Source organism: Eleutherodactylus coqui, chromosome 4 (assembly GCF_035609145.1).
Source record: "Eleutherodactylus coqui strain aEleCoq1 chromosome 4, aEleCoq1.hap1, whole genome shotgun sequence".
Classification (NCBI taxonomy): domain Eukaryota; kingdom Metazoa; phylum Chordata; class Amphibia; order Anura; family Eleutherodactylidae; genus Eleutherodactylus; species Eleutherodactylus coqui.
In genome coordinates, this window is record NC_089840.1 from 302542969 (window position 1) to 302681115 (window position 138147).

Genomic DNA, 138147 nt, shown 5'->3' on the forward strand with positions numbered 1-138147 from the left:
CACGCTGACACTGGGGGGACGGGATAATGACACCCTGACACTTGGGGGACGGGATAATGACACCCTGACACTTGGGGGACGGGATAATGACACGCTGACACTTGGGGGACGGGATAATGACACGCTGATACTTGGGGGACGGGATAATGACACGCTGACACTTGGGGGGGCGGGATAATGACACCCTGACACTTGGGGGACGGGATAATGACACGCTGACACTTGGGGGACGGGATAATGACACGCTGACACTTGGGGGACAGGATAATGACACGCTGACACTTGGAGGACGGGTTAATGACACGCTGACACTTGGGGGGATGGGATAATGACACGCTGACACTTGGGGGACGGAATAATGACACGCTGACACTTGGGGGACGGGATAATGACACGCTGACACTTGGGGGACGGGATAATGACACGCTGACACTTGGGGGACGGGATAATGACACGCTGACACTTGGGGGACGGGATAATGACACGCTGACACTTGGGGGACGGGATAATGACACGCTGACACTTGGGGGACAGGATAATGACACTCTGATACTTGGGGGACGGGATAATGACACGCTGACACTTGGGGGACGGGATAATGACACGCTGACACTTGGGGGACGGGATAATGACACGCTGACACTTGGGGGACAGGATAATGACACGCTGACACTTGGGGGACGGGATAATGACACGCTGACACTTGGGGGACGGGATAATGACACGCTGACACTTGGGGGACGGGATAATGACACGCTGACACTTGGGGGACGGGATAATGACACGCTGACATTTGGGGGACGGGATAATGACAGGCTGATACTTAGGGGACAGGATAATGACACGCTGACACTTGGGGGACGGGATAATGACACACTGACACTTGGGGGACGGGATAATGACACGCTGACATTTGGGGGGATGGGATAATGACACGCTGACATTTGGGGGACGGGATAATGACACGCTGACACTTGGGGGACGGGATAATGACACGCTGATACTTGGGGGACGGGATAATGACACGCTGACACTTGGGGGACGGGATAATGACACGCTGATACTTGGGGGACGGGATAATGACACGCTGATACTTGGGGGACGGGATAATGACACGCTGACACTTGGGGGACGGGATAATGACACGCTGACTCTTGGGGGACGGGATAATGACACGCTGATACTTGGGGGACAGGATAATGACAGGCTGACACTTGGGGGACGGGATAATGACACGCTGACTGTTGGGGGACGGGATAATGACACGCTGACACTTGGGGGACGGGATAATGACACGCTGACACTTGGGGGATGGGATAATGACACGCTGACACTTGGGGAACAGGATAATGACAGGCTGATCCTTGGGGGACGGGATAATGACACGCTGATCCTTGGGGGACGGGATAATGACACGCTGACATTTGGGGTGCAGGACTGGATTGAGCAGCATTTTTTGTGTTCCTGATTTTCGACCTTCCTTATAACATCCTTTTCTTCTCTTTCTCCTTAGGAGCACAATGCACTCTGGGATATTTAAGGTGTGCCTGGTGGTGGTGACCGCGATTATCAACCATCCGCTCCTCTTCCCAAATAATGACACCTCCGTCCCGGCTAATGACGACCTTATTGTGCAGAAATTACGGGAGAGAGAAGAAATCCTAAAAAAACAGCAGCTGGAACTCGAAGAACTTTTATTTCGTGAGCAGGAACCAGCAGGAGACGCCAAGACGGAGAGCGAGGAGCCCGAGGGTGGAGCGCCGTGGGACCTGTGGAGCACTGTGTCTATGGTCATATTTCTGATGATTGAGGTATGGCGACAAGACTTTAAGGACAACTCCCATGAGCAAAGCAAGGAGGAGGAGGATCTGGTGTTCATCGGGAATCACTGTCACGGTGTGACTCTGCCCAACAAGCCGATGCTGACCATCTTCCATGACCAATACATCCGAGCCACCACCCACGATGCAGTGAGAAGCAGGGAGTTTGTGGAAGGCTTTGCAGATGACCTGCTAGAGGCGTTAAGAAGTGTCTGCAATCGTGATACCGACATGGAAGTTGAGGACAGCATCTGCGTTGGGAGTATGTACGAAAACTGGAGAGTGAACAAGCCCTTGATCTGTGACCTCCTGGTACCCTTCGCTCCTCCAGAACCGTACCACTTCCGGTGCCAGCCCTGGGTCTCTGATCCATCCATCAGACCAGACAGACAGAGTTTTGGAACAATTCTTGTCTGCGGCCGAGACGACAATCCTTCTGGCTGTGTATGTGACAAGAAGAGACTTGGAGAAGATATGTTGTGTCTCCTTCACAATCTGACGACCAATGATAAGAAAGTGAACGAGGAGATAAATTTGCTGTGTTGTAAAAACTCCAACTACTTGGACGTTGACCAGGTGATGAAGTGGTTCCAGACCACCGTGACTAAAGCATGGAGCAAAATCTCCCACAAATATGAGTTTGAGGTCACCTTCAGCAACCTGGACTCGCCTGGAGCTCTGAGAGTCAAATTCAAGTCTGGAAAAGTCATCAGCCTCAACGTGACCCCGGTGGTCCGGTATGAGGACACAAACCTTTATTTTATTTCCCACTTTCCCAGCATGCCACGTGAAGTCTCTTCCAGTATCCAGTGGATGTTGTCCTTCGCGGTCTACGAGAGAAGCTTCCTCAAGGACTTTGCTAAAAAGCTTCCCGACAATTCCTGCCACCTCAGTTGCCTGCAGATAATGACTTTTCTCCGCTCCAAGCAGTGTCACATAACGGGACCGAGTGGTCTCACCACCTACCATCTAAAGACAGTCCTTATGCATCTTCTTCTTAGTCAACCCTGCTCAGGTTGGGCCAACGTCATGCTGGAAGAGCGATTACGAGACATGTTCAGGAGCTTGGAGAAAAGTCTCCTGGAGAAGAAGCTCCTCCACTTCATGGTTGGAAACTGGAAACTGCCGGACACCGTGAATCTTCCTCAACACTTTCGAGTAGCAGAACCTGTTAACCTTTTCCGGTCTTTTGTTCTAAATCGGGACCTTTATCAGCAAACGCTCTCCATGTTCTACGAGATGTTGAAGAACGCGACTGTCATGATCAATGAATACAGCTTACACCTGCCCAACGGAAGCGCCAGTAAACCTGCCCACTGACCACCTACCTGCCGAGGACTTGTCATATGTTTTATACTAGAATTCTGACCCAACAGTCCCGGTTGCCGCCTGCACACAGGCAAATTTGCATTGCAGAATCCGCAGCGGGCGTCCGCCTCCAGGTACCGCGGCACATACCGCCCACAGCATGCTATGGGAACTAGATTTCTCCTGTACACGAGCAGAAAACAATTGTTTCCGCTCACGAAGGAAAAATCACAGCATGCTCAATTTTTGAGCGGAGTCTGCGCGGACGCCTTCCATTGAACTCCGACCCACGGCCCGTCCGCAATGGACATTGCAGAAAGGTTGCGGATTCCGCATTATCGCTAGGCAATGATGCGGAAAAGGCAGGATTTAAAAAAAAAAATCTGTATTGCGCATTTCCAACGGTCGAGCCGAGCGGACCATCCGCAGTACAGCTGAAGAGAAGGAAAGACAGGTACGCCGCTGCTGCTGCCAGGGCCGGATTCCACTGCGGGCTCACACATGTAGAATCCTGCTCTGCCGTGTGCAGGCGGCCTAAATTACAGTGAGAGCGCATACATTATACACTGCGCCCAGAATGTCCGCACGGTCCTACATGTTATGCTGTGACCCCCTCATTCTGCACTCAGCACCCCATAATAACAAAGTGACAGCAAAAGCCAGGAAATCTTTGTACATTTTTTTTTTTAATGAAAACCCCCCCATTCCGCAGCGACATAAGTATTCACACCCTGTAATCGGCATTAGACGGAGCCCCTTTGGCAGTGATTCCGTCGTCTAGTCGTCTTGTGGATGATGCCACAAGATTGGCCCCCCTGGGTTTGGAGGTTTCCTGCCCGGTTGGATGGGGGCCGTCTGCGGACAGCCATTGTTAGGTCTCCCTAGAGATGCCCCATTGGGTTCAGAGCTTTGGCCGGGCCATCAAGGACATTCACAGAGTTGTTCCGCCTACTGGTTTTCTCCAGACAGAACACTTGGTCTCCTCTCTCACAAGACCCTTCTCTCCTTAGATTGGTGGGTTAGCGGTTCTAGGAAGAGTCCTGGTTGTTCTTCCATATAAGTATTATGGGGGCCGCTGGGTTCTTGGTCTCCTCTTTCACAAGACCCTTCTCTCCTTAGATTGGTGGGTCAGCGGTTCTAGGAAGAGTCCTGGTTGTTCTTCCATATAAGTATTATGGGGGCCGCTGGGTTCTTGGTCTCCTCTTTCACAAGACCCTTCTCCCCTTAGATTGGTGGGTCAGCGGTTCTAGGAAGAGTCCTGGTTGCTCTTCCATATAAGTATTATGGGGGCCGCTGGGTTCTCAGGAACGTTCAGGGCAGCAGAAATGTTTTATACTTGGATCATTGAAAAATGGTAGTTTTTCATTTTCAAAATCTGTCCCTAGGTTTCTGGGGGTCTGCTGTCACTTTGTCCTTATGGGGTACTGAGTGCAGAATGAGGGGGACACATTAGAACAACATGTCAGAGGGGGTGAGGACTTTCCGGGTGCATTATATGTCCATTCCACAAGTTGATCCCAGATGTTGACCTGTTTCATGTATTTCTGTCTACATGGAGGCGATGGGTCCACCATTGTGATTGACAAATACTTCTGCAAATATTTTTGGAGGTCTTTTACATTATTTATTTTTCATTTTGCTGTTAGTTTGATTCCATTTGCAAAAAAGGTTAATGATAAAACTTCTGATGTGTTTGCTTTTCTTATTCCAATGATCACCAATAGGAGGCAGAACAGTGGGCAGCATGGGCCGGATCGTGGTGGACCGGTCCATCAGTCTGGTAGTCTAAATATACCCTATTAAGGGTGACCCCCGCTCAGGACCCCAATCTAGGACAGAACAGGAAGACCCCGCTCAACCAGGCAGTAATGTATATCTAGCTTCTCCTCAGCCAAAGGGAAAATGTCTAGCCAGAATATAGTCATCCCCTGCCGAAAGCAGCTGCTCAACATGAGATAAACAAGCCGACTCTGCAGCAACCAACTGGTGGACATGCCAGCTACAAGCTCAAAGTAGGGTTGTTGTACTGAGACTTTATTTAATGGATGATCCCACAGTGGGAAGCCAGAAGGAGTGGAAGAAGAAAGTGATAACCGTTCTCAGAACGCATTCACTCACACAATTGCTTGACACTTTTCAAGACCAAACGGCCATATGCTTGAAAAAACAGAAAATTAGAAAATCTTAGCTATTCAAATACAGTGTGAACCATTAATATGAATACCGCTCCTATGTACAAGAATATAACTACTATAATACTGCCCCCTATGTACAAGGATATAACTACTATAATACTGCCCTCTATGTACAAGAATATAACTACTATAATACTGCTCCTATGTACAAGAATATAACTACTATAATACTGCCCCCTATGTACAAGAATATATCTACTATAATACTGCCCCCTATGTACAAGAATATAACTACTATAATACTGCCCCCTATGTACAAGAATATAACTACTATAATACTGCCTCCTATGTACAAGAATATAACTACTATAATACTGCCCCCTATGTACAAGAATATAACTACTGTAATACTGCCTCCTATGTACAAGAATATAACTACTATAATACTGCCTCCTATGTACAAGAATATAACTACTATAATACTGCCCCCTATGTACAAGAATATAACTACTATAATACTGCCTCCTATGTACAAGAATATAACTACTATAATACTGCCTCCTATGTACAAGAATATAACTACTATAATACTGCCCCTATGTACAAAAATATAACTACTATAATACTGCCCCCTATGTACAAGAATATAACTACTATAATACTGCCCCCTATGTACAAGAATATAACTACTATAATACTGCCTCCTGTGTACAAGAATATAACTACTATAATACTGCCCCCTATGTACAAGAATATAACTACTATAATACTGCTCCCTATGTACAAGAATATAACTGCTATAATACTGCCCCTATGTACAAGAATATAACTACTATAATACTGCCCCTATGTACAAGAATATAACTACTATAATACTGCCCCCTATGTAGAAGAATATAACTACTATAATACTGCCTCCTATGTACAAGAATATAACTACTATAATACTGCCCCCTATGTACAAGAATATAACTACTATAATACTGCTCCCATGTACAAGAATATAACTACTATAATACTGCCCTCTATGTACAAGAATATAACTACTATAATACTGCATCCTATGTACAAGAATATAACTACTATAATACTGCCCCCTATGTACAAGAATATAACTACTATAATACTGCCCTCTATGTACAAGAATATAACTACTATAATACTGCTCCCCATGTACAAGAATATAACTACTATAATACTGCCCCCTATGTACAAGAACATAACTACTATAATACTGCCCCCTATGTACAAGAATATAACTACTATAATACTGCCCCCTATGTACAAGAATATAACTACTATAATACTGCTCCTATGTACAAGAATATAACTACTATAATACTGCCCCCTATGTACAAGAATATAACTACTATAATACTGCCTCCTATGTACAAGAATATAACTACTATAATACTGCCCCCTAATGTACAAGAATATAACTACTATAATACTGCCCCTATGTGCAAGAATATAACTACTATAATACTGCCCCCAATGTACAAGAATATAACTACTATAATACTGCCCCCTAATGTACAAGAATATAACTACTATAATACTGCCCCTATGCACAAGAATATAACTACTATAATACTGCTCCCTATGTACAAGAATATAACTACTATAATACTGCCCCCAATGTACAAGAATATAACTACTATAATACTGCTACTATGTACAAGAATATAACTACTATAATACTGCTCCCTATGTACAAGAATATAACTACTATAATACTGCTACTATGTACAAGAATATAACTACTATAATACTACCCCCTATGTACAAGAATATAACTACTATAATACTGCAGCCTATGTACAAGAATATAACTACTATAATACTGCCTCCTATGTACAAGAATATAACTACTATAATACTGGCCCCTATGTATAAGAATATAACTACTATAATACTGCCCCCAATGTACAAGAATATAACTACTATAATACTGCCCCTATGTACAAGAATATAACTACTATAATACTGCCCCCTATGTACAAGGATATAACTACTATAATACTGCCTCCTATGTACAAGAATATAACTACTATAATACTGCCCCCTAATGTACAAGAATATAACTACTATAATACTGCCCCTATGTGCAAGAATATAACTACTATAATACTGCCCCCAATGTACAAGAATATAACTACTATAATACTGCCCCCTAATGTACAAGAATATAACTACTATAATACTGCCCCTATGTACAAGAATATAACTACTATAATACTGCTCCCTATGTACAAGAATATAACTACTATAATACTGCCCCCAATGTACAAGAATATAACTACTATAATACTGCTACTATGTACAAGAATATAACTACTATAATACTGCTCCCTATGTACAAGAATATAACTACTATAATACTGCTACTATGTACAAGAATATAACTACTATAATACTGCCCCCTATGTACAAGAATATAACTACTATAATACTGCTCCCTATGTACAAGAATATAACTACTATAATACTGCCCCCAATGTACAAGAATATAACTACTATAATACTGCTACTATGTACAAGAATATAACTACTATAATACTACCCCCTATGTACAAGAATATAACTACTATAATACTGCAGCCTATGTACAAGAATATAACTACTATAATACTGCCTCCTATGTACAAGAATATAACTACTATAATACTGGCCCCTATGTATAAGAATATAACTACTATAATACTGCCTCCTATGTACAAGAATATAATTACTATAATAATGCCCCCTTTGTACAAGAATATAACTACTATAATACTGCCCCCTATGTACAAGAATATAACTACTATAATACTGCCCTCTATGTACAAGAATATAACTACTATAATACTGCTCCTATGTACAAGAATATGACTACTATAATACTGCCCTCTATGTACAAGAATATAACTACTATAATACTGCCCCCTATGTACAAGAATATAACTACTATAATACTGCCCCCTATGTACAAGAATATAACTACTATAATACTGCCCTCTATGTACAAGAATATAACTACTATAATACTGCCCCCTATGTACAGGAATATAACTACTATAATACTGCCCCCTATGTACAAGAATATAACTACTATAATGCTACTCCTATGTACAAGAATATAACTACTATAATACTGCCCCCTATGTACAAGAATATAGCTACTATAATACTGCTCCCTATGTACAAGAATATAACTACTATAATACTGCCCCCTATGTACAAGAATATACCTACTATAATACTACCCCCTATGTACAAGAATATAACTACTATAATACTGCACCCTATGTACAAGAATATAACTACTATAATACTGCCGCCTATGTACAAGAATATAACTACTATAATACTGCACCCTATGTACAAGAATATAACTACTATAATACTGCCCCCTATGTACAAGAATATAACTACTATAATACTGCCCTCTATGTACAAGAATATAACTACTATAATACTACCCCTATGTACAAGAATATAACTACTATAATACTGCCCCCTATGTACAAGAATATAACTACTATAATACTGTCCCCTATGTACAAGAATATAACTACTATAATACTGCCCCCTATGTACAAGAATATAACTACTATAATACTGCCTCCTATGTACAAGGATATAACTACTATAATACTGCCCCTATGTACAAGAATATAACTACTATAATACTGCTCCTATGTACAAGAATATAACTACTATAATACTGCTCCCTATATACAAGAATATAACTACTATAATACTGTTCCTATGTACAAGAATATAACTACTATAATACTGCCCCCTATGTACAAGAATATAACTACTATAATACTGCCCCCTATGTACAGGAATATAACTACTATAATACTGCCCCCTATGTCCAAGAATACAACTACTATAATACTGCTCCCATGTACAAGAATATAACTACTATAATACTGCCCCCTATGTACAAGAATATAACTACTATAATACTGCCCCCTATGTACAAGAATATAACTACTATAATACTGCTCCTATGTACAAGAATATAACTACTATAATACTGCCCCCTATGTACAAGAATATAACTACTATAATACTGCCCCCTATGCACAAGAATATAACTACTATAATACTGCTCCTATGTACAGGAATATAACTACTATAATACTGCCCCCTATGTACAAGAATATAACTACTATAATACTGCCCCCTATGTACAAGAATATAACTACTATAATACTGCCTCCTATGTACAAGAATACAACTACTATAATACTGCCCCCTATGTACAAGAATATAACTACTATAATACTGCCCCCTATGTACAAGAATATAACTACTATAATACTGCTCCTATGTACAAGAATATAACTACTATAATACTGCCCCCTATGTACAAGAATATAACTACTATAATACTGCCCCCTATGTACAAGAATATAACTACTATAATACTGCCCCCTATGCACAAGAATATAACTACTATAATACTGCTCCTATGTACAGGAATATAACTACTATAATACTGCCCCCTATGTACAAGAATATAACTACTATAATACTGCCCCCTATGTACAAGAATATAACTACTATAATACTGCCTCCTATGTACAAGAATACAACTACTATAATACTGCCCCCTATGTACAAGAATATAACTACTATAATACTGCCCCCTATGTACAAGAATATAACTACTATAATACTGCTCCTATGTACAAGAATATAACTACTATAATACTGCCCCCTATGTACAAGAATATAACTACTATAATACTGCCCCCTATGCACAAGAATATAACTACTATAATACTGCTCCTATGTACAGGAATATAACTACTATAATACTGCCCCCTATGTACAAGAATATAACTACTATAATACTGCCCCCTATGTACAAGAATATAACTACTATAATACTGCCTCCTATGTACAAGAATATAACTACTATAATACTGCCCCCTATGTACAAGAATATAACTACTATAATACTGCCCCCAAGTGGAGAGCGAGGGTGTGCAAACCGTGAGTGAGTTTTTTCCAAGGCCCAGTGCAGAGGTACTCATCTTTAATTCAAACATCTGGCGTCCTGAAGTCTGGGACCGTCGGGTAGAGGTACTCTTACTCAAGTCTGTCTTAATGTCTGCACTTAGAGCATTGTTTATTCTGCCTTGCACTATTGTAGTTTATTTAAATAAGGATTTGCCAGGCCCTGACCGTTCCCAGGGACCTGAGGTACATTAAATCTGTCTGTGGCACCTTTATTCTCTGCCGAAGGTCATTCTGATGTGTAGTGGAATGGTGGCATCACATGTGACAACTACTATCCCTGTTCTCCAGTTTATTGGGCATCCATAGACTAGAGGTGTCCAGAAGAAGCCCAGCACTGCCCTGGTCGAGGCTATGTGCGTCCCTCAGGGAGAGAGCATGGTAAGTGCCACCGTGACAAGCCAGCATCTTAACCTCCCCGCACCTCAACATATGCCCTGTATCCGGAGTCACCCTACAGTGTGGTGCAGAAGCACAGAGTCTAGATCCCGTGAGGTCATTATCTCCTCTACTCTTCCTTAGTCAGACCTCATCTGGAATACTGGGTCCAGTTCTGGGATGTATTAAGAGAAGCACAGAGTCTAGATCACGTGAGGTCATTATCCCCTCTACTCTTCCTTAGTCAGACCTCATCTGGAATACTGGGTCCAGTTCTGGGCACCCCACTTTATAATAGACAAAGACAAAGTGGAGCAAGTTCAGAGAAGAGTTACCAAGATGGTGAGCGGTCTGCAAATCATGTCCTATGAGGAACGGGTAAAGGATCTGGGAATGTTTAGCTTGCAGAAGAGAAGGCTGTGAGGAGACTTAATAGCGGTCTACAAATATCTGAAGGGCTGTCACAGTGCAGAGGGATCAGCCCTATTCTCATCTGCACAAGGAAGGACTAGAAGCAATGGGATGAAAGGGAGGAGACACAGGTTAGATATTAGACAGTGAGGGGGATCAATGAGTGGAACAGGTTGTCATGGGAGGTGGGGAGTTCTCCTTCAATGGAAGTCTTCAGAGGCTCGACAGACATCTGACTGGGATGATTTAGTGATCCTGCACTGATCAGGGGGTCGGACCCGATGACCCCGGAGGACCTGATGACCCCGGAGGACCCTTCCAACCCCACCATTCTATGTCTTATTTAGATCAAGAGGGGTGCCCCCGCTCCCCTCTGCATCTGTATGCTTATTATGTGCCATCCAAACTAGTTTCATTCATTAGCGTGACAACGGGCGCGATATCCCGAAAGCTGCTGTAACCTCATGTCTGTTTGTAGCCATTAATAGGTCTCATATCTACAAGATGACTCGGTTTCTCTTGCTGGGAACAATCTGCAGCCACCGGAATGTCTTGTTGGTCACAAAGTGGTTCCTTCCTTATGAGCCTCTCGGGTGACATCCTTCGCTAACTAGATTGAAATCACTGCTGGCCTTGGTGCTCACGGTCTGTAGGAAGTTGTACTAATCTATACAGAACGTTATTGCAACAGTTCCCAGGGCGGACTACAGAACCCCACTGCTGCCAGCTCACTTACAGCGGGTATGGCCGGAGGCCTCGTCCTTGTCATGGTGTAACCGAGTGGTAGCACAGGGGCAATGCTTATGGAAGTCTATATGTATATCACGTCGTGACGCCACTGTTCCACCCACCGTTATTCTATGCGGTGAAGTAATGCACACTGGACAAGTGTGTCGTATTTCGGGTCCTCAGGAACAGTTGGGGCCCGGTAAAACTTTACTTAGATAAACTTTGCATACAGGTGATTACAGGTAGATTCAGGGCAGCAGTTACAGGCAGAAGCTGAGAGGTTGGGAGGAACAATACGGCCCTATAGTCCACATTATCTATATGTCAGCGGTCCTGGACATTATATATACTCCGGAGGAGGTAGAAGGTAGGGGTCTCTCCACTTAAGGCCCATTTAGACACAACGATAATCGCTCAAAAGATTTCGCTCAAGCAACTTTTGAGCGATCATCGTTGTGTCATTTACAGTGCAAGATGATCGATCCCCGTGCGCTGCCAGCGGAGGATGCAGAAGACAAGCGGGGTGTCCCAGCTTGTCTTCTGCATCCAGATGTTTTCTGCATGGAGCGCCCGGCTGTTATACCGTGCCCGGTATGAAGAACACAGCTGGACCGTTGTGTTCTTCATACCTGTCATCAGGGAGCGGGATGAAACAATAGTATCAGCTGTATCCCGCTGTGAATCCCTGATGAGGCTGATGGTCAGCACGCTGACAGGCAACAACGAGCGACGGGGGAACGAAAACTGCCGGATGTCAGCGCAGTCACAACGATTATCGCTCAAAAGACGGCTTTTGAGCACATTTTGATCGATAATCCAGTCTCTAGCAGACAATTACTGAAGAAAGGCTTAGCCTAGATGCCCCCCGCACATCATCCGCGTGGGGGTCACCATCCCGTACCTCTGTGTGGGGATCCTATTGGCGGACGGCCACACAGGAAAAATAATGCCTGCAGTGTGAACGGGTGCCTGGTTTAATGGACCAGGGTAATGTGCTCTCTCTTTGGAAGGGTCGCGCTCCTCTCACATCCTCTCTCCAGATGTTACGGGATGTCGCTCCTCTTCCTCCATCTTCACCAACATGGAAGCTAAAGGTGCTCCCATGCGGCTCTGTGTTAGTCCCCACAGCAGATAAGATGGAACCCTGCTCTAACACAGATAGAAGACGACCCCTTCCTGTTCTCAGACCCTCACTTATATAACCTCACTTGTACCCCATGATACAGGAGGACAGATACATTCAGCAGCAGAGCTGACAGGCGATGATTATAAGGGAGTTAACCCTTCAGACGCTGCAGCTGTGCAACACACATACAGAAGACAGACATGACAGCTTTGCACAGTGCATCCACATGAGACAGACATGTATGACAATTATGGAGGGACCAGGATGGTGTTCTGGGACACTACAGCATTACTTGCAGGCGCCCCTACTGGTGTAACACAGGGGATATTTCCTGGCCAAGTGCTTTCTGGGCCACTCAGACTTTGATTTGTGACAATCCCAGAGACTCATTTTGAATTTGACTCCATTCAGCCTTCATCTTTGCCAGCAATGCTCGAGTTGGCCGGCCGTCCTCACGGGTCTGTGCTGCTACTGTAGAGGATGCAAATCATTGAAAGTCAGGAGTTTCTTCACCCTCAGATTGTTCATCTACTTCTTCCACAGGGATCTCTAGTGTCACCGGCAATAGGGCATCAATGCTCGTATTTCCAGTCTTTGACCTCTTCCGGACGGTGAAGTTGTACTTTGCAAGCTGAGCCACCAGTTTTGGCCAGTGGGTTGTTAGGAGTCCTGACTTGTATCTCAGCAAACCTCTTGGTCATGGCCCAGACGAACACTAGTTCTAGTTTATAAAAACTGCAGTTGTTGGTATTGCACTGGGACTCTCCCAGGGACTGACTGGCATATGCCGTTACTTTTTTGTGCCTGCCTTGGACTTGTACCCGCACGGCTTCTAGCCAACAGAGCGTGCCATCCATGTAAAGCAGTAAGGGTTGGCCGACATCTACATACACTTCTATGGGGGCTGTGGTCAGGGCTTCTTCTAAGGTCTGCAACGCCTCCTCCTGAGCTCGATCCCAAAAGACGTGGGACCACCAGTTCTTCCCCTTAATAGTTCATAGAGGGAAGCTGCAATTTTAGCAAAGCCCCGTTAGGCCAGAAATGCTCTAAAGGTGCTTATAGACAGAGCGATTATCGGTCAAAACAAATCATTCAAACGAGCGAAAGTGAATGATAATCGTTCAGTCTAAAGGCAGCCAACGCCGACCGGCGACGGACAATCATTGGCTGTTTGCTCATCGTTCAGTTTCTCCCAGCATCGTTGGCTCATTCGCTTATGGTTTGGTTTAAACGCTCCTTCATTCCCTCTCATTCACTTATATGGCGACTGATTCTCCTTTGAATGAGCCAGCGATGTATCTGCCAGTCTAGATGAATTATCGGTGACGTCACTCACTCATTCACACAAAACACGGCTCATCTAAAAAGGAGCACTAACGTCGCGAGTCCTCGGCCTTTATTGTCCTGCTTTATCTCCGGGGGGCAGGACTCGCCTTTGGACACAATGGGGCTTAAGGATTCGATTAAACAGATGTCACATGTCCAGCGTTCTCATCAGTCTTCTCTGCAGCCTGAAGCTTCGCTCCCTACCAGTGCTGGGGGACGCAGTCATGTCATCCAGGTGGCAGGGGAGTTAAGATCCCCAAGGCCCTTTTCCATGAGCCACTGAAATGTCCCGTTGGGCACCCGAATGGCAAAAGGTTGAACTCATACAGTCTCATTGGTAAAGCAGACAGAGTTTTTGCTTTGCCTCTCTCTGCTATTCCCACTGGATGCGTTAAGACATGCTTTGCTTTTCCCAAGGCAAAGGGACTCTTCAATCCGTGGCAGCGGGCAGGAGCCTCGGACAACGCACGCCATGGGTTTACAGCTGCTTCCGGCCTTCCTCTTGACAAGCGCTGCTGGGGCGGCCCGGGGACGCCACAACTTACGGGGAATGTGACGATACTCGTATGGGCAGCGGGTCTCTGGTCAGTATTTCATGCCGGATGGCATCCGTACACCCAGTCTTCGGCACGTCAGGCCAACGCTGTTTGATATTCCCCAGTTAGTGTATGCGCCGTGCACTTGTGCCGTGATCTAGGCATTCTTGTTTCTCTTGGTTATTACTGTACTTCTAGCGCTTGTAGGGCCAGTTCACATGGGCGAAGCACACCCCCATGCCATGCTATTAAAGCCTATTTAGCATGATGAGTTCCAGATCTGTTCTTTTCCTGTGTGATTGCGAGTCTACCATGGGGAAGTTTGGTGCGCAACAAAATAGAGCGTGCTGTGTATAGATTCACGCACAAAAACACTAATTAGAACGAACCCGCTCAAATCAATGGCTTCTTTTCTCTGCGTATCGCGCACACAGATTTTACCTGCACAAATACAGCCGTCTGAAGGAGCCCTACGTCAGAAGGAGCCCTACGTCTGAAGGAGCCCTACGTCTGAAGGAGACCTACGTCTGAAGGAGCCCTACGTCTGAAGGAGCCCTACGTCTGAAGGAGCCCTACGTCTGAAGGAGCCCTACATCTGAAGGAGCCCTACGTCTGAAGGAGCCCTACGTCTGAAGGAGCCCTATGTCTGAAGGAGCCCTTCGTCTGAAGGAGCCCTACGTCTGAAGGAGCCCCACGTCTGAAGGAGCCCTACGTCTGAAGGAGCCCTACGTCTGAAGGAGCCCTACGTCTGAAGGAGCCCTACATCTGAAGGAGCCCTACGTCTGAAGGAGCCCTACGTCTGAAGGAGCCCTACATCTGAAGGAGCCCTACGTCTGAAGGAGCCCTACGTCTGAAGGAGCCCTACGTCTGAAGGAGCCCTACGTCTGAAGGAGCCCTACGTCTGAAGGAGCCCGACGTCTGAAGGAGCCCTACGTCTGAAGGAGCCCTACGTCTGAAGGAGCCCTACGTCTGAAGGAGCCCTATGTCTGAAGGAGCCCTTCGTCTGAAGGAGCCCTACGTCTGAAGGAGCCCTACATCTGAAGGAGCCCTACGTCTGAAGGAGCCCTACGTCTGAAGGAGCCCTTCGTCTGAAGGAGCCCTACGTCTGAAGGAGCCCTACGTCTGAAGGAGCCCTACGTCTGAAGGAGCCCTACATCTGAAGGAGCCCTACGTCTGAAGGAGCCCTACGTCTGAAGGAGCCCTACGTCTGAAGGAGCCCTACGTCTGAAGGAGCCCAACGTCTGAAGGAGCCCTACGTCTGAAGGAGCCCTACGTCTGAAGGAGCCCTTCGTCTGAAGGAGCCCTACGTCTGAAGGAGCCCTACGTCTGAAGGAGCCCTACGTCTTCAGTGGTGTTAGTTGGTTCAACACTGAATGAAGTCACAACAGCCCATTTTACTCCACTCCTGGTTCTACAGTAACATCTTCAGATCCTGAATTGACACATCGTATAGGGAGTCATCCATTCTGGACTACAGCCATGTTTGGGCCACTAGCGTGTTTTGGCCCAACTTTCCAAGTCCGACCGGCTCCAGTATAACCAATTCCCTCCAATCTTCAGTTTATTTCAACCAGCAGGGTCAGAATAGTTTCATTTCGGGGAGGTAGAAGAGGACAGCCTTTCTAGAAGCTCTCACAGTCTCCACTGCCCGGCTGCTTGTAATCCACACACTTGTTTTAACTGCTGAAGGACTTTCTGCATTGGCCAATGGGGTGTTGCCTGTTTCCAGTATCCAGGCCCTCGTTTCACAAACATGTTGTTGTTAGCCATGTAGTCGTTCACGCCCCTCGGCAGCCCTACAGACGAGCTCCCGCCATGTTTTTCGGCTTTACGTCTTTCAGTTGTCTGATATCCATGCCAGTATCAGCTCTGATGTATCAACCATCGTGTTTTTTGGCTCCAGGTCTTCTTTTGCCGCTGACCTGTCCAAGCATTATAGATTTTTCTAGTGATTCTGCTCACATTACATGGCCACAATCCATGTGTCAGGGGGCTAGGGTCCGGGTACCTGGAAGTCCCTAAAAATTACCCGCAGCCCCTGTCCCTACCTACTGGCCCCCCTATGGTGACAGTCCCTAACCTCACTGGGGATGCGGGGCAGGAGTCAGGCTTACAGACAAACAAGGTACACACAACACAAAGGCAGGTCTGGTGGATCCCACGGGGTCTTAGATCACATATAAGACCAACGCTGTTTGCTGACAATGATGATTTTTGCTCTAAATTTATAAAAATTACGAACAAATACGCATTTCACTTGATGCTTCTCAATATGGAGTTTTTGCAGGTGGAAATTAAAACATGCCAGGAACAACTAAAGAGCTTTGATGATGAACTCATGATGACTATGAAACCGGACGATTTAGAACAGCTCAAGAATAAATGCGAGGTTTTCCTCAAAAAGTAGAGGGAAGACACTGAAAGCATGAAGAGGAATAAATGGTTCCGGGATACAGAAGATTCTAGAAGTGGCCGAATATTTAATTGGCAGTCATCTGGCAAACTGAGACAGAATCCACAGGGCCCGAGACGAACACGGGGCCCGAGAAACCCACGGCGACCAAGACCTCCGCAGAAATTGGGTTTCACATCCGCCAGCTCAGAGTCTATGGATGAAAATCCCCCAACAATTGATAATGGGAGATCTAATTGTTTAGAGCAACGCCCTCCACGTTTGAGGGCTTGTTTGGGAAATGGAAGCGTAGCAGGCGTGGTGGAAAGCGACACCATCGATGGAGGAAGACGAGGACCAGGGGTCCAAACGAGATCGAACAGGAAACAGAGGAGTTAACCACAGAACGACTCCTGGTGGTAAATATATCCTCTAAATTCTAGATGAGACTGACATTAAGGTTCTCTCGGGGTTTGTCGGTCTGTGAGGTCCCCAGGACTGATTGGTTCCAGGTTGATATTGACTGTCGCCGCTTATTTAGATCATTGAAACTCAAGGCTCATTTTTCCACAGTTGTGGAGGGTTCTTCCTCTAATGTACATTCTGAGGCGGGCTTTACATCAATTAAATTAGGGCTACGTAATAAAAGCTCTTTTCAACCACCTGGTACATATGGTGGAGTAGAGGCCTTCTCGAAATTGGAATCGCGTGATGTGTGTAAACTGAGACAAAGATGATGCGGTTACCATCAGATCTGCCGACAAAGGGGGCGCTATAGTGGTAATGGACTCAACCTACTATCATCATGAAATGATGACACAATTACTGATGATACCACGTATGAGCGATTGGACAGTAACCCGATATTTAGGTTGCAAAACGAACTGCGACAGATATTGGATGAGGCTTACAAAGCAGGTATCACTGATAAGAGGCTACATGACTTTCTGCTTGTCTCACACCCGACTACACCAGTCATTTACACTCTACCCAAGATACACAAGAATCTACATCAGCCACCGGGCAGACCCATCATCTCAGGTAGAGATTCCTTGTACAGTAGAGTCTCTGTCTTTTTGGACACCACCGATTTTTTGATAAAATTACGTGATGTTGACATTTTACCGAATTCCATCTTGGGGTCTTTTGACGTCGTTGCGCTATATACCAACATTCCTCATGAGGCAGGTTTAGATGCGGTCCGCACCTTCTTGATTGATTCCAACTTTGACAATGCGAAGTTGACATTGATATTGACATTACTAGAACTTATCCTTACAAACAATTGTTTCCTGTACGGTGATGCTTATTACAAACAGCGGTGCGGAACCGCGATGGGGACGAACCTAGCCCCGACATACGCTAACCTGTACATGACACATTTTGAAGAATCTAGTGTATATACATCTTCGCATTGGTCGAAAGTACGGTTGTGGACAAGATATATCGACGACATATTCATCATTTGGGACGGGACTGAAGCTGAGTTACAACTTTTTCATCATGAATTGAACAGCGTCCTTCCCGACCTTAAATTCACGCTTACACAATCAAGGGGACGGGTTCAATTTCTTGATGTCATGGTGTATAAAGATGGAGGGTTCCTTAAGACGGACCTTTATACAAAGGACACGGACAGAAACAGTCTACTATTATATAGTAGTTTCCACCCGCCAAAGATGCGTGACTCTTTACCTTGGAGCCAACTCCTGCGAGTACGCAGGATAGTTGGAGATGAACATGTTGACCACAGGCTTAACGAAATGTATAAAAAGTTTAAGTTAAGAGGATACCCGGAAGGGGTGGTTAAGCCTCTGGTCAAAAAAGCACGTGATATCAAACACGACGCCCTCCTCACTGTGACACAAAGGGACAACACATTGATGCGAAGCCCATATGTGACCACCTTTGGTCTGATGAGTGGACGTATAGCCAACATTTTGAGGAGGCATTGGTCGATTTTGAACCATTGGCACCCCGAGGTTGAAGAATTCAAACATCCACTCCTCATGTCCTACAGACGAGGTCCCAACTTTAGGGACAAATTAGTGCATACGGTACAAAAAAAGACACAGGTGTCAACTCAGATGGTGCTTGTGCCTCCTAGACTGGGGAATTCCCATGCCTCGGCTGCTCCAGCTGCCATAACATGACCAAAGGTAGCTCACTTACACATCCTCGGACGGGGAAACGTTACCCGATTAAATACAGGTTTACGTGTAGCACAACTTACGTCATTTATGTCGTCACATGCCTGTGCGGCCTTATATACGTAGGCGAGACAACGAAGGAGTGTAGAACTAGAATATCGAGGCATAGAAGCACGATTCGTACAGAAATATCTGATGTTCCTGTGGCCAAACACTTTATGGAATCCCATCACGCCATAAGTCAACTTAGGTGTCAAATAATAGATTGTGAGCCACCCAATAATAGAGGGGGCGATAGAGAGACGATTAAGACTCAGGGAAGCACGGTGGATCTTCGGGTTAGATGTATTGCAACCCAATGGGCTCAATATGACCCTTATCATTGCTCTGAATATTGAGTCCATCCATTTTTGTATATATTTTTTAATCTTTTGTCTTGTGTTCCCACAGATCATGTCGGCCACCGCTGCTGTGTCCACAACCTGCCACACCATTCACATCGCCAACGTACCACTCTATGATTATTGTATATGGCCACCAGAAGGTGTATGACTACCTTTTGGGGAACTAATGGTTAAATGTACTAAGTATTTACAATGTACTCCGTATCAGTAAAAGAAGTTGTATTCGCAGATCGGTGCTTGTGTTTATGTAGATCTAGCGATCCCCTCTAATAGGGATTAGTAATGCAGGTTTTCATGGGATATTGCATCATGAAAAAGTGTTTGTCCGCATTGAAAATAATCTTTTTTCTCGAATTTTATTCTAAATATCCGTACTGTATGGACCGCTTCGGATGGGAGCATCCCTCTGCAGCTTCTTTATGCATGTGAGCAGTACGGAACAAAGACAGTTTGTGGTTTCCATGGTTACGACCCACTGTAGCCGTAGCTGTAGGTAGATAGAGCGTTGAGCTCACACGTGAGGTCTCGCGAGAGCTTACCTCCCTATACCGTTTATAGCAACGAGCGGTCACTAAGTGGTTGCCTTCATCACGCGCTAAACATTGCGTGAATTTGGAATCCTGAACGCATGCGCAGATTCAGAATACCGGGGGAGGTGATGACATACCCAAACGGCGTGGCGCCCCTTCATGACATCGGACGCCGTTTCCATGTGAGAGTTGGTGCAATGGTTGTGGAAGCATAGATGATGGTAACCACATGGTTTGTGTGCTGATAGGTGGGGGGGCTGCACAAATATTCTGTGTGTAACATGCAAACTTTATGCACTTGAAAAAGACCCTCTGTCGGGTCGAAACGTTGTGTTTTACTGGACTTTTCTGATTCAATAAAGAAGCATCTGTTGATGCACTTTTAAGGAAATCTACCGACTTGTGGCGCTGCTCATTACTATCCTTTGGAATTGACGGCTATTGGAGGATCCAAGGGACTCGGGTCCTCACATATGAGCTTTTTCTCCTATCTCCCACCATAGGGGTGTTTGGATCCAAAGGAGTGCTGCTGTGATATTTACTGTTTGGATGATCAGGTCTGGCAATCCGGGCCGACAACAGAGAATAACGCAGTACAAGGGGTCAGGCGAAGGCAGGGTCAGGTCCACAGCAAGTGGGTCAGAGGCCGGGAACACAATCCCATACCGCGGGTGAAGCCTGGAGACATACACTGGCAATGCTGCAGGAAACTGGAAGCTTTAAAAGCTGTCAGAACTTTCATCGGTAGCTGATTGGGGCGGGGAGCCTGCCAGCAGGAGGAATCAATAACAGGCTGCAGAAAGGAAGCACCCCAGGGGCCTGTACAACAAGCGGACATAGGACAGCGTGCCCGGGTGTCATGGCAATGGGCCGCGGCACAGGACGGCACCCGCCGCGTACCTAGCAACCCGGCTGACAAGCGGAGCATGCGGCCGGAGCCAGCAGCCAGGGGAGGTAACTAAGAGCAGGGCTCCCCTGCGCCGCACCCCTGCAGCCTGTATAGTAGGATCGGCAGTGCAGGCACGGAGACCCTGAGAGCTGCCGGTCCTGACACCATGAGTCTCTGCCCAACCATCTTGTCCTCCGCGAGTCCGAGTGTGGCCATCTTGTCCTCCGCGAGTCCGAGTGCGGCCATCTTGTCCTCCGCGAGTCCGAGTGTGGCCATCTTGTCCTCCGCGAGTCCGAGTGTGGCCATCTTGTCTTTCACGGGTCCGAGTGCGGCCATCTTGTCTTTCGCGGGTCCGAGTGCGCCCATCTTGTCCTTTGCGGGTCCGAGTGCGGCCATCTTGTCCTCCGCGGGTCCGAGTGTGGCCATCTTGTGCTCCGCGGGTCCGAGTGCGGCCATCCTATCCTCCAGTGATATATAGGGGCCTATATGATTCAGGACTTCTCTGTTTGTTACTTTTGCCGTCCATATAGAGCAGCTCCAACACGTCAGCTTCCCTCGCAGTGCAGCTCTTACATCCATACATGGCTCGGGGGTAAACGGTGGTATGCACTATCCTGCGTTTGGTTGCTATACCGATATCCCTACTTTCCCAGATTTTGTCTAGGTGTAGCTCCACCCCCCCCAATGCTATCCTACGTTTTATCTCTGCCATAGACTCTCCAGCCTGGTCAATGTTCACACCAAGGGAGATGAAGTCTCGCAGGCATTCTATGACCTCATTGTTGATTTTGAATTGAATTTTAAAGTTTTTTGCAGTGGTCATAAGTTTAGAGAAAATGATGTTGAGGAAGACCCTCCGGTGGATACATGTTTAGGGTCCTCACAACTCATCCGTGTGTGCAATGCTCTTTTGTTAATAAGGGAGAAGTTTCATGGTTGCAGCCGTCCTCCACCTTTTCCTTTGCTCTTTACTGGACTTCAGCTCTATGAGGATTTAGCTCCCATTACATCTTCCACCAGAACATTGAGGCGTTGCAGGAGAGGTCAGCTCTGTTTTTTTGCAAATTTTTCTGCATTCTTTTGCCTTTGTCATAATTTTAGTCTTCCTTACATTCAGGTAGAGGCCCATTTTATCACCTTCAGTTTTAATCTTCCATATCAGCGGCTTCAGACCGGCTTCTGTTTCTGTAAGCAGACTTGTGTCTTCTGTAGAATGGAGATTGTTGATGTTTCTGTCACTTATTCCCCCCCCCCCCCCAATTTCCAATTCGTCTCGGTCCACTTTCCGCATGATCACTTTTGCATATAGGTTAAACAAGAAGGATGAGAGGATGCAGCCCTGTCGGACGCCTTTGCTGATCTCAAACCAATCTGTGTCTCCATACTGTGTTCTCACAGGGGCTTCTTGATTGGTATTAAGTGATTTTATCTGCTTGACTAGATGTGCCGATACACCTGGCTCTTGTAGGGGGCGCCATAACTTGTCATGGTCAACGCAGTCAAGGACCTTGGTGTAGTCAATGAAGCACATGTAGATATTCTTTTGGTATTCAAGCTTTTTCCATGATCCATTGCAGGTTTGCAATATGGTGGCGGGTGCCACATCCTCGCCTTAATCCTGCCTGCACATTCGGGAGCACAGCTTCAACTACTGATCTGTCTGTCTTGTATGATTTTGAGAAGCCTCTTGCTTGTATGTGGAATAAGGGTTATTGTTCGGTAGTTGGAGCAATCCCTTTCTTCCGTAGAGGATTGAAGACAAATCTTTTCCAGTGCTGTGGCCATTGTGTGGAACATCGCAAGAATCCGCCCCATGAAATCCTCATTCACAGCACCGCTCTACATTGTATCCCTCATCCACAGCACCGCCCTACATTATATCCCTTATCCACAGCACCGCCCTACATTATATCCCTTATCCACAGCACCGCCCTACATTGTATCCCTCATCCACAGCACTGCCCTACATTGTATCCCTCATCCACAGCACCACTCTACATTGTATCCCTCATCCACAGCACCACTCTACATTGTATCCCTCATCCACAGCACCGCCCTACATTGTATTCCTCATCCACAGCACCACCCTACATTATATCCCTTATCCACAGCACCACCCTACATTGTATCCCTCATCTACAGCACCACCCTTCATTGTATCCCTCATCCACAGCACCGCCCTACATTGTATCCCTCATCCACAGCACCGCCGCACATTGTATCCCTCATCCACAGCACCGCCGTACATTGTATCCCTCATCCACAGCACCGCCCTACATTGTATCCCTCATCCACAGCACCGCCCTACATTGTATCCCTCATCCACAGCACCACTCTACATTGTATCCCTCATCCACAGCACCGCCCTACATTGTATTCCTCATCCACAGCACCGCCGTACATTGTATCCCTCATCCACAGCACCGCCGTACATTGTATCCCTCATCCACAGCACCGCCCTACATTGTATCCCTCATCCACAGCACCGCCCTACATTGTATTCCTCATCCACAGCACCGCCCTACATTGTATCCCTTATCCACAGCACTGCCCTACATTATATCCATTATCCACAGCACCGCTCTACCCTACATTGTATCCCACATCCACAGCACCGCTCTACCCTACATTGTAATCCTCATCCACAGCACCGCTCTACCCTACATTGTATCCCTCATCCACAGCACCGCTCTACCCTACATTGTAATCCTCATCCACAGCACCGCTCTACATTGTATCCCTCATCCACAGCACCGCCCTACATTGTATTTCTCATCCACAGCACCGCCCTACATTGTATCCCTCATCCACAGCACCGCCCTACATTGTATCCCTCATCCACAGCACCACCCTACATTGTATCCCTCATCCACAGCACCGCCCTACATTGTATCCCTCATCCACAGTGCCCACCTACATTGTATCCCTCATCCACAGCGCTGCGCCGCCCTACATTGTATCCCTCATCCACAGTACCGTGCCGCCCTACATCGTATCCCTCATCCACAGCACCGTGCCGCCCTACATTGTATCCCTCATCCACAGCACCGCCCTACATTGTATCCCTCATCCACAGCACCGCCCTACATTGTATCCCTCATCCACAGCGCCGCGCCGCCCTACATTGTATCCCTCATCCACAGCGCCGTGTCGCCCTAGTTTGTATCCCTCATCCACAGCGCCACGCTGCCCTACATCGCATTCCTCATCCACAGTGCTGTGCAGCCTTACATCGTATCCCTCATCCACAGCGCCGCACCGCCCTACATCGTATCCCTCATCCACAGCACCGTGCCGCCCTGCATCGTATCCCTCATCCACAGCACCACGCCACCCTGCATCGTATCCCTCATCCACAGCACTGCGCTGCCCTACATTGTATCCCTCATCCACAGCACCGCGCCGCCCTACATTGCATCCCTCATCCACAGCACTGCGCTGCCCTACATTGTATCCTTTATCCACAGCACCGCTCCGCCCTACATTGCATCCCTCATCCACAGCACCGCGCCGCCCTCCATTGTATCCTTTATCCACAGCACCGCGCCGCCCTCCATTGTATCCTTTATCCACAGCACCGCGCCGCCCTACATTGCATCCCTCATCCACAGCACTGCGCTGCCCTACATTGTATCCTTTATCCACAGCACCGCTCCGCCCTACATTGCATCCCTCATCCACAGCACTGCGCTGCCCTACATTGTATCCTTTATCCACAGCACCGCTCCGCCCTACATTGCATCCCTCATCCACAGCACCGCGCCGCCCTCCATTGTATCCTTTATCCACAGCACCGCGCCGCCCTCCATTGTATCCTTTATCCACAGCACCGCTCCGCCCTACATTGTATCCCTCATCCACAGCACCGCTCCGCCCTACATTGTATCTCTCATCCACAGCACCCTGCCGCCCAACATTGTATCCCTCATCCACAGCACTGTGCCGCCCTCCATTGCCTCCCTCATCCAAATCCACCATCCAGCCCACTCCCTCCACTCAGCTAATGAAATTAGACTAAATGCCCCTCTAATTCGAACCTCTCATTACCGCCTCCAAGACTTCTCCAGAGCAGCACCTGTCCTCTGGAACGAGCTACCCCAAACTATCCGGGCAATGCCCAACACACTTATCTTTAGTTGTGCTCTAGAAATGCACCTCTTTAGGGAGGCGTACCATATCCTTGGCCTGATAACATGCTCTCTGACCTACTGCCTGCAATCCCTGCTAGCCACCAACAACTGCCCCCTGCAGTCATACCAATTCAGCCACTATACGGCCTGACCATTGTCTACGTGTATAGCATCCCTCATTCTCCACCCCGCCATACCGTGCCCATCTCCACCCCGCCATACCGTGCCCATCTCCACCCCGCCATACCGGGCACATTTCCTGACCCTTTACCTTCTGTACCCCCCATTATCTGTAGTATGTATGCTTGTTGGAGCCCCGCACCCCTACTGTCTCCATCAGCTGATTACTACATGTAACCAGACTTTGTATTTTTGTACTTTTGTCTTTCTATATCCCCCGTTTTTGTAAGCTCTGCGGAATATGTGGGCGCTATATAAAGATTACTATTATTATAGGTGAGATGCTTCCTGGCTGTTTCCATAACCATGAACTGTATATTGGGCCATAGTTCCTCTGGATGCTTCTCTGAGGTGTCAAGCAGTTCGAATCGGTTTGCTACCTCCATAGTGTATGATTGGGGGATGATAGAGTGTCGGATTTTCTTAATGGAGCACTTTTCTTAATGATATGGAATTTGATCTTGATCTTAGCTGCAAGGAGTTCATGATCAGTGGCAGTCGGCGCCAGGAGAGGTTCTTATTGCAACCACTGAACTTTGCCAACGATGATTACACAGGATATAATCAATCTGATTTTGATGGAGGCCATTGGGAGATGTCCACGTGGACAGTCGACGTTTGGGGGGGGGATGTCCACGTGGACAGTCGACGTTTGGGGGGGGGGATGTCCACGTGGACAGTCGACGTTTGGGGGCGGGCGATGTCCACGTGGACAGTCGACGTTTGGTGGGGGGATGTCCACGTGGACAGTCGACATTTGGTGGGGGGGATGTCCACGTGGACAGTCGACGTTTGGGGGGGGGGATGTCCACGTGGACAGTCGACATTTGTGGAATGTGTGGTGACCCGGAGGGTCCACTCGGTACATGAGACCCACGTGGAGGAGCTGGGAGGGTAAAGCTGTCACTTTTCACGGCGGCACTCACTAGTCTCCTTTCCGAAGGGCTACATGCGACCTTGGCTCAAGTACCACCGGGCCTCTTCCAGACACTCCTTGGATAGGGATGACCAATAAACATACAACAGGATTTGCAGGTTGTCATGGGTGACGCCACCGTTCCTTTTACCCACCAGTATGACCCTCAGCGGTAATAAGACCACACATTATTAACTTTTTAGTAGCTTAGTCCCGGGGAATGGTCAGGGCCTGGGAGAACTTTACTGTAATACCTGGAACACTTTACAAAAGGTACACTGATACACCAATGCAGGCAACAAAAGGAAGATCTGGGAGGAACTAAGGATGATGCTGGTCCTACAATCCTTAGGACTTGTACGGAGCCACTCCTGGAAGGGGTATACTCAGGATGACACCGTCCCGACAGTCCAAGTTATCTGTCCGGGACCGCTCCTGGAAAAAGGGAAGGGGTAGACTCTCCACAGATATCCCCTGGACACGGTACATCTGTACGATGATCCGGGTCTTCCATCTCTTCACCACATGAGGGTTGAAGGTACCCCCATGTGGATCTCTGCTGAAGACTCACTCACACAAGACATTACATGCATGACACTTATAGAGGGGTTGTCCACGTGGACATTTGGCGTTTGGGTTCCATAAATGATGTATTTGCTATTCTGAGACTATTTTCTTGGCAGAACTGCATCAGGCGATCGTGGCTTTATTCACCGAGCCCAAATCTTCCTGCCGACTTTGGAATTGAAGTCGTCCATAATGTGAATGACGTCCTTCTTTGGCACTTCATTTAGAGTTTTCCTCATTGGCATCCGTCGTTGGGCATAGACCGGTAAGATTGAGATGTTCACTGGTTTACCATGTATCCGGATAGCAATGATACCGTCGCTGATTGTTCTAGAACTTTCTACTGCCTTTGAGGTCCGCTTGCTCGTAACAAAGGCGACTCCATTCCTCTTGATGTTCTCATGTCCAGCGTAGTGCAATGTGAAGGCATCAGTCTGAAAATATCCATTACCCGTCCAGTGCAATTCACTAATCCCAACAATATCAATGTTAAGTCTTGTCCTTTTGTGTTTCCCAATGGGCAGTTTCCCCCTGCCACGCACATAACATGTTGCTTGTATGTGAGCTTTGGTGCAGCACAGTCCTGTCCTTCCATCATGAGGTGCATCAGCAGCTGGGCCTCCCCCAGTTGTGTCATGAGGAAAATCCCGACTACTTGTACTAAGACCTCGCTCTTCCCCAGTAGCTTGTAGAAAATCCTTTGTCCTGTGGGAGGAGGGAAAAGGTGTGTGTGGCTGCCATTGGACACCATATCTGCGTCATCAGAGGGCTCTTACATAGGGTTTACAAGGCGAGGTTTCTACAGGGTAGGTCGCCAGGTGTCCCCTAACCCTCCCCATTTATCCTGGCTTGGGACCGGCGTATATGGATGACTGCCCACGGCTAGGTTTTGGCAAACAGTCTGGTCCAATGCTCAGAAGAAGTTCATGCCTAGACTTACAGGAACTCCCTCTCTGATGGGCTCACGAACAATAATCCATTTTTTGCCGATGCCTTAGCCACATATTCACATTTTCATGCAGGCGAGACGGGAACTGGTGACTGATTTGCTGCGGCCCAGATGATCTCCGTTTCTCTTTCGGGTTTGATCGCGGCCTGGAAGTGTCAGGGGAAGACGGCTTCGAGGATCGTCATCACTTTCCAACCTGTACCCACAAGGCAGCCAACCCCCTTCCATGGGACATCCAGCACCGAGGTGCTCGGCTCATTGGGTTCTCTGGCCACTACTGCAGGGTTTCTGGTGTAACGGCTCCTCGGGATGGTGTACTGCCTCGCGCACAGTTTGTCCCTTGTAACCACCCCTGTGCCCATGTTCTCCAGTAGGTTCCCTCAGTGTAGCATTCGCAGCCGCTGTCTCCCCCACGGAGTAGTCTCGTGGCGGGTCGGGGACAGTGTCCAATTTCTCGCAGTAACAACATTTGAGGTAGACGGTTTCATAGGCGCGGCTGTTCCTTCGATTCTTCCTCTCGGTCACCAGCAATAAGTGATAAGGGGGCATCCCCTTATATTTGTGTACAACCGTGTCCACACCCGGTAGCGCTGAGGCAGGGACCCCTATGTTACCGACTACACCAGTTGAAACAGGGGGCCCTGAGATGGTGTTAGGGCCCCCCCTAGGCTCGGGGGCTCAGCCTGCCTCTTATAGTCCTGATGTCACCCTCATTGGGCACACTCAGGAATACATTGCGACATTTTGACACATGTAATGAATTTGATGCCCAGACAACCCTTTAACCATTTCAGGCTAACCCCTTACACTCACATGTGACCCCGCAGCCAATCACAGGCTCCAGCAGGTATTCTGCCATGAACAGCAGTGGCCTCGTGGTTACGTGGAAATGAACGGCATGTGACCGCTGCAGCTTTTTCCGGGACTGGTGGGATTTTTCTTTCCGCGCCGGATGGGGGGACAAGTGACCAGTACAGAATTGGCGCAGACTTCTGCAGGGTTCCACTGGTCTCGTGCCACTGTCCTGTCAGTGTCTTCTTTGTGGAAAGCACTGGATTTATGTGTATTGAATGGTTGCAGGACTGAGAGGGTTAATGTCGGTATGTTCTGTCCTGTCTAGAAAATGTATCGTATTCAGTGTAACGTTTGTGGTCACGTGATTAGGATATATATATATATATATATATATAGTAACGCCACGGGGGTTAAGGAGTCGCCAAGGGTCACTTTTACTTCGCTGTTAGTTTATTCAACGTAAGTTTTAGCAGAACCGAAACGACTGGGTCTCCAGACAAATGCTAAACTTTGCAAAGGCCTTTCAATTTAACCCTCCGCAGTCCCCAGGAGGAGCAAGTAAGTCCACAGCTGAGTGAAACAGTAATAAGTCCGCTTGTTTTCACAGACCTGTAGTTGTCAAGAGCGCAGCTGGTCTTTAAGTCGTAGCATCTCCAGACCCCAATCCTAGGGCCGGGGTCCCCCAAGTGTCCTGCTGGAACAACGTAGCTCTCCCTTTGTCCACAGCGTCTCCCTGCTTACAACACAAGTCTGGTTCTCCCAGACACACACACCTCCTCCTCACCTCCACCTGTCCCTTTACATAGCTTGCTGGTTTAGGTGTAAGATCAGGCCAGGAGTAATATTGGACCGATATACAACACAGAAGCTAACAACCTCTGTGACATACAGCTTCCATTCCAGACCACCCCTCTCACCCTGCTACAATATATATATAATATGTGTGTGTGTGAGTGTGTGCTTGTAAGAAAACAGAGCAAGAGAGAGAGAGGGAAGAAAAGAAATAAGAAGGAGAAAGAGAGAGAAGGGAGACGGGCTGTCTGGGCGCGAGTCAGCCACTCAGACGCAGATCGGTCCGTGCGTGGAGCATGGGGGAGGCCGAGCGATGGCCAGATGCTCAGCCTGGGCCCATCCAACCCAGGAAGCCTCGGGGTTTCTGCTGAGCGCCGAGGGAAAGACAAACCGCTTGATAGCGAGAGGAAGAGTGGGAGCGTGTGAGAGTGAGTAGAGGAGTGTCGCAGATAACTGAGACTGTGGACTATCCGGATGCCCCGAGAATCCTCCCGTTTGCACCACTCTGACTTGTTTCTGTACAGACTGTTTATGTGGATTTATGTTCAATAGTTTGCAGTAAATGGACAGAGCCGACCTTTCCCGATTCTTGTTCAGAAAGTTACCCTGTGTGTGGACTACTTTATTACATCTGGGAGATCCGCCGCAGAGGACGGAACAATGGCGTCACGAGTGGCAACTGAACTACAGGTAACCCCTAGATACAACTCCCTTGATCTCCTCCAGCAGTACTTGGTTGGGCCCCGAGCTATCCCCAGGGGAGGGGATGGTAGAGCCCCGTGACAAGGCCCCTATCTACTGCTGTCTCCTCGGACGCTGCACCGACAGAACGGTGCGGCCATTAATGTTGGCACGTAGGGGGCAGTATACACAACATTAGCGAAACTTGCTGGTGTTTTACAGTTCGGTTGCATCTCGCGGTCAGAAAAACAGAAGGTGCTAACAACTACGAACTGCAGCTTGTTATGGCGGCTGGCGCAAATCACCATAGCTGCTTCCGATGTAACCGGTATCAGATGTCATACGGACGACGCCAATTCCGTGCATTGCATGTCCTGACGGTATAACGGGGTGCAAGCGTTCCGTGGGATCAGCTGAGCGTGCGCTTGTGTGCCCCTCGTCAAAGACTGGAATGAATAGAGGCTTGGGGTCTCGGACCCCATTAGCTTGTGTGGGGGTATATTATACACTCGCCTCACTCCACAACCCTGCTGGTTGCCTCCATTGGGGTTTCCACCTGATTAGCATCTCTGACACGCCAAAACTGGAATGAAACCCAGAAAAGGGTGTCTTTGGGGTCCGTCGGGCTCCCGCATGCGACTAATCCCAAACTTCCACTTTTTGTTTGGCTCCTAAGATGGCGCCGAGCAGCGGAACAATCCGGCGCGGGCATGAAACAAAACCGTACGGTCCAGTTATTTCAGTTTGGCGTGTTCTTGAAGCCATGGATTGTAGACGGATATGAATAAACCTCGGCTGCCTGCACACGCAGTGGATTTAGGGCTCATTCACACGGTCCTTAGTATGCAGCCTTCCCACAGACCAGAACACTGCCTGTTCCCTGCATGTTTCCTGCGTGTTCCCCATGTGTTCCCTGCATGTTTCCTGCGTGTCCCTCATGTGTTCCCCATGTGTTCCCTACGTGTCCCTCACATGTTCCCTGTGTTTTTCCTGCGTGTCTCTTATGTGTTACCTGCCTGTTCCCTACGTGTCCTTTATGCGTTCCCCATGTGTTTCCTGCGTGTCTCTCATGTGTTCCCTGCCTGTTCCCTACGTGTCCCTCATGTGTCCTCCATTTGTTCCCTGCATGTTCCTCATGTGTTACCTGCATGTCCCTCATGTATTTGCTGCCTGTTCCCTACGTGTCCATTTACGTGTCCTCCATGTATTCCCTGCATATCCCTAATGTGTTCCCTTGCGTGTCCCTCATGTGTTCCCGGCGTGTTTCCTCTGAGCCCATAATATGTGCCCTGCCTGTTTCCTGCATGTCCCTCATGTGTTCCCTGCAAGTTCCCTGCGTGTCCCTCATGTGTTCCCAGCGTGTTTCTCATGTGTTCAATGCATACCCCGCATGTGTTCCCTATGTGTTCCTAATATGTTCCCTGCCTGTTTCCTGCATGTCCCTCGTGTTCAATGCGTGTTTCCTGCATGTTTCCTGTGTGTCCCTCATGTGTTTCCTATGTGTTCCCTGCATGTTTTCTGTGTGTCCCTCGTGTGTTTTTAATGTGTATCCCTCATGTTTTCCCTGCATGTCCCTCATGTATTCCCTGCCTGTTCTCTACGTGTCCTCCATGCATTCCCTGCATATCCCTCATGCGTTCCCTACATGTTCCCTGCGTGTCCCTCATGTGTTCCCTGCCTGTTTCCTACGTGTCCCCCACGTGTTCCCCATTTGTTCCCTTTGTGTCCCTCATGTGTTCCCTGCCTGTTCCCTACGTGTCCTTTAGTGTCCTCCATGTGTTACCTGCATGTGCCTTATGTGTTTCCTGCATGTTTGCTGCGTGTCCCTCGTGTTCCCTGTGTGTCCCTCATGTGTTCCCTGTGTGTCCCTCATGTGTTCCCTGCATGTCCCTCATGTGTTTCCTGCGTATCCCTCATGTGTTCCCTGCGTGTTCCTCATGTGTTCCCTGTGTGTCCCTCGTGTTCCCTGTGTGCTCCCTGCATGTTTCCTGCGTGTCCCTCATGTGTTTCGAATGTGTTGCCTGCATGTTTCCTGCGTGTCCCCCATGTGTTCCCTGCATATCCCTCATGTTTTCCCTATGTGTTCCCTGCATGTCCTTCGTCTTCCCTGTGTGTCCCTCATGTGTTCCCTGCGTGTCCCTCATATGTTCACTGCATGTTTCCTGCGTGTCCCTCATATGTTTCCCATGTGTTCCCTGCATGTTTCCTGCGTGTCCCTCATGTGTTTCCTGCGTGTTCCTCATGTGTTCCCTGTGTGTCCCTCGTGTTCCCTGTGTGTTCCCTGCATGTTTCCTGCGTGTCCCTCATGTGTTTCCAATGTGTTCCCTGCATGTTTTTTCTGAGTGTCCCTCATGTGTTTCCTGCGTGTCCCTCATGTGTTTCCCATGTATTCGCTGTGTGTTCTCTGCGTTTCCCTCATGTGTTCTCTGCGTTTCCCTCATGTGTTCTCTGCGTTTCCCTCATGTGTTCTCTGCGTGTCCCTCATGTGTTCTCTGCGTGTCCCTCATGTGCTCCCTGTGTGTCCCTCATGTGCTCCCTGCGTGTCCCTCATGTGTTCCCTGCGTGTCCCTCATGTGCTCCCTGCATGTCCACCATGTGTTCCCTTCGTTTTCCTCGTGTGTTCCATGTCTTTTTCCTGCGTGTCCCTCATGTGTTTCCCATGTGTTCCCTGCATGTTTCCTGCGTGTCCCTCATGTGTTTCCCATGTGTTCCCTGCCTGTTACCTGTGTGTCCCTCATATATTTCCCATGTGTTCCCTGCATTTTCCCTGCGTGTCCCTCATGTGTTCCCTGTGTGTCCCTTATGTGTTTCCCATGTGTTCCATGCATGTTCCCTGCGTGTCCCTCATGTGTTTCCCATGTGTTCCCTGCATGTTTCCTGTGTGTTTCTCGTGTGTTCCATGTGTTTTCCCTGCGTGTCCCTCATGTGTTTCCTGCATGTCCCTTATGTGTTCCCTGTGTCCCTTATGTGTTTCCCATGTGTTCTCTGCATGTTTCCTGCGTGTCCCTCATGTGTTCCCTCTGTGTCCCTCATGTGTTTCCCATGCGTTCCCTGCATGCTTCCTGTGTGTTTCTTGTGTGTTCCATATGTTTTTCCTGCGTGTCCCTCATGTGTTCCCTGCGTGTCCCTCATGTGTTCCCTGCGTGTCCCTTATGTGTTCCCTGCGTGTCCCTCGTGTGTTTCCTGCATGTTTCCTGCGTGTACCTCATGTGTTCCCTGCGTGTCCCTCATGTGTTTCCCATGTGTTCCCTGCATGTTTCCTGAGTGTCCCTCATGTGTTCCCTGCGTGTCCCTCATGTGTTCCCTGCGTGTCCCTCATGTGTTTCCCATGTGCTCCCTGCGTGTCCCTCATTTATTCCCTGAATGTGTTCCCTGTGTGTTCCCTGCGTGTCCCTCCTGTGTTCCCTGTGTGTCCCTCATGTGTTTCCTGCGTGTCCCTCAGGTGTTTCCTGCATGTCCCTTATGTGTTCCCTGTGTCCCTTATGTGTTTCCCATGTATTCCCTGTGTGTTCTCTGCGTGTCCCTCATGTGTTCCCTGTGTGTTCCCTGCATGTCCCTCATGTGTTCTCTGCGTGTCCCTCATGTGTTCTCTGCGTGTCCCTCATGTGCTCCCTGTGTGTCCCTCATGTGCTCCCTGCGTGTCCCTCATGTGTTCCCTGCGTGTCCCTCATGTGCTCCCTGCATGTCCATCATGTGTTCCCTGCGTTTTCCTTGTGTGTTCCATGTCTTTTTCCTGCGTGTCCCTCATGTGTTTCCCATGTGTTCCCTGCATGTTTCCTGCGTGTCCCTCTTGTGTTCCCTGCCTGTTACCTGTGCGTCCCTCATATGTTTCCCATGTGTTCCCTGCATGTTTCCTGTGTGTTTCTCATGTGTTCCATGTGTTTTCCCTGTGTGTCCCTCATGTGTTTCCTGCATGTCCCTCATGTGTTCCCTGTGTGTCCCTTATGTGTTTCCCATGTGTTCCCTGCATGTTCCCTGCGTGTCCCTCATGTGTTTCCCATGTGTTCCCTGCATGTTTTCTGTGTGTTTCTCGTGTGTTCCATGTGTTTTCCCTGCGTGTCCCTCATGTGTTTCCTGCATTCCCTTATGTGTTCCCTGTGTGTCCCTTATGTGTTTCCCCTGTGTTCCCTGCATGTTCCCTGCGTGTCCCTCATGTATTCCCTGAATGTGTTCCCTGTGTGTTCCCTGCGTGTCCCTCCTGTGTTCCCTGTGTGTCCCTCATGTGTTTCCTGCGTGTCCCTCATGTGTTTCCTGCATGTCCCTTATGTGTTCCCTGTGTCCCTCATGTGTTTCCCATGTGTTCCCTGCATGCTTCCTGTGTGTTTCTTGTGTGTTCCATATGTTTTTCCTGCGTGTCCCTCATGTGTTCCCTGCGTGTCCCTCATGTGTTCCCTGCGTGTCCCTTATGTGTTCCCTGCGTGTCCCTCGTGTTGCATGTGTGTTTTCTGCATGTTTCCTGCGTGTCCCTCATGTGTTCCCTGCGTGTCCCTCATGTGTTTCCCATGTGTTCCCTGCATGTTTCCTGAGTGTCCCTCATGTGTTCCCTGCGTGTCCCTCATGTGTTTCCCATGTGTTCCCGGCGTGTCCCTCATGTATTCCCTGAATGTGTTCCCTGTGGGTTCCCTGCGTGTCCCTCCTGTGTTCCCTGTGTGTCCCTCATGTGCTCCCTGCATGTCCCTCATGTGCTCCCTGCGAGTCCCTCATGTGTTCCCTGCGTGTCCCTCATGTGTTCCCTGCGTGTCCCTCATGTGTTCCCTGCATGTTTCCTACGTGTCCCGCGTGTTCCCTGCTTGTCCCTCATGTGTTTCCCATGTGTTCCCTGCATGTTCCCTGCATGTCCCTCATGTGTTCCCTGCGTGTCCCTCATGTGTTTCTGGCATGTCCCTCATGTTCCCTGCTTTTTCCTCGTGTGTTCCATGTGTTTTTTCTGCGTGTCCCTCATGTGTTTCCCATGTGTTCCCTGCATGTTTCCTTCGTGTCCCTCGTGTGTTCCCTGCCTGTTACCTGTGTGTCCCTCATATGTTTCCCATGTGTTCCCTGCATGTTTTCTGTGTGTTTCTCATGTGTTCCATGTGTTTTCCCTGCGTGTCCCTCATGTGTTTCCTGCTTGTCCCTCATGTATTCCCTGCATGTTTCCTGCAAGTCCCTCATGTTCCCTGCGTTTTCCTCGTATGTTCCATGTATTTTTCCTGCGTGTCCCTCATGTGTTCCCTGCATGTTTCCTGTGTGTTTCTCATGTGTTCCATGTGTTTTCCTGCTTGTCCCTCATGTGTTTCCTGCGTGTCCCTCATGTGTTCCCTGTGTGTCCCTTATATGTTACCCATGTGTTCCCTGCATGTTCCCTGCGTGTCCCTCATGTCTTCCCTGTGTGTCCCTCATGTTTTCCCTGCATGTTTCCTGCGTGTCCCTCATGTGTTCCCTGCATATCCCCCATGTTTTCCCTCATGTGTTCCCTGCATGTCCTTCGTGTTCCCTGCATGTCCCTCATGTGTTCCCTGTGTGTTCCTTGCGTGTCCCTCATGTGTTCCCTGTGTGTCCGTCATGTGTTCCTCATGTTTCCTGCATGTTTCCTCTGTGTCCCTTGTGTGTTCCATGTGTTTTTCCTGCGTGCCCCTCTTGTGTTCCCTGCGTGTCCCTCATGTGTTCCCTATGTGTCCCTCATGTGTTCCCTGCATATCCCTCATGTTTTTCCTATGTGTTCCCTGCATGTCCTTCGTGTTCCCTGTGTGTTCCTCCTGTGTTCCCTGCATGTTCCTCATGTTTTCCCTATGTGTTCCCTGCATGTCCTTCGCGTTCCCTGTGTGTCCCTCGTATGTTCCCTGCGTGTCCCTCATATGTTCCTTGTATGTTTCCTGCGTGTCCCTCATGTGTTCCCTGCATGTCCCTCGTGTTCCCTGTGTGTTCCCTGCATGTCTCCTGCGTGTCCCTCATGTGTTTCCAATGTGTTCCCTGCATGTTTCCTGCGTGTCCCCCATGTGTTCCCTGCATATCCCTCATGTTTTCCCTATGTGTTCCCTGCATTTCCTTCGTGTTCCCTTTGTGTCCCTCATGTGTTCCCTGCGTGTCCCTCATATGTTCACTGCATGTTTCCTGAGTGTCCCTCATATGTTTCCCATATGTTCCCTGCATGTTTCCTGCGTGTCCCTCATGTGTTTCCTGCGTGTTCCTCATGTGTTCCCTGCATGTTTCCTGAGTGTCCCTCATGTGTTCCCTACATGTTTCCTGCGTATCCCTCATGTGTTTCCCATGTGTTCCCTGTGTGTCCCTCATGTGTTCCCTGCATGTTTCCTGCGTGTCCCTCATGTGTTTCCTGCGTGTTCCTCATGTGTTCCCTGCATGTTTCCTGAGTGTCCCTCATGTGTTCCCTACATGTTTCCTGCGTATCCCTCATGTGTTTCCCATGTGTTCCCTGTGTGTTCTCTGCGTGTCCCTCATGTGTTCCCTGTGTGTTCCCTGTGTGTCCCTCATGTGTTCCCTGTGTGTCCCTCATGTGCTTCCCATGTGTTCCCTGCAGGTTTCATGCGTATCCCTCATGTTTTCTCTGCGTGTCCCTCATGTGTTCTCTGCGTGTCCCTCATGTGCTCCCTGTGTGTCCCTCATGTGCTCCCTGTGTGTCCCTCATGTGCTCCCTGCGAGTCCCTCATGTGCTCCCTGCGTGCCCCTCATGTGTTCCCTGCGTGTCCCTCATGTGCTCCCTGCATGTCCATCATGTGTTCCCTGCATGTCCCTCATGTTCCCTGTGTGTTCCCTGCATGTTTCCTACGTGTCCCTCGTGTTCCCTGCTTGTCCGTCATGTGTTTCCCATGTGTTCCCTGCATGTTCCCTGCGTGTCCCTCATGTGTTCCCTGCGTGTCCCTCATGTTCCCTGCGTTTTCCTCGTGTGTTCCATGTGTTTTTCCTGCGTGTCCCTCATGTGTTTCCCATGTGTTCCCTGCATGTTTCTTGTGTGTCCCTCATGTGTTTTCTGCGTGTCCCTCTTGTGTTCCCTGCCTGTTACCTGTGTGTCCCTCATATGTTTCCCATGTGTTCCCTGCATGTTTCCTGTATTTCTCATGTGTTCCATGTGTTTTTCCTGCGTGTCCCTCAGGTGTTCCTTGCGTGTCCCTCATGTGTTTCCTGCGTGTCCCTCATGTGTTCCCTGCATGTTTCCTGCGTGTCCCTCGTGTGCTCCCTGCGTTTTCCTGGTGTGTTCCATGTATTTTTCCTGCGTGTCCCTCATGTGTTTCCCATGTGTTCCCTGCATGTTTTCTGCGTGTTCCTCATGTGTTTCCTGCGTGTCCCTCTTATGTTCCCTGCCTGTTACCTGTGTGTCCCTCATATGTTTCCCATGTGTTCCCTGCATGTTTCCTGTGTGTTTATCATGTGTTCCATGTGTTTTCCCTGCGTGTCCCTCATGTGTTACCTGCGTGTCCCTCATGTGTTCCCTGTGTGTCCCTTATGTATTTCCCATGTGTTCCCTGCATGTTCCCTGCGTGTCCCTCATATGTTTCCCATGTGTTCCCTGCATGTTTTCTGTGTGTTTCTCATGTGTTCCATGTGTTTTCCCTGCGTGTCCCTCATGTGTTTCCTGCGTGTCCCTCATGTGTTCCCTGCATGTTTCCTGCATGTCCCTCATGTTCCCTGCGTTTTTCTCGTGTGTTCCATGAGTTTTTCCTGCGTGTCCCTCATGTGTTTCCCATGTGTTCCCTGCATGTTTCCTGCGTGTCCCTCGTGTTTTTCCTGCGTGTCCCTCTTGTGTTCCCTGCCTGTTACCTGTGTGTCCCTCATATGTTTCCCATGTGTTCCCTGCATGTTTCCTGTGTGTTTCTCATGTGTTCCATGTGTTTTCCTGCGTGTCCCTCATGTGTTTCCTGCGTGTCCCTCATGTGTTCCCTGTGTGTCCCTTATGTGTTACCCATGTGTTCCCTGCATGTTCCCTGTGTGTCCCTCATGTGTTCTCTGCGTGTCCCTCGTGTGTTCTCTGCGTGTCCCTCATGTGTTCCCTGCATGTTCCCTGCATGTCCCTCATGTGTTCCCTGCATATCCCCCATGTTTTCCCTCATGTGTTCCCTGCATGTCCTTCGTGTTCCCTGTGCATGTCCCTCGTGTTCCCTGTGTGTTCCTTGCGTGTCCCTCATGTGTTCCCTGTGTGTCTGTCATGTGTTTCCCATATTTCCTGCATGTTTCCTCTGTGTTCCTTGTGTGTTCCATGTGTTTTTCCTGCGTATCCCTCTGGTGTTCCCTGCGTGTCCCTCATGATTTTCCCATGTATTCCCTACATGTTTCCTGTGTGTCCCATGTGTTCTTTCTGCGCGTCCCTCATGTGTTCCCTGCGTGTCTTTCATGTGTTCCCTGCGTGTCCCTGCATGTCCTTCATGTTTTCCCTGCATGTTTCATGTGTGTCCCTCATGTGTTCCCTGCATATCTCTCATGTTTTCCCTATGTGTTCCCTGCATGTCCTTCATGTTCCCTGTGTGTTCCTCCTGTGTTCCCCGCATGTCCCTCATGTTTTCCCTATGTGTTCCCTGCATGTCCTTCGTGTTCCCTGTGTGTCCCTCATATGTTCCTTGCTAGTTTCCTGCGTGTCCCTCATGTGTTCCCTGCGTGTCCCTCATGTGTTCCCTGTGTGTTCCCTGCATGTTTCCTGCATGTCCCTCGTGTTTCCAATGTGTTCCCTGCATGTTTCCTGCGTGTCCCCCATGTGTTCCCCGCATATCCCTCATGTTTTCCCTATGTGTTCCCTGCATGTCCTTCGTGTTCCCTGTGTGTCCCTCATGTGTTCCCTGCGTGTCCCTCATATGTTCACTGCATGTTTCCTGCGTGTCCCTCATATGTTTCTCATATGTTCCCTGCATGTTTCCTGCGTGTCCCTCATGTGTTTCCTGCGTGTTCCTCATGTGTTCCCTGTGTCCCTCGTGTTCCCTGAATGTTTCCTGCGTGTCCCTCATGTGTTTCCAATGTGTTCCTTGCATATCCCTCATGTGTTCCCTGCATGTCCTTCGTGTTCCCTGTGTGTCCCTCATATGTTCACTGCATGGTTCCTGCGTGTCCCTCATATGTTTCCCATATGTTCCCTGCATGTTTCCTGTGTGTCCCTCATGTGTTTCCTGCGTGTTCCTCATGTGTTCCCTGTGTCCCTCGTGTTCCCTGCATGTTTCCTGCGTGTCCCTCATATGTTCACTGCATGGTTCCTGCGTGTCCCTCATATGTTTCCCATATGTTCCCTGCATGTTTCCTGCGTGTCCCTCATGTGTTCCCTGCGTGTCCCTCATGTGTTCCCTACATGTTTCCTGCGTGTCCCTCATGTGTTTCCCATGTGTTCCCTGTGTGTTCTCTGCGTGTCCCTCATGTGTTCCCTGTGTGTTCCCTGCGTGTCCCTCATGTGTTCCCTGTGTGTCCCTCATGTGTTTCCCATGTGTTCCCTGCATGTTTCCTTCGTGTCCCTCATGTGTTCTCTGCGTGTCCCTCATGTGTTCTCTGCATGTCCCTCATGTGCTCCCTGTGTGTCCCTCATGTGCTCCCTGCGAGTCCCTCATGTGCTCCCTGCGTGTCCCTCATGTGCTCCCTGCGTGTCCCTCATGTGTTCCCTGCGTGTCCCTCATGTGCTCCCTGCATGTCCATCATGTGTTCCCTGCATGTTTCCTGCGCGTCCCTCGTGTTCCCTGTGTGCTCCCTGCATGTTTCCTATGTGTCCCTCGTGTTCCTGCTTGTCCCTCATGTGTTCCCTGCATGTCCCTGCGTTTCCCTCATGTGTACCCTGCGTGTCCCCCATGTGTTCCTTACGTGTCCCTCATGTGTTCCCTGCGTGTCACTCATGTTCCCTGCGTTTTCCTCGTGTGTTCCATGTGTTTTTCCTGCGTGTCCCTCATGTGTTTCCCATGTGTTCCCTGCATGTTTCTTGCGTGTCTCTCATGTGTTTTCTGCGTGTCCCTCGTGTTCCCTGCCTGTTACCTGTGTGTCCCTGATATGTTTCCCATGTGTTCCCTGCATGTTTCCTGTGTGTTTCTCATGTGTTCCATGTGTTTTCCCTGCGTGTCCCTCATGTGTTCCTTGTGTGTCCCTCATGTGTTCCTTGTGTGTCCCTCATGTGTTCCCTGCATGTTTCCTGCCTGTCCCTCGTGTGTTCCCTGTGTTTTCCTCGTATGTTCCATGTATTTTTCCTGCGTGTCCCTCATGTGTTTCCCATGTGTTCCCTGAATTTTTCCTGCGTGTCCCTCATGTGTTCCCTGCCTGTTACCTGTGTGTCCCTCATATGTTTCCCATGTGTTCCCTGCATGTTTCCTGTGTGTTTCTCATGTGTTCCATGTGTTTTCCCTGTGTGTCCCTCATGTGTTTCCTGCGTGTCCCTCATGTGTTCCCTCAGTGTCCCTTATGTGTTTCCCATGTGTTCCCTGCATGTTCCCTGCGTGTCCCTCATGTGTTTCCCATGTGTTCCCTGCATGTTTCCTGTGTGTTTCTCGTGTGTTCCATGTGTTTTCCCTGTGTGTCCCTCATGTGTTTCCTGCGTGTCCCTTATGTGTTCCCTGCGTCCCTTATGTGTTTCCCATGTGTTCCGTGCATGTTTCCTGCGTGTCCCTCATGTGTTCCGTGTGTTCCTCATGTGTTTCCCATGTGTTCCCTGCATGTTTCCTGTGTGTTTCTTGTGTGTTCCATATGTTTTTCCTGCATGTCCCTCATGTGATCCCTGCGTGTCCCTCATGTGTTCCCTGCGTGTCCCTCATGTGTTCCCTGCATGTCCCTTATGTGTGCCCTGCGTGTCCCTCGTCTTCCATGTGTGTTTCCTGCATTTTCCCTGCGTGTCCCTCATGTGTTCCCTGCGTGTCCCTCATGTGTTCCCTGCATTTTCCCTGCGTGTCCCTCATGTGTTCCCTGTGTGTCCCTCATGTGCTCCCTGTGTGTCCCTTATGTGTTTCCCATGTGTTCCATGGATGTTTCATGTGTATTTCTCGTGTGTTCCCTGCATGTTCCCTGCGTGTCCCTCATGTGTTCCCTGGGTGTCCCTCATGTGTTCCCTGCGTGTCCCTCATGTGTTTCCTGCATGTCCCTCATGTGTTCCCTGCATGTTTCCTGCGTGTCACTTGTGTTCCCTGCATGTTTCCTACGTGTCCCTCGTGTTCTCTGCTTGTCCCTCATGTGTTTCCTATGTGTTCCCTGCATTTTCCCTGCGTGTCCCTCATGTGTTCCCGGCCTGTTCCCTGTGTGTCCCTTATGTGTTTCCCATGTGTTCCCTGCATTTTTCCTGCGTGTCCCTCATGTGTTTTCCATGTGTTCCCTGCATGTTTCCTGTGTGTTTCTTGTGTGTTCCATATGTTTTTCCTGCGTGTCCCTCATGTGTTCCCTGCGTGTCCCTCATGTGTTCCCTGCGTGTCCCTTATGTGTTCCTTGCGTGTCCCTCGTGTTCCTTGTGTGTTTCCTGCGTGTCCCTCATGTGTTCCCTGCGTGTCCCTCATGTGTTTCCCATGTGTTCCCTGCATGTTTCCTGAGTGTCCCTCATGTGTTCCCTGCGTGTCCCTCATGTGTTTCCCATGTGTTCCCTGCGTGTCCCTCATGTATTCCCTGTGTGTCCCTCATGTATTTCCTGCATGTCCCTCCTGTGTTTCCTGCATGTCCCTCCTGTGTTTCCTGCGTGTCCCTCCTGTGTTTCCTGCGTGTCCCTCAGGTGTTCCCTGCGAGTCCCTCATGTGTTCCCTGCGAGTCCCTCATGTGTTTCCCATGTGTTCCCTGCGTGTCCCTCATGTATTCCCTGTGTGTCCCTCATGTGTTTCCTGCGTGTCCCTCCTGTGTTTCCTGCGTGTCCCTCATGTGTTTCCTGCGTGTCCCTCATGTGTTCCCTGTGAGTCCCTCATGGGTTCCCTGCGAGTCCCTCATGTGCTCCCTGCGAGTCCCTCATGTGCTCCCTGCGAGTCCCTCATGTGCTCCCTGCGTGTCCATCATGTGCTCCCTGCGTGTCCATCATGTGTTCCCTGCGTGTCCATCATGTGTTCCCTGCATGTCACTTGTGTTCCCTGTGTGTTCCCTGCATGTTTCCTACGTGTCCCTCGTGTTCCCTGCTTGTCCCTCATGTGTTTCCCATGTGTTCCCTGCATTTTCCCCGCGTGTCCCTTATGTGTTCCCTGTGTGTCCCTCATGTGTTCCCTGTGTGTCCCTTATGTGTTTCCCATGAGTTCCATGCATGTTTCATGTGTATTTCTCGTGTGTTCCCTGTGTTTTCCCTGCGTGTCCCTCATGTGTTCCCTGCGTGTCCCTCATGTGCTCCCTGCGTGTCCCTCATGTGCTCCCTGCGTGTCCCTCATGTGCTCCCTGCGTGTCCATCATGTGTTCCCTGCATGTTTTTTGCATGTCACTTGTGTTCCCTGCATGTTTCCTACGTGTCCCTCATGTGTTTCCCATGTGTTCCCTGCATTTTCCCTGCGTGTCCCTCATGTGTTCCCGGCCTGTTGCCTGTGTGTCCCTTATGTGTTTCCCATGTGTTCCATGCATGTTTCATGTGTATTTCTCGTGTGCTCCCTGTGTTTTCCCTGCGTGTCCCTCACGTGTTCCCCGCCTGTTTCCCGCGTGTTTGTTCTGCTTGCAACCTTTTTTTGGTGCAGTAGTCAGCAGTCTTTGTCCGGCATGCAAGCAGCCACAGGCGGTCGTGGGGAATTCACGTGTAAATACGCAGCGCATGTATCATGTGACCTAATGGCGTATTTACGGACTACTTCACCCTGTAATACGGACCACAACAGGATGCGCCGTGGTTCTTTTTAAGCGTGTAAATGCGTGCATGAAAACCCCACATCAACGGAGACGCCGCGTGTGAGATGAGCGCCGTTCGGCACGTTTACACGGAGGCATTCTGCTGCTGTTTTTGTTCCGTGCTCGGGATTGTGATGTAGAAGATTGCACTTGGGAGAGTTTCCATGTGCTGACGTCCCGCATCACCAGCGCCGGTTTCCGCCTGCGTATGTTTCCCACGGACAGAGCAAAAGCTGCACCAAAAATGGTGGCAGAATTCGTTGCGCCGCAGATTTCCCCTCCTCCGTGTTTTACGCGCCGACTCCGATGGATTCGCACTCACATCTGCACAGATATCTTCGTCAAACATCTTAAGACGCGAGTCGTCATCGTTACGCTTCCGTGTCCGTCTTTGTCGCAGTGGCGGCATCGCTGGCGCAGTTTTTTTCGCTCTCCCTCCACAGCAGCGATCCGCTAATGACCTGAGACGGCGGCAGATTCCGCGCTTCTCAACGGGCGCATCCAGGTGTAGACTACTCAGCGGACCCCGCGGGGGGCGCTACCACGGCGCAGATTCTCCTTCACAGGAGGACGCGGATTTGATGCGAATTCTGCTGTGTGAACATAGCGGTATATAAAGGGTCGCAGGGGAGGGCGCCGCACACCCGGCCGCCCCTTAAGGGTATTTGGAGGAATATTCGGCCACGGACAGATCTGCGCCGCAGCCCTCGCCCTGGAGGCCGCCATGTTGGTCATCACCCAGCTTTCCTGGGTACGCAAGTGAGCAGAAGCTTCCAGCAGAGCTGCCTGTCTCTGCCTGTCGGCTGTTGCTGACGTCCGGGAAGGTGTGTCTCACCTGGGCTCCCCTCCCCCACCCTCTGACGCCTCACCTGCCTGCTCTCCATTACAGGAAATCCCTTTATCCCTGCTGGGCCGCCACTGAATGTCACATCCCTGGGGGGCTGAGAAGCCGCAGCGGACCCCCGCCACACAGGTAAGTGTACTCTCTGACTGCTGGGACTTGTAGTCCCACCCGCTGGAGACCGCAGAACTTGGCTGTCTCTTGCTATGGAGTTTGTGGGGTGACGATCCGTGAAGTGCAGTGATGACAGGCAGGGTAATGTGTAACCGGACAGACGGCGGCCGCGGGGTCAGATTCCACTCGCAGACCTGAACACGGCAGCTTCCCAGAAAGGGTTAACCCCGAGCGGCGCGGACCGGGGGGCCGCTCATCAGGTGGGCAACCGTTACCGCACTTTACTGTCCCATCAGGCGGCGGCCATGATAACACGCTTTTTGTTGCTTCCTGGCCGCTCGGTATGGCGTCTGTCACTGGGAGACCTCGGGGGTCCTGACTGGAAACCTGGGGGGCCTGCAAGTATCCCAACAAAGTGGGATCTTGTGACGTTGAGCCCCCCGGACTGCCATATCGGCGTCTCCCAGCGCACGGGCAGCTGTGCCTTCGGATGTCCAGCAGTTCCCGGGGTCTTCTCCCCATCTGCACTGCCGACCACCATCAGGACCTCCGCTTTTGTGCAGGGTGGTCTCACAGCCGTCGGACCCCCGTCAGCGCACCCTTGCCGAACGTGTGAGTTGTGCCTGTGAGGTTGGGGCGCATCTTGATTGGACGACCTGCGGACAGCTGCCGGCGCGATACACGGACGGACAGGAATACGGCATGCGATGAGTTTTCCAGTGGCGGTCCGTGAATGAATGGCGGCAGCACCGGGGGCCGACCGTTTGGGCAGCGATCCCTTTAGGTCGGAGCTCCACGGCGGTTACACGTACGCGCCAATCGCATTGCGGTTTCTATAACGCATTCTGACACTACGATTAGCCGATCACCCTCCATGTAACCTGCGATCTATCAGGGCGACGCCTCCTGCGCAGTACGTACAGGCGGAGGACGCACCCGTGTCGTGGACTTCGCGGCGTTCGCAGATTTATGCGGCATCCGCGGCAGTAAAGCGTCTGGTTGGTTTGGATGGGAATCCGTGCCGCAGTTTATGTGGCGCAGATGAGAAGCGTTGGCGAGGTCGGCGACGGGTTCAGTCCAAGTGTGGTTAGAAATGCGTAACGCGGCTGCGGATTTCTGTCATGGATTCCGCTGTGTGAACGGTCCCCTAGAATCGGCGCGGCGCACACCCCCCGGCTGATGTCCAACCTGTGGAGCTGCTCGGCGTCCAGGCCTTACTGCGGGGAACGAGCGCGAGGGCGGTGTCTGATAGATTTAGCGCACTTCGCCACAAACACGTTTCTCGCCACGTTATTTCTTGACACGGGCGGAAGAGAACAGCGTTGGTCATGTGATGAGCCGTATGTCGCTGTGACCTCTGAGATCTGCGCTATGGAGAACCAATCAGAGCTGCAGACATAAAAGCTGCAACGTGGTTGCTACGGGCAACGGCCCATCCTGCTCGTTTCAATAAACTTTATTTATGCAGTACCGGAGGACACCTCGTTGCTCCCATAAGTGCGCTCTGAGTTGCCGCGCGTCTGGATTGCATCGCCTTCATGCTCCGCGCCGTCTGTATCTACGTGTTGTGCAGCTACAATATGGCAGTGGCACAACCCCTCCCCCCCTTACCGCCATCACAGGAAGCCGCGGCGGCGCATTCCCGTGGAGCTGTTTGTAGCAAAACTGTGTCGGTTTTTACAAAATTCGCGGGATGAAGGATCGTATAAATGGCGGCTGACGCGCCTGCGTCAGCCGCCAGCGGGGCTGGGAGCGCGATGCTCCCTGAGACCAGACTGCTCTGTGCCGCAAGGGTTAATGGCGGTTTGCCGCGGCCATTGGCTGGAAACAATCAGGAAAGATGATTCAGCGACTACAACTCCCAACGTGTGTTCTGGTAGCAAAGACCAGACGCTGCAGAGGAAATGGCGCCATTTTGTAGACTTGCGCAGGACAGCGGGCTGACGCTCACAGCTGAGGGTTTGTTGCTCTGGCCTCCTGGCGGACACGTTTCCAGCTGCGTTCCAGCGGCGAAAGGAACTATCTGCAAAAATGTATCGGCGTTTAAGGTTCACGGAGCGCAATTTGCACCATGAAGTCCCCGTCACAGCGGCGTCTCACTCCTGTGAATCGCGTCGTGGTTCATACGGATCATCCATAGCACATAGGAAATCGGGGAAAGGTGCATCACATGCGCGCTGCAGGCCTGAATCCACGTAAGGATCCACGGCGGGAATCTGCAGGCGGCCTCGGATTTCTGTCGCAGATTCTGTGGCGTTTTGTGTTCACGCAGCAGCGGAAGAAATCCCATCCAGACGCCACAGGAGACGCAGCAGAAGGCTGCAGCCTGCGGACGTCCGGGGAGCCACTCGCTGCGATGGGGGTAGCGCACTTTCTCACTCGGACGAGCAGCACATGAACGGGGTGTCCGCGCGGCGTCCGATGACACTTGCGTCCCAGAACTATAATCGCCTGTGATGTGCGTTTTAAATCTGCAGCCGGTTAATCTGCGAGCATCCGCTAGTGATCCGTGCGGATTGGGATGCGGTTTCTCTGCGCACATGGTGTGCTGCGGGGCGGCCCGCGCCGTTCACTGTGTATTCACAGGTCTCTATTGACCCGGCCGTTCTGTCCGCCCCGGTTACGTGGGGGAAGGGAAACGGTGACTTAACATTCTAGTCCCAACAGTAGATAATGATATTCTGCGTAGAGGCGCAAAGTAAAAACAGAGCTGCACAGTTTTATACTACGGGGTGCAACGGGCAATAAAAGGTCTTTTATGCCTTGACAGCGGCCTCCATTGGCGCCGGGAAGTCCTCCTGATCTGCGCCACAGAAGACTGAACCGTGAACAACAGCAGCCTTACCGCCGCAAGCAAACTGTCAGATATCTGGCTTTGTCACGCTAACGTCTGCCTACGAGAGTTGGCGTGCCTCCAAATATGCCGCGGTGGGCCGGGCGATGGTGACCTCTGTAGGTGTGGAATACGATGGGCTCGCCATCCTCCCACCCATGCTACAAGGGATGGCGCCCCTCACGCTCCCCTCCGAATACATCGTGGTGGGCCGGGCGATGGTGACCTCTGTAGGTGTGGAATACGATTGCTCGCCATCCTCCCACCCATCCTACAAGGGGTGGTGCCCCTCACGCTCCCCTCCGAATACATCGTGGTGGGCCGGGCAGCGGTGACCTCTGTGGGTGTGGAATACGATGGGTTCGCTGTCCTCCCACCTATCCTACAAGGGGTGGTGCCCCTCACACTCCCCTCCAAATAGATCGTGGTGGGCCGGGCGGCGGTGACCTCTGTAGGTGTGGAATACGATGGCTCGCCATCCTCCCACCTATCCTACAAGGGATGGTGCCCCTCACACTCCCCTCCGAATACATCATGGTGGGCCGGGCGGCGGTGACCTCTGCAGGTGTGGAATACGATGGGCTTGCCATCCTCCCACCTATCCTACAAGGGATGGTGCCCCTCACACTCCCCTCCGAATACATCGTGGTGGGCCGGGCGGCGGTGACCTCTGTAGGTGTGGAATACGATGGGCTCGCCGTCCTCCCACCTATCCTACAAGGGATGGTGCCCCTCACACTCCCCTCCGAACACATCATGGTGGGCCAGGCGGCGGTGACCTCTGTAGGTGTGGAATACGATGGCTCGCCATCCTCCCACCTATCCTACAAGGGATGGTGCCCCTCACACTCCCCTCCGAATACATCATGGTGGGCCGGGCGGCGGTGACCTCTGTAGATGTGGAATACGATGGGCTCGCCATCCTCCCACCTATCCTACAAGGGACAATCCTTTCAGAGAACCACTTTTTTATTGCTGTGTTGTCCTTGTTTTTCCTTTTGTAACGTCTTTTGCTTCTTCCAGATGGCGTGACGATGGAAAGTGTTGTAGAAGATGCACATATAGCGGGACAGGAGACCATCAGCTCTCAGAGGAAGGGGACATCTGCGGAGAGAGGCCCCAGTGATGACACAGCTATGGACTCTGGTTTACTGCCACCGACTACCTGGGAAATGCTGACTAATGAGGTCGTAAACACTGGGACTCGAGCCACCGCGACTCCCTGCCAACCATCACATGATGGGTCATCATCTACCGATATGGCACAAGGAATACCCCATGCCACCTTCCCCGGTGACCTTGAGGCGTCTCGCTCTGCTACAGAGGAGAGACATGCTGCCGGTGAAATGAGACCGCTTAAGGAGGAAAAAAAGGCATGTCTGAGAGAGTCCGAGACATCCAGTGATGATACGGATGATTGGGAGACTGCCAGCGAGAAGAGTCTGGCACTTGATCTGGAGCCTCATGATCCACACAGGGTCAGAATGGAAACTGGGTCATATAGTCAAGAGAGATACAATGAAGATGCCGGGCTTTATGCTCCAAAAACCATCAGTGAGCATGCTGGGGTTTATGGTAATGAGACACTGAGTGACAACACTGGTCAGGAAACCATCAGTGAGGAAGCTGGGCTTTGTGGTCTGGAAACCATCAGTGAGGAAGCTGGGCTTTGTGGTCCGGAAACCATCAGTGAGGAAGCTGGGCTTTGTGGTCCGGAAACCATCAGTGAGGAAGCTGGGCTTTGTGGTCCGGAAACCATCAGTGAGGAAGCTGGGCTTTGTGGTCCGGAAACCATCAGTGAGGAAGCTGGGCTTTGTGGTCCGGAAACCATCAGTGAGGAAGCTGATCCTCGTGGTCAGGAAACCATCAGTGAGGAAGCTGATCCTCGTGGTCAGGAAACCATCAGTGAGGAAGCTGATCCTCGTGGTCAGGAAACCATCAGTGAGGAAGCTGATCCTCGTGGTCAGGAAACCATCAGTGAGGAAGCTGATCCTCGTGGTCAGGAAACCATCAGTGAGGAAGCTGATCCTCGTGGTCAGGAAACCATCAGTGAGGAAGCTGATCCTCGTGGTCAGGAAACCATCAGTGAGGAAGCTGATCCTCGTGGTCAGGAAACCATCAGTGAGGAAGCTGATCCTCGTGGTCAGGAAACCATCAGTGAGGAAGCTGATCCTCGTGGTCAGGAAACCATCAGTGAGGAAGCTGATCCTCGTGGTCATGATGAAGTCTGTGAAGATGCTTGGACTCATGGTCATGATGAAGTCTGTGAAGATGCTTGGACTCATGGTCATCAGATAGTCAGTACGGATGCTTGGCCTCAAGGTCAGGAAACTGTAAACGAGGTGGATGAACTTCATGGTTTGGAGTCTATTGGTGAGAAGGTGACTGAACCACTTGGTCATGATAACAGAGAGGCCTCCCTCCACAGCCTGGAAACATCTAATGATACTGGATCTTATGGTCAGGAGACAGTCAATAAGGAGGAAGAGCCTCGTGGTCAAGAGACGGTCAATGAGGAGACTGCGTCACATAATGAAGAAAAAACTGAAACCGTCACTGACTTGACTAATTGTGACAAAGAAACAGACGGTGAGTTAGTTGGGCCTTCAGATAATGAGACCGCTTATGATGTGACTTGGCCTCATGGTGCTGAGCTACAGGGCAATGAAACAGTAAGTGGGGAAGAGAGTGAAGAGTATGATGAAGATGGTAAGATAAGACCAACCGATGTTCTTGACCGGATGGCAGATGAAAATATAGTAACTGTGAATGAACAGACCTCAGATGATGAAGAGCCCTTTAGTCCAGACGAAAATAAAGAGAGTGATAGTGAGGAAATACTAGAGACCCATATAGATGAGATCAAAAGTGACTGTACATATGATGTGGGGGTCAGTAAAGCGACTTTTGGTGATGGAACAGACGGCAACCCCTTCAAGGCTCGAGATGTCTACAAAGAGACCTTTCCTGAAGATACACTGGTTATCTACATGGAAAGAGACCATGAAGAAAAGCAGGAGGTCAACAAAGTGATGGACAATAATGCGATACAGGGCATCTATAAACAGACTGTTGAGAAAAATGCTTTACAAAAAACATCGGACTCTGAGGATACTGAGGTTGTAGATGCTGGGATGGTTGGGATATCCAAAAGGATGGAGGAAGTCCGGAATAAGGAAAGAATCATCAATGAACCATCCAGTGAAGAAAGGGAAATGACAATAACAGTTCAGATGAAATACAATGAGAATGGTGAACGCAATGATGTGTTCTTCGAAGATTCAAAAGTCCTTGTTGAAGATCCCACCGATGAAGATGAGGATAAGCAGAGGTGGGATTTGGCAGAAACATTCAGTAAATATGAGCTAACTGAGGCTATAGAGATCACGGATCTAGAATGTGAGAGACTTAAAGAGGAGCTACGTAACATTAATCCACTTGTAGGGACTGGTGAAGGACTTTTAGAGGGTCTTCCAAATATAATGAGCCAAGAAACAGTGCTTGAGTCACAATTCAGTACACCAGTTACTATTGATGACTCTTCTTACATGGGTTGTACAATGGATATAGAAGCCCAAATGGATGTTAGTGGTCCACCACTGATGGAAGAAGAGACTTGGAGCAATACTGAAACTAAGTGTATAGAGTCTAAAGATAGATCTACAGATACTCAAAATGAGCCTTCCAATACTCTAGGTTTTAGTTACAATGCAATGCCAGAGGTTCGAGTAGTATCCTCTGATGGCCAAGAAATTAGTGGACCATGTTTACAGCTATCGGGAGTACATACAGAACGAGACTCTCGCTCAAATGATGACTTGAGCATTGGTGTCCAGCATCAGGGGTTGGATGATCCAAAACCACTTCTGGAAGAGTCCATAACTGTGGAAATGTTAGACCCTCCTCATAAACCATTATGTTCACAGATGGATCAAGAGCAAAGCACTCAAGAAGTTTCTGGGGATAAGCCTGATCTCCACAAACTAGAATTTTTTCCCATTACATTGAAAGGGACTGGTGTTGTTGTATCTGCACATCATTTCTTACCAGACAGTATAGACACAGAATGTATAGCCAGCCAAGAATCTACACAAGAGTCAAGTCAACAAGAAAGACCTTTGGGTGATGCTAAACCTGAGACTGGCTTTGACCAAGATTTGATGACCTCTGGTTTCGATACTGAAAAGACAACTATAAACTCTGAAAATATCAAGTTGTTCAGAAGGCAGCGGAGTAACACCGATCCCGGCCTGAGTCAACTCCACGAAGAAAAGTTGCAGGCCAGCTCCAATACTGAAGGTTCTTCCAGGGGAAGAGTGAGAAGTAGAACACCTCCTTGTGACAAATTTACCTCCAGTTACGCCTCTACTCCACCCAAACCTCTGGAGCCATTCACAACCTCTCTCTTGTACCCAATGACGGATGAAGATACAAATTCACACAAGGTAAAAGCTACATCAGTAAAGGCATATACATTCTACCCTACACAAATATTTAACCCCATGCTTTTGCTAGGCCATGCTGAAGAAGAATCTGGGTTCTACCAGGCAGAGACCTTTAGCCACAACAGCATGGAGAATGCAACTCAAAGGCCCTTGCCATCACCACCTCAAGATAATTCAATCCTTCGGCACACCCAGAACCCTGAAATCATTGCTGTAAAACGCAATACTTTCCCTAAATCTACTGTGGATGCCTCAAATACCAAACCAACGTTGGCTCCTTCAGTTGCCCCTGTATGGCTTCCTCCTCAACGCACACGTTACATAGGAGACCCCAGTGGGGCAGATGAAATCAGAACTATGAAAACACCAGAGACTTCCCTGGTGAGACGAGCCACCATAAGGCACAAACGGAGCAACGCTGGGGTTAAACCAACGGCTAAAAGGTTCAGTAACCTGCACCTACCTCCCATACCTCAGAAAGAGTATGCAGCGGGACCAAATACAAGCAACTTGCCAAAGATTCAGTCAGTAAACGTCAGCAAGATCGAAATTTCTGCCAAAAATAGACCTTTACCTCATCAGCAAGTGAGTTCAGAAGAGACTGGCCAATCAAGAAGGTTATCTGCTATGGAAACAGTAAGAGGTAGGTGGAGGGAGAATATTATCATGGCTTGAGAAGTTGCTTTGTTCTAGTCTAGTGCCCTCTGTTGGTGATGAATGTGTAAAGGACTAAATTGTGACCTCATGTGGATGACCATATAAAAAGATGCCCCATCTGCTGCTATGGATGCACAAACTAAGCCTCTGATTTCGGCCTCTTCCACACGGGGTACAAGTATCTCCCTATTCATTGCATGTATGTGAAGATGATGGTTTCCCATGGGGTCTTCCACATGAGATGTTTTATAGCCTGAAAGACCCCGTTGGAAACGCTTCACATACATGCGCTTTGTAGTGCTGATTTTGTAGCTCGTGTGAACGAGGCCGTAAGCTCGCATCCCACGAGGTATGAAAACCACCATAGACAACAGTAGAGCCGCATTCCCCATTAACCACACAGACCTGCTGCGCCTCTGTGCCATTAGACTTTAATCTAGCCCTTGGCCAAAAGAAGCGATTTGACCAACTTGGCTGATGCAAGAGTGACAGTATTAATTTACTGCACTCGATGTTTGTGTTCCCCTACGTCAGCGGGTGATTGGCTGATGGGGTGGTAAATATACGGTTGGGTCTCCTTCAGTCTGATCAGCCGCTTCTATCTGTGTAGTTGTAAGACGATTGGCCAGCGGGTGCCTATGGAGAGCTCCTTAGTACATCCTGACACACAGCCGCCTGCACACGGCAGAGCCAGATTCCCCATGTGGGTTCCTGCAGCCGATGGCGGCTCTGACCGCGGCCGGCGACCCTGCGTTCCTGCTTTGGCTGTGCTGCAGATGCTTGCCATCGGTCATGCACAGTACAGATATATATTTTTTTATGTTTTTTCCCACGTTGTTGCTAGGCGATGACACTTGTACCCGCAGCCTATCTGCACTGTGAATTGAATTCCATGGAAGCCGTCCGCGCAGAATAGAACATATTGAGTTGTTTTTGTTTTGTTTTTCCTCTGCGGAAATCGCGATTCGTTTGTACAGGAACAAGTGACTCTATGCAGCATGCTTTGAAAGGTATTTGCTGCGGATCCTCCGCGCCGGCCACGGACTCTGCAGCTGGCCAAAGTGGTTGAAGAGACTCTCCAGAAGTCCACCCCCCACAGTGAGGCGTTGCTTCCCCCGGCATGGAGCCGCCGATTAGCCAGATCTCACAAGGCCATTCAGACTCCATTAGTGGACAACCATCCTTCACCGTCCTCAGATGGTCGGCCTTGTTGGCAGCCCCCCTCCCACCCATCTCTGCATTGTGCCGCCTACAAGGATTTCTTCGGTTTGATGGTAATCGGTGGCGCATTGATGATAATTAGTTCCTTTGGGACTAGAGATGAGCGAGCACCCAAATGCTCGGGTTGCGTTATTTGAGTCGAGCTTTTTGTAAAATTCGAGAGCTCGACTCAAGTAACGAACCCCATTGACTCCAATGGGAGACTCCAGCATTTTTGTAGGTGGGCCGCCGGGTCCCGAGCTTTTATTATTGTTTGTTTTTTCTTGGTTCGTGTGTTCGTTCTCTCCCCCGGCTGATTCTTGGCTGAGTGCCGATTGGCATGTGGATCGGTGACCTTGTTTACCCGGGCTGACGATGGCTGGTGTGGCGATAGATTAGCGTTGCTTCACCCCATAAAGGCGGCTGTACATCTCTATTCACACGGGAAGCGGACCAGCGAGCATCGACCGGCTGACGAAGATAATTGGGCCTTTAATGAGGGATCTCAGACTGGGATGAGTGACGCCTCCATACAGAGAACTTCCCACTCCGGTGTCTTTTGGCTGTATTACCTGGACTTGCCACAATGCAACTGAACCAAACTTGTCAGTGCCGGCTCTACCGCCATTTTTTCTGTGAAGGAGTGTGCTGACAACCAGCATGGTCACCATTACAGCTGTTAGTGAGGTTGTTGCACAACCGGAGGGGCAAACTAACCCCATAGATGTATTGTGAAGGTTCATCTTAATTACACCCAAGAAGGTTGAGCGCTGCAGACCTTCCCATCAGAAGAGGAGATGCGGCTCCGATAATTACTGTCTGTCAGGTGGCTGCGCCCTGAATACCGGTTACACCACTCTGCAAGGTCCCTCAGTGCCATCACTAGGTAATAATCCCTGGTAGGTGTCCCAAGCTGCAGCGGGGTCATTGTGCCGGCAGCCCTGCTCATGCGGACAGCAGGGTCTCTCGGTTGCAGATTTCAAATTTCTGACTCTGTTCTCCAGCGTGAACCCTCTAAGAGGACTGTCCATCTGGTCGATTTTTGTCAGAAGGATCCCCATATGATTAGCTATAACAATCCCTGTGAGAGACTCCTAGTGATCACCTCTAATCTGCAGGATTGTAATCCGCTGCAGCGCCGCCACAGGATAAATGAAGTATTACATGGTGCTCATTGAAATTGATGAGCTGTCGATGTAGAAGGTGTTGGGTCCTCCAGAGTTGGAGGTGCTTTTTGCTCCTGCCAACAGATGAGGGTCCTGGCTATTAACTCTGATTTTCCTAATAAAGTATTTGAACAGGGGGTTCTAAACCAGACACCACCCGCCTCACCCTTTTGCCGTCGTCCCTCGCTTCCCCCGCCTCCCCCTTTTGCCGTCGTCCCTCGCCTCCCCCGCCTGACCTTTGTTGCTGTCTATGATGGATTTCACTGACCGGATGGGCTGAATGAATCCACGGCCCACCTCATTAAAAGGGATGGTCCAGAGTGGACAAGGCTTTCTTCCAGATCCCTCTGTGTTGGAGGAAATGCTCTCTATGGGGTCAGAAGCAGAACCAGGACTGGTTGGGTTTAGGTGCCCTTTATGACCTGTCCAAAAGACCCTAAAGCCCTTGAGTATGTGCAGGCCATCGGCAGATTGGTGGGGATCCCGAGCTGTAAATGACCTGGTCTCCGGTAATGCAGGGACCACAGGGGGTCTGGAGGGGGCGCTGTAGTATTTGGGCATTCTCTAGTAGGTGTTTGACAGATGTTCTATTTCTCTGCAGAGGAAGGACAGCCGGCCAACAGACCTGAATCCGTACTACTGAGGTAGGTCCAGCATCTGAGCCCCCCCCCCCCCCCCCCTGACACCGTGGCCGACTGAGGAGCGTCCGCCTGCAGCGTGGTGCCATGAGGTGCTCATGAGGGGCTTCTGGCAGCCGCTACTGAGATGAAACCTGCCGATGGCACACCATGCAGCCTTGTAGTAGGACGTCTACGTGCCGCCCCAAGGTGCTCCTGTTCTAGAGGAGCAGCAGAACCCCTCCATCTAATGCTACATTTACACGGGACGACGGTCAGCTAACTGACTGCTGACGTCACCGCTAGTTGTTCGTGGTCGTGCAGAGCCTTTAGACAGGATGATTGCTGCTGACTTCTCGCTCGGCGCTTCACCTTCAAACTACTAACGACCACTTGTCTGTATGTATGTGAGTGAATCTCATAGCCCCACCCCCTGTGGCTACATGGCTCTGCCGCTGGTGACGGCATTGCAGGTCCTAACACACTGAGAATACAACTGAGCCGTTATAATGTCAGCGGTCCTGACAGGAAACACCGACCTACCGTCACCACAGAGATCAAGTGGGCTGAAGGAGCTGTGGTGATGTCACTGCTGTGGGAGGGGTTATTGTGCAGTCCAGCAACATGATTGGTGAATAGTGCTGAAAATAAATATATGCGTGCTGTCTACTGGATAAACTGACAGAAAGGACCTGTGATGATGTCACCATCATGTGATCACCTCTGTGTGGGTGGAGTCAGGGGTCACATGACCAGGGGCTGATCGTTGTACCCAGGAGCTGTGTGTGTCGTGTGCAGTCAGCATAAATGTAGTAGAGCTGCGAGTGGCTTTTTGTCTAATGTGTTTTGTATGTAATGTGTATAGTCAGCATGGATGCTTGTCATGTAGCAGAGCTGTGTTTGTACCGTGCACATGTCATGTGGGGCACATGTTATGTACCAAAGGTGTGTCAGTGACGGGCATGTCATATAGCAGAGCTGAGTTTGTAACATGCACATGTACTGTAGCACAGTTGTATCAGTCAAGCGCATATAATGTAGTAGAGCTGTGTTTGTACCAAGCGCCACATGTCATACACCAAAGCTGTGTCTGTGACGCGCATGCCATGTAGGAGAGCTGTGTGGCGCATTGCGCCATTAGAAACACTAGTATTATAATTTCCTACTAATTACTAGTGTGTGTGTGTGTGTGTGTGTGTGTGTGTGTGTGTGTGTGTGTTTGGCTCACTGGCCCAGTCATAGCCCCGCCTCCTGGCATCGTTATGGCAAGTCCTAACACACTAAGAATACAACTAAGCCATTATTATGTCAGACACAACTTAGCAGTCCTGACAAGAGACACCGACCTACCGCCACTACAGAGATCCGTGGTGATGTCACTGCTGTGGGAGGAGCCAAGCTGTGTGTGATGTGTGGAGATCCTAATGCATGTACCATGTAGCAGAGCTGTGTGGCACATCGCACCACCAGAAACGCTGGTACTATAATTTCCTAATAATTACTGGCCTATGTATAATACGAAGCGGGGAGCATTTACACGCGGCGAAACGTCCGCAATCCAGTGATGGTTTTCATAGTGGTTGAAAGCGATAATGAGAAGCAAATGAATAGGAAGCTATGCTTGGTATTATTGTACCTTGTCACCACCGGAATCTAGGGGGTTTGACAGGGCTTCCATGGAGGAACGGCCCTGTCACACCCCTAGCTCCCGAGTGGTAGACGTTTTTCAGGTCCTGGAAGGTCCTAGCAGCACGGTGATGTTCACCCTGCTGTTCCGCAGCTCACACTCGCCCCTTCCTACAATCGCTGATGTTCTCTACTAGACTGCCCACTTCCCGCTGTTGTAGCAGTTGTTTACCACTGTTCCGTCACCCCGGCCATCTGCATTGTGCTGCTGGCTAGCGGTGAATGAACGCCGCCGCCAACACGCTCCCTTGCTCCACAGTTAGAGGGGATGCGGCTACTCTGCTCCTCTGCCTCCTCTCCCTTCAGCACATGTCAGCGGTGCTGCAGCTGAGAGGCAGCTGGGGAGCAGAGTAGCCCTCAGCGACCGCATGCCAGCGCTAAAGCACGAGGTACGACAGCGGCGTCGGGGTGCATGTTACCCGCCCACAAAACTGTGTTTCTGGCCGGCCACCCTGCCGCATAACATTCCATGCGCTACACCATGGGGGAGCACAGCGTGGGTAGTGATAGAACCGTGCCCCGGAAGGTTAGGGATTACTATTGCAATTAGGCTTACTGCTGTAACATACAAGCATTTACAGCAAATAATGTAAGCCTAACTGGAATCCCAATCCCTAACCCTGCAGGGCGCGGAACAATCACTACCAACCTGGTACAACCTTCCAGGACCTGAAAAATGTCTAGCACTCAGAAGCTAGGGGTGTGACAGGGCCGTTCCTCCATGCAAGCACGGTTAAACCCCCTAGCTTCCGGTGGTGACAAGATACAATAATACTGCAATGTTTTTGCACTTAGACGCAACGATTATCCTGCATTTTTTTTTTTTTTGGTTTGATAGAGGCTCAATAGTTGGACACCTTCCACAGGTGGAGCAATAATTGTCCCGTGTAAACAGCCCTTCACTCTGCTATGCAAATGTCCTTGACCCTTTTATTTATATATATATATATATATATATATATATATATATATATATATGCTGAAAGCCCTGACTGACTGACTGACTCGCCAAAAGTTCTCCAACTTCCCGATATCGTAGAAACATGAATTTTGGCACGGGCATAGATTATCTCCAAAATAGGAAAATAAATTGGGTCCTAACTCGATTATTCAATTCTATGCGCAAAAGAATTGGTGTCAAAATTTTACGTACGGAATCTAAATCTCTCACTTCCCAATGTCATAGAAACATGAAATTTGGCACGAGCATTGATTATGTCATAAATAGGAAAAGCTAATGGGTCCCAACTCGATTATTAAATTCTATGCGCAAAAGAATTAGCGTCCAAATTTTACATATGGAATCTAATTCTCTCACTTCCTGATGTCATTTTATATGAAGGAAACGTCGCATGGTTACCTCCCCGTGGTGTTTCCTGGGTAACGCAGAGAACTATGCAAAATGGTGAACATATGTTTTTCCGGTATCTCTAAAGTAACCACGACTTCATAAGATTTCCGTGTGACCACCAGATAAACACCAGTACCAAATTAACTCGGGCGAAGCCGGGTATATCAGCTAGTGTGTGTGTGTGTGTGTGTGTGTGTGTGTGTGTGTGTATATATATATATATAATATGCATTAGTCAAAGGGGGTTAATCATCATCCTCTATATCCTGTATTATAATCCAGAGCTGCACTCACTATTATGCTAGTGGAGTCACTGTGTACATATTATATAATGCTGTGACTGTTCTCTTCCCAGAGGGACCCGCAGGGAGATGAAGCCGCCTCCCCCTGATCCATCACAAAGTTTCCAGCGACGGTATTCCACGCTGATAAACTCCTGTGAGTATTTCACCGTTGCCCTCTCCTCTGAAGTCCAGGGCACTCTTGCCCTTTCCTCTGACGCCCTCTGCGCCGTCGCCCTCTGACGCCCCGGGCGCTCTAGCCCTTTCCCCAGACGCCCCGGGCGCTCTAGCCCTTTCCCCGGGCGCTCTAGCCCTTTCCCCGGGCGCTCTAGCCCTTTCCCCGGGCGCTCTAGCCCTTTCCCCGGGCGCTCTCCCCGCCGTCGCCTGCTGACGCCCTCCGCTGTTCTATAAAGGGGTCTTTCCCTTTGCTGGACTTGGGGTTTCATGCCTAGCAGCCCCTTGATTTCAGACTGTAATACTTGATTTCACCTGTGGCGGCGCTGCAGGTAACCTGACCATTTGCTGTCTGCGCTGGCGCCTTCATTGCCATTTCCATCATTCTTTATGTCTATCTCAATAATGGCAGCGGGATGTGCAGTTCCTGCCTGCAGCCTGCTGATGTCGCTGTGACTCTCTTCTCGCCCCGCAGCCAACCTACTATACCAGGAGTACAGCGATGTGGCCCTCAACCAGGAGATCCAGAGACAGAAGCCGGGTGACTCCCCTGCGGAGGACAGTCTGCCCAGCTCCCCGCGGGTGCGGCGGAGGATCCTCTCGTCCCAGGACTCCTACCTGCAGCGGCTCTCCATCTCCTCCGCCGACTCCCTGTGGCAGGACATCCCCAAGATCCGCGACAGCGTCACCTTCCTGTCCATGACCCGCGAGGAGCAGAAGCTGCAGGAGGTGAGAGGGTGGGGGGTGCCTGTGGATCGCATGCCCCTCGATGGGCTCTTCCAAGGCAGCTGGATATCCGTTGAAACCCTACTCGCACAGCTGAGTGTTTGGCGCAGTGTGTCGGTGCAGGTGATCTTGCACAGCTGCCTGAGGAGAACATGGGAGGTTTCTGCCTCTGGATCTTCCCTTTTTCTTCACTGATGGCAAGCAGAGGTCTTGAACAAGGCTGCGAAGTAGTACCAAGTGTATCAGAGGATCGTCTTCAGCGGGTGACACAAAGATGGCGGTGAGCGGGCCGGACCCCGCAGGGCGCTCGGGGACCCCCTAACACTTTCTGATGTCTCCCCATATGCAGGCCAAGTTTGAGCTCATCATGTCGGAGGCGCTTTACCTGCGCAGTCTGAACATCGCCGTGGATCACTTCCAGCGAAGCGTCGAACTGCAGGAGGTGCTGAGCGCTCAGGACCGCCAATGGCTGTTCTCCCGCCTGTCCGAAGTCCGAGACGCCAGCTCCGAGTGAGTGCCGCCGCCGCACGTTGTATGCCGGGCGCCGCTGCAACTTTATTTAACTGTTTTAGGTTATCAATCTGATCTTTGGGTCTTTTTTTTTTACTTTTCCCACTCCTCGCGCTCGCGGCCGTCTTTCTGCCCCCCCCCCCCCTTGTCCATCCAGTTCAGCCCGCTAACTCCAATGTTGTTCCAGAGGAAGGGAAAAAGAACCCAATGAAGTAGAAACTAACCCCTTAATCCTCCTTTAACCCCTTAAGGACGCACCGATTTTTGGCGTATTTTCAATAGCCATACTCTTGTTCTTTCCCGTCGCTGCGGCCGCAGGAGGGCTGTTTTTTGCGAGACGAGCTGTGGTTTGTATGGGTGCCATTTTTGGGTCCATTGACTGTATTGTAACTTTTATCTTTTTTGTGTTTTTTCACAGCGTTAATCCTGCAGCCTAAACGACACAATCCGTTTTTTCTGCGGGTCGGTACGATTACGACGATACCATAATCCTTATGTTTGTTTGTTTTTTTTTGGTTTTTCCACTTTTCTGCAATAAAAACCCTTTTATTCTTTTTCTAAATCGCTGCATTCAAAGTCCTGTAACTAGAGATGAGCGAACGTACTCGTCCGAGCTTGATACTCGTTCGAGTATTAGCGTGTTCGAGATGCTCGTTACTAGAGGCGAGCACCACGCGATGTTCGAGTTACTTTCACTTTCATCTCTGAGACGTTAGCGCGCTTTTCTGGCCAATAGAAAGACAGGGAAGGCATTACAACTTCCCCCTGCGACGTTCAAGCCCTATCCCACCCCCCTGCAGTGAGTGGCTGGGGAGATCAGGTGTCACCCGAGTATATAAATCGGCCCCTCCCGCGGCTCGCCACAGATGCATTCTGACAGAGATCAGGGACAGTGCTGCTGGTGCCGGAGCTGCTATAGGGAGAGCGTTAGGATTATTTTAGGCTTCAAGAACCCCAACGGTTCTTAGGGCCACATCTTAGGGCCACATCTAACCGTGTGCAGTACTGTGGAGGCTGCGTTTTGCAGTGTTGCACATTTTTTTTTTTGTATATCGGCCGTGCAGAGCAATGCGTCCTGCAGTAATTATACATACTCCAGGGCCAGAAGCGCGTAGGCAGGGACAGAAGACATATTGATTGAATATAGGCAGTGGGCCTTTGCTAAAAAATTTGGGAAAAAAAATCTATTTGGGCTGCCTGTGACTGTCCTCAGTGTACTGAGTCTGTGCTGGGGGTAGTCCTCCTAATTCATACGCAGCCAGCTAAGTGTTACAGCAGGCTTGCGCAAAATTATTTCCTGTCTCTGCTGTGCGTTCCGTAAGCGAAGTCAGCCTCCAACCACAGGCCAATAAGCGGCACATTTAATTACAGCGTTCTGTTTCTGCACTACTGGTAATACACCATGCTGAGGGGTAGGGGTAGGCCTATAGGACGTGGACGCGGGCGAGGACGTGGAGGCCCAAGTCAGGGTGTGGGCACAGGCCGAGCCAGTGCGGTGGCCAGGGATAGAGGCAGGGCCAGACCGAATAATCCACCAACTGTTTCCCAAAGCACCCCCTCGCGCCATGCCACCCTGCAGAGGTCAAGGTGCTCTACGGTGTGGCAGTTTTTCACAGAGACTACTGACGACCGACGAACAGTGGTGTGCAACCTTTGTCGCGCCAAGATCAGCCGGGGAGCCACCACCACCAGCCTCACCACCACCAGCATGCGCAGACATATGATGGCCAAGCACCCCACAAGGTGGGACGAAGGCCGTTCACCGCCTCTGGTTTGCACCACTGCCTCACCCCCTGTGCCCCAACCTGCCACTGAGATCCAACCCCCCTCTGAGGACACAGGCACGAGCGCCTCCCGGCCTGCACCCACACCCTCACCTCCGCTGTCCTCGGCCCCATCCAGCAATGTCTCTCAGCGCAGCGTCCAGACGTCGCTAGCGCCACTGTTTGAGCGCAAGTACGCCTCCACGCACCCGCACGCTCAAGCGTTAAACGTGCACATTGCAAAATTGATCAGCCTAGAGATGCTGCCGTATAGGCTTGTGGAAACGGAAGCTCTCAAAAACATGATGGCGGCGGCGGCCCCGCGCTACTCAGTTCCCAGTTGCCACTAATTTTCCTGATGTGCCGTCCCAGCCCTGCACGACCACGTCTCCCGCAACATTGTACGCGCCCTCACCAACGCGGTTACTGCCACGGTCCACTTAACAACGGACACGTGGACAAGCACAGGCGGGCAGGGCCACTATATCTCCCTGACGGCACATTGGGTGAATTTAGTGGAGGCTGGGACAGAGTCAGAGCCTGGGACCGCTCACGTCCTACCCACCCCCAGAATTGCGGGCCACAGCTCGGTGGTGGTATCTGCGGAGGTGTATGCTTCCTCCACTAAACCACCCTCCTCCTCCTCCTACGCAACCTCTGTCTCGCAATCAAGATGTGTAAGCAGCAGCACGTCGCCAGCAGTCGGTGTCGCGCGGTGTGGCAGCACAGCGGTGGGCAAGCGTCAGCAGACCGTGCTGAAACTACTCAGCTTAGGAGAGAAGAGGCACATGGCCCACGAACTGCTGCAGGGTCTGACAGAGCAGACTGACCGCTGGCTTGCGCCGCTGAGCCTCCAACCGGGCATGGTCGTGTGTGACAACAGCCGTAAGCTGGTGGCGGCTCTGCAGCTCGGCAGCCTCACGCACGTGCCATGCCTGGCCCACGTCTTTAATTTGGTGGTTCAGCGCTTTCTGAAAAGCTACCCACGCTTGTCAGACCTGCTCGTAAAGGCGCGCCGGCTCTGCGCACATTTCCGCAAGTCCCACACGGACGCTGCCACCCTGCGGACCCTGCAACATCACTTTAAGCTGCCAGTGCACCGACTGCTGTGCGACGTGCCCACACGGTGGAACTCTACGCTCCACATGTTAGCCAGGCTCTATGAGCAGCGTAGAGCTATAGTGGAATACCAACTCCAACATGGGCGGCGTAGTGGGAGTCAGCCTCCTCAATTCTTTACAGAAGAGTGGGCCTGGTTGGCAGACATCTGCCAGGTCCTTAGAAACCTTGAGGAGTCTACCCAGATGGTGAGCGGGGATGCTGCAATCATCAGCGTCATCATTCCTCTGCTATGCCTCTTGAGAAGTTCCCTGCAAAGCATAAAGGCAGACGCTTTGCACTCGGAAACAGAGGCGGGGGAAGACAGTATGTCGCTGGATAGTCAGAGCACCCTCATGTCTATATCTCAGCGCGTTGAGGAGGAGGAGGGGGGGGAGGAGCATGAGGAGGAGGGGGAAGAGACAGCTTGGCCCACTGCTGAGGGTACCCATGCTGCTTGCCTGTCATCCTTTCAGTGTGTATGGCCTGAGGAGGAGGAGGAGACTGGGGACAAATAACTTACTTAAACCGCTCGCTTACCTAATTACAAAATAACCATCTACCACTTCTTGCTGTAAAACGTGGGGTAGGCCACAGCTTTATTGAATAACTTGTAAATAACATTAATGTTCATAACTTTTCTGAAAAACCCTATCCATGCTGCAAAGCTGGTATATTACAGTCCATAACCGTCTGCCAAGGACGTTCGTAAGCCCCGGTCCTTGGGCTTGCGAACCTTCCTCTCTAACCCTAACCCAGCATGGACTACTTCCGGGCCAACCACTAGCTGTGACGACTTCCTAACTAACCACCTACTCTGCATCCTCCACCTCTCTACCCTACTTACCGGGCGGGCGGGCGGGCGTCTTCTCCGTTCACCGATCACCTCTTCTCCTCGTGCCTTTCTTCTTCTGCTTCCCTTCTTCCGCTCCCTCCTTTCTACATCCTGTCCTAAGCTCCGCCCCCCCTTGGCTCGCTCACCTACTTTCCCTCCCACTCTCCTACCTCTTGTCCCCAGTCACCTGCTGTTTTCTTAAGCAGCTCACAGCATACGAGGAGGAGGAGGATCCTGAAAGTGATCTTCCTAGCGAGGACAGCCATGTGTTGCGTACAGGTACCCTAGCACACATGGCGGACTTCATGTTAGGATGCCTTTCTCGTGACCCTCGCGTTACACGCATTCTGGCCACTACGGATTACTGGGTGTACACACTGCTCGACCCACGGTATAAGGAGAACCTTCCCACTCTCATACCTGAAGAGGAAAGGGGTTCGAGAATGATGCTATACCACAGGACCCTGGCGGACAAACTGATGGTAAACTTCCCATCCGACAGCGCTAGTGGCAGAAGGCGCAGTTCCGAGGGCCAGGTAGCAGGGGAGGCGCAGAGATCAGGCAGCATGTACAGCGCAGGCAGGGGAACATTCTCCAAGGCCTTTGCCAGCTTTATGGCTCCCCAGCAAGACTGTGTCACCGGTCCCCAGTCAAGGCTGAGTCGGCGGGAGCACTGTAAAAGGATGGTGAGGGAGTACGTAGCCGATCGCACGACCGTCCTCCGTGACGCCTCTACCCCCTACAACTACTGGGTGTCGAAGCTGGACACGTGGCCTGAACTCACGCTGTATGCCCTGGAGGTGCTTGCTTGTCCTGCGGCTAGCGTCTTGTCAGAGAGGGTGTTTAGTGCGGCTGGGGGAATCATCACGGATAAGCGTACCCACCTGTCAACCGACAGTGCCGACAGGCTTACACTCATCAAGATGAACAAAGCCTGGATTTCCCCAGACTTCTCTTCTCCACCAGCGGACAGCAGCGATACGTAAGCAATACGTAGGCTGCACCCGCGGATGGAAGCATCGTTCTCTATCCCCATCAAAAACGGGGACCTTTTTGCTTCATCAATCTGTGTATAATATTCCTCCTCCTCCTGCTCCTCCTCCTGAAACCTCACATAATCACGCCGAATGGGCAATTTTTCTTCGGCCCACAAGGCTCAGTCATATAATTTTTCTAAACAATTTTTATACGTTTCAATGCTCATTAAAGCGTTGGAACTTTCTTCTCAACCAATTTTTATTTTAACTGGGCTGCCTCCAGGCCTAGTTACCAATTAAGCCACATTAACCAAAGCGATTAATGGGTTTCACCTGCCCTCTTGGTTGGGCATGGGCAATTTTTCTCAGGTACATTAGTACTGTTGGTACACCAATTTTTGTGGGCCCTCGCCTACAGTGTAATCCAATTAATTTTTAGCCCACCTGCATTACAGCTGACGTTACCTCAGCTGTGCTGGGCACTGCAATGGGATATATTTATGTACCGCCGGTGGCTTCCTGGCACTCACCCATGCTGTGGGTCCACAGGGAGTTGTAACTACATGTGTCCACTTCTAAAGAACCCCAGTCTGACTGGGGCATGCAGTGTGGGCCGAAGCCCACCTGCATTAAACATGACATTACCTCAGCTGTGATGGGCAATGCAATGGGATATTTCTGTGTACCACCGGTGGGTTCCAGGGAGCCACCCATGCTGTGGGTCCACAGGGACTTCACAATAGGGAGTTGTACCTGCCTGTGTCTATGAATTAAAAACCGCAGTCTGACTGGGGGATGCAGACACCTTGACAGAATGAATAGTGTGTGGCACATAGGTTCCCCATTGCTATGCCCACGTGTGCAGCTCCTGATGGAGGTGGCACAGGATTATATTTCTCATTTCTTCTGTACAGCATGTTGGGCTATCGCCCCGCCCCTTTTAAAGAGGGTCGCTGCCTAGCCGTGCCAACCTCTGCAGTGTGTGCCTGCGGTTCCTCCTCATGGCAGATGCACTTATAAATAGACATGAGGGTGGCGTGGCATGAGGGCAGCTGAAGGCTGGGCAGGGACAGTTTGGTGTGCGCTGTGGACACTGGGTCGTGGGGGGGGGGGGATTTGGCAGCATGTAACCCAGGAGAAGTGTCAGCGGAGTGTCATGCAGGCAGTGATTGTGCTTTGTTGGGGGTAGTGTGGTGCTTAGCTAAGGTATGCCATGCTAATGAGGGCTTTTCAGAAGTAAAAGTTGTTGGGAGGGGGGGGGGGCACTCTTGCCGCTATTGTGGCTTAATAGTGGGACCTGTGAACTTGAGATGCAGCCCAACATGTAGCCCCTCGCCTGCCCTATCCGTTTCTGTGTCGTTCCCATCACTTTCTTGAATTGCCCAGATTTTCACACATGAAAACCTTAGCGAGCATCGGCGATATACAAAAATGCTCGGGTCGCCCATTGACTTCAATGGGGTTCGTTATTCGAAACGAACCCTCGAGCATCGCGAAAATTTCGTCCCGAGTAACGAGCACCCGAGCATTTTGGTGCTCGCTCATCTCTACCTGTAACCTTTTTATTTTTCCACGGCCGGCGCTCTGTGAGGGTTCGTTTACTCCGGGAGGAGCTGGAGATTCTATTGGTACCTCTTTGGGGTTCATGCTGCTTTTTTCATCACTTATTGTGTTTTTTTGAGGGGCTAAATGAAAAAAAATAAGCATTTTGCAGTTTTTTAGTGCGGTGTTTTTTTAACGCCTTTTGCTATGCAGAATAAAAAGATTGATCACTTTATTGTACGGGTCGTTACGGTTACGGCGAAACCAAAAAGTGGGATTTTAATCTTTAAAAAAAAATGTCGTGCTTATAATGGAAAAAACAAAAACAAAGCTTTTTTTTTTTTTGTTTTTTGTTTTTTAGCATTTTATTTTTTTTTACACTTCTTATGTCCCTGTGGGGGACTTGCACAATCACACCTATGATCGCTATGATTAGGCATTGCAGGACTTCTGTCCTGCAATGCTTTATCATACCTGTTAGCGATCATAGGCAATGGCAATGCAGGCCCCCTGTAGCTGGCGTCCTGTTGCCATGGTAACTCGGGCACTCCGCGATTTCATCACAAGAGGGAGTGTTCTTCCTCTGTGGACCCTTTACATGCTGCAATCTACATAGATCGCGGCAGGGAAGGGGTTAGCAGTGAGGGTCGCTGTCCCTATGCACCCCCGCTGTTGCAGAGGGAGGCCCACTATCAGTAACAGCCAACTCCCACTGCCGGATAGCTTGAGCTCTCTTCTGATGTTGCACTTTCCTCAGGGCGTAACTGTACACCTTGTTGCGCTAATTACCTCCCTGCCACGACGTACAGTTACATCCTGTGACGGAAGGGGTTAAGGGGAAAGAAATTCCTTCCCGACCGCAATCAGAATAATCCCCGGATCCCCAACCCTCCTGAGTAATCAGTAATATTGTAACACTCAAGACAGGCATCCAGAACCTCTTATATCGTACCACCGTCACTGCGTCATCAGGAGAGAGGTCCACAGTCTCACTGCTCTTACAGTAAAGAAGCCCTTCTATATTGTAGAAACCGTCTATCCTCCAGATGTAGAGAGCGCCCCCTTGTTACAGTCCTGGGTATAATAGATAATGGGAGAGATCTTTCTACTGACCCCTGATATATTATACATAGTTATTAGAGCGCCCCCTTGTTACAGTCCTGGTATAATAGATGATGGGAGAGATCTCTGTACTGACCCCTGATATATTATACATAGTTATTAGAGCTTCTCCTTGTTACAGTCCTGGGTATAATAGATGATGAGAGAGATCTCTGTACTGACCCCATATATATTATACATAGTTATTAGAGCGCCCCCTTGTTACAGTCCTGGGTATAATAGATGATGAGAGAGATCTCTGTATTGACCCCTGATATATTATACATAGTTATTAGAGCGCCTCCTTGTTACAGTCCTGGGTATAATAGATGATGGGAGAGATCTCTGTACTGACCCCTGATATATTATACATAGTTATTAGAGCGCCCCCTTGTTACAGTCCTGGGTATAATAGATGATGAGAGAGATCTCTGTATTGACCCCTGATATATTATACATAGTTATTAGAGCGCCTCCTTGTTACAGTCCTGGGTATAATAGATGATGGGAGAGATCTCTGTACTGACCCCTGATATATTATACATAGTTATTAGAGCGCCCCTTTGTTACAGTCCTGGGTATAATAGATGATGGGAGAGATCTCTGTACTGACCCCTGATATATTATACATAGTTATTAGAGCGCCCCCTTGTTACAGTCCTCGGTATAATAGATGATGGAGAGATCTCTGTACTGACCTGATATATCTATACATAGTTATTAGAGCACCTCCTTGTTATAGTCCTGGGTATAATAGATGATGGGAGAGATCTCTGTACTGACCCCTGATATATCTATACATAGTTATTAGAGCGCCCCCTTGTTACAGTCCTGGGTATAATAGATGATGGAAGAGATCTCTGTACTGACCCCTGATATATCTATACATAGTTATTAGAGCGCCCCCTTGTTACAGTCCTGGGTATAATAGAGGATGGGAGAGATCTCTGTACTGACCCCTGATATTCCTATACATAGTTATTAGAGCGCCCCCTTGTTACAGTCCTGGGTATAATAAATGATGGTAGAGATCTCTGTACTGACCCCTGATATATTATACATAGTTATTAGAGCGCCCCCTTGTTACAGTCCTGGGTATAATAGATGATGGGAGAGATCTCTGTACTGACCTGATATATCTATACATAGTTATTAGAGCGCCCCCTTGTTACAATCCTGGCTATAATAGATGATGGGAAAGATCTCTGTACTGACCCCTGATATATTATACATAGTTATTAGAGTGCCCCCTTGTTACAGTCCTGGGTATAATAGATGATGGGAGAGATCTCTGTACTGACCCCTGATATATTATACATAGTTATTAGAGCGCCCCCTTGTTACAGTCCTGGGTATAATAGAGGATGGGAGAGATCTCTGTACTGACCCCTGATATTCCTATACATAGTGATTAGAGCGCCCCCTTGTTACAGTCCTGGGTATAATAGAGGATGGGCAGAGATCTCTATACTGACCCCTGATATATTATACATAGTTATTAGAGTGCCCCCTTGTTACAGTCCTGGGTATAATAGATGATGAGAGAGATCTCTGTACTAACTCCTGATATATCTATACATAGTTATTAGAGCGCCCCCTTGTTACAGTCCTGGGTATAATAGAGGATGGGCAGAGATCTCTATACTGACCCCTGATATATTATACATCGTTAGTAGAGCGCCCCCTTGTTATAGTCCTGGGTATAATAGATGATGGGAGAGATCTCTGTACTGACCCCTGATATTCCTATACATAGTGATTAGAGCGCCCCCTTGTTACAGTCCTGGGTATAATAGAGGATGGGCAGAGATCTCTATACTGACCCCTGATATATTATACATAGTTATTAGAGCGCCCCCTTGTTACAGTCCTGGGTATAATAGATGATGGGAGAGATCTCTGTACTGACCCCTGATATATTATACATAGTTATTAGAGCGCCCCCTTGTTACAGTCCTGGGTATAATAGAGGATGGGCAGAGATCTCTATACTGACCCCTGATATATTATACATCGTTAGTAGAGCGCCCCCTTGTTACAGTCCTGGGTATAATAGATGATGGGAGAGATCTCTGTACTGACCCCTGATATATTATACAGTTATTAGAGCGCCCCCTTGTTACAGTCCTGGGTATAATAGATGATGGGAGAGATCTCTGTACTGACCCCTGATATACATAGTATATCAGGGTGGGGCGAGGCTTGTATGGTGAGGGGTTCGGTGCAGCTGGTTGCTGTGGGGGCGGGGCTTGCATAGCATGGTGAGGGGTTCGGTGCAGCTGGTTGCTGTTGGGGTGGGGCTTGCATAGGATGGTGAGTGGTTCGGTGCAGCTAGTTACTGTGGAGCGCGGCTTGCGTTGGTTGGTGAGCGGATGGGCGCAGCTGGTTGCTGTTGGGGCGGGGCTTGCATAGGATAGTGACTGATTCAGCACAGCTGGTTGCTGTTGGGGCGGGGCTTGCATAGCATGATGAGTGGTTCGGCGCAGCTGGGTGTTGTGGGGTGGGGCTTGCATAGCATGGTGAGTGGTTCAGCACAGCTGTTTGCTGTGAGGGCGGGGCTTGCATGAGATGGTGAGTGGTTCGTCGCAGCTGGTTGCTGTGGGGGCGGGGCTTGCATGAGATGGTGAGTGGTTCGTCGCAGCTGGTTGCTGTGGGGGCGGGGCTTGCATAGGATGGTGAGTGGTTCGTCGCAGCTGGTTGCTGTTGGGGCGGGGCTTGCATAGGATAGTGACTGATTCAGCACAGCTGGTTGCTGTTGGGGCGGGGCTTGCATAGCATGATGAGTGGTTCGGCGCAGCTGGGTGTTGTGGGGTGGGGCTTGCATAGCATGGTGAGTGGTTCAGCACAGCTGTTTGCTGTGAGGGCGGGGCTTGCATGAGATGGTGAGTGGTTCGTCGCAGCTGGTTGCTGTGGGGGCGGGGCTTGCATGAGATGGTGAGTGGTTCGTCGCAGCTGGTTGCTGTGGGGGCGGGGCTTGCATAGGATGGTGAGTGGTTCGTCGCAGCTGGTTGCTGTGGGGGCGGGGCTTGCATAGGATGGTGAGGGGTTCGGTGCAGCTGGTTGCTGTTGGGGCGGGCCTTGCATAGAATAGTGAGTGGTTCAGCACAGCTGGTTGTTGTGGGGGCGGGGCTTGCATAGGATGGTGAGTGGTTCAGCACAGCTGGTTGTTGTGGGGGCGGGGCTTGCATAGGATGGTGAGTGGTTCGGTGCAGCTGGTTACTGTGGAGCGCGGCTTGCGTTGGATGGTGAGCGGATGGGCGCAGCTGGTTGCTGTGGGGGCGGGGCTTGCATAGCATGGTGAGTGGTTCAGCACAGCTGGTTGCCGTGGGGGCGGGGCTTGCACACGTTGGTAAGCAGGTATTCTTGTAGTATTCAGGATTAGTTATCTGCTTACACATGCGCTAGCGGTTCCCACGACAGGGCGGTGCCGCTCCGTCACGTTTCTTTTGCTGCAGCCATCCTTGTTCCACACTCGGGGCTCATTCACACGTATGCAGGTCTTGGTCCGCAAATACGTAGCGTGTTCTGCGCTTGAGCATTGCGTTTTCACCCCCCCCCCCCCCCTGAATAGTCCCTGTTGGTGTCCAGCATTGGTCTGTGTGGATGAGCCCCTTATGGAATCCAACGCTAGAGCAACCGACTGCCACACAGCCGAAAGGAGCGACCACCTGCAGGGTGGAGTCTGCGATGAGTGGTTGGCGCTCCGCATTTCCTAGCTGCGGCCAGTATGGCGTCCTCACTGGTAGATGCGCCACAGATTGGAAGATCTGCGGCAGAGCCGGCCGACGACCAGCTGTAATGGCGGCTGTGTTGGTTGTCGCCCCCCCCTCGCCCAGGGACAGACTTACGTAAGTTGTCGCGGGTTTCAGCGCCGTTTGACGTGTTTTTCTCTCCCATCAGTTTCCTCTTTGACCTGGAAGAAGAGTTTGAGAGCAACATGTACAAGTTCCAGGTGTGCGACGTGCTGATCGCCCACGAACCCACCTTCCGCAGGGTCTACCTACCGTACGTCACCAACCAGAGTTACCAGGACAGGACCTTCCAAAGGCTGATGTAAGTAGAGCTGCGGCCCCCACGGGCCACCCCCGGGGCCCCATCCTTCTCCGGTCAGGAGCGATGGCGGGTCCCAATGTTAAATACTGGCAGCCCACGCTGCATGCAACTGCATGCCACTGAGTGCTGCCCTCTACTGGTAGGAGCCGCATGCAGTTGATGTGCACGGACTTCGGCCTGCGGTTCAGGCTGCGCGGCCGCCAACATAAAGCCTCAGAAAACCGTACACAACCCAAACCTTTGTGCAACTCGCTATTGTTCTACAGTTGAGCCGTTCCGGCGCCGCGCAGTTTATGGAGCAGGTCACCTGTGTTGCGTTCTCTTCATCGACCTCATCCAGCACTCGCAGCCTGACGCCGCTGACCACCCTTAGCCGCCATGTTGCAGTCCAACAGTGATCTTCAGGTCCCGTATGGCGCCCGCCTAGAGTGTAGTCTTGTAGCGAGACGTCCATGATAACGGCGGCATTCCATATGCCAGTCCCAATCCCATGTGCGCCGGGGAAGAATGCGCCAAATATAATAAGAGGCGCATCTTTGTGAGTCCTCGTGGCAGAATGTGAAATCTACAGGCGGATGTGAGTAGATTGCTTCTATTTAGTAACTCTGCCAGGTAAGCCCTGTGATAAGCCCCGCCCACTCCCTTCAGCTCCACCCACTGGAAGTGAAAATGGTGCAAAAAGAAGTTGCAAATTTATGTGCGAAAAACGGTACACGTTTCTTCTTACACTGATCTGTCACAACGCCAGCGGGTAATCGCCCTCAGCTTCTGCTCACCGAACCCTCAGCGGTGGCGCCAATACACTGCATAGTTCCCTGTATATCCTGTATCCTGTATCCTGTATATAGTGATATGGAGCATGCTGGTATAACCTGGGTATCCCCTGTATATAGTGATATGGAGCATGCTGGTATAACCTGGGAATCCCCTGTATATAGTGATATGGAGCATGTTGGTATAACCTGGGAATCCCATGTATATAGTGATATGGAGCATGCTGGTATAACTTGGGAATCCCGTGTATATAGTGATATGGAGCATGTTGGTATAACCTGGGAATCCCATGTATATAGTGATATGGAGCATGCTGGTATAACCTGGGGATCCCATGTATATAGTGATATGGAGCATGCTGGTATAACCTGGGTATCTCCTGCGTATAAGCTGGTGTAAGTTATACATCCTGTATATAGTGATATGGAGTATGCTGGTATAATCTGGGTATCCCCTGTATATAATTATATATGTACAGCTGATATATAGTGATATCAAGCATGCTGGTATAACCTGGGTATATCCTGTATATAATTATATATGTACAGCTGGTGTAGGTTATACATCTCCTGTATATAGTTATATGGAGCATACTGGTATAACCTGGGTATCCCCTGTATATAATTATCTATGTACAGCTACTATAAGTTATACATCCTGTAGATAGTGATACGGATTATGCTGGTATAACCTGGGTATCCCCTGTATATAATTATATATATACAGCTACTATAAGTTATACATCCTGTATATAGTTATATGGATTATGCTGGTATAACCTTGGTATCCCCTGTATATAATTATATATGTACAGCTGGTATAAGTTATACATCCTGTATATAGTGATATACAGCATGCTGGTATAACCTGGGCATCTCCTGTATATAGTTATATATGTACTGCTGGTATAAGGTATACATCCTGTATATAGTGATATGGAGCAAGCTGCTATTACCTGGGTATCTCCTGTATATAATTATATATGTACAGCTGGTATAAGTTATACAGCTCCTGTATATAGTGATATGGAGCATGCTGGTATAACCTGGGGATCTCCTGTATATAGTGATATGGAGCAGGATGGTATAACCTGGGTATCTCCCTGTATATAGTGGTATGGAGCAGGATGGTATAACCTGGGTAGCTCCTGTATATAGTAATATGGAGCAGGATGGTATAACCTGGGTAGCTCTTGTGCATAGTAATATGGAGCAGGATGGTATAACCTGGGTAGCTCCTGTATATAGTGATATGGAGCATGGTAGTATAACCTGGGTGTCTCCTGTATATAGTGATATGGAGCTTGCTGGTATAACCTGGGTATCTCGCTGTATATAGTAATATGGAGCATGCTGGTATAAGCTAAGATTGGGACATCGACACAAAAATATATCTGTTTTCGATGTCCCAACCCTAGTATAACCTGGGTATCTGCTGTTTATAGTGATATGGACCATGCTAGTATAACCTGGGCATCTCCTGTATATAGTGATATGGAGCATGGTGGTATAAACTGGGTATCTCCTGCATATAAGCTGGTATAAGTTATACATCCTGTATATAGTGATATGGAGCATGCTGGTATAACCTGGGTATATCCTGTATATAATTATAAATGTACAGCTGGTATAAGTTATACATCTCCTGTATATAGTGATATGGAGCATGCTGGTATAACCTTGGTATCTCCTGTATATAATTATATATGTACAGCTGGTATAAGTTATACATCTCCTGTATATAGTGATATGGAGCATGCTGGTATAACCTGGGTATCTCCTGTATATAATTATATATGTACAGCTGGTATAAGTTATATATCTCCTGTATATAGTGATATGGAGCATGCTGGTATAACCTGGGGATCTCCTGTATATAATTATATATGTACAGCTGGTATAAGTTATACATCTCCTGTATATAGTGATATGGAGCATGCTGGTATAACCTGGGGATCTCCCTGTATATAGTGGTATGGAGCAGGATGGTATAACCTGGGGATCTCCCTGTATATAGTGATATGGAGCAGGATGGTATAACCTGGGTATCTCACTGTATATAGTGATATGGAGCATGCTGGTATAACCTGGGGATCTCCTGTATATAATTATATATGTATAGCTGGTATAAGTTATACATCTCCCTGTATATAGTGATATGGAGCATGCTGGTATAACCTGGGGATCTCCTGTATATAATTATATATGTACAGCTGGTATAAGTTATACATCTCCTGTATATAGTGATATGGAGCATGCTGGTATAACCTGGGGATCTCCCTGTATATAGTGGTATGGAGCAGGATGGTATAACCTGGGGATCTCCCTGTATATAGTGATATGGAGCAGGATGGTATAACCTGGGTATCTCACTGTATATAGTGATATGGAGCATGCTGGTATAACCTGGGGATCTCCTGTATATAATTATATATGTATAGCTGGTATAAGTTATACATCTCCCTGTATATAGTGATATGGAGCATGCTGGTATAACCTGGGGATCTCCTGTATATAATTATATATGTACAGCTGGTATATGTTATACATCTCCTGTATATAGTGATATGGAGCATGCTGGTATAACCTGGGTATCTCCTGTATATAATAATATATGTAGAGCTGGTATAAGTTATACATCTCCTGTATATAGTGATATGGAGCATGCTGGTATAACCTGGGTATCTCCTGTATATTATATATGTACAGCTGGTATAAGTTATATATCTCCTGTATATAGTGATATGGAGCATGCTGGTATAACCTGGGTGTCTCCTGTATATAATTATATATGTACAGCTGGTATATGTTATACATCTCCCTGTATATAGTGATATGGAGCATGCTGGTATAACCTGGGGATCTCCCTGTATATAGTGATATGGAGCATGCTGATAAAACCTGGGTATCTCCTGTATATAATTATATATGTACAGCTGGTATAATTTATACATCTCTTGTATATAGTGATATGGAGCATGCTGGTATAACCTGGGTGTCTCCTGTATATAATTATATATGTACAGCTGGTATAAGTTATACATCCTGTATATAGTGATATGGAGCATGCTGGTATAACCTGGGTATCTCCTGTATATAATTATATATGTACAGCTACATACGTTATACATCTCCCGTATATAGTGATATGGAGCATGCTGGTATAACCTGGGTATCTCCTGTATATAATCATATATGTACAGCTGGTATAAGTTATACATCTCCTGTATATAGTGATATGGAGCCTGCTGGTATAACCTGGGGATCTCCTGTATTACGCAATTTATGCTTGCAAATGTGAGCGGAACTATATGGCGATATAGCGTGTATCGCAGATGCATACAGCGCACATGTAATACACGGTAGCCATGCGCTCCTGTGAGCCCGGCCTACAGGACTTCAGACAAAAGCTCATGGCGAGGCGCGGGATCGTGTACAGAATGTGTCTTGCGGCTGCATGCAGCGCGGTTTAGGTTGGGTGGGTGGGGCTGATCTTTTTTCACCCGGCCCCTGAGTATTTAGTTACGCCCCTGCCGCTGCCTGTAAGGGAATGGAAAGGTTTGTGTATACATGGTGGTGGATGGGATGTACCGCACTGCGGAGCGCGTATCTAAGCCCTTCTTATTAGATTACGGTGGTGAGATTTCATGTCTAAAGATGTCAGAAGTCGCAGTTTTGCTGCAGCCTTCTTGCAGCCGGCGACGAGTCCTTTTAAAGTGGCGGAGGCTCGACGGTCACAGCATTGTCCACCTGCTGTGGGGTCTCTGTGGACCGGGATGCTTCGTTTAGAAGTGTTAGACGTTTCTTGGGTCATCCTATGAAGCTGCGATGCTCTGCAGACCTAACGCCACTTGTCAGGTGCAGCTGCAGCAAGTCCTCAGCTGTGAGAAGCCTATTCCCACTCACTGGCAGCAAGCCGAGGTATATTATGGGGCTTCACATTAGACATGTAGTGTCGGAGGACTTGGCGCTAAGGGCTGACTGTTGGGCGTGGATGTAGAGACGGTCGCCCGTTGGGTGGCTGGACCTCTGGTGGTACCGCGGGGGTGGGCGGTCGTCCTCTGCGCAGTCTGTGTTGCAGCGCTGATCTCGCCGCTCGCCCCGCGGACGCCCTGATGTGTTCACTGAGTTCTCTTTGCCTTTGCGACAGGAATGACAACCCGCGTTTCCAGCAAGTGTTGTCGCGGCTGGAGAGTGACGCCGTGTGCCAGCGACTGAGCCTCAAGTCCTTCCTCATCCTCCCCTTCCAGAGAATCACTCGCATGCGGCTGCTGCTGCAGGTAAGGCGGCTTCCATATGCCAGCCCCGCCCACAAAGCCTCCCAGAAACGCCCACTTGGGCAATATATTTGCATACATGTTGCGTCCGTCACATGAAGCCCCTTCGTAGCGCCCGGATCCCCTCGTCATGTAACGCCCCACATCAGCAGGTTTGGCGCTGTTTTACACACCGGCTGCCCCCCACAATCTTGCGCACAATCACCCGTCCTCCGTAGAGATTCGTTGCGGTTAGCAACATGTTCGCAGGCGGCACGGGGAGATTCCTTGGAATTACGGAAGACGAAGGTGTAAATATAACAACCTTATACAGTAGGACGCCGCGCGGAGGGAGGGAGATGAGACTTCACAGTCTGTGAGGCTGAAGGGAGGCGAGCCACATCCAGGTCAGCCTGCTTCCACCCTCCTTGTTGATCCAGAGGAAGGCAAAAAAAACCAATGAGCCAATATGTGAGAGATCCCTTCCCACGGCACCCCGGGGCCCCCCTTCCCACGGCGCCCCGGGGCCCCCCTTCCCACGGCGCCCCGGGGCCCCCCTTCCCACGGCGCCCCGGGGCCTCCCTTCCCACGGCGCCCCGGGGCCCCCCTTCCCACGCATGTTTCTGATGGCGCATGGATGGCACAGTATACATTGGCGCTCTGTCCTGCATAGTGTTAGAAACGCATCAGACCTCGCCCAACATGCGAGCTAAGCTGGGAAATCATAATGTCAGATGATGTCTGGTGACGTATCCTCACGTTAGGGCATCAGCGGTGGATAAACGGGGGTCCGCCCTGTAGGACCCCTAGCAATCTGTGTAGACAGCTCTGTACATGTATTGTAACGAGAACTGCTCATGCAATTACCACCCTGGACCACTGCAATGTGTACAGCGCTCTCTGCACACTAATGGCGAGCCAATATCTGCTGATCGCTGGGGGTCCTGAGTACAAGTCCTGGACGACCCTTGGTGACTCGTCTTACAATCACCTGCATTACTAGGAATGCCCTGGTGAGTGAGGGGTTAAAGGGCCTCCATGTTGCTTAAGTGAAGGAAGTCAAAAACGTCAGAGGAGAAGCCCCGTTAACCCCTGATGGTTCTCTTCCCTCCACAGAACATTCTGAAGCGTTCTGCGCCAGGATCTGGTGAGGAGCTGCAGGCGACGGAGGCCCACAATGCCGTAGAGAAGGTGAGACGACGGCCGCCACCATTATATCTTCCCTGTCCTGCTTTATCCGCTGTTGCCGTGACAACACATTGCTGCTCGCATTCACTTTTCACAGCTGGCGGTATTACTTTGCAGTGATGGCGTAGCCCGGGAGCCGAATCCACCCCATCATCTGTAGCTACCTGCTGGCATAGATGTCACTCTGGGGGACATATAATGTGTTGGAGAGGTTACTGGCCGCACTCTGGGGGACATATAATGTGTTGGAGAGGTTACTGGCCGCACTCTGGGGGACATATAATGTATTGGAGATGTTACTGGCCGCACTCTGGGGGACATATAATGTGTTGATGTTACTGGCCGCACTCTGGGGGACATATAATGTGTTGGAGATGTTACTGGCCGCACTCTGGGGGACATATAATGTGTTGGAGATGTTACTGGCCGCACTCTGGGGGACATATGATGGGTTGGAGATGTTACTGGCTGCACTCTGGGGGACATATGATGGGTTGGAGATGTTACTGGCCGCACTCTGGGGGACATATAATGTGTTGGAGATGTTACTGGCCGCACTCTGGGGGACATATAATGGGTTGGAGATGTTACTGGCCGCACTCTGGGGACATATAATGTGTTGGAGATGTTACTGGCTGCACTCTGGGGGACATATAATGTCTTATAGATGTTACTGGCCGCACTCTGGGGGACATATAATGTGTTGGAGATGTTACTGGCTGCACTCTGGGGGACATATAATGTGTTGGAAATATTACTGGCCGCACCCTGAGGGACATATAATGTGTTGTAGATGTTATTGTCTGCACTCTGGGGGACATATAATGTGTTGGAGATGTTACTGGCCGCACTCTGGGGGACATATAATGTGTTGGAGATGTTACTGGCTGCACTCTGGAGGACATATAATGTGTTGGAGATGTTACTGGCTGCACTCTGGGGGACATATAATGTCTTATAGATGTTACTGGCCGCACTCTGGGGGACATATAATGTGTTGGAGATGTTACTGGCTGCACTCTGGGGGACATATAATGTGTTGGAAATATTACTGGCCGCACCCTGAGGGACATATAATGTGTTGTAGATGTTATTGTCTGCACTCTGGGGGACATATAATGTGTTGGAGATGTTACTGGCCGCACTCTGGGGGACATATAATGTGTTGGAGATGTTACTGGCTGCACTCTGGAGGACATATAATGTGTTGGAGATGTTACTGGCCGCACTCTGGGGGACATATAATGTGTTGGAGATGTTACTGGCTGCACTCTGGGGACATTTAATGTGTTGGAGATGTTACTGGCTGCACTCTGGGGGACATATAATGTGTTGGAGATGTTACTGGCCGCACTCTGGGGGACATATAATGTGTTGGAGATGTTACTGGCCGCACTCTGGGGACATATAATGTGTTGGAGATGTTACTGGCTGCACTCTGGGGGACATATAATGTGTTGGAAATATTACTGGCCGCACTCTGGGGGACATATAATGTGTTGGAGATGTTACTGGCTGCACTCTGCGGGACATATACTGTGTTGGAGATGTTACTGGCCGCACTCTGGGGGACATAGAATGTGTTGGAGATGTTACTGGATGCACTCTGGGGGACATAGAATGTGGTGGAGATGTTACTGGATGCACTCTGGGGGACATAGAATGTGTTGGAGATGTTACTGGGTGCACTCTGGGGACATATAATGTGTTATAGATGTTACTGGCCGCACTCTGGGGGACATATAATGTGTTGGAGATGTTACTGGCTGCACTCTGGGGACATATAATGTGTTGGAGATGTTACTGGCTGCACTCTGGGGGACATATAATGTGTTGGAGATGTTACCGGTTGCACTCTGGGGGACATATAATGTGTTGGAGATGTTACTGGCTGCACTCTGGGGGACATATAATGTGTTGGAGATGTTACTGGCTGCACTCTGGGGGGACATATAATGGGTTGGAGATGTTACTGGCTGCACTCTGGGAGGACATATAATGGGTTGGAGATGCTACTGGCCGCACTCTGGGGGACATATAATGTGTTGGAGATGTTACTGGCCGCACTCTGGGGGACATATGTGTTGGAGATGCTACTGGCCGCACTCTGGAGGACATATAATGTGTTGTAGATGTTACTGGCCGCACTCTGGGGGACATATAATGTGTTGGAGATGTCACTGGCCGCACTCTGGGGGACATATAATGTGTTGGAGATGTTACTGGCTGCACTCTGGGGGACATATAATGTGTTGGAGTTGTTACTGGCTGCACTCTGGGGGACATATAATGTGTTGGAGTTGTTACTGGCTGCACTCTGGGGGACATATAATGTGTTGGAGTTGTTACTGGCTGAACTCTGGGGGACATATAATGTGTTATAGATGTTACTGGCTGCACTCTGGGGACATATAATGTGTTGGAGATGTTACTGGCTGCACTCTGGGGGACATATAATGTGTTGGAGATGTTACTGGCTGAACTCTGGAGGACATATAATGTGTTGGAGATGCTACTGGCTGCACTCTGGGGGACATATAATGTGTTGGAGATGTTGGAGACCTCCCGCTGCCATGGGAACCCATTGGTACTTTGTGATTCCACTGCGGGGTGCCAACGATTGACAGAAGAGCCCATCCCCTCTCCATCTGCTTACATGCTGCAGTTGCTATTGATTGTGGCATGTAGGCGGTTAGGCTGCTCGGTTCTGAGGTTCCTCTGTTTCCGGTGGTTAGAGCAGGAGCCTCGCTGTTAGTCAAGCCACCACCGTAACAAGAATCATGTGCAGGTTAAAGCCTGTAAGTGAGGCCAGTAAAAAGGCGTATTGGTGGTCACTAAGGGGTGAACGTGGAATCTAGCGCCTAGTTGACGTCCCTCAGTGCCGCTCCGCGGTCAGCCGTAGATTCTTCGGAGATTGTGGCAAATCCGCATGGACTTCTGCAGTGCGGATACCAGCATGTGATCCTTGCCCTGAAGCCGCCTCCCCTCACCGAGCCTACAACGCAGATTGGGTCTAGATGTGCCGCCACCCACTATAGACTGGCTACTTCTCACAGCTGAGAGTTTGTTCCAGTTGTATCTGATCCACACAATCATCTGGCTTCTAGGATGGTAGATTTTATCTCCACAGATACGCTGCAGCAAACTGTGAGGACAGGTTCCCATTCACTGACAGGAGCAGAGATGCTGAATATTTACAGAAGAGACTCTGCTGCTTCTGCTGTTTTCTGTGATGATCTTGTTTGTTTGGCAGCTGATCAGAGACTGTAACGAGAGCGTGCAGAGGATGAAGGACACCGAGGAGCTGATTCTACTCAACCAGAAGATCCAGTTTGAGTGTAAGGTGAGTGTCCTGGCTCCTCGGGGGCGGTCCTTATCCCCCAGGGCTAGAAGTTTGTCCAGTTGAAGGTAGCGGAAGCTAAACGGTGCTGCAGACAACACGTGATGGCACAGGACACGAGGTCATAGTGCTGCACGGAGAGGTCACACTGATAGCAGGATGTGTTCTGTGCTCCGCCCAAGCGGTACCCCCTTAATACTAGGACCGCTAGACTTTGTGGGACCCCTAATACTGCTTGGCAGTCCAAGGGTTAAAGGGAAAAACTTAAAGGGCTTTTCTACGATAGGCTGTGAATGCGTAATCAGTTGAGTCTCCTCTCGTGGTTCCCGGCCATCAGCAGAACGCTGGAGTGCAGTGCTGGAGTCGGGGAAGCATGCTGGAGCGTCAGGACTGGGCGCAGTCGCACTCCTTCGGACACGACTTGTCGGTGGTTCTGGAAGTGGGAACCCCGCCACATTTACAGTGATGATCTAGAATATGGCCGCTCTCCTCCAGAGCTCTTGGGGTTCGTTCATACGGGTTGCCTACAGCGCTGTGACTCTCCCGCAGCATTGTATGCATTACTGCCCATGTGCTCTGCCGGCAGCCACTGCGGACCGGCATCGACCACGGACCGGCAGGGACCGCGGACCGGCAGCCACCGCAGTTTTATTAGTACAATTTTTGGGTGCATATAATGTATGTGGAGAGGGATCAGCCCTACAGGCAACGCTACAAATATCTGAGGGGCTGTCACAGTGCAGAGGGATCAGCCCTATTCTCATCTGCACAAGGAAAGACTAGAAGCAATGGGATGAAACTGAAAGGGAGGAGACACAGATTAGATATTAGACAGTGAGGGGGATCAATGAGTGGAACTGGTTGCCATGGGAGGTGGGGAGTTCGGCCTCTGAACACTTCCATTGAAGGAGGACAGACATCTATCTGGGATAATTTAGTGATCCTGCACTGAGTCGGGGGGCTGGACCCGATGACCCCGGAGGTCCCGATGACCCTAGATCAGTGTTCCCCAACTCCAGTCCTCAGGGACCACCAACAGGTCATGTTTTCAGGATTTGCACAGGTGATGTAATGATTGTCGGTCCTCAGACATTGCCACAGGTGTTCTTACAATAGGTTATCCTGAAAACATGACCTGTTGGTGGTCCCTGAGGACTGCAGTTGGGGATCCCTGCCCTAGCGGACCTGATGACCCCGGAGGACCCTTCCAAGTCTAGCCGTGTAGGATTCTATCTAGAACGTTCCGTATTTTTGAGCACAGGGATCCAGCGCGTCGCTCCCGCCATTGTTTGTGCCTCGTTAATCACGCAGCATAAATGACACAACTACAACAACACCACTTTTTTGGAGATGTCTTATCACATGGCTGCACTCAGTCCTGTAGCGTTCCTCCCCGTGGCTGGAGAGGGGGTGACGAGCTGCAGTGGGGGGGGGGGGGGGGGTGACGAGCTGCAGTGGGTATTTGCACCTTTTTGGTTACATCAGGCTTTTTGATCACTTTATGAGAAGCAGAACAACCATTTTCTCAGTTTTCTTGCAGATCACATCCGGTCCGGTTTGTTGTGCGGGTCATTAGGCACACAGTGAGGCCAAATATGTCGCTCCTTGTTCTTTTTATCAGGATTTTTCTACACAAAAAGGGGAAATATGCCAAAAAGGTCTCTAATGTCATGGGGTTTTTGTTTTTTTTTTTACACTTTTAATTCCTGTAGGGGATTTGAACCCCGACGGCTCTGATCGCTGTGATAATGCACTGCAGGACTTCTGTACTGCAATGCCTTATCTCTTACAATAGTAATCCTATGGAAAGCCGGGGCGCCAGTATCTGGTGTCCTGTTGCCATGGCAACCCATCAGCCCTCCGCAATTGTGTGGGTCTGTTGAACCCTTTACATACTTCCATGTAGATCGTGGCATATAGAGAGTTAACAGCGGGGATCACTGTTCTTGTGTCCTCCTGCTGCTGCAGCGGGGAGCACAAACACTTACATCATATAGCGTTAAGCTTAGATGCCAACAAATACTTGGCGGTGCAAACCCCCCAAAAATCAGGATGATCTTTACACACGTAAGTACGCTGCTCTTCCTGGTCTGACTTAAGAAGACCTAACACAAAGGTCCAAGGGTCTAGGGGCCCCCGTCCAGCTCTGGAGCATAATACAGGATGTAACTCAGGATGGGTACAGGACAAGTAATGTATGTACACAGTGACTCCACCAGCAGAATAGTGAGTGCAGCTCTGGAGTATAATACAGGATGTAACTCAGGATCAGTACAGGACAAGTAATGTATGTATACAGTGACTCCACCAGCAGAATAGTGAGTGCAGCTCTGGAGTATAATACAGGATGTAACTCAGGAGCAGTACAGGACAAGTAATGTATGTATACAGTGACTCCACCAGCAGAATAGTGAGTGCAGCTCTGGAGTATAATACAGGATGTAACTCAGGAGCAGTACAGGACAAGTAATGTATGTACACAGTGACTCCACCAGCAGAATAGTGAGTGCAGCTCTGGAGTATAATACAGGATGTAACTCAGGATCAGTACAGGACAAGTAATGTATGTATACAGTGACTCCACCAGCAGAATAGTGAGTGCAGCTCTGGAGTATAATACAGGATGTAACTCAGGAGCAGTACAGGATAAGTAATGTATGTACACAGTGACTCCACCAGCAGAACAGTGAGTGCAGCTCTAGAGTATAATACAGGATGTAACTCAGGAGCAGTACAGGATAAGTGATGTATGTACACAGTGACTCCATCAGCAGAATAGTGAGTGCAGCTCTGGGGTATAATACAGGATGTAACTCAGGATCAGTACAGGATAAGTAATGTATGTACACAGTGACTCCACCAGCAGAATAGTGAGTGCAGCTCTGGAGTATAATACAGGATGTAACTCAGGAGCAGTACAGGATAAGTAATGTATGTACACAGTGACTCCACCAGCAGAATAGTGAGTGCAGCTCTGGAGTATAATACAGGATGTAACTCAGGAGCAGTACAGGATAAGTAATGTATGTACACAGTGCCTCCACCAGCAGAATAGTGAGTGCAGCTCTGGAGTATAATACTGGATGTAACTCAGGGTCAGTACAGGATAAGTAATGTATGTACGCAGTGACTCTACCAGCAGAATAGTGAGTGCAGCTCTGGGGTATAATACAGGATGTAACTCAGGATCAGTACAGGATAAGTAATGTATGTATACAGTGACTCCACCAGCAGAATAGTGAGTGCAGCTCTGGGGTATAATACAGGATGTAACTCAGGAGCAGTACAGGATAAGTAATGTATGTACACAGTGACTCCACCAGCAGAATAGTGAGTGCAGCTCTGGAGTATAATACAGGATGTAACTCCGGAGCAGTACAGTATAAGTAATGTATGTACACAGTGACTCCACCAGCAGAATAGTGAGTGCAGCTCTGGAGTATAATACAGGATGTAACTCAGGAGCAGTGCAGGATAAGTAATGTATGTACACAGTGACTCCACCAGCAGAATAGTGAGTGCAGCTCTGGGGTATAATACAGGATGTAACTCAGGAGCAGTACAGGATAAGTAATGTATGTACACAATGACTCCACCAGCAGAATAGTGAGTGCAGCTCTGGAGTATAATACAGGATGTAACTCAGGATCAGTACAGGATAAGTAATGTATGTATACAGTGACTCCACCAGCAGAATAGTGAGTGCAGCTCTGGGGTATAATACAGGATGTAACTCAGGAGCAGTACAGGATAAGTAATGTATGTACACAGTGACTCCACCAGCAGAATAGTGAGTGCAGCTCTGGAGTATAATACAGGATGTAACTCCGGAGCAGTACAGTATAAGTAATGTATGTACACAGTGACTCCACCAGCAGAATAGTGAGTGCAGCTCTGGAGTATAATACAGGATGTAACTCAGGAGCAGTGCAGGATAAGTAATGTATGTACACAGTGACTCCACCAGCAGAATAGTGAGTGCAGCTCTGGGGTATAATACAGGATGTAACTCAGGAGCAGTACAGGATAAGTAATGTATGTACACAATGACTCCACCAGCAGAATAGTGAGTGCAGCTCTGGAGTATAATACAGGATCAGTAAATGTATGTACCGGCCGGTAGAATTACTTTACTACGGTATATTATTTTTACTGCTCAGAGAAGGCAGTGAAATATAAAAATAAAAAACATGCAGAATTACAGATTTTGTTAATCTTGCTCCTAGAAAAAATGGAATAAAAAGCGATCAAAATTTTACATGTTCCTAAAATATAGATAAATGAAGACTGGCGTTCATCCCGCAATAAACACGGCCGTCTAGGGCTTTATTACGGCTCTTGGAATGCGGCGACACAAAACAAACTTTAAGAAAAAAAAAATGTTTTAAATGTACAAAAGTACTAAAACAGAAACAAACTGCATAAACCTGATACCGCCGGAATCGTGCGACTCGGAGAATAACGTATCACACTATTTATTCTGCACGCCGTGAAAATTAAATCCAAAAGACAAACGGCAGAATTTCTTTTTTTCCCCCCAATCTCCCCACAAATGTTTTTACAAAAGTTCTCCAATACATTATATACACCCAAAAATGATGCCATCAAAAAATACACCGTGTCCCGCAAAAAACAAGCCCTCCGATGGCCGTGTCAGTGGGGAAATGAAAGTTAGGGTTCTTGGAACACGACTGGAAATGAAATGATGGGTCCATTTTTAAACAACCTGCCCTGGTGGGTCTGATGGGGTAAGACACCCGCCACTGAAGGGGTTAAAAAACCTGTCCTGGTGGGTCTGACAGGGGTAAGACACCTGCCACTGAAGTGGTTAAGGGTACGGAATGCCCCTATATGTAGAATCTGGTCATGGTGGTACTGTAGGGGTTAACCCCGACTCTCTTCTTTTAGATCTTCCCGCTCATCTCTCAGTCTCGGCGTCTCGTTAAGCACGGGGAGGTGACGACTCTGGAGTTCAGTTCCACCAGCTTCAAATCGAAGATCACGACTCGCCCCGTCTACCTGCACTTCTTCAGCGACTGTCTGCTGCTTTCTCGTGTCCGAGAGTGAGTCCGACCATCGCTTGTAGGGGCCGATCTCATCTAGACGGGATTCAGCTTTTCATGGAATGTGAATAGAATGCTGGAGCGACAGTGAAGACTGACTGAGAAGTATAAGGGGGGGGGGGGGGGGGCAGTGGTTACCGCTTCTGGATTATCAGAGTTTCTGAAGCATTAGATGCTAGATTAAGGGACGTGTGTGTAGAGGCGCCTACTGCGGCAGCCGCTGACGTGTGTCTCGTATTTCAGGGGCGGGCGTTTCGTCGTCTTTGATCACGCCTCCGAAGTGCGAGTGGAAGGATGCGAAATTAAGCTTCACAACAACCAGAAGAACATTTTCCGCATCTTTCTGCGAGATTCCGCCGCTACGGGACGAGAAACAGAGTACATCTTCAGGACCGAGACGCAGTGAGTTCACGTATTACTGCTCCCACCTAAGATGGTCATAAACCGAACACTGAAGGGGCTTGCAGCTAAGATCTCTGCTTTCTGTCAATGAACAGTAACATTTTTGTTTACCTTCAGAGGCTGAAAACCAGTCCAGACCAAATGCTGATGACAGCTGAGCGTTCGGTACAATCTTAACCTGCCAAATTTTGCTCACAGACAAAAGCACAAGTCTCTCTCCTTTACTCAGTTTGTTACAATGTATCACTGAAGGTAGAATGTAAAGAAGGGACATACTGCTTATTTTATGACATCTCTATGATGTTGTCCAGATCCTAAACTCAGAGTGCTTTCATATAGAATTATCAATTCATTGTATATATCCTTTACAGGAGTCAGAAGCTGAGATGGATTTGTGCTTTGTCTTCCTCTAAAGAGAAGATCGACTTCTGGAGGGACCACGGTAATACCCCCCCCCCCCCATGTACAATAATATAACTACTATAATACTGCCCCCCATGTACAAGAATATAACTACTATAATACTGCCCCTATGTACAAGAATATAACTACTATAATACTGCCCCCTATGTACAAGAATATAACTACTATAATACTGCTCCTATGTACAAGAATATAACTACTATAATACTGCCCCCTATGTACAAGAATATAACTACTATAATACTGCCCCCTATGTACAAGAATATAACTACTATAATACTGCCCCCTATGTACAAGAATATAACTACTATAATACTGCCCCTATGTACAAGAATATAACTACTATAATACTGCCCCCTATGTACAAGAATATAACTACTATAATACTGCCCCCTATGTACAAGAATATAACTACTATAATACTGCCCCCTATGTACAAGAATATAACTACTATAATACTGCCTCCTATGTACAAGAATATAACTACTATAATACTGCCCCCTATGTACAAGAATATAACTACTATAATACTGCTCCTATGTACAAGAATATAACTACTATAATACTGCCCCCTATGTACAAGAATATAACTACTATAATACTGCCCCCTATGTACAAGAATATAACTACTATAATACTGCCCCCTATGTACAAGAATATAACTACTATAATACTGCCCCTATGTACAAGAATATAACTACTATAATACTGCCTCCTATGTACAAGAATATAACTACTATAATACTGCCCCCTATGTATAAGAATATAACTACTATAATACTGCCCCCTATGTACAAGAATATAACTACTATAATACTGCCTCCTATGTACAGGAATATAACTACTATAATACTGCCCTCTATGTACAAGAATATAACTACTATAATACTGCCTCCCATGTACAGGAATATAACTACTATAATACTGCCTCCTATGTACAGGAATATAACTACTATAATACTGCCCCCTATGTACAAGAATATAACTACTATAATACTGCCTCTTATGTACAAGAATATAACTACTATAATACTGCCCCCTATGTACAAGAATATAACTACTATAATACAGTCCCCTATGTACAAGGATATAACTGCTATAATACTGCCCCCTATGTACAAGAATATAACTACTATAATACTGCCCCGTATGTACAAGGATATAACTACTATAATACTGCCCCCTATGTACAAGAATATAACTACTATAATACTGCCCCCTATGTACAAGAATATAACTACTATAATACAGCCTCCTATGTACAAGAATATAACTACTATAATACTGCCCCATATGTACAAGAATATAACTACTATAATACAGCCTCCTATGTACAAGAATATAACTACTATAATACTGCCCCCTATGTACAAGAATATAACTACTATAATACTGCCCTCTATGTACAAGAATATAACTACTATAATACTGTCCCCTATGTACAAGAATATAACTACTATAATACTGCCCTCTATGTACAAGAATATAACTACTATAATACTGCCCCCCATGTGCAGGAGTATAACTACTATAATACTGCCCCCTATATACAAGAATATAACTACTATAATACTGCTCCCTATGTGCAAGAATATAACTACTATAATACTGCTCCCTATGTACCAGAATATAACTACTATAATACTGCCCCTATGTAAAGGAATATAACTACTATAATACTGCCCCTATGTACAGGAATACAACTACTATAATACTGCCCCCAATGTACAAGAATATAACTACTATAATACTGCCCCCTATGTACAAGAATATAACTACTATAATACTGCCCCTATGTACAAGAATATAACTACTATAATACTGCCCCCTATGTACAAGAATATAACTACTATAATACTGCCCCTATGTACAAGAATATAACTACTATAATACAGCCTCCTATGTACAAGAATATAACTACTATAATACTGCCCCATATGTACAAGAATATAACTACTATAATACTGCCTCCTATGTACAAGAATATAACTACTATAATACTGCCCCCTATGTATAAGAATATAACTACTATAATACTGCCCCCTATGTACAAGAATATAACTACTATAATACTGCCTCCTATGTACAGGAATATAACTACTATAATACTGCCCTCTATGTACAAGAATATAACTACTATAATACTGCCTCCCATGTACAGGAATATAACTACTATAATACTGCCTCCTATGTACAGGAATATAACTACTATAATACTGCCCCCTATGTACAAGAATATAACTACTATAATACTGCCTCTTATGTACAAGAATATAACTACTATAATACTGCCCCCTATGTAAAAGAATATAACTACTATAATACAGTCCCCTATGTACAAGGATATAACTGCTATAATACTGCCCCCTATGTACAAGAATATAACTACTATAATACTGCCCCGTATGTACAAGGATATAACTACTATAATACTGCCCCCTATGTACAAGAATATAACTACTATAATACTGCCCCCTATGTACAAGAATATAACTACTATAATACTGCCCCTATGTACAAGAATATAACTACTATAATACTGCCCCCTATGTACAAGAATATAACTACTATAATACTGCCCCTATGTACAAGAATATAACTACTATAATACAGCCTCCTATGTACAAGAATATAACTACTATAATACTGCCCCATATGTACAAGAATATAACTACTATAATACTGCCTCCTATGTACAAGAATATAACTACTATAATACTGCCCCCTATGTATAAGAATATAACTACTATAATACTGCCCCCTATGTACAAGAATATAACTACTATAATACTGCCTCCTATGTACAGGAATATAACTACTATAATACTGCCCTCTATGTACAAGAATATAACTACTATAATACTGCCTCCCATGTACAGGAATATAACTACTATAATACTGCCTCCTATGTACAGGAATATAACTACTATAATACTGCCCCCTATGTACAAGAATATAACTACTATAATACTGCCTCTTATGTACAAGAATATAACTACTATAATACTGCCCCCTATGTACAAGAATATAACTACTATAATACAGTCCCCTATGTACAAGGATATAACTGCTATAATACTGCCCCCTATGTACAAGAATATAACTACTATAATACTGCCCCGTATGTACAAGGATATAACTACTATAATACTGCCCCCTATGTACAAGAATATAACTACTATAATACTGCCCCCATGTACAAGAATATAACTACTATAATACTGCCCCTATGTACAAGAATATAACTACTATAATACTGCCCCCTATGTACAAGAATATAACTACTATAATACTGCCCCTATGTACAAGAATATAACTACTATAATACAGCCTCCTATGTACAAGAATATAACTACTATAATACTGCCCCATATGTACAAGAATATAACTACTATAATACAGCCTCCTATGTACAAGAATATAACTACTATAATACTGCCCCCTATGTACAAGAATATAACTACTATAATACTGCCCTCTATGTACAAGAATATAACTACTATAATACTGTCCCCTATGTACAAGAATATAACTACTATAATACTGCCCTCTATGTACAAGAATATAACTACTATAATACTGCCCCCCATGTGCAGGAGTATAACTACTATAATACTGCCCCCTATATACAAGAATATAACTACTATAATACTGCTCCCTATGTGCAAGAATATAACTACTATAATACTGCTCCCTATGTACCAGAATATAACTACTATAATACTGCCCCTATGTAAAGGAATATAACTACTATAATACTGCCCCTATGTACAGGAATACAACTACTATAATACTGCCCCCAATGTACAAGAATATAACTACTATAATACTGCCCCCTATGTACAAGAATATAACTACTATAATACTGCCCCTATGTACAAGAATATAACTACTATAATACTGCCCCCTATGTACAAGAATATAACTACTATAATACTGCCCCTATGTACAAGAATATAACTACTATAATACAGCCTCCTATGTACAAGAATATAACTACTATAATACTGCCCCCTATGTACAAGAATATAACTACTATAATACTGCCCCATATGTACAAGAATATAACTACTATAATACTGCCTCCTATGTACAAGAATATAACTACTATAATACTGCCCCCTATGTATAAGAATATAACTACTATAATACTGCCCCCTATGTACAAGAATATAACTACTATAATACTGCCTCCTATGTACAGGAATATAACTACTATAATACTGCCTCCTATGTACAGGAATATAACTACTATAATACTGCCCCCTATGTACAAGAATATAACTACTATAATACTGCCTCTTATGTACAAGAATATAACTACTATAATACTGCCCCCTATGTACAAGAATATAACTACTATAATACAGTCCCCTATGTACAAGGATATAACTGCTATAATACTGCCCCCTATGTACAAGAATATAACTACTATAATACTGCCCCGTATGTACAAGGATATAACTACTATAATACTGCCCCCTATGTACAAGAATATAACTACTATAATACTGCCCCCTATGTACAAGAATATAACTACTATAATACTGCCCCTATGTACAAGAATATAACTACTATAATACTGCCCCCTATGTACAAGAATATAACTACTATAATACTGCCCCTATGTACAAGAATATAACTACTATAATACTGCCCCCTATGTACAAGAATATAACTACTATAATACTGCCCCTATGTACAAGAATATAACTACTATAATACAGCCTCCTATGTACAAGAATATAACTACTATAATACTGCCCCATATGTACAAGAATATAACTACTATAATACTGCCTCCTATGTACAAGAATATAACTACTATAATACTGCCCCCTATGTATAAGAATATAACTACTATAATACTGCCCCCTATGTACAAGAATATAACTACTATAATACTGCCTCCTATGTACAGGAATATAACTACTATAATACTGCCCTCTATGTACAAGAATATAACTACTATAATACTGCCTCCTATGTACAAGAATATAACTACTATAATACTGCTCCCTATGTACAAGAATATAACTACTATAATACTGCCTCCTATGTATAAGGATGTAGCTGTATACGTTGTATGTGTATTAGGAATCTGTTTCTGGATGTAGCAGAGCTTACCATGCCCTTGCAGTGTTTTTTCTGCACTGTCGTGCCGCCTTTGACGCGTTTCATGTTTTCAGGTCTCTCTCAGATGCAATGTTTAAAGTCGTATAAAGCGCGGGAAAATGATGAGTTGTCCCTGGAGAAAGCCGACATCCTCATGATAACGCAGAACAGCGATGATGGTGAGTGGACTGAAAGAGGTTCCCTTAATGCCTCCCGCCCTCCTTGAAAGCTCTTGCGCCCACCGGGAAAATAAAACTATTACGGCTCTTGGAAAGAGGCAATAGGGAGAAAAACCATGTCCTGAAGGGGTTAATGGGGCGGTTTTCTGTTAATCCTTCCGTAATGGAACGTTGGGCTTCTCTCTGGCAGACTTTGTGTTTCAGCTCCTCTGCTTGCTTGGAACAATCTTGTTTCCATGCTTACACTTGATGTTGCTCAGATATACTTACTGGCCTTCCAGATTGCAGACTCTTTTAAGCTCCACCCCATTGTGCCTCCATGATCAAAGCCGCCACTCGTGACTTTGCTGTAAGTCTGTCCACATATTCAGCCTGTGGTTGGAAATGGGAATATTCACAGAAAGCAAGCAGAGCTATTGAAAATGGGTGAGAACAGAGACACAAAGTATATTGCAATGACGCAAAAACTTTAATCACCACTAGAGATGAGCGAGCACCAAAATGCTCGGGTGCTCGTTACTCGGGACGAACTTTCCGCGATGCTCGAGGGTTCGTTTCGAGTAACGAACCCCATTGAAGTCAATGGGCGACCCGAGCATTTTTGTATATCGCCGATGCTCGCTAAGGTTTTCATTTGTGAAAATCGGGGCAATTCAAGAAAGTGATGGGAACGACACAACAACGGATAGGGCAGGCGAGGGGCTACATGTTGGGCTGCATCTCAAGTTCACAGGTCCCACTATTAAGCCACAATACCGGCAAGAGTGCCCCCCCCCCTCCCAACAATTTTTACTTCTGGAAAGCCCTCATTAGCAAGGCATACCTTTGCTAAGCACCACACTACCTCCAACAAAGCACAATCACTGCCTGCATGACACTCCACTGACACTTCTCCTGGGTTACATGCTGACCAACCCCCCCCCCCCCCCCCCCGCACGACCCAGTGTCCACAGCGCACACCAAACTGTCCCTGCGCAGCCTTCAGCTGCCCTCATGCCACGCCACCCTCATGTCTATTTATAAGTGCGTCTGCCAGAGGAACCGCAGGCACTCACTGCAGAGGGTTGGCACGGCTAGGCAGCGACCCTCTTTAAAAGGGGCGGGACGATAGTCCACAATGCTGTACAGAAGCAATGAGAAATCCAATCCTGTGCCACCTCCATCTGGAGCTGCACACGTGGGCATAGCAATGGGGAACCTATGTGCCACACACTATTCATTCTGTCAAGGTGTCTGCATGCCCCAGTCAGACCGCGGTTTTTTATATATAGTCACAGGCAGGTACAACTCCGCAATGGGAATTCCGTGTGCACCCACAGCATGGGTGGCTCCCTGGAACCCACCCGCTGTACATAAATGTATCCCATTGCAGTGCCCTGGACAGCAGAGCTAACGTCAGATGAAATGCAGGTGGGCTTCGGCCCACACTGCATGCCCCAGTCAGACTGGGGTTCTTTAGAAGTGGACACAGATGCATTTACAACTCCCTGTGGACCCACGGCATGGGTGGCGCCCTGGAACCCACCGGCGGTACATAAATATATCCCATTGCAGTGCCCATCACAGCTGATGTAACGTCAGCTGTAATGCAGGTGGGCTAAAAATTGCTATGATTACACTGTAGGCGAGGGCCCACAAAAAATTGGTGTACCAACAGTACTAATGTACCTCAGAAAAATTGCCCATGCCCAACCAAGAGGGCAGGTGAAACCCATTAATCGCTTTGGTTAATGTGGCTTAATTGGTAACTAGGCCTGGAGGCAGCCCAGTTAAAATAAAAATTGGTTCAAGTTAAAGTTTCAACGCTTTAATGAGCATTGAAACGTATAAACATTGTTTAGAAAAATTATTTGAGTGAGCCTTGTGGCCCTAAGAAAAATTGCCCGTTCGGCGTGATTACGTCAGGTTTCAGGAGGAGGAGCAGGAGGAGGAGGAGGAATATTATACACAGATTGATGAAGCTAAAAGGTTCCCGTTTTGGATGGTGAGAGAGAACGATGCTTCCATCCGCGGGTGCAGCCTACGTATTGCTTACGTATCGCTGCTGTCCGCTGGTGGAGAAGAGAAGTCTGGGGAAATCCAGCCTTTGTTCATCTTGATGAGTGTAAGCCTGTCGGCACTGTCGGTTGACAGGTGGGTACGCTTATCCGTGATGATTCCCCCAGCCACACTAAACACCCTCTCTGACAAGACGCTAGCCGCAGGACAAGCAAGCACCTCCAGGGCATACAGCGCGAGTTCAGGCCACGTGTCCAGCTTCGACACCCAGTAGTTGTAGGGGGCAGAGGCGTCACGGAGGACGGTCGTGCGATCGGCTACGTACTCCCTCACCATCCTTTTACAGTGCTCCCGCCGACTCAGCCGTGACTGGGGAGCGGTGACACAGTCTTGCTGGGGAGCCATAAAGCTGGCAAAGGCCTTAGAGAGTGTTCCCCTGCCTGCGCTGTACATGCTGCCTGATCTCTGCGACTCCCCTGCTACCTGGCCCTCGGAACTGCGCCTTCTGCCACTAGCGCTGTCGGCTGTGAATTTTACCATCAGTTTGTCCGCCAGGGTCCTGTGGTATAGCAACACTCTCAAACCCCTTTCCTCTTCGGGTATGAGAGTGGAAAGGTTCTCCTTATACCGTGGGTCGAGCAGTGTGTACACCCAGTAATCCGTCGTGGCCAGAATGCGTGTAACGCGAGGGTCACGAGAAAGGCATCCTAACATGAAGTCAGCCATGTGTGCCAGGGTACCTGTACGCAACGCTGCTCCGCCTCCGCCTCCTCCTCCACCTCCTCCGCCTCCTCCTCCACCTCCTCCGAGTGCAAAGCGTCTGCCTTTATGCTTTGCAGGGAACTTCTCAAGCGGCATAGCAGAGGAATGGTGACGCTAATGATTGCAGCTGCAGAGCCGCCACCAGGTTACGGCCGTTGTCCCACACGACCATGCCCGGTTGGAGGCTCAGCGGCGCAAGCCGGCGGTCGGTCTGCTGTGTCAGACCCTGCAGCAGTTCGTGGGCCGTGTGCCTCCTATCTCCTAAGCTGAGTAGTTTCAGCACGGCCTGCTGACGCTTGCCCACCACTGTGCTGCCACGCCGCGCGACACCGACTGCTGGCGACATCCTGCTGCTGCTGACACATCTTGATTGCGAGACAGAGGAGGAGGAGGAGGAGGGTGGTTTAGTGGAGGAAGCATACACCGCCGCAGATACCACCACCGAGCTGGGACCCGCAATTCTGGGGGTGGGTAGGACGTGAGCGGTCCCAGGCTCTGACTCTGTCCAAGCCTCCACTAAATTCACCCAATGTGCCGTCAGGGAGATATAGTGGCCCTGCCCGCCTGTGCTTGTCCACGTGTCCGTTGTTAAGTGGACCTTGGCAGTAACCGCGTTGGTGAGGGCGCGTACAATGTTGCGGGAGACGTGGTCGTGCAGGGCTGGGACGGCACATCGGGAAAAGTAGTGGCGACTGGGAACTGAGTAGCGCGGGGCCGCCGCCTCCATGATACTTTTGAAAGCCTCCGTTTCCACAACCCTATACGGCAGCATCTCCAGGCTGATAAATTTGGCTACGTGCACGTTTAACGCTTGAGCGTGCGGGTGCGTGGCAGCGTACTTGCGCTAGCGACGGCTGGACGCTGCGCTGAGAGACATTGGTGGATGGGGCCGAGGACAGCGGAGGTGAGCGTGTGGGTGCAGGCCAGGAGACGGTAGTGCCTGTGTCCTCAGAGCGGGGTTGGATCTCAGTGGCAGGTTGGGGCACAGGGGGAGAGGCAGCGGTGCAAACCGGAGGCGGTGAACGGCCTTCGTCCCACCTTGTGGGGTGCTTGGCCATCATACGTCTGCCCATGCTGGTGGTGGTGGCTCCCCGGCTGATCTTGGTGCGACAAAGGTTGCACACCAGTGTTCATCGGTCGTCTGCACTCTCAGTGAAAAACTGCCAGACCTTTGAGCACCTCGGCCTCTGCAGGGTGGCATGGCGCGAGGGGGCGCTTTGGGAAACAGTTGGTGGATTATTCGGTCTGGCCCTGCCTCTACCCCTGGCCACCGCACTGCCTCTTGCAACCTGCCCTGCTGCTGCACTTGCCTCCCCCTCTGAAGACCTGTCCTCAGTAGGCGTAGCAAACCAGGTGGGGTCAGTCACCTCATCGTCCTGCTGCTCTTCCTCCGAATCCTCTGTGCGCTCCTCCCTCGGACTTAATGCCCTTACTACTACCTCACTGATAGACAACTGTGTCTCATAGTCATCAGCCTCCTCACCCACTGAAAGGTCTTGAGACAGTTACCGGAAGTCCCCAGCCTCATCCCCCGGACCCCGGGAACTTTGCAATGGTTGGGCATCAGTCACGATAAACTCCTCTGGTGGGAGAGGAACCACTGCTGCCCAATCTGAGCAGGGGCCCGAGAACAGTTCCTGGGAGTCTGCCTGCTCCTCAGAAGGTCTCATTTTCATGGAGGTGAGGAGGCTGGGAGGAAGGAGGAGCAGCAGCCAGAGGATTCTGAGTTGCAGCAGTGGACGGCGCAGAACTCTGGGTGGACGATAGGTTGCTGGAAGCACTTTCTGCCATCCACGACAGGACCTGCTCACACTGCTCATTTTCTAATAAGGGTCTACCGCGTGGACCCATTAAATGTGCTATGAATGTGGGGACGCCAGAAACGTGTGTCTCTCCTAATCCCGCAGCAGTCGGCTGCGATACACCTGGATCAGGAGCTCGGCCTGTGCCCACACCCTGACTTGGGCCTCCGCGTCCTCGGCCGCGCCCACGTCCTCTAGGCCTACCCCTACCCCTCAGCATGGTGTATAACCAGTAGTGCAGAAACAGAACGCTGTAATTAAATGTGCCGCTTATTGGCCTGTGGTTGGAGGCTGACTTCGTTTACGGAACCCCAGGAAATAATTTGACGCAAGCCTGCTGTAACACTTAGCTGCCTGTGTATTTATTTGGAGAACTACTACCCCCAGCAGACACGGACCCAGAACACTGAACAGAGTGACAGGCAGGCCAAATAGATTTTTTTCCAATATTTTTTTGAAAAGGACCACTGCGTATATTCAATCTATAATATATGTCTTCTGGCCCTGCCTACACAATTCTATCCCTGGAGTATTACTGCAGACTGCGGACGCAATGCTCTGCACGGCCGATATACCAAAAAAAAAAAAAAAAGTACAACACTGCTAAAAGCAGCCTCCACACTACTGCACACGGTTAGATGTGGCCCTAAGAAGGACTGTTGGGGTTCTTGAAGCCTAAAATCACTCCTAACACTCTCCCTCTAGCAGCTCCGGCATCAGCAGCACTGTCCCTGATCTCTGTCACAACGCATCTGAGGTGAGCCGCGGGAGGGGCCGATTTATATACTCGGGTGACACCTGATCTCGCCAGCCACTCACTGCAGGGGGGTGGTATAGGGCTTGAACGTCGCAGGGGGAAGTTGTAATGCCTTCCCTGTCTTTCTATTGGTCAGAAAAGCGCGCTAACGTCTCAGAGATGAAAGTGAAAGTAACCCGAACATCGCGTGGTACTCGTCACGAGTAACGAGCATCTCGAACACGCTCATACTGGAACGAGTATCAAGCTCGGACGAGTACGTTCACTCATCTCTAATCACCACATTAAAGTGCCTAATGGTTTGGAAGATCGGCAACAGCCTTTAACCCCTTCATGATATCCAGTGTTCAAGTAGATCAGATGTCTACAGAGCGGGCTCAGGAGCTGACACCCAGCTGTTTAACCATTTAGATGCTGTGACCACTGCAGCATGTTATTGGCTGGACAGGGTTGGGAGGCTCCCTTAGTGCACTGATTGACTCTCCTTCTTTCTCTGTCGGTGTGCATGTGCGACTATCACTGCCCTGGCTTCAGGAGGAGCCGAAGCCCCGCTCTTGGGATCAGTGTGGTTAGTCGCAGTCACATAGGGATAACGTATTTTCAGGGATCTTCACACTAATCCACCATATATGACCTAGAAGTCTTCTAGGAGCTGCAGTCGCTCAGTAATCTGGAACGCACACAGATCTGTCCTATCATGTTTGAAAACTTCTCTGTATTTGGATGTTTCCCCCCCTTCAGTATTAAAGGGTCCTCTTCCACTCTTGCTTTGGTGGCCCCGGTGTGAGAGAGGGGGAAGGATCTGATAACGGGCCTTTGGCAATAGAATAAGAAGACTTACTCTTATAAATGTGGGAGTGTGCTCCTCAGGGGCGTGTCCTTTGTTAATCTACCTCTTTGCTCCTTGCAGGTTGGCTGCACGGTATCCGCCTCTCGGATCAGCAGTCTGGTTGGTTCCCACACTCGAACGTGCAACCCATCAGCCGGAACGCCTGTCTTCGCAACCTACAAGAAGAACAGAGATTACAAACTGCTCGAGCCAAGCTGCAACCCGCTGGGCCCCAAGGACATTAACTGAGCTGCAGGGGCAACCTGCTGCCTAACTTGCTCTCTGCTGCTCACCTAGTACTTGGCGCTGTAGTGCCAGCTCTGCCCATTGGGTTCTCTGGAGTCTCATTTATTCCTTTAGACTGCTGCTAGACAGTCACACTACATCTGAGTCTATAATAATGTGTCTGACCTAGGAGACTCGGCTGGCTGAAACTATTGCGCATAATGGCATTGGTGGTGTATGCTGAACGGAAATGCTTGCCTGCGTCCCACGCGCACCGCCATCTGGTCCAAGCGGGATCCCTTAAAGGGACAGTTCAGAACAATCTACAATTCTCTATAATGTAAAGTGAAAATAATCCGACCGCCGGCGATTCCTCCTTCACTCAAAGATCTATTTATAGTTAAATATAAAACTTTCCAGATGCCTTACGTATTAAAATGTAAAAACCACAAATCTGAGCACTTTTCGGGGTTGTAAATAATTTTACGTTAAATTTTATAAATCGTGTAACATATTTACGAGATACGCAAAACCGCGTCTAGTGGAAGACGCTCAGGAAATGTAATAAATCAGTTTACAAGCCTTTGCTATGTCAGTGTTGTTTGTGTGTATCCTGGAAATGGTCACCAGGTGGCAGCGTCTCCTTATGTGGGCCCTTTAAGGCGTGTCTCAGAAGTGTGGAAATGCCCACATAGAATGAAAACGGTTTGGCAGACAGTAATCCAATTTTGCATACAAGCTGCAGAGGAAGGAGGAAACCTTTTAGGCCATGTTTCTGCCATCTGTGATGATTCCTGGAGAACAGCAGAAGTCCCAGAAGATTGGAAAAGGGTAAATGTTGTCCCTATCTTCAAAAAAGGGAAGAAGGTGGACCCAGGAAACTACAGGCCTGTGAGCCTGACTTCTATACCTGGAAAGATCTCTGAACAGATTATTAAACAGCATGTATGCAAGTACTTGGATGAGAATGGAGTAATTAACCAGAGCCAGCATGGGTTTGTAACCAACAAGTCATGCCAGACTAATCTAATTTCCTTCTATGACAGAATCACCGACTGGGCTGATCAGAGAAATGCGGTGGATATAGTATATCTTGACTTTAGTAAAGCATTTGACAAAGTATCTCATACCAGAGTTATTGGAAAAATGACCAAATATGGGATTGACAAGGCAACTGTTAGGTGGATTCACAACTGGCTGAGTGATCGTACTCAAAGAGTGGTCATAAATGGCTGCACATCCAAGTGGAAGAATGTATCAAGTGGGGACCACAAGGCTCTGTCCTAGGCCCAGTGTTGGTCAACATTGTTATAAATGATCTGGAGGAGGGAATTGATGGGAAACTGATCAAATGTGCCGACAACACAAAGCTGGGAGGGATAGCTAACACTAGGGAAGAGAGAGGGAGGATTCAGAAAGATCTAGAAAAGCTTGCACAGTGGGCGGCGACTAACAGGATGGTATTTAACAAGGAGAAATGCAAAGTCCTAAATCTGGGCGAAAAACATGAAGAAAGCACATACAGAATGGGAGGAATTGGGCTAAGCAGCAGCACATGTGAGAAAGACTTGGGTATACTAATAGATCATAGACTGAACATGAGCCAACAATGTGATGCAGCAGCCAAAAAGGCAAACACAATTCTGGGCTGTATTAAGAGAAGCGTAGAGTCTAGATCACGTGAGGTCATTATCCACCTCTACTCTTTCTTAGTCAGACCTCATCTGGAATACTGGGGCCAGTTCTGGGATGTATTAAGAGAAGCATAGAGTCTAGATCACATCCTTTTTTTTTTTTTAATACTGTAAATTTTATTTGAGGTTTTCAACTTTTACAATATTGTAATAAACATTTAGTTGAAACGCATCACAGTCTCATTAGTAAATAACAGAAGCAGTTTGTAATAGTATAGATTGGGGGAAGGAGAGAAAAGAGCACAAGGGCAAATTTGAGTAATCTTCTCTTTTAGTGTCCCCGTCCAATCTGGAAACTAGACTGTTGATTACCAGTAACGGCCTGGCCAGGGCCTAACCTGAATTTAGGGGAAATAGGGAAGAAGTAGGAAAGGGGGAGGGGTGACTTCTGAAACAGAAGGAGTTTTTGTTCCCATGGGGAGGATGCTGCAGGGGACCGTTTCGGGCTGTAAGATGATATACCCTATAAACGGTCCCCTGCAGCGCCCACCCTGATGATGATTACAGGCTGGTTAGGAATCTAGTGTTTTGGGAGGGGAAGGAGTAATCTAGCCGTGGGGACCATCAGCTAGAATGGAGGTCAGCTTTTCATTTATTAGATACCAGTCCATCCTGCGCTTAACCTCCGAAGTCCAAGGAAGCTTTGGGCCACCAGTGGGCAATAACTTGTTTCGTGGCCAGAAAAAGGCAGGAGATTGGGTGTCTAGAGTCAGCGGGGGTATTGTTTATGCGTTTAACAGCGCCTCCCAGGGGTTTTTGCGTATGTTGTGGCCTGTGACTGAGCATTATAAGGAGTAAACTCGAATCCATCGCCTCCTAACCCGAGGACAGGACCACCGAAACTAGACAGCCGCGAGAACAGTTGGGAGAACGCCCGGGGATTGCGTGGGCTACTCTGGGGTTAACCCCTTAGTGACAGCCCTATCGTAAAACTATGTCCTGCTGTTGCAGGACGTGTATGGAGGGAGGTAGCTGCGCTATCTCCCTCTATACAGCGCGGGCATCGGCTGTTTATTACAGCTGACACCCGCGGGCAATAGCTGCGCTCGGCCGTTCGGCCGATTGCGGCTATTAACCCTTTAAATGCCGCTGTCAATTCTGACAGCGGCATTTAAATCCCCCGAACGCTGTTCGGGGATCCCGCACGGCCCCCCCACGGTGAGATCGGGGGAGCTGTACAGGTGTCATGGCAGCCGGGGGCCTAATGAATGGCCCCAGGGCTGCCTTAGCAGACTGCCTATCAAGCCATCCACACAGGGTGGCTTCATAGACTGCCTGTAAAAAAGCAGTATGATGTAATGCTATAGCATTACGTTATACTGCAGGAGCGATCAAAGCATCGCATGTTAAAGTCCCCCAGGGGGACTTCAAAGTAAAGTAAGAAAAAATCAAAGTTTTTTTAATTGTTAAAAAAAAAGTTATAAAATTTAAATCACCCCCCTTTTGCCATATCAATTATTAAAAAAATCAAAATCAAAATATGTATTTGGTATCGCCGCGTCCGTAAAAGTCCGATCTATCAAAGTAGCGCATTATTTTTTCTGCACGGTGAACGTCGTCTGAAAAAAATAAAAAAAAATGAATGCCAGAAATACACTTTTTTAGTTACCCTGTCTCCCAGAAAAAACGCAATAAAAAGCGATCAAAAAGTCGTATGTATTCCAAATTGATACTGTCGGAAACTTCAGGACATCCCGCAAAAAATGAGTCCTTGCACAACTACGTCGACAGAAAAATTAAAAAGTTATCACGCGCACAAAATGACCGCAGAAAATTGAAAAAAAATGTAATATCTTAAAAAAAATAAAAGTACTACAGCAAAAAAAAAACTATATAAGTTTGGTATCGTAGCAATCGTACTGACCCATAGAATAAAAATATCAGGTCGGTTTTGTTGCAGTTTGTGCGCCGTAGAAACAGGACGCACCGAAAGATGGTGGAATGTCGTTTTTTTTTTCCATTTCTCTCCGCTAAGAATTTTTAAAAAGTTTTTCAGTACATTATATGGTACAATAAATAGTGCCATTGAAGAATACAACTCGTCCCGCAAAAAACAAGCCCTCATACAGCGACGTCGATGGATAAATAAAGGAGCTATGATTTTTTAAAAGGGAGTAGGAAAAAACAAAAATGGAAAAAAGCAAAAAAGCCCGGTCACTAAGGGGTTAAATACCAGCGGAATAACATTTGAAATGAAGTTTCTAGCATTAATATATTTCTGGCGCTACTCTTGGTAGACTCCCCTATCTGAGTCCACTCTTCTTCGGATAGAGTTTCGGCGAGGTCCCTCTCCCAACGCATTACGTACGGTAATTGTGTACGATAGGAGGAAGGCACCAAGTCCAGGTAAATCTGCGAGACGAGGCCCCTTGCATGTGGGTATTTATAACAAGATCTCTCACATGGCGTTGGGGTCAGTGCGCGTGTTCGTAAGGAGAGCGGATATAAAATGCTTTAGCTGCAGGTATCCGAATACTTCCGGAGGCGGTAAGTTATATCTCTCCTGTAGGATAGGAAAGCGATGGGCCCATGTACTGAGCGAGTGAGACGATGTGATGAGGCCTGAGCTCGTCCGATTCCCAAACGAGGGAGGCGATTCCATTCCCAGCATAAACATAGGGTTTTGCAAAAGTGGCGTAAGAGGTATATGAGGCGATGTTGGCTTCCCTGAATACTTTATAGGATCCCAGATATAAAGGGAGGGGCTAATAACGGGATTGCTGACTGGGGGTCTATATTTAGGTGGTATCCATAAGATGGAATCCATTGTAAGGAGATGTATTTCAATTGCTTCCAAGGACACCCAAAGAGGAGCGTTAGAGGAGTGCAAGAGAGCTAGCTGAGCCGCCTGGTAATATTTCGAATAATTAGGAACTCCAAACCTCCCTTCCGTCTATGTCTATGTAAGGTGGATCGTGGGAGCCTCGGGACAGTGCCAGCCCACACAAATGGGAGGGCCATCTGCTGAAGCGTCCTCAGCATGTATCCGGGCACCCGGACCGGGAGAGCTCTACAATAGTATAATGGTTTGGGGAGAAATGACATCTTTAAGGCATTAACTCTCCCGATCCCGGAAATAGGATATTGGCTCCAACTTTCCAGGAGTAACTTTGTTTTGCGAAGGAAGGGAATGTAGTTTTGACTATATAAGGATGCATAGCAATGTCAATTGGATGCCCAGGTAGCCCAAAGAGCCCGTCACCCACTGAAAGGGAAAGTCCGTCTGAAACAAATCTAGCGACTCGGGTAATAGCGTGAGGTTAAATGCTTTGGATTTTGTATGGTTAATTGTTAAGCCAGAGATTCACCCAAATCTGGATAGTTCCACCATGAGGTTGGGTATGGTAGTGTGTGGGGAAGATGTAAGCAGTAGTAGATCATCTGCAAACATTGAGAGTTTGTGGTGAACTGAAGGATTGTTACAAATTTTAATAGCCAGGGGTTCCATGGCCAGGATGAAAAGTAATGGGGACAGTGGGCAACCCTGTCGTGCCCCCTGATGGATAAGAAATTATATCGGAACAGAAGCCCCTATAGCGTACAAAGGCCTTGGGGTGGGCATATAGTATCTGTAGCCATGAGAGGAACTGGTCAGGGAATTCCCACTGGTCAAGGACCAAGAATAAGTATTCCCAGCCTAAAGTGTCAAATGCTTTATGTATGTTTAGGGATAGAAGCATAGCTGGGATCCTTCTGGTTCTACAGAGGTGGGTGAGGTGGATTACTCTTCGAATACTATCGGGGGCCTGATGGCCTGGGACAAATCCAACTTGATCTTTATCAACTAGTGAAGGAAGGACCATATTTAACTGGGTTGCTAGGATTGTGGTGAGGAGCTTTACGTCTACATTTATTAGGGAAATGGGGCGGTAGTTTTGTTTGTCTAACAAGTCTCTATCTGACTTAGGTATCATTGATATCGAGGCCAAAGGGGCTGTCTGGCCAACCTGGTGACCGGGGCCAAAGGGGCTGTCTGGCCAACCTGGTGACCGGGGCCAAAGGGGCTGTCTGGCCAACCTGGTGACCGGGGCCAAAGGGGCTGTCTGGCCAACCTGGTGACCGGGGCCAAAGGGGCTGTCTGGCCAACCTGGTGACCGGGGCCAAAGGGGCTGTCTGGCCAACCTGGTGACCGGGGCGAAAAGGGCTGTCTGGCCAACCTGGTGACCGGGGCGAAAAGGGCTGTCTGGCCAACCTGGTGACCGGGGCGAAAAGGGCTGTCTGGCCAACCTGGTGACCGGGGCGAAAAGGGCTGTCTGGCCAACCTGGTGACCGGGGCGAAAAGGGCTGTCTGGCCAACCTGGTGACCGGGGCGAAAAGGGCTGTCTGGCCAACCTGGTGACCGGGGCGAAAAGGGCTGTCTGGCCAACCTGGTGACCGGGGCGAAAAGGGCTGTCTGGCCAACCTGGTGACCGGGGCGAAAAGGGCTGTCTGGCCAACCTGGTGACCGGGGCGAAAAGGGCTGTCTGGCCAACCTGGTGACCGGGGCGAAAAGGGCTGTCTGGCCAACCTGGTGACCGGGGCGAAAAGGGCTGTCTGGCCAACCTGGTGACCGGGGCGAAAAGGGCTGTCTGGCCAACCTGGTGACCGAGGCCAAAAGGGCTGTCTGGCCAACCTGGTGACCGAGGCCAAAAGGGCTGTCTGGCCAACCTGGTGACCGAGGCCAAAAGGGCTGTCTGGCCAACCTGGTGACCGAGGCCAAAAGGGCTGTCTGGCCAACCTGGTGACCGTCTCTCATTGCACTGAAGTAATCTGCCAGATAAGAACACAGAATTGGTGAAATTCCTTTGTAATACGGGGCTGAAAAGCCATCTGGGCCAGGTCTGTTATTGGTCTTTAATGGCGTTAGTCACCTCTTCATGGGTAACTTTAGATGCCAGATGGTCAAGGAATGTTGGCAGTGGTATTTCTTGGAGATAAGAGGTGATTTCATTTCTTGGGAGGGCACATTGTTGTGAGTACAATTTGACTAGTGTGAGGGATTAGCGTTTAGGATCGGTACCAACCTGGGCATAAGCAGTCAGAGACAGTGACACTTGCGATAAAGTCTTTAGTCCAGGCTTTATAAGGCCTGGTACCAGCCTCACCTGGTACATGGGAGTGACCATCCCACCCTTCACTTTGGTCACTCCAGGAAAAGCCGGCCCGGATTATGTGGCTTGGAGCCACTTACATACTACAGCGTGTTAGTGGCTTAATGCTACTAACACTATACTGCCGGCTTCCTCCACCGAGCCCAGGCTGCTCGGTGGCACGTATCTGCCCAAGGGCTCCCCAAGGCAGCATAGGAGAGCATCCTAGGCGAGATATACCTGCCCTCCAGCACCTTGCCGGTCACCGTCTCACATACCCTCCCCCTCTGTTCGAGCCTGTGGGGTCGGACACCTTTCGCCGTCATGCAATGCGTCCTTGATAAGGCATCGGCATTGCCCTGTAGCTTTCCGGCCCAGTGCTCTACCGAAAAGCTAAAATTTTGAAGTGTCAGGAACCATCTAGTGACTCTGGCATTTCTTTCTTTTGCCTGTGACATCCAGGTTAAGGGGGAGTCGTCTGTGATCAGCCTGAAGTGCCGACCTAGCAGGTAGTATTTTAGGGATTCCAGAGCCCACTTTATGGCTAGGCACTCCCGCTCAACGATACTATAATTTTTTTCCGGTGGCGTGAGCTTCCTGTTCAGATAAATCACGGGATGTTCCTCTCCCTCTACTTCTTGGGACAGAACTGCTCCCAGTCCCACATCAGACGCATCTGTTTGGACAATAAATTCTACAGAGGGCCCGTTTTAACTCTTGGAACACCTTGTCTGCGTCAGGGTTCCACTTGACCATGACTGATTTACTGTTCTTGGTCAAGTCTGTTAGGGGCGCTGCTATGCTAGCAAAGTTTTGCACGAACCGCCTATAGTACCCTACAATGCCTAAAAAGGCTCTCACCTGCTTTTTAGTTGTGGGTTATGGCCAGTCCTGAACGGCTTCAACTTTATTGACCTGGGGTTTTATAATACCCCTACCTATTATATACCCCAGGTATCGTGCTTCTTCAAGACCCAGGGCGCACTTCTTTGGGTTTGCTGTGAGCCCTGCTTTTCTAAGGGAGTTCAGTACTGCCTGTATCTTGGGTAGATGGCTGTCCCAGTCTTCGCTAAAGATGATGATATCATCTAAATATGCCGACGCATATTGCCAATGGGGTTTGAGTATGATATCCATCAATCTTTGGAAGGTTGCTGGGGCTCCATGCAAACCGAAGGGTAGGCAGATGTACTGAAACAACCCTTCTGGTGTGGCAAACGCAGTCTTTTCTTTCGCGCTCTCTGTAAGGGGAACCTGCCAGTAGCCTTTAGTAAGGTCGAAAGTGGAAAAGTACCTGGCATGACCCAGTCTCTCAATTAACTCGTCCACTCTCGGCATTGGGAATGCGTCGAATTTTGACACGTCATTTAGCTTCCGGAAGTCGTTACAGAAGCGCAGAGAGCCATCAGGTTTTGGTATCAGCACGATAGGGCTGGACCATTCGCTTTTCGACTCCTCAATTACTCCGAGGTCTAGCATTTTCTTGACCTCCTCTGAGATGGCTCGTCTGCGGGCTTCTGGAACCCTGTATGGTTTCAACTGAACCTTTACCCCTGGTTCAGTTATAATGTCGTGTTTTATGACACCAGTACGCCCTGGTAAATGGGAGAACACATCTGAGTTACGTTGTATAAATTCCCTCGACTCTTGTTGTTGGGATTTGGACAGGGACCCTGATACACACACCCCTGGGACCTCACCATGGGGGGTGCTCACTGCAGTCAGGGCTTCTCTGTCCTTCCATGGCTTAATTAGGTTTACATGGTACAACTGTTCTGGTTTCCGCCTACCTGGCTGGTATACCTTATAATTTACCTCTCCGACTTTCTCAATTATTTCATAGGGCCCTTGCCATTTTGCTAGGAATTTACTTTCTAGGGTGGGCACCAATACTAGTACCCGATCCCCAGGGTTGAAGGTTCTCACCTTGGCGGACCGGTTATATACCCGGCTTTGGGCTTCTTGAGCCTGCTGTAAATGTTCTCTAACAATGGGCATGACCGCCGCAATTCGATCTTGCATGAGGGAGATGTGTTCAATAACACTCCTGTAGGGGGTGGACTCGTGCTCCCAGGTCTCCTTAGCTACATCAAGGAGCCCGCGGGGATGTCTACCATAAACTAATTCAAAGGGAGAGAACCCAGTGGAGGATTGTGGTGCTTCACAGATTGAGAACATTAAATATGGCAGCAGACAGTCCCAGTCCTTCCCATCCTTATTGACTACCTTTTTTAGCATGCTTTTTAGGGTCTTATTAAATCTCTCAACCAGACCATCCGTCTGTGGGTGGTACACAGAGGTCCGTAAGTGCTTAATATTCAACAGCTTACACAATTCCTTCATGACCTTTGACATAAAGGGGGTTCCTTGGTCCGTCAGGATCTCTTTTGGTATGCCCGTGCGGGAGAACATGTGAAGTAGTTCCTTTGCAATACCCTTGGATGACGTATTGCATAAAGGAACGGCTTCGGGGTAACGGGTGGCATAGTCTACAACCACTAATATATGTTGGTGACCCCGGGCAGACTTTACCAAGGGCCCAACTAGGTCCATAGCGATCCGCTCAAACGGCACCTCTATGATGGGCAAGGGCACTAAGGGGTTCCGGTAATGGGGCATAGGAGCTGTTATTTGACACTCCGGGCACGACTCACAGTAACGTTTTACATCACCATGTACCCCCGGCCAGAAAAAACGCTGAAGGATGCGTTCCTTAGTCTTTTCGCTCCCGAGATGACCTCCCAGCACATGCTTGTGCGCCAGGTCTAAGACCATCCTACAATAGGGCTGAGGTACCACCAGCTGTTCCACAACCTCCCCACGGACCTTGTCAACCTGATACACCAATTCTTGATTGACTGTCAGGTGTGGAAACACAGTATCAGCCCCTGGAAATTGAGGCTCCCCATTTATCACTTTAACATTTTCCCTGGCTTTTACTAAGGTGGGGTCTCGGAGCTGCTCAGTTCCGAAATTGGCACGTGAGACCTCTAAGTCAGGCATAGCAACTACTTCATCCTGTACCTCCGTCTCACCCGCCAATACTGTTAAGGGAAAGTTATCCCCATTCTCTTGGGTCACCCCTACTGCTGGAACCGTACCCTCAGGGTCAAACGGTTCTGGACACACATCATACACGTTTGTATTATCATGAACCTTATTTGCAGACGACCCTCGGTGTCGCCACAAGTCCCAAAATAGGGGAAAGTCTCTCCCGAGGATCACGGTGTGCATTAAGGATTTTACGACGCCCACCTCATGGGTGGCAAGTCCACACGGAGTCTCAAGTCTTACAAGGGCAATAGGATACTCCTTGGTGTCCTAATGCACACAAACAACCCCCATGCGACGGCCGGTGAAGGTTGTGGGATCGACCAGGCTGGAGTGCACCAGCGTAACCAAGCTCCCTGAGTCCAGTAGAGCTGTCACCACAAAGTCATTCACCTTTAGGTGACATAATGGTCGATCAGTCTCTGACACAGTCTCTGCAGAACATACTGGCCGTGCGAACATCGACCTCCGCCGGGCAGAGTCACAGTCCATGGGTTCCACAGTGAGGGGACAGTTGGCAGCAAGATGCCCGGGCTCATGACAGCGCCAACATTGTATGGAGGCCCGGTCTCCTTGGGGTTCTACCCGGGACCCGAATGTCCATTTGGGGCTCCTCCTCTGCCCCAAACGATCCCCCTCTGAGCCGCCTCCCCTTGGGACACTTTTGACACCCCCTACATACGGAACAGTCTTACCAGGGGCTCCGGCCGACTTGCTGTTCCCGGGGTTGGAACGTCGAGGAGGCACGGCTTGCAGTAAGTCCTCCGTGGCTTTATACCTCTCGACGAGGCTCACGAGTTGGTCCACGTCCTGGGGACCTCCTTGTCCCACCCAGCGCTGGATTGCGGGGGGCAACGAGCGTATAAACTTATCCAGAACCACTTTCTGTACGATCTCTGCCGGGGACGACTCCTCCGGCTGCAGCCACTTTCTCACCAGGTGGAACAGGTCGTACATCTGGGAGCGAGCTGGTAGGTCGTCCGTGAAAGTCCAGGCGTGTACGCGTCGGGCCCGCACATGGGTGTCCACGCCCAAGCGTGCCAGGATCTCCCCTTTGAGTTTACTATAGTCCTTGGCATCCTGCTCACCGAGGTCAAAGTAGGCCTTTTGGGGTTCTCCTGTCATGAAAGGCGCTACTACCTCCGCCCACTGAGGCGCTGGTAATTTCTCTCTCTCGGCCACTCTCTCAAAGACCGCGAGATAGGCCTCGATGTCATCGGTGGCCGTCATCTTTTGTAGGGCCGCCTGTACCGCGGTATGGGTGGTGGGGAGCGAACCAGACGACCTCTGCAGGCTTTGCGCCAGGAGAGCATTGGTCTCGGCCTGAGCTCTCATGGCCTCCTCATGGATCTTTTGCTGGGTCGCCGCCACTTGTTGCTGCTGGGCCAACGCTTGCTGTTGCTGCACGTTCATCTGTACCAGCTGCTTTATCAGTTCCTCCATCTTGGCAGTATCTGATGGCTGTGCCGTTGCAGCTTACACCCAGGACATGGGGGTTACAGCACTCTCCCGTCAATCTCTCTTGGGCGGTTGCCCTTAGCAACGGTTCTCCAGCTGCTGCAGCAAAATGTCCATTAATTGGTGTATGTCTCTTTAAGACCGCTGCCCGCATACAAACACCATATGTGAGGGATTAGCGTTCAGGATCGGTAGCAACCTGGGCATAAGCAGTCAGAGACAGTGACACTTGCGATAAAGTCTTTAGTCCAGGCTTTATAAGGCCTGGTACCAGCCTCACCTGGTACGTGGGAGTGACCATCCCACCCTTCACTTTGGTCACTCCAGGAAAAGCCGGCCCGGATTATGTGGCTTGGAGCCACTTACTGGCTACAACGTGTTAGTGGCTTAATACTACTAACACTATACTGCCGGCTTCCTCCACCGAGCCCAGGCTGCTCGGTGGCACGTATCTGCCCAAGCGCTCCCCAAGGCAGCATAGGAGAGCATCCTAGGTGATACATACCTGCCCTCCAGCACCTTGCCGGTCACCGTCTCACACTAGGAACTTCTGGAATTCCCGCGTTGTGTGTGGGTTTGCCGTAATTCCATTTTGATTTGTACGTAATTTGTAAGCGAAGTCTACGGGCGGAGGGTTTATTGTTGAATACATAAAACCGCGGTCGGGACCAAAGCATTTTCTGTTCTATTGAATCAATAAGGCAAAGATCCAGTTCAGTTTTAGCTTGAGATAATGCTGGGAGATTATTTTAGATGGATATTTTTGGCTACCTCCTCAAGCTGAGAGACTTGTTGTTTAGAGATGAGCGAACGTACTCGTCCGAGCTTGATGCTCGTTCGAGTATTAGCGTGTTCGAGATGCTCGTTACTAGAGACGAGTACCACGCGATGTTCGAGTATTAGCGTGTTCGGGATGCTCGTTACTAGAGGCGACCACCATGCGGTGTTCTGGTTACTTTCACTTTCATCTCTGAGACGTTAGCGCGCTTTTCTGGCCAATAGAAAGACAGGGAAGGCATTACAACTTCCCCCTGCGACGTTCAAGCCCTATACCACCCCCCTGCAGTGAGTGGCTGGCGAGATCAGGTGTCACCCGAGTATATAAATCGGCCCCTCCCGCGGCTCGCCACAGATGCGTTCTGACAGAGATCAGGGACAGTGCTGCTGATGCTGGAGCTGCTATAGGGAGAGTGTTAGGAGTATTTTAGGCTTCAAGAACCCCAACGGTCCTTCTTAGGGCCACATCTAACCGTGTGCAGTACTGTTGAGGCTGCTTTTAGCAGTGTTGCACATTTTTTTTTTTTTTTTGTATATCGGCCGTGCAGAGCATTGCGTCCTCAGTCTGCAGTCATTGTACATAGTATAGGGCCAGTACTGGTGAGGCAGGGACAGTAAAAAAGGTGAAAGAGATATACTGTCTATATAGGCAGTGGGCTTTTCCAAAAAAATTTGGGAAAAACACTATCTTTGGGCTGCCTGTGACCGTCTTGAGTGTACTGCGTCTCTGCTGGGGGTAGTAGTCCTAATTAATACCCAGCTAAGCGTTACAACAGGCTTGCGCAAAATGCTTTCCTGGCTCTGCGTTGCCCATTACATCACCGCCGTCATCCCGTCCAGAGGGAAACAGTATACATATATACGCTGCCTACAGTATCTGTCTGCTGTCTCAGCTCAGCCTTTAAAAAAATAGAAGCAAAATACTTAAGGCCTACCACTGGCCTTTGGTCACTTGATTGGTTCTGCGCTGTGAATTCCACTAGCTCAGTCATACGCACCAACGTCTCACTACAGGCTTGCGCAAAATTGTTTCCTGGCTCTGCTGTGCGTTCCGTAAGCGAAGTCAGCCTCCAACCACAGGCCAATAAGCGGCACATTTAATTACAGCGTTCTGTTTCTGCACTACTGGTAATACACCATGCTGAGGGGTAGGGGTAGGCCTAGAGGACGTGGACGCGGGCGAGGATGCGGAGGCCCAAGTCAGGGTGTGGGCACAGGCCGAGCTCCTGATCCAGGTGTATCGCAGCCGACTGCTGCGGGATTAGGAGAGAGCCACGTTTCTGGCGTCCCCACATTCATCTCACAATTAATGGGTCCACGCGGTAGACCTTTATTAGAAAATGAGCAGTGTGAGCAGGTCCTGTCGTGGATGGCAGAAAGTGCATCCACCAATCTATCGACCACCCAGAGTTCTGCGCCGTCCACTGCTGCAACTCTGAATCCTCTGGCTGCTGCTCCTCCTTCCTCCCAGCCTCCTCACTCCATTACAATGACACATTCTGAGGAGCAGGCAGATTCCCAGGAACTGTTCTCGGGCCCCTGCTCAGATTGGGCAGCAGTGGTTCCTCACCTACCAGTGGAGTTTGTCGTGACCGATGCCCAACCTTTGGAAAGTTCCCGGGGATGAGGCTGGGGACTTCCAGCAACTGTCTCAAGACCTTTCAGTGGGTGAGGAGGACGATGACGATGAGACACAGTTGTCTATCACTCAGGTAGTAGTAATTGCAGTAAGTCCGAGAGAGGAGCGCACAGAGGATTCGGAGGAAGAGCAGCAGGACGATGAGGTGACTGACCCCACCTGGTTTGCTAAGCCTACTGAGGACAGGTCTTCAGAGGGGGAGGCAAGTGCAGCAGCACGGCAGGTTGGAAGAGGCAGTGCGGTGGCCAGGGGTAGAGGCAGGGCCAGACCGAATAATCCACCAACTGTTTCCCAAAGCACCCCCTCGCGCCATGCCACCCTGCAGAGGCCGAGGTGCTCAAAGGTCTGTCAGTTTTTCACTGAGAGTGCAGACGACCGACGAACAGTGGTGTGCAACCTTTGTTGCGCCAAGATCAGCCGTGAAGCCACCACCACCAGCCTCACCACCACCAGCATGCGCAGACATATGATGGCCAAGCACCCCACAAGGTGGGACGAAGGCCGTTCAGCGCCTCCGGTTTGCACCACTGCCTCTCCCCCTGTGCCCCAACCTGCCACTGAGATCAAACACCCCTCTGAGGACACAGGCACTACCATCTCCTGGCCTGCACCTACACCCTCACCTCCGCTGTCCACGGCCCCATCCAGCAATGTCTCTCAGCGCACCGTCCAGCCGTCGCTAGCGCAAGTGTTTGAGCGTAAGCGCAAGTACGCCGCCACGCACCCGCACACTCAAGCGTTAAACGTGCACATAGCCAAATTGATCAGCCTGGAGATGCTGCCGTATAGGCTTGTGGAAACGGAGGCTTTCAAAAGCATGATGGCGGCGGCGGCCCCGCGCTACTCGGTTCCCAGTCGCCACTACTTTTCCCGATGTGCCGTCCCAGCCCTGCACGACCACGTCTCCCGCAACATTGTACGTGCCCTCACCAATGCTGTTACTGCCAAGGTACAGGTACCCTGGCACACATGGCTGACTTCACGTTAGGATGCCTTTCTCGTGACCCTCACGTTACACGCATTCTGGCCACTACGGATTACTGGGTGTACACACTGCTCGACCCACGGTATAAGGAGAACCTTTCCACTCTCATACCCGAAGAGGAAATGGGTTAGAGAGTGATGCTATACCACAGGACCCTGGCGGACAAGTTGATGGTAAAATTCCCATCCGACAGCGCTAGTGGCCGAAGGCGCAGTTCCGAGGGCCAGGTAGCAGGGGAGGTGCGGAGATCAGGCAGCATGTACAGCACAGGCAGGGGAACACTCTCTAAGGTCTTTGACAGCTTTCTGGCTCCCCAGCAAGACTGTGTCACCGCTCCCCAGTCAAGGCTGAGTCGGCGGGAGCACTGTAAAAGGATGGTGAGGGAGTACGTAGCCGATCGCACGACTGTCCTCCGTGACGCCTCTGCCCCCTACAACTACTGGGTGTCGAAGGTGGACACGTGGCCTGAACTCGCGCTGTATGCCCTGGAGGTGCTTGCTTGCCCTGCGGCTAGCGTCTTGTCAGAGAGGGTATTTAGTGTGGCTGGGGGAATCATCACGGATAAGCGTACCCGCCTGTCAACTGACAGTGCCGACAGGCTTACACTCATAAAGATGAACAAAGCCTGGATTTCCCCAGACTTCTCTTCTCCACCAGCGGACAGCAGCGATACCTAAGCAATACGTAGGCTGCACCCGCGGATGGAAGCATCGTTCTCTATCACCATCCAAAACGGGGACCTTTTAGCTTCATCAATCTGTGTATAATATTCCTCCTCCTCCTCCTCCTGCTCCTCCTCCTGAAACCTCACGTAATCACGCCAAACGGGCAATTTTTCTTAGGGCCACAAGGCTCACTCATATAATTTTTGTAAACAATTTGTATACGTTTCAATGCTCATTAAAGCGTTGAAACTTGCACCTGAACCAATTTTTATTTTAACTGGGCTGCCTCCAGGCCTAGTTACCAATTAAGCCACATTAACCAAAGCGATTAATGGGTTTCACCTGCCCTCTTGGTTGGGCATGGGCAATTTTTCTGAGGTACATTAGTACTGTTGGTACACCAATTTTTTGGGGCCCTCGCCTACAGTCTAATCCAATTAATTTTTTGCCCACCTGCATTACAGCTGACGTTACATCAGCTGTGTTGGGCAATGCAATGGGATGTATTTATGTACCGCCGGTGGGTTCCAGGGAGCCACCCATGCTGTGGGTCCACAAGGAGTTGTAAATGCATCTGTTTCCACTTCTAAAGAACCCCAGTCTGACTGGGGCATGCAGTGTGGGCCGAAGCCCACCTGCATTAAACATGACATTACCTCAGCTGTGCTGGGCACTGCAATGGGATACATTTATGTACAGCCGGTGGGTTCCAGGGAGCCACCCATGCTGTGGGTGCACACGGAATTCCCATTGTGGAGTTGTACCTGCCTGTGACTATTTATAAAAAACCGTGGTCTGACTGGGGCATGCAGACACCTTGACAGAATGAATAGTGTGTGGCACATGGATTCCCCATTGCTATGCCCACGTTTGCAGCTCCTGACGGAGGTGGCACAGGATTGGATTTCTCATTGCTTCTGTACAGCATTGTGGGCTATCGCCCCGCCCCTTTTAAAGAGGGTCGCTGCCTGGCCGTGCCAGCCCTCTGCAGTGTGTGCCTGTGGTTCCTCCTCATGGCAGACACACTTATAAATAGACATGAGGGCAGCTGAAGGCTGTGCAGGGACACTTTGGTGTGCGCTGTGGACACTGGGTCGTGCGCGGGGGTGGGGCAGCATATCCAAAAGAATGGCAGCAGGAGAATTCGGGTGCAGTAAAACAGGTATTATTTCCTTTATTCCATCCTCAGTAATCACGCAACGTTTCGGCCGTTACAAACAGCCTTTGGACACATGTAGCCCCTCGCCTGCCCTATCCGTTGCTGTGTCGTTCCCATCACTTTCTTGAATTGCCCAGATTTTCACAAATGAAAACCTTAGCGAGCATCGGCGAAATACAAAAATGCTCGGGTCGCCCATTGACTTCAATGGGGTTCGTTACTCGAAACGAACCCTCGAGCATTGCAAAATTTTCGTCCCGAGTAACGAGCACCCGAGCATTTTGGTGCTCACTCATCTCTATTGTTCTAATTTCAGTTGTTGTGACAAGCGTTCCCGTTAACGACGGGCTGCTATTTGTATTAAATGACCTTGGATCACTGCTTTGTGTGCTTCCCAAAGAGAAACGGGGGAGGAGGCGGACGGGCTATTCATTTGAAAGTATTCTTCCAATTGTGACGTTAGGAGGGATCTAACCTCAGGGATCGATAAGTCGTTAAGGATCCAAGATGTGTTTGTGGGTTTAGACATCAGGGAATTACAGGGGATGTACAGCGGGCTATGGTCAGACCATGGGACCAACAGGATTTCAGACTGCAGTATTTGAGGTGTGAAAGCATCGGGAACTAGAATGTGGTCTATTCTCCTGTACAGGGAGTGCCGGGCGGAGAAGGGTGTGTAGTCTCTGGTGGTTGGGTTTAGTTTCTGTCAGGTATCTACTAAATGGTATTATTGAAGGAGGGATTTAAAGTCGTGCGAGATCGAGTGTTGGGGCAGTGGGGAGTGGGCTGGTGGGGCAGTGGGGAGTGGGCTGGTGGGGCAGTGGGGAGTGGGCTGATGGGGCAGTGGGGAGTGGGCTGATGGGGCAGTGGGGAGTGGGCTGATGGGGCAGTGGGGAGTGGGCTGATGGGGCAGTGGGGAGTGGGCTGGTGGGGCAGTGGGGAGTGGGCTGGTGGGGCAGTGGGGAGTGGGCTGGTGGGGCAGTGGGGAGTGGGCTGGGGGGGCAGTGGGGAGTGGGCTGATGGGGCAGTGGGGAGTGGGCTGATGGGGCAGTGGGGAGTGGGCTGATGGGGCAGTGGGGAGTGGGCTGGTATGGCAGTGGAGAGTGGGCTGGTATGGCAGTGGAGAGTGGGCTGGTGGGGCAGTGGGGAGTGGGCTGGTGGGGCAGTGGGGAGTGGGCTGGTGGGGCAGTGGGGAGTGGGCTGGGGGGGCAGTGGGGAGTGGGCTGGGGGGGCAGTGGGGAGTGGGCTGATGGGGCAGTGGGGAGTGGGCTGGTATGGCAGTGGAGAGTGGGCTGGTATGGCAGTGGGGAGTGGGCTGGTGGGGCAGTGGGGAGTGGGCTGGTGGGGCAGTGGGGAGTGGGCTGGTGGGGCAGTGGGGAGTGGGCTGATGGGGCAGTGGGGAGTGGGCAGTGGGGAGTGGGCTGGTGGGGCAGTGGGGAGTGGGCAGTGGGGAGTGGGCTGGTGGGGCAGTGGGGAGTGGGCTGGTGGGGCAGTGGGGAGTGGGCTGAAATGGGCAGTGGGCTGGTGGGGCAGTGGGGAGTGGGCTGGAAGAGTGGTTGAATTCCTATCCAGACTCAGGTGAAGAATGCAGTTTGAATCACCGCAAAGAATTATAGTGCCGGTTTTGTTGGTCTCAACCAGTTCAAAAAGTTTTGTGAAAAATTGGATTTGTCTCGAATTTGGGGTGTAGTAGGAGACTATGGTTACTGGGACGTCTTGGATGGAGCCTGTTACCAATAGGTAGCGACCATCTGGGTCCGCAATAGTGCAGACGTGTAAAAGGAAATGACTTACTGAGGCAGATGGTGACTCCCTTAGTTTTAGTTGGAGCGTTTGCTGAATAGAATGTGGGGTATTGGGGGGGAGGGGAGGTAGCGCGGGGTAGAGTTGCTGGAGAAGTTGGTTTCTTGCAGGCACACCATGTCTACGTGTTTGCTCTTGTAGTAGCGGAATGATTTTGAATGTTTTTGTGGGGAATTAAAGTCCTGTATGTTGTGAGAAATTATTTTTAGGTCCATGGGCGGGGGCAGGGAATATGAAAAATTGAAACAGTCTCAGGACCTCCACCCCATGGGAAGGGAGGTTGGGGGGGAATGGGGAGAGGGAATAAGCAGGGGAAAACAGGGTGTGGCCAACATATACGATTAGTACTAGGAGCAATGGGTGAGATTGCCTTAGCTGCAACAAGTAACAAACTCTTCATAGTTACGAGGAGGTTTAGAAGTAGGAAGCCACGTCAGCTCCAAAATGGGGTGGCTTATAGTACTGATAGCTAAAGATAGAAGAAGGTAGGAAAAGACCCTAAGGGGGGCAGGAATGGTGGGGAGGGGGGGGGGCAGACAGGAGGGAGGAAGAGGGGAGTAAACCAAAGGAAAGGAACAAAACAAAGAACGGATCAAAAGCTGACTGTAATTCTTGAATGTTACATCGTTAGTAGGTAGCAATCTGTTTAGGAGGACAGTTGTTCCAATCTCCCAAAGATCTACTGCCCAGAGTATGTCCGTCGTATCTCTGCCATCTTGCTCTTCGGATAGAAACTGGTGTGTATAGTCTGGAGGTGAATGTAACTCGTGTCAATACAAAGAGATGCTCACGACTGGCGAGAGAGAAAGGCGGCAAGAAAAAATCTGACGTCTTGCTGACTTAAAGTCTTTGATAGCCACGACTCCGGGGGCTCTAGATCCTTGCAGGGGGTTGTGGCGCTTTTCCCTCTGACTCCAGGGTTTTGGAGGGAGGGGGATGTGGGAGATGAGGCTGTGGCGCCCGGCTGGGGGAAGGCTGTGGCAGGTTTAATTAAAGTTAGTGTGCACTTTATCTTGAAATGAGAAAGTCATCTTAAATGGAAAGCCCCATCTGTACCGGATCTTTTCCTGCTGCAGGATCAATAGATACGGCTTGAGGGCCCTCCTCTTGGACAATGTAGATGGTGCCAAATCGGGAAACAACTGATAGTCAAAGCCCTGGAATGTTCGCTTGTGGGAGGATCGAGCCGCGCGCATCAGTTGCTCTTTAGTACGGTGGAAGTGGAGTTTTAACACGATGTCCCTTGGGGAGCCTTTGGGTTTGGTGCTCGTAGGGCTCTGTGAACTCGATTGAGTTCCAACCGATCGATTGGGATGTTGGGGCAGAGCTCCTGGATCAGCGCCGCCACTGTTGATTGTAGATCTTTGATGGATTCGGGGACTCCGCGGATGCGAATGTTGTCTCGCCGTGCCCTATTTCTGACATCTTCTAGCTTATCATGAAGAAAATGTATCTCTCGGTGAAGTTGTTCTATTTCTTTTGCGTGGGCACCTAGGACTATGCTAGCGTTGTCCTTTCAATCTTCAAGAGCGATTGTCCTCTGGCTAAGCTCTGGGATTTCGTTGGAGAGTTTGGTTGTTATTTCGGAGGAGGTTTTGGAAGCTCTTTTTGTAGTTGTGTTTGTATTTGGGCTACGAGATTGTCTGGTATGATAGAGGTAGGACTCTCTGAAGGGCTATTGTTAGGGCTGTCCGTGTCGGCACGAGATGGAAGCTGTAAGTCCTCCATCGATGAGCGAGATGTTTCATCAGAGGAGATGGTAGCCTCCTGCAGTTTTGAGGATTTCTTAGGTTGTTTTTCACTGCTCTGGGTTGAACGGGGCGCATGGTTGCTGTGTTAGGAATAAGTGGGCTAGGAGATGCTTCGTTCATGTTTTAGGTAGATTGGGTCTTAGGCTCTTTCCAGGGTTGTGACCACCATTCAGAACCGTGTGTGCCTAGTGTTACATTAGTAAGATGACATGTTGTTTAGAGACCAGGGTCTCTTTGAAACACTTTCGTTAAGACGCACTGGTGTGTAAGTATATCTTGTGCTGTAGAGGCTGTGACAACCTTTTATCTGCGCTGCAGCGACAATACGGTTGTATTGAGTTGTTTTGTGTTGGTGATATCAATGCCGACCACTAGGTGGCAGCAGGGTCTATCCACTGTGTCAACCTAGCAAGATGCACTGTAGTTGGAGAGACTCGAAACTTTACTATGAGTCGCATTAACCCAAATAGATAGGATCTCGTCCGGAGTGCAGCGTGGGATATGGAGCTCCGCACTGGTGTCCACAAGATGAGAAATGTGCCTTTTCAGAATTGGCGCTGGTTATGTCTGATTATGCCCCCAAGTTGTGGAATGGAGTCCACTAGGAGTGATGGAGGGGTCCTGGCCTAATGGAGGGAGTAATCTTGGGAGGCTTGCAGATATTGTAGTGACACAAGTGGAAATAGTAATTTGCAGGAATCATGCTTTCCCAGGTATCAATGGTGCAGCTGCAGTTCCATGTGGCCCCTTGGTGTGTGTGCTGCTGGCTCTGCCGTGTGGGCTGTAGCAGAGCAGCAGGGGACTCGCCCACTTAGATGCTGTGATCCTTGCACCGGCACTCTGCATATCCCGCTGCCGTGCCTCCGCTATGAAGGTTCCTTCTCCTGCAGTCAGGGAGTCTCTCAGGCGCCCGGGAGTACCTCTGCCTGCAGAGGCTGAGCTGTGGGCATCCTAGTCTCTGACAGGGAGCCGCGGGATCGCGAGTCCCGCTCGTGTGGTCTGCTCAGCTGCGTCCAGCCGCCGGCGCTCCCGCTAGCAGTGAGGTGAGTAGTGCGATGCGCGGTCCGCCGTGTGTTCGCTCCATGGGAGCCAGCAGTGGACCCTCTGGGTATGTGGTCAACGGAGCGCGGCTGCCGTTTTCCCGCTCTCTGCGCGGTCCGCCGTGTGTTCGCTCCATGGGAGCCAGCAGTGGACCCTCTGGGTATGTGGTCAACGGAGCGCGGCTGCCGTTTTCCCGCTCTCTGCGCGGTCCGCCGTGTGTTCGCTCCATGGGAGCCAGCAGTGGACCCTCTGGGTATGTGGTCAACGGAGCGCGGCTGCCGTTTCCCGGTCTCTGCTGTGTGCGGGGATGGATAGGCCGCGGTGGGTCTCAGGTTCCCCCTCCTCTCTAGCCGTCTCTTCACGATCAGATCAGTCCCCCAAGTTGTTCTATGGTGACCGAGTGAGTTGCTGTTGGGTCTGCGGCAGGTTAACTGTATGCTAGGGAAGCTGGATGGCCCAGTCCTTTCGTGGTTCGTCGGAGCCCTAGAAGGATACGTCCGCCATTAAGGGATGTCAGGACACGCCCCCCCTTTTCCCTTAGGGCTCCGATATCGCTCTTGCAAATCTTCTAAAAAACCCTGGTTGCAAGGCGGTTTTATGTGAAAATAGGCTGGCATCCCTGCAGGGAATCCCTTCTTCCCATTGCTTTCAATAGGCCAGCAGCAGGGCCGGCCCCAATGAAAGCAATGGGAGAAGATAGCAGCAGCAGGGAATTCCTTCATCCCCATGGGGAGTTCCCTCATCACTGAACACTCTGCTGCTGCTGTCAGTGTCCAGTGATGAGGGGTCTCCCCGTGGGGATGATAGAATCCCCTGCTGTCACAGCAGCTGCAGAGGATTGCAATGTTCTTAGTAGGTTTTCAATGGGGCCGGCGCTGCTGCTGCCGACTCCAATGCAAAAAAAAGGGGAATCCCCTGGATGAAGGAATTCTCGAGATCGCAATCTTCTCCTATTGCTTTCAATGGGGCCGGCGCTGCCCCATTAAGAACAATGGGTGGTATCGCAGAAAGAGGGGACATGCATTTTTTTTCTTGCATCGCAGGAGTGAAAACAACTCAAACGAGAAAGAAACCATTGAAAATCATTGGTTTCATAATCATGCGCTGTCACTCTCACTCGCTGTGATAGACATAATAATTATTTAGTATAAAATGTCTATCGATTTATATAAACCAAATGTATTTTGCTGTTGTAATGACTTTTAGCTCTGAGGAGTTTAAAGGATACGCACAATCTAATCATGGTATTTGCTAGACAATGGATGTGTGATGTTAATGTTAGCTAAGTACATAGGAATTGCACAAGAAGCCTCTAAGAGTTAAGGGTCATAGTGTTACATGTATATTTGTGTCCAACACTGAGTGTTGAACTAGCACTTCTCCAGCCCTGCCCCCCACGCTGAAACTTCTACAACAAAGAAATTCCTTCAACCTGAGCACATGTTGATAAGAGTTGCCACATACACGGAAACTGCTTAAGGTTGCCTGCATAGAGGACGAAGTCCAACCTACATCCTGGCTAGTAGAGGGTGGGCAGAGAGGTGGGAGATTCTATATGATCCGACAAATGAGAATCCTATATGTTACTGATGTAACTTGTTACACGCCCATGTTATGCTGTACAATAAAAGGTCCTGTCTGGCTGTTTCTGGGCAGAGAGCCATTTTGGATATGAGATTGATCAGCTCGTGTCTCAATCTGCTCTACGATGTGTGCACACGATACAATCCGGAAGCGACAAAATACCCCGAAGCCTGCTGGAGAAAATCATAATCCAGATCAGTGGCGTCCCTGGGTGGGCGAGTGGATCTGTGAGGTCACAGCCTGGAACTTACAGAGATCGGCAGATGGCACGCAGAACTCAGGGGCCCGAAAATCTACAGAACACGGTAAGATTGCTTTATGTAAATCTACCGATGTGATCTGGGTTCTGACTGCTAAATCTGCCTGTATCTGATCCAGACTGGACCTTCACTGAAAGACAGGTCTGTCCACTCGAAAAATCACCATGTTACCTGTCTAGGGGTATTTTGTATGCTGTGACTGTTGTGTCTGAGACGGTTAAACACTGTGTATACAAGACCAAGAGATAAATTCTGTGAGGGTTAATGTGTCAGGAGGGCGGACTCGGCTGTTTAAGTCTGAGGGAGCACGCTGGAGACACTTACTCCTAGGTAAACTAGTGTGAGGTTAGGAAGATTTATGATACGTATATTTACCTTTTATGATTGAGCGTGTTATGTTCTCATATGTGGAAAGGTATATACGCGGGAATATAGCCGTGGTGTGACGGCTGATGTCTCCAGAATATTATTGAGGTTTTGGTCATTGAAAATAATCGTCAGTCTCTGTATATAGCTAAATGTCCTGTCTAGAACGTGTACAAGAAGTGCTCTTCGGGAATACTAGTAGACGGTGGGCTGTTATAAAGGTAGATAAGAGAATGGACCTTGAGCCGTTGTGGTTATTCTCCAGTAATCCCCTCTGTTTGGTACTAGTAGATTGGGGGGAGGGCTGCTGAGAAGAGTGAACTGAAAGTTTTTTCCAATTAACCCTTTCTGTTCTCTTTGTCTTTGTTTTGTAGAATTAATGTGCATTGTGATCTGAGTGGGAAAGAGAGGTTATATTGGAAGGATTTGAAGAAAGCAGATTTTACAAGAGGAACACTACTGTGTCCAGAAACTTCGAATAGGCTAGAATAAGCAGGTAGAATAGAATGAGGGATCAGTACAGGATGTTTTTGAATATTCAAAACATGTAGAAACGTTTTACAAAGGAAAAGTTGCAGAAAGAAATGTCAGGTTATGGACAGATAAGCAGAAATGAGTATGGTTAGATAGATTGTAGAAAGTTTACAGAAGATGAGCAGGAAGCCTAGCAGAAAGAAAGGTGTTTTTAGATTGCTAGGAGGAGGTATAACGTAGTTAAGAGATTGAAGAGGGGAAAGCATGTAGGGGGGTATGTGTATTGCTTATGATCAATGTAATGTCTTTGTGTTGACTACAGCCCCTCCCTGTAATGGCGGCTGTGCTGGCAATGTTTACAATCCAACATAGTGTGACTCTGCAGTAAATGTAGTGAGGCCTGCCCCCACCCTGAAGTTACTTCCCCCCCATGTGCTCACTTTCAAGGTGTGTGATGTTACTTCCGGTCCCTCCCCATCCGGGACAGGACCTGGCCACGCCCCTTCCTCCTCCAGCGGCCATTTTGCCTCACCTGGAAGTGCTGCTACTCCTGGGCCCACCCGTTCCTCCGGCAGCCATCTTGCCTCACCTGGGAGATTTGTAGCCCCGCCCCTTTCTGCCTCTGGCGGCCATTTTGCTGCATTTGGGAGGCCTATATTCCCCAATGCCACTGTATCCAGTGCTAACCTCATGATTGTCTGAAGTAAGGTTTTGTTTGACCAGACTTTGTTACGCTCCAAGATGTGGCCACTTTGGATGTGTGATAAGTTCAGGGAAACAAACCTTTGTGAAGATGCAGCTTGGGACATAGTAAATGACTAAGCTGGTTTATAGTGTATGGAAGATTGGAGTTGATGCATGGGGGGCAGAGACCAGGAATGCATGGCAGGGGACGCTCTGTCATGTTCCCAGGGGCTCTGTCTTCCACTGCCCGCTTCTCCAATGGATGCTCAGACAGATGATGTTATGGAAGGCTCCTACAGATGGAATAATTTCCCTATAGTCACCCAGCAAACTTTTTCACGCAATTTGATGAAGTAATTTTACTTTTTATGTGAAGAAAGAGGGACTGAATTGCCCAGAGTAGGATGTTAATTCATCCGTATTCTTTAGTTTTTCCTTAAGTCTTTTGTATATTCTAGTGTCAGTCTACACTGAAGCTATAATTATATTCCGACAGGAGAGTAAAAGCTAAACGTAGCCATTCCCTGAAATACTATTACACTGGGTGACGTAAAATTTTACTTGTGTTGCGCCCCCTTGTGTTAAAAAATGCTAACTGCAACCTGAAAGAAAAAAATTTTTTTAAGGAGATTTTCGCTCAGACTTCGCTGCATACAATGTCACCTTGACCTACAAAGTGCTTGTTTTTGTGCCTCTTGGTTTACTAGTTTGAACGCAATTACTCTTTTTTTCCATTGAGTATTCCGGTTCAAAAGGGGGGAGGCGACTTCCGCCTGGGACACAGAGGCAGCAGGACGTGCCTGACAGAGCTCCTGCCATTACCACTTCCCAGAGACACCGGGACCCTCTAAAACCCCAAAAAAGGCAGCTGCAGGGGATAGACATCCCCCCTGCTTGCTAGGTGGAAGCCCCCCACACCACAGAAGAGACACCCGGGGAACCACCCGAGAACATCCCGACGCGGCCCGCGGCAAAAGGGCGCTGACACGAGGAGGAGGAAAAGGAGCATAGAGCCCACAACACATCAAGACCTTACCTCCCTCAGAGACCTCCGGTAAACACTACCGAGCCACCGACTCCCACACGAGCCACACCGGAGACGTCCGGAGCGCCGCGGCCTAGTCGACACCCGGGGCCGCGGCCTGGATCTCCGACCGCGAGGGCCGCCGCAACCCCCGACCAGAACCGCGGAGAAGTAGAAGGCCCCGGGAGGCACCAAGAAGATCCAGGAGACCCTCGGAGGGCCGCAAACCCACCGGGGAGAAGCGGCGGTACTGTGGCCGAGCGGCAGCCAGGGCCGCGATCCAGACCCCCGGCCGCGACACCCTCCATCTGGAGTCGCGGGGAAAGAGGGGGGCCCCGGGAGACCTCCGGACAGCCCGAGAGGACCTTGCCGAGACTGAAACCCCTCCGGGAGGCCACCGGAGTACCGCGGCCTAGAACCGCCAGAAGCCGCGGCCTAAATTTACGGCCGCGACATCCGCGGCAAGCCCCGCCCACCACCACAGGCGGAGGGAGGAGTCGGAAGCTATAACATAACGCGGGAGCGGAACCCATCGGCCCCAAGCACCGCCCACACCACGGGAGGGGGGAAGAGCCGGGAGGCAGCAACGCAGTGCGGGAACGCTACCTATCCACACCCAAGGTACGGAACGGGCCCCCAGACGCGACAGGCCTTGCCTGAGATTGCGGGAGGTGGGAATCCTGTGGGGGCACCCAGATAACCCGAGGCACCCCCCGAGCCGGCGATAACCCCTGGGTGACGACCGGGACATTGCGGCCTAGCGGCGCCATAAGCCGCGGCCTAAATTTTCGGCCGAGAAATCCGCGGCAAACCCCGCCCACGACAAGCCCCGCCCATAACAAACCCCACCCACCGCAACAGACAGGGGAAAGAACGAAGAGGCACCCACAAAGGGGGGCGACAATTCAAAGCCACAAGGACGCAACAGTGACAGAACAAGGCCACAAGAGGCCCAGAAATCTCGCACAAAAGGCCCCAAACGACACAGAATTGTGTGGGACCACCACCCCACGAGCATCACCCCCAACTACAACAAAACAACAAAAACTAAGGCCACAGGAGAAAAGAGGGGAAAAGGATACCCAGACAACGAAAACGCAAACCGAACAAAAAACTCCAGACAAACAGAAATGAAAACATAGACACCAGATGAAAAGCCACATCCACACCAAAAACAAACCGCAACAAAACTAGAACAGCCTGAGAAACAGAGAAAGATCTTTTAAAACAAACAACCCGCTTAACCACTTGATTTTGAAAAGTCAAAATATGGACAAATATCTAAACGAAAGAAACGCGGGCACCTCAACGCGAGCAACACGTCAGCCAGACACAGACAAAACAACCACAGGAGGGAAACAAAAGGGTAAACCCCTCAAAAACACCAAAGAAAAAGAGAGCAAGTCCACGCACCAACCCGCATCTCCCTTGAAGAACACTCCACCGGGTACTACAGCCTCACCAAACTCCGACCAAGAGACAATGGCCGCCTCATCCACGCAAATGAACGAGCAATCAAGGAACAACGACGTGGACATGACACAGGCGACATTAGTGGCACAAGAGGTCTCAAAACTGCTCCTCCCCCTATTTGATAATAGACTGGAAACACTACATAAATCTATAAACTCAGCGCTGTCTCAAATTACGGACAATACCCAAAGACTGACAGAACTAGAAACGAAAACCCAGAACACGGAACAAATCATAGCAACCCTAGAAGCCTCAATACAAAGAAGCCAGTCAGAAACCGAAATGCTGCGGGAAAAAAAAAAATCGATGACCTAGAGAATAGACATCGCCGCAATAACCTCCGTTTTGTGGGAATACCCGAGACAATAAACAACAACCAGCTCCTAACCTACCTAACCACCGAGTTACCGCAAGCACTTCAACTTGACATGCCCAGAGACCCCCTAATAATAGAAAGAGCCCACAGAATCGGCCCACCAGGGGATGGACGTAGCAACAGAAATAGACCTCGCCCAGTGATAGCAAAGTACATGCACTGGGCAACAAAAGAAACAATCCTGCAAGCCTACAGACGAAAAGGAGAACTAAGAATACAAGGATCGAAAATCCTGCTATTCCAAGACTTCTCGGTGGCAGTATCACAAAAACGCAAATTATTTACCCCAATCTGCCAAGCCCTACATGAACGAAATACACGATTCCAACTGCTCTACCCAGCAAAATTAAAGATCCAAGATGGCAACAAATCCTTATTATTCAATACCCCAGAGGAAGCAAGAAGACACCTACAGATGGAAGAGAACGGAGAACAAGGCTGAAAAAGAATGGAAAAAGGAACTGTACTGTTGCTCTTTATTACAACTCTGTTCCAAGCACAGTGGATGTGGCGCGCGCCACGCAAAAAGAAAAGGCGAAATTGATGTTTAAAGTTTATATGTTCATTACTACTAATTTTCTCACATTTTCTATGTTTTTTCTTTTTTTTCCGACCCAACTGACCACCAAAAAACGGACCACTAGGGGGATCAGGAGGCCCCGCGGGCACGGCACGATCAACACCCAGTTGCATCCGCGGCTCGCTGGGACCGAGGGATGCGACAAAAAAAAAAGAGGCAAAAGCTACGGTAATTATAACCAAAACACACCCACCAACATGCCTAGAGACCTAGAAACAACAGAATACCAAACACCCACCACAATACAAACACTATCTTGGAACGTAGACGGACTTAACACACCCATTAAACGGAAAAAAGTACTGACACACCTAAAACGACACAAGCCAGACATAATATTCTTGCAGGAAACACACTGGAAGAAAGAGGGGAGAGGAGAACTGAGAGCACCATGGATAGGCGCATGTCACACAGCCTCACACACATCTGCATCACGAGGGGTAGCGATTTTGACTAGGAAAAACATGCCACACACAATACTGCAAAATATAGCGGACCCAGAGGGAAGGTACCTAATAGTGAGAATCAAAATGGAGGAACAGACGTATGCCCTGGTGAACATCTATGCCCCCAACACAGATCAACCAACATTCTACGCCACACTAATAGAAAAACTACAACCATATCTGGGAGATAGAATAATCCTGGGAGGCGATTTTAATAGCATACAAGACGAAACACTAGACAGAACGGGACCATCTACTCAAGCACTCTCAATCACACATGCACTACTAACACTTAAAGAACAACTTAACGTATGTGACCCATGGCGACTCCTGAACCCCACCAGCAAAGAATTCACATGCTGCTCCAACGCCTACCACTCATTCTCACGCATAGATTTTTTCTTAATATCAAACAGCATTTTCGAGCACCACCACCAATCGGAAATCCACCCAATATCCCTTAGCGACCACGCACCGATAGTAATGAGAATACAATTGAGAACCCCGCAAAGGCTAACAAAAATATGGCGCTTCCCCTCTTTCCTATGGGAATCAGAAGACTTTAGAGCATACCTGAAAATCCACTGGAACAACTATGCAGACGATAATAGTGCGCACATTGACAACATAAATCTATTCTGGCAGGCCTCAAAGGCAGTGATGAGGGGCCACATCATAAGCTACCTGTCCCATAGGAGAAAAAAATTTCAAATGGAATTTGAGGCACTACATCACTCCCTCCTAGAAGCACAAAAAGAACATACGAACGCCCACAACGACAATTCATACCAAACCCTTCTCACAGCAAAGCACTTACTAAACACGTTTGTACACACCCACGCACACTGGCAAAACCAACTAACAAAAAATAAATTTTACAGGTGGGGTAACAAAACAGGACGATTGCTAGCCAACTTGACCAAACAAAGACAACCACACAAACCAATACTGACCTTAAGACAAATCAATGGGGGTAATCTCACAACAAAACAAGAAGAGGTGGCTCAAATACTACACGAATACTTCGAAAATCTATATAGGGCGGAACCAACAAATGTACAAGACATAAACAACTTCTTAGAATCCGTGAACCTACCAAAACTAACAGAAGAGCAAAAATCCCTATTAGACGCCGACATACAAGAGGAGGAGGTACGAGAGGCGATCACAACAGCACAAGGGGGGAAAACACCGGGCCCCGACAGATTTTCGACAGAATACTATAAAATATTGATAGCCGACATTGTGCCAGTCCTGACCCAACTCTACAACACAATATATACAAACAATACACAGACAGAAGACTTTGGAACATCGAGAACGATATTGCTCCCCAAACCTGATAAGGACCTGACAGACCCAAGATCCTACAGACCAATAGCACTGCTAAATTGTGATTACAAATTTCTGTCCAAGATACTAGCCAACAGACTCCAGCTAATCCTCCCATCTCTACTAGACCCAGCACAAAAAGGCTTTACACAGGGGAGGAGTGCTCTAAAGAACATCAGAGCCGCCATAGCGGCGACGGTGGCAGCACAAAACCCCGAGGGCCAGACCACGATGTTATTGAGTCTGGACGCAGAAAAAGCCTTCGATAAGATGGCCTGGCCATTCTTAAATATAATACTGGAAAAAAGAGGCTTTGGACAGATCTTTGCGAATTACATAGACACGACGCAAATGAACGCCACTACGACCCTCACAGTCAACGGCCTTAACACCCCCAATATAGACCTATTTAGAGGAGCCAGACAAGGGTGCCCCCTCTCACCACTGTTATTTAATCTATCAATAGACCCATTACTCAGATATCTGACACAAACGACACTCTTTGCAGGGGCGAATTGCGGGGGCACCAAGATAAAAGTCGAAGCATTCGCAGACGACCTTTTATTGGTAATAAACAACCCAAGAGAAACACTAACACCTATATTGCAAGACGTCGAGAAAATCGGTAAACTCTCAGGCTATACCTTAAATCTAGACAAGACAGAGGCCTTGCTTCTCAGAGGACCGGCTAAACCCCCGTGGACAACACAATACCCATTTAAGTGGGAAAAACACGCAATACAATACTTGGGAGTACAAATCACAAGAAACCCACTCAAGCTATATAACACAAACATAGAACCCCATATTAAAAAACTAGAAACTACCCTAAACACATGGAAAAATTTTACGATCTCCTTCTTGGGAAGGATAAGCCTAATAAAAATGATAGAATTTCCCCGCTTATTATATATCCTACACTCGCTACCTATATTTTTGAAACTAAAAGATATAAAAAGAATAAATTACCTATATAGGAACTTCATATGGGGGGGGAAAAGACCGCGTATTGCACTGAAAACGCTGCACAAACATAGAGAGAACGGAGGAACCAATCTACCAAATATCAGAGATTATAATCTAGCAGCCCAGGCGCGAATCATCCACTAAAAACTAAAAAAAATCCTTTGATATTGGTGGCTTGGAAAACATGGAATAAATTGCGCAAAGATAGCCAAACATCGCCACACACATCACCGTATTTGTCACTAATGAGCAACCCCAACTTCCAAGACGGTAATCCCCACAACATATTTGTGGAATGGGAGGCCCAAGGCATACACACTATAGATAAACTATTACACACAAGAGAACGACGAGTCTTAACACACGACGAAATGAAACAAAAATACCCCGAACTCCGAATCCCATTATTTTCATACCTGCAAGTCAGACATTATATCACAGAACTCATACCACGACTACAAGAACCTGATTGGGTACAAACAGGCGACACATGGATGACCAGGAAAACGGGTCCGCGAGGCATGATCTCAAAGCTGTACAGGGCAATAAGAAATATGAGAGAGCAGGAGGATACTGATCCGGGGGTGGGCAAATGGGCCACAGACAACCCCGACTTCACACCGACACTGATAATGAAATCTTTAACCTCGGCACATAGGTACCTACCATCAGCTAGGTTCCTGGAGATGAGATTACAAATTGCCCACAGATCATACCTAACCCCAAGCAGAGGATACCACATAGGAATCTATGATACCCCAAACTGCTTCAAATGCCAAACACCACACGCAAACCTATACCACAGTTTGTGGACATGCCCCTCAATACAGGACTTCTGGACACGAATAGGAGACTACACAAAAACACACCTGACAAACTTTTGCCCACAAGAGCCAACATGGGCAATACTTGGCTACTTAGACCCTGAAATTTATCACTGCTCAAGGGGTGTCAGAAAATTATTACACTTCATAGCAGCAGCAGGACTAAAGGCCATTTTACAGACATGGATACAGCCAACAGGGCCTCCATTCAGACTGTTCCTGGACAAGCTAGCGTTTCTGTTTCAAATGGATTGGGCAGAGACATCGCTCTTTAAAGAAAAGAAGGTACAGGCCTTCTTCGAAACCTGGGGAAGCTTTATCCAACTATTACCACAAAGGGTAAAGGATAGACTGAGAAACTGCTTCCACTACACTTGCTGGTTCCAGGAACAGGTGGCAATAGGAGAAACGCCTATCTAGGGTGGACACACCTATCTAGGGTGAAACACAGACCGTGCCGTGACCATGCGGGGCCTCCATAAATTTTGCAGATCCTCAATATACAGGTCAGTAGACTAAAAAAAACAAAAATCTGTGGTCAAAATGGGTCAAAGTTTTGATTTAATGAAGGTAATTTTGTTTGATTTAATGTTTTATTTTATGTTTTATAAAATTAACACAAAAAATGCAGGTTGATTCAAGCTATACCTACACAAAAAACCCTGCAAATTCATGACAACACTGAATGTATGCTTTAACCTGTTTAATAAAGACAAAGTTAAAAAAAAAAAAAAGGGGGGAGGCAGAGGTGATCTGGGCCATAGATGATCTAGGTGTTGTAGATCAGCTATTGGGTTTGAAAAAAAAAAAAAAATATGGAATAAGATAAGATTCCGAGCCATGTGAAATAGAACATCAGCACGATTATTTAGTACTAATTCAGTAAGAAACTGCAGGTATGCAAACAGTTATCAGAACCTCTGTTGATAATGCATATGTTGAGCTTTTTGCAGATGGTACCAGGGTGAGGATTGTTGACTCCACATCGGATATGCAGTGGTCACACAACAAGATGTCCTAGAAGCAGAAGCTCTGCCTCCGCATGTCTCAGCACAAGAAGCGGAATTGAAGGCCCTCACTGAGGCGAGTAGAATGGCGAGAGGTAAGACGGCAACCCTTTACACTGACTCCTGGTATGCATTTGGCATAGCTCATGATTACGGCCCAATATGGAAGGCCAGACAGTTTTTACCTTAGCAGGACAACCAATTGAGAATGGTGCAGCGATACAGAGTCGCATGGAGGCCCTACTTCTACCTGACAAAGTTGAGAGTTCGCACCGATTCCTACACTGGAGAGGCGAGGGACGACACCCTCGCTGACAGCATAGCAAAGGCAGCGGCCCTCAAGCCATGGAAGAAAGAAGAAAGATACTGACAGCATGAGTCAGTGGTAAAAACTTTGGACATTGACAAAAATTTGGACTTTGATATGCTAAAGACTTTTACAGTTACAAGCCAGCAAGGAAGAAAAGAATAAATGGACTAATATGGGAGCAGCAGAAACAGGACAGCGTGTGGTGAACAGTCAACAGCACTTGCCTACGACAGTTCCTGTATCCCATAATGGTCCAGCTGATGGACGGAAAGACCCACCTAGTAAAGCAGCAATGACGACGACGCTTGAAAGAGGTTGGGCGACTTCTGGGTTCTCTGTAGCTGCTGCATCATTTGTCCAGTTTAGCATGATCTATGCCATAGGTGAGTCAGGGCAGAAGTAAATTTGCCACATCACACTTGCCGGGACCACTCTACCCATTTCAGGGATTGCAAATTGACTACGTTCAGCTCCCACTTGTTGGGAAGTATGAATACGTGCTTGTTGTTGTTGATGTCTTTGCAGGTTGGAGGCCGACCCTGTCACCAAGGCAAACAAGTAGGTAACCGCAAAGAAGCTCATGAACGAGGTAAACTGTGAATATGGGGTACCAGAAGTGATTCAGAGTCAGACAGAGGTATAAACTTCGCAGGTGAATGTAACACGTCATGTCTGCTCTGGGTGTATCCCAGGCCTTTTACATACTGTACCACCTTTAGAGTAATGGAAAGGTGGAGAGACGTAGTGGCACGCTAAAAGTAAGATACTTAAAAATTACGCCACTTTGGAAAGACTGTCCTCCAATAGCCTTATACAGTGTTAGATATGAACCCAGGGGGGAGTATACATTATCTCCCTACGAGATTGTTTGGGCTAGCCCCAAGGCTAGGTCGTTACTATCCTCAGTGGTTACAATTACAATCTGATGTGTTGACTAAGTATGTGATTTCCTTTGTTAAAGAACTAACCAAAGCCTATGCACAGGTGTTCTCTTCCAGACTCAGAGGCAGACACTGGGACACATATCTTGCAGCCTGGGGATTGGGTGTGCGTCAAGAAGTTCCTCAGGAAGCACCCTCTTGAGCCCCGATTTGATGGCCCCTACCAGGTGTTTCTGATTACTGCCACAGCTGTGAAACTAGCCGAAAGACTTACATGGATCCATGCTTCATACTGTAAGAAAGCTTCAGATCCGGGAGACCAGTCTTAGTTGTGCCAAAGACATTACTCTGGTTAGGGCTAGTGAGAGAGGAGGGTGGCAACTGGAATCCTTAGTCGGAAGAATATGAGGGTATGGTTACCTTCTGGTATAACTCGTCCAATGCTCAAGTAGCCGCATATTCCTTCGACTATTGTACTGTGGTCCCGTGTCTAGGCGCAAGATCCCACCGCAGGCCAGATTTAGCTCAGTCCAGCTGGTTATATGACTTATATACCCGGGGAATACAATATGTTTGCGCCACTGATAACGTCTGGAGAGAAGACTGCCGTTATTGGGGATTAGTGGGATGTAACACAGGAACAGACTAGTCCTATAAACCGCGAAGTGCTTAAATAAGAAAGATAGGAGCGGGAAATCCCTAATTAGTCATATAACCCTCCTTGAGAATAATAAGGACAGCAGGTATTGGAAGGCTGAACTTAGTATGCTGCTTGGTTTTAATGCGGTTTTTACACTAACCATGGGAGATCCAAGCCCGGGGGACGGGGAGACTTATAGTCTGGGGACATACCGGTACGGGAGGACAGATCCCTTAGGGAAGTTTAAAATAAGGGATATGGTAGATGCACCCGAATGGAAGCCTTCACTTAGTCCCGTGCCCATAATTAACCCCCTCCGCCGTAAGATAAAGGCCTTGACGAACATGATGATCATAGCCGACCCTACCTTTGAGGACACCTTGACAGTAGCGACTGGCTACTCTGACCAGAATCTCTGGTTGGAGTTGATGAGGTACAATGCTAACAGGAGCAACAAGTCTAACTGTTGCGTGTGCGGTAGTGCCCGACCACACTCGGGGATGGTCCCCCTAAATCTCCCTGTAGATGCTGAAGAGTGGTTTATTAGTCTCTTCACGAACATTTCCGCTAATTACACTGTCTGTGAGAAGTGGAAGAAGGAATACTCTATAACTACTTAAGTGTTTTGCACTGGAGAGAGAGTATTACTGACTACCCTGGAAACTACACCTGCCAGGCAAATAGGCAGGGTGGAGGGAGATTTTTGGGGAACTCACCAACGGGTATTGCTCCTCCTACGGTACAATAGGAGGGGAATGGACACAGAATCAGGTCCAGTCCTTAGGAGACGTTTACTGGCTTTGTGGAGACATGAGGTAGAGGACCCGTCTGGAAGGTAATTGGACAGGGGAGTGTGCCTTAGTAAAGCCTTTATGCTCCTCCACATCCTGTCAGACAACATTGAGGATAATGAGGTTACCCCCAATAGTTAATTTATCTCGATCCAACTCAGTCTGTGTTTTGTGGTTATCCTGTCATGTTGGTCTATCCTTGTTTTGCGCATAGGTACGGCGGTTCCTTCCAGTCTTGTCACTAGGTAGTGTAGGGTCAGTGTCGGCGGCCTGGACGTGTTCACCATCAGGGCTATCTCCAGGAGGGACATTGGTGTGGGTGAAGATTAGGGAGTCCCACGCCGTTGCGTACCTGTGCACACTACTAGTAATGTAACATTATACTAGAGCGAGAAGAGAGACCCCTGGTGGTAGTTTTGATCTACACGTATACATTGACGTCATAGGATAGCCAAGGGGGGTACCTGGCAAGTTTTAAAAATTAGAGACCAAGTTAAAACTAGATTCGAGTCCATTTTCCTGATCATTATGGTAAATAAATGTTGACTGGATTAATTATGTTTATTATAATTAGCAGTGGTTTATAAATTATACTAGAGATGCCTTATAGGGACTAGTCGACCAATAGGACCTACCTCGACTATGACTTTTCAAAATAGAATGGCCTTAGATATGACTTTAGCTAAAAAGGGGAGTGTCTGTAAGATGATAGGGGAGACTTGTTGTACCTACATCCTAGACGACACGTGACCCGCGGGTAAAGACGCAGTTGCCATTAAGAAGCTGACCGCACTAACTAAAAAGAGCTAACTTTTGGGACCAGTACTCGCCATGGATGAGCGGGTGGTAAAGGATCCTGGCACAGACGGGCGTCGCTGTTGTATGTGATCTGATGGTTACCTTTTCTGTTCTAGTCTGCTGTGTTATCCCCTGTGTCAGAGAGAAATGTGAAACTGATGCTGGAAAAGCCGCTCCCATGAGTTTGCTGAATGCATCCCCAGAAGGAGTGGACAAGTCCTACACCCCCTTGAAGACCCTAAAACGAACCTTCAACGCACTCCGGTTATAGGCTCACGCGCAGAGAACTGTGAAAATTAGATAGAGAGTTAGAGGATAGACATATTAAGGGGGGATTGTGATAGACATGATGATTGGTTGGTGTAAAATGTCTATCGATTTATATAAACCAAATGTATTTTGCTGTTGTAATGACTTTTAGCTCTGAGGAGTTTAAAGGATACGCACAATCTAATCATGGTATTTGCTAGACAATGGATGTGTGATGTTAATGTTAGCCAAGTACATAGGAATTGCACAAGAAGCCTCTAAGAGTTAAGGGTCATAGTGTTACATGTATATTTGTGTCCAACACTGAGTGTTGAACTAGCACTTCTCCAGCCCTGCCCCCCACGCTGAAACTTCTACAACAAAGAAATTCCTTCAACCTGAGCACATGTTGATAAGAGTTGCCACATACACGGAAACTGCTTAAGGTTGCCTGCATAGAGGACGAAGTCCAACCTACATCCTGGCTAGTAGAGGGTGGGCAGAGAGGTGGGAGATTCTATATGATCCGACAAATGAGAATCCTATATGTTACTGATGTAACTTGTTACACGCCCATGTTATGCTGTACAATAAAAGGTCCTGTCTGGCTGTTTCTGGGCAGAGAGCCATTTTGGATATGAGATTGATCAGCTCGTGTCTCAATCTGCTCTACGATGTGTGCACACGATACAATCCGGAAGCGACAAAATACCCCGAAGCCTGCTGGAGAAAATCATAATCCAGATCATCGCAGCGCGAGAAAAAAAAAAAAAAACGCTAGATTTTTTTGCCACTCCTAAGGCGCCCTTAGTCAGACCTCATCTGGAATACTGGGTCCAGTTCTGGGCACCCCACTTTATAATAGACATAGACAAACTGGAGCAAGTTCAGAGAAGAGTTACCAAGATGGTGAGCGGTCTGCAAATCATGTCCTATGAGGAACGGGTAAAGGATCTGGGAATGTTTAGCAGAAGAGAAGGCTGAGAGGAGACTTAATAGCTGTCTACAAATATCTGAAGGGCTGTCACAGTGCAGAGGGATCAGCCCTATTCTCATCTGTACAAGGAAAGACTAGAAGCAATGGGATGAAACTGAGAGGGAGGAGACACAGATTAGATATTAGACAGTGAGGGGGATCAATGAGTGGAACAGGTTGTCACAGGAGGTGGGGAGTTCTCCTTCAATGGAAGTCTTCAGAGGCCGGACAGACATCTGTCTGGGATGATTTAGTGATCCTGCACTGAGCAGGGGGTCGGACCCGATGACCCAGGAGGACCCGTCCAACTCTACCAGTTTGCCAATCTGTAATCTATGGAGTGGGCAAGTCGCCCATGTGACTGCGCCCCAAGGCGTTTGTGCGGCCAAGCAGCCATCATATTTACACTGACAAACATTTACCGATTGCCTGATTCGCTCGTGTCCAATTATCAGCCTGTGTGAGGGGGTCGCCATCCATTGGATTAACCCTCCGATTTCCTTCTATTCCCATGACTGCCCATTTTCCAGGTAGGAGCAGTTTTGTGGCGGCGCCTTTCACAGACCACGTGGATTTAGGTGCACACAGAGCGCGGCAGAGGGGAGGAGGCTGCGCAAAGTAACAGAGCTGGAAACGGAGCAGATTGCAGGACGTCTGCAGGAGCAAAAATTGGTAAACGAAGGGTGGGGGATGGGCTCTTACAAGACTGATGGCTACCAAACAATGGCGCTTTGCATGTGACAAGGTGATCGGTGCAACAAATGAGCGAATCTGCGGACTACAGCGGGCATACAGAGCCTTCATAGGGCAATGCAAAAACCGTGCCCACAATGCGCTCAGAAAGGGATACTCCAGCCTGGGTCCTTTATTAATGGCGTATCGACAGGCGCTTGGAGTCGGGCACCACGCTGCTCACCGCTGTGCACACTGGCCGACCGCTCACAGTACTAGTGTACGGAGAAGTGCCAATCCTGGCATTCGGCGACTCTGGCAAAGCCATCATAATGGAAGCAGGAGGAGCCGCAGGTCACGCGCCTGAGCAGCACCAGCGCCCGCCGGTCACGCGCCTGAGCAGCACCAGCGCCCGCCGGTCACGCGCCTGAGCAGCACCAGCGCCCGCCGGTCACGCGCCTGAGCAGCACCAGCGCCCGCCGGTCACGCGCCTGAGCAGCACCAGCGCCCGCCGGTCACGCGCCTGAGCAGCACCAGCGCCCGCAGGTCACGCGCCTGAGCAGCACCAGCGCCCGCCGGTCACGCGCCTGAGCAGCACCAGCGCCCGCAGGTCACGCGCCTGAGCAGCACCAGCGCCCGCAGGTCACGCGCCTGAGCAACACCAGCGCCCGCAGGTCACGCGCCTGAGCAGCACCAACGCCCGCCGGTCACGCGCCTGAGCAGCACCAGCGCCCGCCGGTCACGCGCCTGAGCAGCACCAGCGCCCGCCGGTCACGCGCCTGAGCAGCACCAGCGCCCGCCGGTCACGCGCCTGAGCAGCACCAGCGCCCGCCGGTCACGCGCCTGAGCAGCACCAGCGCCCGCAGGTCACGCGCCTGAGCAGCACCAGCGCCCGCAGGTCACGCGCCTGAGCAGCACCAGCGCCCGCAGGTCACGCGCCTGAGCATTTCTGCTACGAGTGCGTTTGTGAGAAAAATGCATCACATCACGCCACACGCGGGCGAAAATAGTAGTTTAAATAGGAAAAATGGTATCGCGAGAACATCGGATCTTCGGGAAACTTGCTGGCATAGGAAGAATTGGGCGATTCTCGCACCCAAAAGTAGGACGCGCCGAGAGAAGCGTCGCTGGTGTAAACGTTCTTTTCACGTGCGAGATCTTACCACATCGCAGTCCGTCAGTATCTGTGACCACCGCGCATCTGGGAGCCGCGCACGGGGATAGCTGGGGGCCTCTCCTTAAGTTCCGGTTACATCCGGCCGCCATCTTGCAGTCGTTTACTGTGACCACTATAAAATGTTGCATCTTTTTCTCCAAATTGCACCAAAACACTCGCATTTTGTTGTGCTTTGGGGTCACTGCAGTAAATATACCCCCCCCCCCCCCCCGCCGGCTCCATGTGACCCCCCCCCATCGGCGCTGTGTGCTTCCCCGGTTGGCCCTGTGTGCTCCCCCCGCCGACTCCGGGTGATCCCCCTGCGAGCCCTGTGTGCTCCCCCCGCCGGCTCCATGTGACCTCCCCACCGGCGCTGTGTGCTTCCCCGGTTGGCCCTGTGTGCTCCCCCCGCTGGCTCCGGGGGACACCCCCCCCCCGCCGGTGTAAGAGAGCGCATCACTTGTGACCTCAGGACTGCAGCGCACACCTCCATCAGCGAGGAAAATAACGCATCATTTACGATAATTGCAGACCTACGACCGCAGCGCCGTCATTAGCGTGATCCCCGCCGCCTCGATGCGGCGCAATGTATTGTTTGCAGTTGTGAATCCCTGACGCGTATTTCATCCGCAGGCGCTGCCGTATCCCGTGACAACGTGACGCTGACGGTTTCCAACGGGTTCTTTCACATGAGCGATGCGTTGTGGCCCGCGCGGACGCAGCCTAAGGCGTACCTTCCGGGTGATATCCCGCTGCGTCTAACGGAGTCATGTGATCTGCCGCAACATGTCACCGAGCGCCGCGGCCCAGCGAGGAACCGCAAGAGGACTGCTGTAAGCAAGAGGCTGCACTGGGTCCACATCCGCCAGGAATCACCGGCTCGCACGAAGAACGGAAATCCTCGGCCAACATGAAGCATAAATTGGCGCACTGCGGATTCTACCGCTGAATCCAGCTGCAAAACATGCATGGCGGCCGGGCGCCTGCTTACAAGGCGGCCGTTATACTTGGACTACAGAACTGCGCAGCCAACTACGTTATTCTCTACTCCAAATATAACAGAAACCTTGTAAACCGGATACCGCCATGTGACCCCGACACCCTGTATACCCTGAAGCCCCTCCCCTGTATACCCTGAAGCCCCTCCCCTGTATACCCTGAAGCCCCTCCCTCTACCTCTCCCACCCAACTCATTAACTGTCAGTAAACTAGGTTAGAGCCCCCCTT

The 138147-nt window shown here is 49.1% G+C and overlaps 2 protein-coding genes across 3 annotated transcripts in view; both read left to right on the top strand.

Annotated features, from left to right (window-relative positions):
* ITPRIP (inositol 1,4,5-trisphosphate receptor interacting protein) overlaps nucleotides 1-4813 on the top strand; it is an 18032-nt gene extending 13219 nt beyond the window's left edge. For both annotated transcript variants that reach the window (XM_066601492.1, XM_066601493.1), the window contains exon 2: nucleotides 1514-4813. In XM_066601492.1, coding sequence (XP_066457589.1) covers nucleotides 1514-3140 — 1627 coding nt within the window. In that variant the 3' untranslated portion in view covers nucleotides 3141-4813. The remainder of the gene's footprint in view (nucleotides 1-1513) is intronic.
* Nucleotides 4814-43732: 38919 nt separating this feature from the next.
* Nucleotides 43733-98544, top strand: LOC136626431 (uncharacterized). Its single transcript, XM_066601494.1, has 15 exons — nucleotides 43733-43850; nucleotides 47689-51753; nucleotides 54735-54777; nucleotides 58143-58225; nucleotides 58718-58971; nucleotides 59318-59478; nucleotides 70695-70847; nucleotides 75771-75900; nucleotides 76993-77067; nucleotides 80318-80407; nucleotides 85313-85467; nucleotides 85711-85869; nucleotides 86241-86311; nucleotides 91482-91586; nucleotides 97816-98544. The coding sequence occupies exons 2-15, from the start codon at nucleotides 47700-47702 to the stop codon at nucleotides 97977-97979; spliced, it is 5697 nt and encodes a 1898-aa protein (XP_066457591.1). The 5' UTR covers nucleotides 43733-43850; nucleotides 47689-47699; the 3' UTR covers nucleotides 97980-98544.
* The last annotated feature ends 39603 nt before the right edge of the window (nucleotides 98545-138147 follow it).

Excerpts from the sequence above, each read along its gene's own strand:
- LOC136626431 (XM_066601494.1), top strand. The coding sequence starts at position 47,700 with ATGGAAAGTGTTGTAGAAGATGCACATATAGCGGGACAGGAGACCATC. Across the intron at positions 58,226-58,717 it reads TTCCACGCTGATAAACTCCT|CCAACCTACTATACCAGGAG; the intron begins GTGAGTATTTCA and ends CTCGCCCCGCAG. Across the intron at positions 91,587-97,815 it reads AACGCAGAACAGCGATGATG|GTTGGCTGCACGGTATCCGC; the intron begins GTGAGTGGACTG and ends TGCTCCTTGCAG.